The 144,179-nt window shown below is 46.4% G+C and overlaps 1 long non-coding RNA gene across 1 annotated transcript; it reads left to right on the forward strand.

Annotated features, from left to right (window-relative positions):
* The first annotated feature begins 58,675 nt into the window (after positions 1-58,675).
* LOC142295493 (uncharacterized) lies at positions 58,676-115,724 on the forward strand. Its single transcript, XR_012751472.1, has 3 exons — positions 58,676-58,798; positions 58,929-59,014; positions 115,656-115,724. It is a non-coding gene; the product is annotated as an uncharacterized LOC142295493 (long non-coding RNA).
* The last annotated feature ends 28,455 nt before the right edge of the window (positions 115,725-144,179 follow it).

Below are 144,179 nucleotides of genomic sequence, written 5' to 3' on the forward strand. Positions count from 1 at the left end.
GAGTTAGAGCTATTTTGCAAGGAACAATGGGTAAAAATGTCAGTCTCAGGATGTGCAAATTTAAGTTTATAAAATATTTAGAAAACCATGTATCTTTAAACTTCACAAACACTTACCTCTTTGTATTGGTATATCACCTACAATCTCAATAAAATACATTTAAGCTTGTGGGTGTAACGTAATAAAAGTGAAATATTTCATGAAGTACAAATTCTTTTTCAAGGCACTGTATCTTTTCTTTTTTCATTTTAGCATTTTTTCCCATTTTGCTATGTGTATTAAAAATTAAAAACCAGAAATCTTGCGTATTTTCACCTTAGCTAATGTGGCATTTTTAGACTTTAACTTCCCATGTTTTTAGGAATGAACATATGTATGCTGTATATCCACAATAGTCAGGTCCTGAACCGCATATATGCTGTATGGAAGCATCTAATGAGCACGTACAAAAGTCACTGTGAAGGGGAGGGTGAGGGACAGGGGCAGCTGTGAGATCACCTATTCTGATTGGTAGAGCTTGTGAGATTACCTGTGTATAGAGGTGCTATTACTAATTCTACTCCTACTTTTAAAGTAAAGAAGCCTTTCAGAAAACTCTTCCTGAAAGGACTGGAAATATGAGTTTAGGAAAAGCCCCGGTGGCCAGTGTACAAATTGCCAATGTTCTGGTGCTTTAGTTCAGATGCTTTCCTAGTTCCCCGACAGAGTTCTTTCCACAGCTGATCTCATGTCATCTACCCATCTCATGCTTAGGAGAAATACCCTTTGGAGCATAAATGTAATGGAACCAGCAGGGGGAGCTGGAACACCATGAGAGTGCTAGGCAGAAACTTTCCTCTAGATGGCACTAGACTGTAACAAACCAGCAGGGGGAGCTGGAGCACTAGCAGGTGCTAGGCAGAAAATCTCCACTAGATGGCAATAATCACCCAAGTGAAAGGAGTAGAAGGTCGTACGGGCCGAAGTCAAAGCCAGGAGGTCGTCGAGGTACCAGGGATCAGACACAGGCAGAGCGGAGTCAGAAAACCGAGAGAGAGCGTCAGAGACCAGGGGAGCGGGGAATTCAGAGTTTAATTAAAAGCCATAGTCAGGAACCGGGAGAGCAGGCAAAAACAGAGAATACAGGAGGACGGAACAACAGAGGAGGGAGGATAAGTGTCAAAGAGGAATGGAGGCGATCAGGGTGGGAAGCAGGGAAGACAGACAGTTAGGACGGAAGGCATGGAGAATGTACACAGTCAGGACAGGAGCAGGGGGAAACAGACACAGGACTAAAGGCAGGATTAGAACTTACAGGGACCAGCGGCACACTGCATAGCAGAATTATAACTGGTGCTGCATGAACGGAAATGTCCCATAGAAAAGGCGTTGTGATCCTGGGAATGAGGCATGGAGGGGGGGGCCCTTCCTCCGGCCATGCTCCGGGGATTCCTGACAGCCGTGAATCATGACAATAAGTCATATCTATTAATAAACATAATAAATAAACAAAATAAAATGATAAGAATGCAAAAAGGATTTACATTTGATAAAGTCAACAGATTTTCAGAACCTTTTATATAAATGTAGACCAGTTTCATATATAGTATTTTGATGGCCTAGATATCAGTAGGTGAGGAGCTGCATTTCATTTTTAGATATGGTTCTCGGCATAATTATGGTTCTCTGATAGCTAACACTGCTCGAGCCTCCAATAGGTTGAGCATATTTCACAGTATGAGAATTACATGAATTTTTGCCTCAAGCCTGAAAAACCTCAGAGTATGAGATTAGACATACTGTATAATTTGTGGGCTTTAAGTACTGTAGCTTTAAAAATCCATAGCATATGATTTATTGCAAAATTAAATACAGCAGGAACAAGTATCAATAGCAATTTTCTAAAATATTAATTGCAATGATGTTCAACCTGTAGAACACTGGAAGAGTATGTCTTCATTTAGAGTCTGCCTCATGGAGGTTTTGCCATTCTCTGGATCCAAATGTTACCTTATAGATTGAACCCAATGGATTTATGTCTAGTACCTTCAACCTTAAGGCCCTGTGCACACGCTGTGGTTTTTTATGTATTTTTATTTATTTATTTATTTTTAGTTTTATTTTTTTTTAATCTGCATCTAAATATGCATGCCTCTCCTGAAGCCAGCAAAGTCTATGTGATTATTTTATTTGATGTGCACACGATTTCATCCTTGCGGTTTTGGTGCAGTCTCTCTCTCGATCTCTCTCTCTTCCTCTCTCTCTCTCTTTCTCTCTCTCTTCCGCTCCAAAATCTGTGTGGCACTGAAATTTGCTGTATTCTTTATCTTTTTCTTCTCTCCACGCCGTTGTTTTAATTCAGGTGGCTATATAATGTCTTTCTTCTAGGAAAAAGGGTTAAAATCATTATTTAAATCTGCCTTAACAATGCAATGCCTGAATGTAGTGGAAACCTAGCCATACACATATGCAATAGAATAAAAGGGGTTATCCGGTCTAAAGTGATAACTCTGCAGTCACTATATGTGTCACTCTACACTGGAGATCAAAAATAGAGAACATAAAATTTCCTAAATGTTGCGGTCATTGTGTAGTCCTATGTGATTATATCCTAACATGAGTTACCTAGCAGTATTTTAAGCTTTTTTCATAAATTGATTTTTTCAAAAGCAAGTTATTGGTGTTAATTTGGTGTGTCGCCTGGGCAAGCCAGGGGACACAGGTCACAACACCACCACACCCCACACTCCAGGTAGGCACATCACAGCTAACCTACAAATCCTTGTTGCCTTCCTCCAGGAGTCTGATGATGCACACCAGGGGGTGGGCCAGGCGGTTGGCTCCGCCCACCGAGGAGCTCACAACTCTGGAGGTGGGAAAAACCAGGCAGTGAGCTCAGGGACGAGCTTGAGAAAACAACAGAGTTTAGCTCAGGGAGCAGCAGGAGTGAGGAGCTAAGATGAGCTAAGGAAGTGAAAGTGAAAGTAGAAAAGTGGAAAAAGGAGGAAAGCAAGTGAAGTGACAGAAGAGAAAGGAACGCCTGAAGGGTCCAGCTTTGTGTAGGGCCAGATCAGCAAGGTCAGCGACGGCGGTGACTGTCTGGAGGGGGACCGTTTGGAAGTTCCTGGAAGGACCCCGTTGGCTGTGTGCCCGGTGGTCTGGAACAGTGTTCCGAAGGACAGTCAGCACCAGGGCAGGGGCCTCTCGGACCCCGGCAAGGCTAGGAGTCGCCAGATTTGCCGAATCCGTCAGTGAAGGGGACGTAGATCCCCCAACAACCAAGTCCCGATTGAAGGCAACAGCCCAACCTGAACCGGAGAGACACCGCCACCGCCACGACACCAGTTTCTCAGGGCCAGCGCCTGCGGGCAAAGTGTAGAGCTCCTCCCGCCCAGATTGCAGCCGGGGAGCGGGTAACCGGAGGGAATCCACCGCTACCACAAGTAAAACATAGGTGCAAGGAAGAGGGACATCACCGTCACCTACCGGGAGTGCAGGTGCAGCCGTCTGTGGGACCGTCCTAGCAGCCGTTTGGTTTACCGTACAAACTGTGTCCACGTCTCAGGCTGAGTGAGTACCACAGTGCCGCAAGGCACAGCGCTGCCCCCGCGTCCCTGCGCCCACCAGGCCCTGCACCTCCCTCACCATCACCTGGGCCCCGGGATCACCAACCCCTACCCACGGAGGGGCAACACAACACCTGGCTGCTCCGCATCACCATCCCCGGGACCCCCATACTGAGCAGCGGTGGTGCAATCACCACAACCATGGGTGGCGTCACGAACTATAACAATCCCCACACCCAACCACAAACATCCCCCTTTCACTCACGGGCGAGGAGTGTCGCTCGAGAAACCCCGGGATCCGGCCCACAGCTCGAGCCACCAGGAGCAGCTGCCGGACCCGAGCAGAAGGGGTGAGCGCGGTGTGCTGACACCCTCCTCCCCGCCCGCGACAACTTGGCGTCACGAACAGGATCTTACCGCTCTGCCGTCTGGTAGAGGTGCGCCTTGTTACCGCCGGAGGTATCCGGCAGGAAAATTTCAGAAGCCGCCATCTTTGGCGCGAAAAGTTCCCGCTCGAGCGTCTTCTCGAGCAGTAGAGGCGCGAAGGCCAAAACCCCGCCCCGAGAGAGGAGGGGCCGGAAAGAGCTAAGGGGGACGGAAACAAGATGTCTGCACCCGACGGAGCCGCTGGAGGAGCGGTGGTCGCAGCCGCAGCGGCACCCGCGGATGGGAATGGGCCTGCCCAGGTCCCGGCCGTACCGGCGGGAGGTGCCGCGGCCCACGCGCTTGCTCAGGTCATGCCGTTTTCCTTGCCCTATGCGCCTGAAGCTGCCTGGCTACCGCGGTATGACGGGAAACCGGATGCCCTACAGGCCTTCCGGAAAAAGCTTAACCCGTTGCTAGAGCTGTACCCCCTGACTGATAAGCAACGTGCAGCGATAGTGCTAGGCCAGTTAACCGGTGCGGCGGAGCAGGAAGCGGAGACCTGGGCCGAGGGGGACCGGCTCTCTGTAGCCACCATCTTCGAGAAGCTACAGACTGCCTTCGAGACCCGGACTGAAGCTGAGCTGAGGATGCAGTTTTACCAGTGCCGGCAACGAGCTGGGGATAGCATTCGGGACTATGCTCTACGTCTGCAGACCGCCCTCCGCACGCTGAAGCGGGTGAACTCTATTAATGAGGCGGATAGCAACAAGATGTTAGTGGAGCAATTTGCGCAGGGGATGAGGTCCCCTGAGGATCGTAAACAACTCCGGCTGTGGGCCCTGGAACACCCTGATGTGGACTTTGCTGTGTTAAAGGAGCGGGCTATCAAGGCACTACAGCCCCCAGCTGCTGAAGTTCTGGAACCCGTCCCGTGGCCCGTCGAGACAGCTCCCGTTGTGGCGGCCCCAGCCAAACTAACCTCCTTAATACCTGCAGCCCCGAGCAGCACAGTGGAAGAACTGGCAGCCCAGGTCCGTCGCATGGACGGAGACCTTGCCAAGGTCCTCGCTGCGCTACAACCTCTGACCAGATCTCAGCCTCCAGCGCAGATACAGCTTGCTGACAGTCCCGAAGATGTTCCCTGGATGCAGCGGAGAAGCGCTAACAACCCGCGGAGCAGACCCCCAATCTGCTACAAGTGCCATAAGCCGGGCCATTATTACCGACAGTGCCCGTTAAACGAGCAACCCCTGGGGCCCCGGGCCAAACCTTAGGAGTAGAACACCGTGGCCCCCCGGACTGGCGAGACCGATATATCGGGGCCCGCCCTATCATCCCCGTGGCTGTGGACGGCATACCAGTGATGGCTCTCTTGGACACTGGATCACAGGTAACTACCATACCGTACACGTTGTATCAGCAGTATTGGGCCACAGACGAGCTGGCGCCTCCAGACAATAGTATAAATTTGATTGCCGCTAATGGACTTCCATTGACCCAGGTGGGGTATAAACAAGTGGCTATGACAGTGGGGCAAGCTGAACTGCAACACCAGGGTATGATTGTGATCATGAATGAACCCAGTGATCATAACCCGAAAATAGTGCTGGGAACCAATGTGATGGAACACTGCATGGTTGATGTGTTTAACCTATTGCAACAGCTAGCCGCCACAGTGGCGGGGAGCCGGCAGAGGGCTGTGCAGCGGGAGATCCGCGCCCTGATGTACCGCCAGCATGTAAGTTCAACCGGAGGGGAGATTGGTGGAGTGAGAGTGATGGATGTTGCTCCAATGACTGTGCCCCCTAGGAGTGAGATGATGATTTGGTGTAGGGCAGCAGTAGGGCCTCAGGGGCGTGACTACCCTGCGATGATGGAGCCCATGCCTTCCGAGCACTGGCCCACTGTAGTAGCCGCCCGAGGGCTGGTAGATGTGAAGAAAGGGAGAGTGCCCGTGAGAGTGTTGAACTGTGGGGATGAAGAAGTCAGGCTCCCCCGGTATGCCACCATTGCCAAGCTGCTCACCCTGGACCCTCACACTATCCATGAAGCCAGTCCATCCACACTCCCACCTACCGTCAGCACTCCCCCACCCCAGGGGGACGCAAAGGAGTGGCACCAACAGTTACATGTAGGCACTGATGATACCCCTACACATCACAAGGCAGGGGTACACAGGGTGGTGCAGGAGTACGAGCAGGTTTTCAGTAAGCACCCCCTAGACTTTGGGCAGATCAAGGGGGTCCAACACCACATTCCCATGGGTGAACATCCCCCTATCAAAGAGAGGTATAGACCTATTCCCCCTGCACATTACCAGTGTGCCAAAGATATGTTGAGGAATATGAAGGAGGCAGGGGTTATCCGGGACAGCTGTAGTCCCTGGGCCGCTCCGTTGGTACTGGTCAAGAAGAAGGATGGTACCATGCGGATGTGTGTGGACTACCGGAAGATCAACCAGATAACCCATAAAGATGCCTATCCATTACCTCGTATTGAAGAGTCTTTGGCTGCACTAAGAACTGCAAACTACTTCTCGACCCTTGACCTCACCAGCGGATACTGGCAAGTGGCCATGGCCCCAGAGGACCGGGAGAAGACCGCCTTCACCACCCCGATGGGGCTCTGCGAATTCAATAGCATGCCGTTTGGGCTGTGCAATGCCCCCGGGACCTTCCAACGGTTGATGGAGTGCTGTCTGGGACATTTAAACTTCGAGACCGTCCTGCTGTATTTGGATGATGTGATTGTTTATTCCCAGACGTATGAAGCCCATCTGGAGCACCTGGCCGAGGTGTTCGCGTCCCTTGCCAAGTACGGGATGAAGTTGAAGCCCTCAAAATGCCACCTGCTGAAACCCAGGGTGCAATATCTAGGGCATGTGGTGAGTGCGGATGGTGTCGCCCCCGACCCTGAGAAGATTACTGCCATCCAGAGCTGGCCGAGACCAACTACAGTGAGGGAAGTAAGGCAGTTTCTGGGTCTGGTAGGGTACTATCGGCGCTTTATAAAAGGGTACACGAAGATGGCTGCCCCCATGCAAGATCTCCTCGTGGGACAGACCAAAGGTGGTAGACCCATTGGAGCCCCACTGTCGTGGGAGGACAAGCATGAGGAGTCCTTTTGCCAGTTGAAGGCGGCCTTGACCGGAGAAGAGGTCCTGGCGTACCCTGACTATGGGCGCCCGTTTATCCTCCACACGGACGCCAGTAACGTGGGGCTAGGAGCAGTCCTATCCCAGGTCCAAGATGGAAAGGAGAAGGTGATTGCTTATGCTAGCCGAAAACTCCGGCCGACCGAAAGGAACCCTGAGAATTATAGCTCCTTCAAGCTTGAGCTATTAGCGTTGGTATGGGCTATCACGGAGCGGTTCCGCCACTACTTGGCGGCAGCAACCTTCACTGCGTTTACGGACAACAATCCGCTGACCCACCTGAACACGGCCAAGTTGGGCGCGCTGGAGCAGCGGTGGGTAGCTCGGCTAGCCAACTACGATTTCACCATAAAGTACCGAGCTGGTCGTGTCAACATAAATGCTGATGCCCTCTCCCGGATGCCCCATTTGTCGGAAGAGGGGTGCGAGGATGACGACCTCGAGGAGATCAAGTTGCCTGCGTTTCACCAGCCGCCTACTGAGAGGGTACAAGTATGCCAGCAGAGGGTAGATCTGGACCCGCGGCCCAGTCAAGAGTGGCAGGACGCCCAGGATCAAGCGCCGGCTGTCCGCCTTGTCAAGACTCTGGTGGAACAAGGCGCCATGGGAATAGACCCTGGCGCTCAAGCCGAAGCCCAACGCTTGTGGAAAGAACGAAAACGGCTCTACCTACACCAAGGGAGGCTGTACCGTGAGCTGATCAACCCAAAGACCCATGAGAAAATATGCCAGTTGATCGTTCCTCAAGCTGAGGTCGCTACTGTCCTGCGGGCATACCATGATGGTGCTGGCCACTTCGGGTGGAAAAAGCTGGAGATGCTGTTGAGGGAGCGGTTCTATTGGAGTGGGATGCGTGAATCGGTGGAAGCCTGGTGCCGAGAGTGCGGTCCTTGTACACTGAGGAGAAAGGACGAGACTAGCCAGAGGGCACCGTTACATCCCATCGTTACCCATCAGCCGCTGGAACTGGTCGCCCTGGACCATGTCAAGCTCACCCTTAGCCGAAGTGGGTACACCTACGCATTGACCATGGTAGACCACTACTCAAGATTTATGGTGGTAGTCCCCGTTAAGGACCTAACTGGTCGAACCGCTGCTCGAGCGTTCCAGGCTTATTTCTGCCGACCCCATGGGTACCCCGAGAAGGTGCTGACTGACCAAGGCCCGGCTTTTGAAGCAGAGGTGTTTCACGAATTCTGCCAGTTGTACGGCTGCAAGAAGATCCGGACCACTCCGTACCACGCCCAAACCAACGGCATGTGCGAGAAAATGAACCACTTGGTCCTGGGGCTCCTCAAGACGTTACCGCTGGAAGAACGGAACATGTGGCCGGAAAAGCTACCTGACTTGGTCGACATGTACAATAATATCCCGTCCAGCTCGACGAAATGCACCCCAGCGTATTTGATGAGGGCTCGGCCTGGCCGCCTGCCGGTGGATCTGGAGATGGGGTTGGAAGCTCCGGAAGCACTCCCTTCAACGGCGGAGTGGGAAAGTCGGAGGAGGGCACAGTACCGGCAAATCCAGGAGTATGTGGAGAAAAACCTCAGTCGAAGTCGAGAGCAGCAAGAGCACCGGTTCAACCAGAAGGCGCCCGCAGGTCCTTTCCAGCCAGGAGATGTGGTGCTGAAACGGAAGAGAAAAGCCCACAAGCTGGATGATCAGTGGGAGCAAGTCCCTTATGTCATACAACCCACAGAATGGGGAGATGGGAAAACCTACCAGATCAGTCGTGACCAAGGGGGCACCCTAGCCACAGTTTCCCGGGACCATCTAAAAAAATGCCCCCCAGCGCTGAAGGCAGAGGCTGAAGTACCGGTTCCTCCACCAGTGGAGAAGGCAGCAGAGGTAATCCACACTGTAATGGGTGACTTCCCAGCAAACTGGCCTACACAGAACGGCGCGGTGATTCTTCCAGTGATACTGTTCCCACAACCCGTGGATGAAGAAGTAGTGGAAGCGGTTAACCGTGAGCCAGAACCAGTGCCAGTGCCCAGGGATGAACCTGTACCCAGCCCCCCTGCACCTCCGCCTGCTCCACACTATAGCAGGGAGGATGAACCGATTGTTCCCTCTACCCCACTGTCTAGCACCACTGACACCGGGCCCCGAAGGTCCACCCGTTCCAACCTAGGTACACCCCCACTTAGGTACAGGGAGACCGTTCTATGAGTAGAAGGGGTCCGCAAATATAAAAGAGTGTTGTTGTTTGTTTGAAAGTTTGCAAAAGAATGATAAGGAAAATGAAAATTACCGAGTTTTCACCTGATTTGCCTTGTGATTGAACCGGCAGGAGCCGGCACCGTTGTCCCCGTGGGGACCGTTTAAAGTTTATTTGGCATGGGAACTATCCATGGACAAGCCCGTGAACTTGCAGGGCACCACAAACGTTAAGTGGCTTGTAAATATGTTGGTTACCGTTACCGTTTCCGCTATACCGCCTCCGGAGAGGCAGGTTGGAGGGAGGGCCCTCAGCAGAGCAGGCTGGGGCCCAGCCACCAAAGGAACCGGTGGCCACCCTCTGGAGGGGAAGGACAGATCCCGCTCGGGTAACTTGTGCTGGACTGTGGGTCAAGGGGTGCTGCCTGGGTTTTAGGGGCAGCATCAGGGCCAGGTTGCTTGGGTGGGAGAGAGCGGAAACCGTGACCGTAAACCGTTGCAACGTTTAAGTAAATGTGCCTCCCGTCTTGGGAAGAGTTTTGATTAAAAATGTTATTCATGTTTGCTTAACCTTGTTACCCCCTTTTACAGAAAAATAAAACCGGTGTAGGACGGCAGCCCGCGGACGGTCTGCATTTTGCTAAGGGGGAATGTGTCGCCCTGGGCAAGCCAGGGGACACAGGTCACAACACCACCACACCCCACACTCCAGGTAGGCACATCACAGCTAACCTACAAATCCTTGTTGCCTTCCTCCAGGAGTCTGATGATGCACACCAGGGGGTGGGCCAGGCGGTTGGCTCCGCCCACCGAGGAGCTCACAACTCTGGAGGCGGGAAAAACCAGGCAGTGAGCTCAGGGACGAGCTTGAGAAAACAACAGAGTTTAGCTCAGGGAGGAGCAGGAGTGAGGAGCTAAGATGAGCTAAGGAAGTGAAAGTGAAAGTAGAAAAGTGGAAAAAGGAGGAAAGCAAGTGAAGTGACAGAAGAGAAAGGAACGCCTGAAGGGTCCAGCTTTGTGTAGGGCCAGATCAGCAAGGTCAGCGACGGCGGTGACTGTCTGGAGGGGGACCGTTTGGAAGTTCCTGGAAGGACCCCGTTGGCTGTGTGCCCGGTGGTCTGGAGCAGTGTTCCGAAGGACAGTCAGCACCAGGGCAGGGGCCCTCTCGGACCCCGGCAAGGCTAGGAGTCGCCAGATTTGCCGAATCCGTCAGTGAAGGGGACGTAGATCCCCCAACAACCAAGTCCCAATTGAAGGCAACAGCCCAACCTGAACCGGAGAGACACCGCCACCGCCACGGCACCAGTTTCTCAGGGCCAGCGCCTGCGGGCAAAGTGTAGAGCTCCTCCGGCCCAGATTGCAGCCGGGGAGCGGGTAACCGGAGGGAATCCACCGCTACCACAAGTAAAACATAGGTGTAAGGAAGAGGGACATCACCGTCACCTACCGGGAGTGCAGGTGCAGCCGTCTGTGGGACTGTCCTACCAGCCGTTTGGTTTACCGTACAAACTGTGTCCACGTCTCAGGCTGAGTGAGTACCACAGTGCCGCAAGGCACAGCGCTGCCCCCGCGTCCCTGCGCCCACCAGGCCCTGCACCTCCCTCACCATCACCTGGGCCCCGGGATCACCAACCCCTACCCACGGAGGGGCAACACAACACCTGGCTGCTCCGCATCACCATCCCCGGGACCCCCATACTGAGCAGCGGTGGTGCAATCACCACAACCGTGGGTGGCGTCACGAACTATAACAATCCCCACACCCAACCACAAACATCCCCCTTTCACTCACGGGCGAGGAGTGTCGCTCGAGAAACCCCGGGATCCGGCCCACAGCTCGAGCCACCAGGAGCAGCTGCCGGACCCGAGCAGAAGGGGTGAGCGTGGTGTGCTGACACCCTCCTCCCCGCCCGCGACATTGGCACCTGGTGATAACTTCCTAAATTTGCTGTCAAACCCTATTCAACTGGCGGCCTAACTTTCCAGTTTGCACTGACTTTTTAAAAATGGTGTAGTGTTCCAACGTGACTGAACCCCTCCGGCAGCAGCTTGTCCAGATGAAAGACAAAGGGGTGACCCTATCAGCCGTAGCAAGAGAAGTTGATCGTTCCAAGTCTGTGATTTCGAGAATATTGAATCTTTACAACAACACAACCTCTTTCAAGTCCCGAAGAAGGTTGGTTGCCCTTGAAAGATAAATGCAAGAGAAATGCATTATCAGAAAGAATCCAAAGGCTAGACTCACCTTTGGTGAAGAGCATGTTGTGTGGACAGTGAAGAAGTGGTCCACAGTTCCTTTTAGTGATGAATGCAAGTTTAATTTATTTGGGTCTGATGGGAAACATTATATTCGTCAACAAACTGGGAAAGACTGAACCCAAAGTGTGTTAAGAAGTCAGTGAAAGGTGGTGGACGAAGTGTCATGGTTTGAGGAATGTTTTCTGCAGCAGGAGTTGGAGCTCTCATACAGCTACATGGCAGAGTGAATGCAAGTGTGTATCAGGACCTTCTTCAACAACACATGGTTGCTTATTTGCGCTTTTCACTTAATCAGCCAGAAATTTTCATGCAGCACAATGCCCCCTGTCACACAGTAAAACGGGTAAAGCAGTTCCTTGAAACAGAACACACTCAAACAATGAAATGGCCAGCCCAGAGACCTGATCTAAACCCAATAGAAAACCTCTGGAAAATCCTTGGTAACAAAGTTATGGCCAAGAAACCCACAAAGTCAAAGAACCGTAGAAGAGACTGGAAGAATTGTGGACCAACTCACACCAGAGCAGTGTGAGAGACTAGTGAGGTCCTGTGGCCGTAGATGTGCTGATATCATTCAAAGCAAAGGCCTGTACACTTCCTACTGATTGGTGACTGTTGTTACCTACAGAAAATGTAGTTATAATCTTTCTCTGTGCTACAGTCATTGCTGTTCTCTAGTTATGATCATCACATTTTGGGCAAAATGAAGGTGATAAACTTTGGCTCTTTTGTAAAACACTGTTCTAGTGGCATGATGTACCCCTTACATAAAAACTTCAAATGTTCATCAATGTAAATTACATTATTTCTGAAAGAGTAAGTGATCATACCTTGTTCTCTAATTTTGCTTTCCAGTGTATATGACTGCAGACTAATGAATCCTCCCAGAGCACACACTGTGTGCAGCGAGGATTCACCAGGTTCTAAGCTGGGGAGAGAGGTCACGTGACCGCAGTTGTGCGATATGCATGTTCCTGGTTGGAAACCGACTAGTGGGCACAGCCTCGCTCTATACAAGTATAATGAGGAAGGCCATGCCCACACTTAAGCCTGCTTTACACGGTACGACCGATTGTGCGATTTCACAATCGATCGTACCCGCCCCTGTCCTTTTTGCGTCACGGGCAAATCGCTGCCCGTGTCGCACAAAAGGTAGTAACCCCCGTCACACATACTTACCTCTCGTGCGACCTCGCTGTGGGCGGCGAACGTCCACTTCCTGGAGTGGGAGGGACGTTCGGCGTCACAGCGACGTCACACGGGCGCCGGCCAATAGAAGCGGAGGGGCGGAGATGAGCGGGACGTAAACATCCCGCCCACCTCCTTCCTTCCACATAGAGACGGCGGCGGCCGCGGGAGGCAGGTGAGCTGCTCATCGTTCCCGTGGTGTCACACGGAGCGACGTGTGCTACCACGGAAACGATGGGCGACTAAAGTAACCGATATTATGGAACCTAACGAGCAGTACCCGACTCACGATTTGTGAGCGATACTGCGTCGCTAGGAGGTGTCACACAGGCCGGCATCGCCAGCGATGCCGGATGTGCGTCACAAAAACCGTGACCCCGGCGATCTATCGCACGATAGATTGCCTGGTGTAAAGCAGGCTTTACTCTACCTTCTAAGATGCAAGCCCAATTAGCAGTAATCATTCACATGTGCACTTCTATTGAACTTGTGCCTGATAGATGACAATTGTGCACATCTCGGCAGTTATGTGGGGTTCTCATATGATGTATCCAAAACAAAAGTGACCACTCTCATAAGAAAGCAAAAAACTTTTAGCCAAAAGATCACAGAAAGTCATCATTTAAAATTAACCACATCACGCCATGGCCATTTTCCATTTTTTTGTTTTTGTTTTTTTCCTGCCCTTCTTCAAAGAGCCATAACGTTTTTATTTTTCCATCAATATAACTGTTTCAGGGCTTGTTTTTTTGCAGAATGAACCTTGCTTTTGAATGACATCATTCATCTTACCATTTAATGCACTCAAAAATGGGGGAAAAAATCCAAGTGCATTGAAATTGCAGAAAAAAAAAGTGCAATTCCACAATTGTTTGTGTTTTTATATTTATTTACCATGTTGATTAAATGGTAAGACAACTAACCTGGCAATATGATTCTGCAGGTCAGTACAGATACTTACACACCAAACATGTATAGCTTTTTTTTATTATTATTATTATTATTATTATTATTATTATTATTATTATTATTGTGAAATTAAATTCAGAAATTTGTAAATAAAAAAATTGCTTGTGTCTCCATATTCCTTGACTCTTAGGGGCCCTTTGCACACTACGACATCGCAGGTGTGATGTCGGTGGGGTCAAATCGAAAGTAACGCACTTCCGGCGTCGCTCTGGACATCGTAGTGTGTAAATCGTTTTAACTACGATTATCGAGTGCAAAAGCGTTGGTATCGTATGATTGGTGTAGTGTCGGTCATTTTCATTATTTTGGCTGCAGCTACGGTACGATGTTGTTCCTCGTTCCTGCGGCAGCACACATCACTGTGTATGAAGTCGCAGGAGCGAGGAACATCTCCTACCTGCGTCCCGTCTGCAATGCGGAAGGAAAGAGGTAGGCGGGATGTTTACGTCCCGCTCATCTCCGCCCCTCCGCTTCTATTGGCCGCCTGCCGTGTGACGTCGCTGTGACGCCACACGACCCGCCCCTTAGGAAGGAGGCGAGTCGCCAGCCAGAGCGACGTCGCAGGGCAGGTAAGTGCATGTAAAGCTGCCGTAGCGATAATATTCGCTACGGAAGCTATCACAAGATATTGCAGCTGCGACGGGGGCGGGGACTATCGTGCTCGGCATCGCAGCATCGGCTTGCGATGTCGTAGTGTTCAAAGGGCCCCTTACTGTTTTCATTATTCCGGATCTCAGGCTGTTTGAGGACCTAGGTTTAGAGATGAGCAAAACTTTCAAGGTTCAGTTCGGTTTACAGAGTGTTCAACGAACAGTTAACCAAACAGTTTGCCGAACATATGCAAACCCCATTGAATTCAATTGGAGGCAAAACCAAAGGCATAGACAACAGCTTGAGGAGGGCCCAAAAGCTGCCAAAACAGCCATTAGCTTCTTAGACTATTAACATTAGTAATATTGAGGTGGATGTGACAGGTGTAGGCCTGGTGGGCTGGGTGCCCTCATACCTCATGCAACAGCTCAAACTGCTTTTCTGCTCAGACACACTCAGGTGGCACCAAGATTAGCTTCATAGACTGTTATAGGTAGACACATTTAAGGATAGTAAGAGAACGAGATGAGTGAAAGGTAGGTGCGTTCCTGCCAGTCTAGGAGTTCTACTGCTACAGGCAACACATAACAAAGAGACCCAACAAGAAGTTCCCATCCCCATTTCCCAAAATTAGGGGCAGAATCCAGGAACGTTGCATAGATTCTGTCAAACTACAAATAATATAATGGCGTAGCATCGATGGGATAGGGACAGGGACTTGGCTTGACTCAGCATTTCTACCTTAAGCATTGATCAGTAACAAGTGGATGAGTGACAGATGTAGGCCTGTTGCTCTGAGACCCCTGCTACTACAGACAAAACACAACATGGAGATCCAACTTAGAGTCTCCACATTTAAAAAAAATATTGGTAGACACCACTAAAGTGGCATCAATTGCTCCAGTGTATAAATAGTATAATGGCACAGCATGGATGCATGGCACAGGGCTTAGCTCAGCATTTCTACCTTAAATATTAATCAGTAACAGTGACAGGTGTAAGCTTTGTGCTCTGAGACCCCTTGGACCCTGCCACTACAGGCAGCACACAACATGGAGACCCAACTTAGAGTCTCCGCATTTCAAAAAAATTAGGGGCAGATACCATTACAGAGTGAAAATAGTATAATGGCTCATGGATCAGGACCTAGAAGTAGGGCTGGTCTTGCTTAAATATTGATCATTAACACTAGAACTACTGGACTCGTGACACCAATATAGAAATACATGGTGCAAAGTAGTCAAAATGACTACCTCAGTAGTTCTAGTGTTAAGAGTTGGATGAGTGAGAGGTGCAGGCACGGTGTTCTGAGAGCCCTGCCAAATTCAGGCAACACACAAGGAGACCTAAATAAGAGTCTCCTGTAATACTATTGTATGTTTTGAGGATTTCGATAGCGTTAGGGCAATGACAGCCAGAGACGAGTTTGTGGTACAAGATGTTTTTATGATATGTAACCACGGTAGATACACAACGGAAATACACAGTATAACAAACACAAGAAAAATACCTTTCTGAAACGGAGCGAAGGGGATTCCCGGGGCCACGCACCGGACTCCCCCAGGGAGACCACCAGAGCGAACCCCTATACAGGGACTGTCCGGCAATCAACCCCGGAAGGCCTAAATGCGCCGCAGCCGGGACACAAGGGGCAAGCGGTAAAGTCCAGAAGTGTCCGTACGGAATGAAAGTCCAGAATGGTTATGAACCGGAAGAAACCGGGCAGACGTGCTGACAAAAGACGGCAGACGGAGTCCGGGCACAGTTTGAAGAAACCGGGTATGGTCCAGAGTCGGTCGGTAGATTTCCAGGAGGATCCAAAGGTAATCAAGTAGCAGCAGCAGCAAAGCAGGAGCACACAGCAAGCAGTATACTCAGGCACTGGACTAAGCTTAGAGGCGGCCTTTTAAGCAGCTGGACAGGAAGTAGGGCAACAGAACACAAAACTCCATGTTAACCGAGGGCAAGCTTTTTCAAAAGAGGACTGGAAAACCCGGAAACCTGACATCTCCATTTACAAAAAAAAAATAGTTTGTCGTGACTCAGGAAGAAGCACAAGCAGGAGTAATAACATCAGCAGCAGTAGCAACAGCAGCCACAACAAAAGTGTCACAGACTGCAATAATGCAAGCTCAATGCAGCACACCGAAAACTACACCATCGCTTAGCATGCACAATCTGCAACTGTTGTGGAAAAGTGAAAGAAACATCCATGACTTGATCATCTTGATGAAAGTTAGGCGGTCTACACTATCATGGGACAGCCGCACATGATTATCTGTCAGCCTGTGCATATATCGCACTGCACTTGAATGACATAGGAGTGCAGTTTGATGTTTCACTCGCACCCATAGACTTGTGTGGGTTTGAATAACACGTCTGTCGCTGACAATCGCAGCATGCTGCAATTTTTTCCTCAGTCCAATCAGTGCTGAGGAAAAACTTGCAGATGTGAGGTGCACCATTGTCTTACATGTTGCTGAGTGCAATGCAAGATTTTCTCGCATTGCACACGTGCGAGTCATATGCCAGGACCACAAAATTAACCATCAGTATTTATATGCTGAAATGTCTCTTTGTGGCAGGACCACAGAATTAGCAATCAAATAATGATTGTCCTAGGACAATAGTAAGCGCTTAACCCAATAATTGCTTATGATTCTGCAGCTGGTTACACAGGCAAAAACACCCCAAAAAATTGCCCAAATAGAGTTTATAAGGAATACATTGGAGATTTTACCGTAGGGGGAAAAAATCTCATGAACCAGCGCTGAATAATAAGGCACTAATAAACAAAACACTATTTTATTACAAAAAATCTAATGCATACTACTGAACAACCATTAACCACAATAAAACCTCAGTATACAATAGGATTACACTGTCGTGAAGCCCCGGCCGGTGGCGGTCACGATAGCAGATCAAAAAAATCCTACTGGAGGCTTAATCCAATATAATGAAATAAAAATGTTCGAGAATAAAAATAACATATATATTTTTAGAGGCCGGTAGGTAGAAATACCGGTAGGTGGAAAACAATCCTCCTATTTCAGGATACCTGTATCAAGACAAGGACAATATTCTGTGCTTAGTTGGATTCTCACACGCTGCACTCACGATCCCTGATTGAGGCTGGGTGAACCGCGCTCCTAGTATAGGATATAACGGTGAATATGCCAGCGCACTGGGGGCCCGTTACAGATCCCCAGTGTGTATTACCTGACGCTAATGTCGATCAGGAGGGTACCGTGGTATGTGGTCCTTGCGTGGAACAAAGTTTTCCTCCTAGCTGATGGAAACAGCTGATGCCGGGTCCCGATGCACAGAGGATTGCGTCCAGACACCCGGGTGCCAGATGAAAGTCTGCTGGATTTAAGCAGAGGACAGTCCAAGACTGCAGACTTAGCTAAAGGCTTGTTTTGGGCGTTAGCCCGCCAAGAAAGTAGATCCCGTAGTGGATAGAAGGAAGAGACAGTTACGTCCACTTCATAGTCAAGAACTGAGCAAAGTCCAAATCCGACGCGCGTTTCGGGGGCGTTACCGGTCCCCTTCCTCAAGGATAGCCCAGTTACTCCTTTAGGAGCTATTTATAATTGCAAGGTTTAGCTGCTGAACCGCAGAAACCAAGACAAGAGTAAAAATATATGTATATATGAATAAAACAACATACAACGTTCATATAAAACTTACAACATGTAATTAATGCAAAGATTTTTTGGGAAATAAATTTCAAAAGAATCTCTCAATAAAATAAATTGTATAAATTGTATAAAATGTAGTTATATAAAATTCAGTGGCTCAAGGTGCTCCCTATATATAATAGAGAAACTTTTTCTATTGATATCTCTCATTCTATATAATAAACGATCACTAATTTTTACTAATTTTAATCCCATATTTTTATATTTCATATTTATATATACACACATGCATAAATATTTTGCAATAGCACTTTAGACTCTTCTCTGGATGAATTTCCTCCCCACTACCATCCGACTAATTTTAATTTTGATTATTTATTTTTATATTCCTTTTATATCTTTTATTATTATTATTCTTTATTTATTTTTTACTTTTTTACTTCTTAGTTTTTATTTTATGTATAACTTTTTCCATCCACAAAATCAAGAACTTAGTCGAAGGCGAAGAGCTCAATATCATTATTGAGGCCACTGGGCCTCAAAGTATTTAATTCAAAAATCCAGTGGCTCTCAGCCCTCGACATTTTTCTAATGAAATCCCCCCCCCTCCAATCTCTCAGTACCCTTTGTATGCCCCAAACTTGGGAACCTCTAAAAGAACCCCCGTGTTTCAGCAGATAGTGTTTTGATAATGGGTGTTTAGTACATTTATTTTTTATATTTCTAATATGTTCACCCACTCTTCTGCATAAGGGTCTAATTGTTCTACCTACATATCTTTTCTGGCAGGGGCATTGGATACAATAAATAACGCCTTTAGTATGACAAGTAATCAAATCTCTGATAGGGATTTCTTCTTGTCCCTTCAGAAAGAATTTTCGTGTAATATTTTGGGTGTTCTTGCATACAATACATTTCTTACAAGGAAAGTAACCTTTCAAATTACATATACCTTCTAGATTGGAGGGTTTTTTCTTTCTCTTTTGTATAGTGGGGGCCACCAAATTACCCAGGTTATTTGCCTTTCTGTAAACGAACTTTGGAAAGGGGGGCAGCAAATCCCCAATGATTTTGTCTTCCTTAAGGAGGTTCCAATACTTTCTAACAATATTTTTTAAGGACTTTGTTTGTGCTGTATATTGTAGTATGATCGGTACATTTAATTCATCTTTTTCATGAGGCATGCGGACCATAGATTTATTCTGGAGAAGGGTTTTTCTCTCAATTAGTTTAGTTTGTTGGTATACATCCTCTAAAAATTTCCCCTCATACCCCTTTTCCACAAATTTGTTAGTTAGTAAAGTAGCTTCCAATTCAAAATCCTTCATTTGACTACAGTTCCTATGAGCCCTAATAAACTGGCTTTTCGGAACATTAAGAAGCCAGCTGGGTAAATGGCAGCTGGTTAGTGAGATGTAGCTATTAGTATCTGTTGGTTTATGATACGTTTTAGTTTCAATTTTATTATTTTCAATAAAAATATTCAAATCCAAAAAATTAATCATCTCAGTACTAAAGGTATAACTAAATTTTAAATGAAATTCATTAGTATTCAAACCCTCCAAGAACTCAACAAGTGATTTCTCGTCACCCGACCAAACAAACAATATATCATCGATGAAGCGACGCCAGAGGACCAGGTTCTCCCGAATCACGCCACCCGAAAATATGGTATGCTCCTCCCACCGACCCATATACAAGTTTGCGTAACTCGGGGCGAACCTGGTCCCCATGGCCGTGCCCCACCGCTGAAGAAAGTATTGGACCCCATTCCTAAAATAATTATGGTTCAATATAAAATCAATACAATCCCCCAAAAAATCAACTTGTTGTTGGGGGTATAGGCCAGACTTTGTTAGAAAATATTTGGAGGCTTCGCGTCCTTTTTGATGTTCAATAACAGTGTAAAGAGAAGTGACATCAATTGAACCGAGAATATATTTCCTCTCCCATTTTAATCCTTGTAGTAGTTGTAAAACCTGTGTACTATCTTTAAGATAAGCAGGTAGGAGTGGAACACATTTTTGGAGGTGGACGTCTATAAACTTAGATAGATTGGCCGTCAGACAGCCAATCCCTGAAATAATAGGGCGGCCTGGAGGGTTCACAAGTGTTTTGTGGATTTTGGGTATATGGTAGAATACAGCCAACCTGGGGGTTCGACAACCTACATACAAAGCTTCGTTTTTATTTAAAACCCCCTTATCAAGTCCCCTCTTAACCAATGCACTTAACTCCTCCTTAAATAAATTAGTGGGGTCCGAGGTCAATTTTTCATATGTCAATAGGTCACCCAAAAGCCGAGCAGATTCATTCTCATAGTCCATTCTATCCATCAGGACTATACCCCCACCCTTATCTGCCGGACGTATTACAATTCCTTCATTATCTTGCAGTTTTTTAATCGCGAGTCTCTCTTTTGGCGTTAAGTTATTTTTATTCGTGTGTTTATTAGGTTTTTTGAGGGTTCTAATATCATTAACCACACATTTCTGAAAGGTGAGAAGTGAATCAGAATATTCACTTAACGGGTTAAAATTGGATTTGCATTTTAAATTAGTATTCGATGCTGATGCAATGGGCAGGACATTGAGATTCATTGCTGGCTGTTTCATTATAGGATTTTTCATAAAATATTTCTTCAGTGCCAGTTTCCTCATAAATTGTTTAATGCCAATAAAGGCCTGAAATTTATTAAAACCTATAGTTGGCGCAAATTTTAAACCTTTCTGTAGTAAGGAAATTTCATTGGTATTCAACTGGTAATGACTAAGGTTAAAAATTTTTTGTGAATTGCCTGTTGATTGATCAGTTACTTTCTTTTTGGTGAGTGCCCCTCCCCTACACCCCCTCTTACGTTTCTTCCTCCTACCCTGAAAAAATCCAGAGTGGCGATACTGCGTGTTGTTTTGGGGGGATTACTGACAGTACCCCCATTCTTCCTTCCATTTTTTTGGGGTTGTAATTGTGTTTGCCTAGTTCTTCTACTGATTAAGTTATTACTTTCCCCTCCTAGGCTGGATCTTCGACTCAGGGACGTAGATGGTCCGTTGAAATTATGATTATCTAGAATTTCCGTTTGAGAGGCAATTGCCTCACCTCTTATATCAACCCCTTGGTCAGATGCACAAGTATCGGTCTGAGGGGTACTTAAACTATTCAAGGTACCTAAAGGTTCAGTTAATGGATCCTGAGATAACTGTTCCATGGAAGTCTCATGTACTGAGAATAATTCTATCTCGTCTATAGGTTCCCTCTCAGGGGTACCTTCAATTTCATCTAAAACCTCAAAATGGTCAGAAGCCAATGATTCCCTTTGGTTATATCTATTTGGCTGATTCAATTTTCCCTTGTTTGTAAAAACTGAAAGGTTCAAATCCCTTCCATACTTTTTTTCTTTTTTCTCAATAATTTCTCTTTCTTTTATTTGTATACGTTTTAAAATATTTCTAGATAGGTTGGAGATATCTGGGTTATTCTTAAAGGGTTTCAATTCATCAAACAATTGTAAAATGCGATTTTTACTCATCATTAGTTGCTTTTTCCTTTTTGCTATAATAAACTGCACAGCTTTTCTAGAAAAATCCTTAAAAAGTTCATCCCATTCTGTTAATGTTTGTCGGTCGCCAATATCCCCAGAAAGAGCCTTGGATACTACCAACCCCTTGGGTATAATATCAGCCTCCAAATATCTCTCAAGTGTGGCCACTTCCCACAGATCCCGCATCTCTTTCAAAAGTAATTGTTCCAGTTCTCTTAACTGTTTTTTATGAACCGCAATATTTATAATATTCTCATTATCCGAATTTACATGTTCAGAATACCCAAAAAATCTCTGCACTTTAACAATTCGATCTTTACGATTCTCCCATAAATCCCCCATTATACGTTATACAAGGATGTATTAGTCGGAATAAAGGTAAAAAAAGTGTTAGAGGAAGGTATCAAAAAATGGGTCAGCAGCTATCTATGAGGGGTTAATAAAGAGTTAAATAATGATTGTCCTAGGACAATAGTAAGCGCTTAACCCAATAATTGCTTATGATTCTGCAGCTGGTTACACAGGCAAAAACACCCCAAAAAATTGCCCAAATAGAGTTTATAAGGAATACATTGGAGATTTTACCGTAGGGGGAAAAAATCTCATGAACCAGCACTGAATAATAAGGCACTAATAAACAAAACACTATTTTATTACAAAAAATCTAATGCATACTACTGAACAACCATTAACCACAATAAAACCTCAGTATACAATAGGATTACATGGTCGTGAAGCCCCGGCCGGTGGCGGTCACGATAGCAGATCAAAAAAATCCTACTGGAGGCTTAATCCAATATAATGAAATAAAAATGTTCGAGAATAAAAATAACATATATATTTTTAGAGGCCGGTAGGTAGAAATACCGGTAGGTGGAAAACAATCCTCCTATTTCAGGATACCTGTATCAAGACAAGGACAATATTCTGTGCTTAGTTGGATTCTCACATGCTGCACTCACGATCCCTGATTGAGGCTGGGTGAACCGCGCTCCTAGTATAGGATATAACGGTGAATATGCCAGCGCACTGGGGGCCCGTTACAGATCCCCAGTGTGTATTACCTGACGCTAATGTCGATCAGGAGGGTACCGTGGTATGTGGTCCTTGCGTGGAACAAAGTTTTCCTCCTAGCTGATGGAAACAGCTGATGCCGGGTCCCGATGCACAGAGGATTGCGTCCAGACACCCGGGTGCCAGATGAAAGTCTGCTGGATTTAAGCAGAGGACAGTCCAAGACTGCAGACTTAGCTAAAGGCTTGTTTTGGGCGTTAGCCCGCCAAGAAAGTAGATCCCGTAGTGGATAGAAGGAAGAGACAGTTACGTCCACTTCATAGTCAAGAACTGAGCAAAGTCCAAATCCGACGCGCGTTTCGGGGGCGTTACCGGTCCCCTTCCTCAAGGATAGCCCAGTTACTCCTTTAGGAGCTATTTATAATTGCAAGGTTTAGCTGCTGAACCGCAGAAACCAAGACAAGAGTAAAAATATATGTATATATGAATAAAACAACATACAACGTTCATATAAAACTTACAACATGTAATTAATGCAAAGATTTTTTGGGAAATAAATTTCAAAAGAATCTCTCAATAAAATAAATATCGCACTGCACTTGAATGACATACGAGTGCAGTTTGATGTTTCACTCGCACCCATAGACTTGTGTGGGTTTGAATAACACGTCTGTCGCTGACAATCGCAGCATGCTGCAATTTTTTCCTCAGTCCAATCAGTGCTGAGGAAAAACTTGCAGATGTGAGGTGCACCATTGTCTTACATGTTGCTGAGTGCAATGCAAGATTTTCTCGCATTGCACACGTGCGAGTCATATGCCAGGACCACAAAATTAACCATCAGTATTTATATGCTGAAATGTCTCTTTGTGGCAGGACCACAGAATTAGCAATCAGTATTTATATGCTGAAATGTCTATTTGTGTCAGGAACACATAATTACCAATCCTTATTTGTATGCTAAAAGTCTATTTGTGGCCAAACCACAGAATTATCAATCAGTATTTATATGTTGAAATGTCTATTTGTGCACGGAGCACAGAATTATCAATATGTATTTATATGTTGAAATGTCTATTTGTGCACGGAGCACAGAATTATCAATCAGTATTTATATGCTGAAATGTCTTTTTGTTGCAAGACCCCAAAATTTTCAATCAGTATTTATATGCTGAAATGTCTATTTGTTCCAGGAGCACAGAATTATCAATCAGTACATATCTCCAGTGATATATATGCAGCAGCACCCTCCCCAAACTGTAGTACTCTCAAAATGGTGCCAACACAGCATGTCCGCTTCTTATATGCAGAGAGACATGTGACTTAGGCAGCCAATAACACAAGCCAATAATTGTGTCTGAACATTGTGGACTCTGACCATTGCACTAGTGCATTAGTGCAAATATGAACAGTTACCAAAGAAAGGCAGAATTTTGCTGATTTTGAAAAAAAGTTTTTTTGGGAATCTGAACTCGAATCCGAATGGGCAAGTCTCATGCCAAATTTAAGATATGCTAACTTTTTTGAATAAGCTCACTTATCTCAATAAATTAGAATATCATCAAAAAGTTAATTTATTTCAGTAATTCATTACAAAAAGGGAAACACATATATTATATAGAGTCATTACAAACAGAGTGATCTATTTCAAGTGTTTATTTCTGTTAATTTTCATGATTATGGCTTACAGCCAATGAAAACCCAACAATCATTATCTCAGAAAATTAGAATAATTAACACAAAACACCTGCAAAGGCTTCCTAAGCGCTCAAAATCGACCGTTAGTGTCATTCAGTAGGCTACACAATCATTGAGAAGACTGCTGACTTGACAGATGGCCAGAAGGCAGTCATTGACACACACTACACAAGGAGGGTAAGCCACAAAAGGTCATTGCTAAAGAAACTGACTGTTCACAGAGTGTTGTATCCAAGCATATTAATGGAAAATTGAGTGGAAGGAAAAATTCTGGTCGAAAAAGGTTCACAAGCAACCGGGATAACCGCAGTCTTGATAGGATTACTAAGAAAAGGACATTCCAAAATTTGGGGGAGATTCACAAGGAGTGGACTGCTGCTGGAGTCAGTGTTTCAAGAGCCACCACACACAGACGTATCCAGGACATGGGCTACAACTGTCACATTCCTTGTGTCAAGCCACTTATGACCATAGACAATGCCAGAAGCGTCTTACCTGGGCCAAGGAAAAAAAGAACTGGACATTTGCTCAGTGGTCCAATGTGTTGTTTTAAGATTAAAGTAAATTTTGCATTTCATTTGGAAATCAAGGTCCCAGAGTCTGGGGGAAGAGAGGAGAAGCAACAATCCAAGCTGCCTGAGGCCTAGTGGGAAGTCTCCATAATCAGTGATGGTTTGGGGAGCCATGTCGTCTGCTGGTGTAGCTCCACTGTGTTTTATCAAGACCAAAGTCAGCACAGCCGTCTACCAGGATATTTTAGAGCACTTCATGCTTCTCTCTGCTGACAAGCTTTTTGGAGATGGAAATTTTATTTTCCAGCAGGACTTGGCACCTGTCCACACTGCCAAAAATACCGATACCTAGTTTAATAACCACAGTATCACTGAGCTTGATTGGCCAGCCTGACCTAAACCTCGTAGAGAATCTAAGGGGTATTGTCTTGAGCAGGGGTCAGCAATTAATTTTCCCATGGGGCCGCATGAGAAATATGGATGGTTTCAGAGGGCCAGACTAATATAATTAACTCAGTTCTACCCAATATACTGCATCACTACACCCCCTCCATATAATACACCTGTAATATACTACATAACTACACCCCTTCCATATATTACACCTGTAATATACTACACCCCCATATACTACACCTGTAATATACTACACCCCCATATAATACACCTGTAATATACTACACCCCTCATGTACTACACCTGTAATATACTACATCACTACAACTCCTCCATATACTACACCTATAATATACAGCACCTCCATATACTACACCTGTAATATACTACACCCCCATATAATACACCTGTAATATACTACACCCCTCATGTACTACACCTGTAATCAGGGCCGGCGTCAGCACCCGGCACACCCGGGCAAATGTCGGGGCCCCGGAAAGCCAGGGGGTCCACTTGGCCTCATCAGTTCTGCTGCCCCCAGGCCGAGTTCCGGGGACTGCAGCCCTCGGCAGGAATCTGCGTCTGCCGTCCCTTTAAGGCGCGCTGACCACTAGCGAACGGTCTGGTTTGAACTTCATATGTGGGCGGAGCTACCGCGCGGTGTCTTACTCAGTCCCACAGATGAAGGAAACGCAGTTCCAGCCAGTGACCCCCAGCACAGCGCTTCCCTACAGCACTGTGTGGGCCCCCTCTCCACCCCTCCCTGCACTTGATCTGTATGTGCTCTCCCCAACCCATGATTTATGGGCTGTATGGGCTTCTCCCCCCCAAGATGTATGCCCTGCTTATCCCCCGAAGCCGTATGTGCTGGGCCCCGGAGCCGTGTGTGTGGGCCCCACAGAGCCATGTGTTCGGACCCCGCAGAGCTGCGTGTGTGGGCCCCCCAGAGCTGCGTGTGTGGGCCCCCAAGAGCTGCATGTGTGGGTCACCTAAAGCCACGTGTGTGTCTCTGTCTGTATGTATGCAGCAGAGCAGTGTGTCTGTATGTATGTATGTATGTATATATGCAGCAGAGCAGTGTGTCTGTATGTATGTATGCAGCAGAGCAGTGTGTCTGTATGTATGTATGCAGCAGAGCAGTGTGTCTGTCTGTATATATGTATGCAGCAGAGCAGTGTGTCTGTATGTATGTATGTATGCAGCAGAGCAATGTGTCATGTATGTATGCAGCAGAGCAGTGTGTCTGTATGTATGTATGCAGCAGAGCAATGTGCCTGTCTGTATGTATGTATGCAGCAGAGCAGTGTGTCTGTCTGTCTGTATATATGCAGTAGAGCAATGTGTCATGTATGTATGTATGCAGCAGAGCAATGTGTCATGTATGTATGTATGTATGCAGCAGATCAATGTGTCTGTATGTATGTATGTATGTATGTATGCAGCTGAGCAATGTGTCTGTATGTATGCAGCAGAGCAATGTGTCTGTCTGTATGTATGTATGCAGCAAAGCAGTGTCTGTCTATCTGTATGTATGTATGCAGCAGAGCAATGTGTCTGTATGTATGTATGTATGCAGCAGAGCAATGTGTCTGTATGTATGTATGTATGTATGTATGTATGTATGTATGTATGCAGCAGAGCAATGTGTCTGTCTGTCTGTATGTATGCAGCAGAACAATGTGTCTGTATGTATGTATGCAGCAGAGCAATGTGTCTGTATGTATGTATGAAGCAGAGCAGTGTGTCTGTATGTATGTATGTACAGTACAGACCAAAGGTTTGGACACACCTTCTCATTCAAAGAGTTTTCTTTATTTTCAGGACTCTGAAAATTGTAGATTCACATTGAAGGCATCAATACTATGAATTAAAACATGTGGAATGAAATACTTAAAGTGTGAAACAACTGAAAATATGTCTTATATTCTAGGTTCTTCAAAGTAGCCACCTTTTGCTTTCATTACTACTTTGCACACTCTTGGCATTCTCTTGATGAGCTTCAAGAGGTAGTCACCGGAAATGGTTTTCCAACAGTCTTGAAGGAGTTCCCAGAGATGCTTAGCACTTGTTGGCCCTTATGCCTTCACTCTGCGGTCCAGCTCACCCCAAACCATCTCGATTGGGTTCAGGTCTGGTGACTGTGGAGGCCAGGTCATCTGGCGTAGCACCCTATCATTTCCTTCTTAGTCAAATAGCCCTTACACAGCCTGGAGGTGTGTTTGGGGTCATTGTCCTGTTGAAAAATAAATGATAGTCCTACTAAACGCAAACCGGATGGAATATCATGCTGCTGCAAGATGCTGTGGTAGCCATGCTGGTTCAGTATGCCTACAATTTTGAATAAATCCCCAACAGTGTCACCAGCAAAGCACCCCCACACCATCACACCTCCTCCTCCATGCTTCACGGTGGGAACCAGGCATGTAGAGTCCATCTGTTCACTTTTTTTGCATCGCACATTGACACGGTGGTTGGATCCAAAGATCTCAAATTTGGACTCATCAGACCAAAGCACAGATTTAAACTGGTCTAATGTCCATTCCTTGTGTTCTTTAGCCCAAACAAGTCTCTTCTGCTTGTCGCCTGTTTTTAGCAGTGATTTCCTAGCAGTTATTTTCCAATGAAGGCCTGCTGCCCAATGTCTCTTCTTAACAGTTGTTCTAGAGATGTGTCTGCTGGAACTCTGTGTGGCATTGACCTGGCCTCTAATCTGAGATGCTGTTAACCTGCGATTTCTGAAGCAGGTGACTCGGATAAACTTATCCTCCGCAGAAGAGGTGACTCTTGGTCTTCCTTTCCTGGGACAGTCCTCATGTGAGCCAGTTTCTTTGTAGTGTTTGATGGTTTTTGCCACTGTAATTGGGGACACTTTCAAAGTCTTCCCAATTTTTCGGACTGACTGACCTTCATTTCTTAAAGTAATGATGGCCACTCGTTTTTCTTTACTTAGCTGCTTTTTTCTTGCCATAATACAAATTCTAACAGTCTATTCAGTAGGACTATCAGCTGTGTATCCACCAGACTTCTGCACAATGCAACTGATGCTCCCAACCAGGGCCAGATTAAGGTTGGTGGGGGCTCCTGGGCAGAAAATCTGGTGGGGGCCCCATAACGTTAACATTTTTAGCCATAACAGTAGAGCACGAACCGTAGCATTTAGATATAAATCCAATGAACATTTATCTTATCCTGTTCTGCCACATTCAGATTTACAGTACTACAATACAGATACAGTCCAGGATAAATCACAGCTGTCCACTTACACACAGAAAGTAGAGTTAAGGCTGCTTTACACATTTCGATCTCGTATGCGATCGCACACGCCCCCATCGTATGTGCGGAACAGGCAATTTGTTGCCCGTGTCGCACGAACGATTAACCCCCGTCACACGTACTTACCTTCCAAATGACCTCGCTGTGGGCGGCGAACATCCACTTCCTGAAGTGAAAGGGACGTCACACAGCGGCCGGCCAATAGAAGCGGAGGGGCGGAGATGAGCGAGACGTAAACATCCCGCCCACCTCCTTCCTTCCGCATTGCCGGCGGGACACAGGTAAGCTGTGTTCATCATTCCCGGGGTATCACATGGAGCGATGTGTGCTGCCTCAAGAACGATGAACAACCAGACGTTCAATTTTTAGAAAATGAACGACGTGTATGCAATCAACGTTTTAACGCACAATCAGGGTCGCACGTAGCTGTCACACACTACAATATCACTAACGATGCCAGATGTGCGTCACTTACGACGTGACCCCGCCGACACATCGTTAGATATATTGTAGCGTGTAAAGCCCGCTTTTGTCACATATTTTTTATTGATCCCAATGTTAAGGCAGCCAGGGCCAGCTCCAGGTTTTTGTGGCCTCCGGGTGAGTCTCAGTGGGCCCCATCCACACACAGACACGCACACACACATACAGGCATGCGTATATACATATTTGAAGACAAATTCAGAAAAATACATATAAACAGACAAATATATGCACAGTCATATACACTGACATACATGCAGACACAGACGCATTAGGGCTCGTGCGCACGTTGCGTAATTACATGCATTTACGCTGCGTATAGCACTGCAGTGTAAATGCATGCGTCCTGCGTCCCCTGCACAATCTATGTAGATTGTGCATGATACGTGCACCCATTGCTTTTATGAATGCAGCTATTTGGGTGCTAAAATGTTTACCCAAATCTGTGCGTTCATAAAATGAGCATGTCAATTATTCCGTGTGCTATGGATGCAGCTCCCACTCTGTCTATGGTGGGGGCAGCAGCCAGAGCGCATGGAATCGGCTTTTTTTGTACAGAAAAACTGCATCCATTATGCAGTGTTTCTGCAGCGATTTGACGCGCACATGTGCTGTCAAATCGCTGCAGAATATTCAGCAGTTACGTGCGCATGAGCCCTTACAGGTATTAATATGGGAAAGTCGCCAGCAGCCTCACTCACCTCTCCCGCTTGTTTCCGTCCAACTCCTTCAGGACATGTGGCTGTTTCACGATGGCTGTCACTAACACACATGACTGCACACTGACAGTATTGCTGTATATACATCACAAGAGGGGCTGGGGGCTACAATATATACATTACAGGAGGGGCAGGGGGCATAGACGTTACTGGAGTGGCAAACAGCTCTGGTGGTGTACTCATCACTGCGATGGGTGACATAGCGCTCTGGGGAACCCATATAGTTCGGGGGGGGGGCGCACAGACTGCTCTAATTCATATATACACACACACAGTACTGCTTCTTACACACACATCTCTGACACACACACACACACACACAATACAATGCACCCCCCATTACCCCTACACACACACACACAATACAATGCACCCCCCATTACCCCTACACACACACGCACACACAATACAATGCACCCCCCATTACCCCTACACACACACGCACACACAATACAATGCACCCCCATTACCTCTACACACACACGCACACACACACAATACAACCCCCATTACCCCTACACACACACAATACAATGCACCCCCCATTACCCCTACACACACACACACAATACAATGCACCCCCCATTACCCCTACACACACACACAATACAATGCACCCCCCATTACCCCTACACACACACACAATACAATGCACCCCCCATTACCCCTACACACACACAATACAATGCACCCCCCATTACCCCTACACACACACACACACACACACACACACAATACAATGCACCCCCCATTACCCCTACACACACACACAATACAATGCACCCCCCATTACCCCTACACACACACACGCACACACAATACAATGCACCCCCCATTACCCCTACACACACACACACACACAATACAATGCACCCCCCATTACCCCTACACACACACACACAATACAATGCACCCCCCATTACCCCTCCCCACACACACACACAATGCACCCCCCATTACCCCTCCCCACACACACACACACTACAATGCACCCCCCATTACCCCTCCCCACACACACACACACACACAATACAATGCACCCCCCATTACCCCTCCCCACACACACACACACACACAATACAATGCACCCCCCATTACCCCTCCCCACACACACACACACAATACAAGGCACCCCCCATTACCCCTCCCCACACACACACACACACACACAATACAATGCACCCCCCATTACCCCTCCCCACACACACACACACACACACACAATACAATGCACCCCCCATTACCCCTCCCCACACACACACACACACACACAATACAATGCACCCCCCATTACCCCTCCCCACACACACACACAATACAATGCACCCCCCATTACCCCTCCCCACACACACACACACACACAATACAATGCACCCCCCATTACCCCTCCCCACACACACACACAATACAATGCACCCCCCATTACCCCTCCCCACACACACACAATACAATGCACCCCCCATTACCCCTCCCCACACACACACACAATACAATGCACCCCCCATTACCCCTCCCCACACACACACACAATACAATGCACCCCCCATTACCCCTCCCCACACACACACAATACAATGCACCCGCCATTACCCCTCCCCACACACACACACACAATACAATGCACCCGCCATTACCCCTCCCCACACACACAATACAATGCACCCCCCATTACCCCTCTCCCCACACACACACAATACAATGCACCCCCCATTACCCCTCTCCCCACACACAATACAATGCACCCCCCATTACCCCTCTCCCCACACACAATACAATGCACCCCCCATTACCCCTCTCCCCACACACAATACAATGCACCCCCCATTACCCCTCTCCCCACACACAATACAATGCACCCCCCATTACCCCTCTCCCCACACACAATACAATGCACCCACCATTACCTCTCCCCACACACAAACACAATGCACCCCTCATGACCTCTCCCCCCACACACAATACACCCTCCATTACCCCTCCCCCCACACACAATACAGTGCACCCTCCATTACCCCTCCCCCCACACACAATACAATGCACCCTCCATTACCCCTCCCCCCACACACAATACAGCCCTCATCACCCCCTACACACACAAATTACACTGCTCCATCCCTACACACTCCTGCCTCCCTCGGAATACAGTACTCCTCCTCTGCCTGTCACAGAGCTGTGTTCCTTCACAAATGTTCCCCGTTGTGTCCTCTGCCCCTCCTCACTCATCCCCATTAATTACACCTGTCTCTTCAGCTCCTTCATGGAGCGCTCGCTTCCTCATGTCCCCAGTGTGGCGCCGGCAGCACTGTGATGATGATGTCAGCAAGGTGCTGATGTCAGCAAGGTGCTGATCTCATCACGTTGCTGCACGTCGGGGGCGGGGCCGGGTCCCGGCGCGCTGTTCAAATGTATTTACGTCTGAAAGACGCAAATACATTTGAATAGGAACGGAAACAGGAAGCTGCGGTCATCGGCTCTGCTGCGCTCCTCTGCAGTGTACATGCCGGCACACAGCAGAGCCGGCACGCAGCAGAGCCAGCACACAGCAGAGCCGGCACACAGCAGAGCCGGCACACAGCAGAGCCGGCACACAGCAGAGCCGGCACAGCTCGCTGCCTCCTGCTCCTGCTAGTGTGCCTGGCATGTAAGGAGCGCAGCGGGGACAGCAGACAGCGGCCCACCACACCGTGCCCCTGCTTCTAGGTACGGCCGCAGCACATAGCAGGGAGCATTAGCATACCTCTGACCCCGGAAGTTCAAGCGGCCGCTGGTACTTCCGAGGTCAATCAGCGTCCTGTGCCCGCAGTTTGTTTTTGCGTCTTAAAGACGCAGATGCAAATAAATAGCGGGCTTAAACCCCCCCCGAAAACACAGCTGATTTATTAGACTGTCTTTACGGAGGGGGAGAGGGTGTGAAAAAAAAAATGCTGACAGGTGCCTAGTAGTGCCAAGTATGGTGGGGGCCCCCTTAGAAGCTCTTTTGGTGGGGGCCCCTGGGCTCCAGCCCCGCCTGCCCCGCCTATAATCCGGCCCTGCTCCCAACCCTATTTATAAGGCAAGAAATCACACTTATTAAACCTGACAGGGCACACCTGTGAAGTGAAAACCATTTCCGGTGACTACCTCTTGAAGCTCATCAAGAGAATGCCAAGAGTATGCAAAGCAGTAATCAAAGCAAAAGGTGGCTACTTTGAAGAACCTAGAATATAAGACATATTTTCAATTGTTTCACACTTTTTTGTTAAGTATTTCATTCCACGTTAATTCCACGTAAATCCGTGTTAATTCATAGTTTTGATGCCTTCAATGTGAATCTACAATTTTCAGAGTCACGAAAATAAAGAAAACTCTTTGAATGAGAAGGTGTGTCCAAAATTTTGGTCTGTACTTTAAAAATAAATAAATATATATATATATATATATATATATATATATATATATATATATGCTTTTTTTTTTAATGAGGCAAGAAGTGGATGATTTGAAGTTTTGTTGGGGGGGGGTTTCATATTTTTAAAAACTTTCTATTTTATTTCTACACTTTACTATATTTGTTAGAGGATTTGAAACTGTCAGCATCTGATCGCTTGTGCTAAACACAGCAATGCATCAGCACTGTTTTGCATAATAGAAATCACAGTCTCCACTGAATGCCGGACATGGGCCGATATTTACAAGAGTGTCCTACTGACAGGCACAAGAGTCTCCCGCAGACCCCCCCCCAACCCATCAGCACTATGCGATCAAGTCATGGGCTTCTCAATGGACAAAGGAGGAAAAACGTGCACTCATGTTGTCAGGGAACCTGTCATGTGGAAAAATGGTATTGACCTGCAGATATGGAGATAAGATTGACAGGGAGATTTAATGGCTATTAAAGACACATAACAGCTAATTAAATCATTAGAAAGATCTCTCTAATGATCTATTTACACCTGGGCTGTGATAGGTGCATGCACTATGTCTAGAGGAAAGAAGAAGCAGATTCTTTACTGTAAGGCTCTGTGCGCACTGGGAAGTGGAATTTTCTTGAGAAAATTCCGCATGCCCTCAAAGATTACCGCACCCGCGGTAAAAAACCGCGGGAAACCGCACCCGAAAACCGCATGCGGTTTGCCGCGGTTTGCTGCGGTTTTACCGCGGTATTATTCGCGGTATTGCCGCGGTTTTGCCGCGTGCGGGTTGGGATGTGCTTTATTGCATTCAATGCAATAAAGCACATTGAAGAAAAAAAAAAAAAAAAAAAAGTCATTTAATTCTGAGAGTAGATAGACAGAAGAATAGATAGAGGGATAGATAGACAGACAGATAGAGGGATAGATAGATGACAGATCGCTGCATTTCCCACGGTCGGCGGTGAGTTCACATTACCGGCCGTGGGAAATGACCGGTAATTACCTCTGCTGCTTTCATTCAGCGCTGTGTCTGTGACAGTCGCGGCTGGATGGAAGCAGCGCTGGACGTCGGACCTGGATTACACCGGAGCTTTGTTTGGGGGGGGGTTAATAAAAGGGTGAACGAGGCTTGTTTGTTTTATTTAAAATAAAGGATTTTTCGGTGTCTGTGTTTTTTTTCACTTTACTTACGGGTTGATCATGTCAGCTGTCACATAGACGCTGCCATGATCAAGCCTGGGGTTAATGGCGGTGGTCCCCCATCACCATTAACCCCTTGTATTACCTTGCCACCACTGCTACACGGTGGCAAGAAGAGCCGAGGACACGCCGGTATTGTCGCATATTGCATGCGACAGTGCCGGGGCAGCTGCGGCTGATATTCTCGGCTGCCGGAGGGGGAGTGAGGCGGGGGACATTATCCCTGCCCCTCTCCCTCCCCAGCCTGAGAATACCGGGCCGCCGCTGTGTGCTTACCTCGGCTGGACGGTAAATATGCAGCGGAGCCCACGTTCTTTTTTTTCTATATTTCCGTTTTCTTTCTATGTGTGTTCTATGTGTCTGTGTCTATGTGATCTATGTGTCTGTGATGTCTGTGTCTGTGATCTGTGTGTGTGTTTACTCTGCACGACTTCCTCTTCCTGTAATGACATCACTTCCCTGCAAAACCGCAAGCAAGTGATGCACATTACCGGAGGTAAACCGCGAAATACCGCAGGGAATAACGCAGGAAAACGCAGTGAACCGCACAGAATTTGCTGCCTGCGTTATTCCCTGCGGGATTTCTTGATTAACATTGAGTCAATGGAGTGAAATCCTGCAGCGATGTGCGGAAAAGAAGTGACATGCACTTGTTTTTGCTGCGGGATTCCCGCAGCAAAACATGCAGCTGTCAAATTCCGCCCAGTGCGCACAGGATTTTTTTTCTCCATAGGATTTGCTGGTGATTCACTGCAGAGATGTTATGAACATTTTCTGCAGCGAAACATGCAGCAAATCCGCGGCAAAATCCGCGAAAAATCCGGTAAGTGTGCACATAGCCTTAGGGGTGCCCCGTGCGTTTTATTTTTCTTCCTCTGGATCAATGTAAGACTATAGGGTGAACTCGATGGAATTACGTCTAACTTCAACCTTACAAACTATGATACTATAAAAGAAAAAATAATAACTGTAAGGACTATAAGTATATGTAATTCAAAATGCAGCAATAATATAGTGAATATTCTTTTCCCCATTTTTACTAATGTATTTGATTCCTTCTTTTGTCCTATTATACAATACATGAACCTCCCAGTATTAAAGCAATGATATAGTAGACTGATTTGTACACTTTTAATAATTGCACTATAAAAATTAGCTTTTTAACTAATAATCTTGCATTTTTCATTCCCAGAAAAGAATTTTGATGTAGCTGTTTACCACACTGTCTCCTTAGGGTGTTGAAAGAATCACATTGCTATCAAATCCCCAGGCTTTCCTAGGAGGCAACACCTCACTTGCTACTGACATCAGGAATGTTTTCATCTTTCAGACCTTTAAATACTCCTGTCATCCAATTCCAACAAGAGGGAAGCCTGGATTTGTCATAACAAGCCAGATATCGGTATGTGATGGATTCCATTTGCCTTGCCCCTACAAAATAAATTGCTCATAAACTTGTCGTGTGGAAAGTAATGGTGTTCGGAATAGTCATGTATATTCCTCAGACAGGAGATAAATTCATTCTGCAACTGAAAAGTGATTTTTCACTCAAGGGGAGACCCACGGTGAGTGCCCAAATTCAACTCTATTTACCGGTAATATTTCCTGGAGGAAGTATTTATTCATTCCATGACCTAAAGGGTTAAGAAAACAGAAAGAAATAGTTTCGTAGAGCTGTTGTTATGGGTATTACCATGGAAACCATAACTGGAATGTTTAAAAGTTTTCTGCGCAAACCCACAGGGGTGTAGCCTGAGAGCCTTAACGCGTTTAATCCTTACAATTAGCTGCTATGTGGTAGGGCTTATAAGGCTTGATCAGATTATGGTGGCCTGTAGTCATGGGGAACAGACGCAATGCAATGTATGGGTTTAAGGACAAGCAAATGTATTCACATGACCAATGGAAGGTCAAAAGTAGAAAGAACAATGCTAAATAGCTCATTACATAAAGCATCTATACGTAATAAAGCGTATATATATATATATATATATATATATATATATACATATTTATATATATATATATAAATATATATATACACTAGCTGTACTACCCGGGTTAATAACTGCTGTTAACAAAATAGAATGTATTAACAAAAATGTATGCTGCACACAAAAACCACAAAACAAATAGATAGATAGAAATGTAATTATTAAATTGTTGCCTATATTAACCAATCAGAGATTAATTAACTGTAGCAAAATAGAAGCTAACCTGTAATTGGTTGCTATTGGTAGCCTGATAAATCTCCAGGCAACAAAAAGCCCTCCCCCCGACAGTATATATTAGCTCACACATAGACATAATAGACACTGACAGCTGCCGTATTTCCTATGTGGTACATTTGTTGTTCTTGTAGTTTGGCTACTTATTAATCAGATTTTTTTTTTTTTGAAGGATAATACCAGACTTGTGTGTGTTTTAGGGTGATTATGTGGCGAGGTTGGTGTATGTGTGGTGAGATGTGTGCTGAGGGTGGTATATGTGTTCAAGCACGTGGTAGTGTGTGGCGCATTTTGTGTGTGTGTTCATATCCCCGAGTGTGGTGAGTATCCCATGTCGGGGCCCCACCTTAGCAACTGTACAGTATATACTCTTGGTGCCATCGCCTCATTTTTTAAGTCCCCCTTGTTCACATTTGGCAGCTGTCAATTTGCCCCCAACACTTTTTGTTTCACTTTTTCCCCATTATGTAGATAGGGGCAAAATTGATTGGTAAATTGGAACGCGCAGGGTTAAAATTTCACCTCACAACATAGCACCCGGCGCTCCCCGGGATAGTAACTGTCTCTCTGTTTCTCTCCCATTCTCTGTCTGTCTCCCCCTCTGTATATATCTCTCTGTCTCTCTCTCTCTCTATCTCTTAGTCTGTCTGTCTATCTCTGTCACTTTCCCTGTCTGTCTCTTTCCCTCTCTTTCCCTATCTGTCTCTGTCCCTCTCTTTCCCTGTCTGTCTCTTTCCCTGTCAGTCTATCTCTTTGTCTGTGTCTGTCTCTTTGTGTCTGCCTCTTTCCCTGTCTGTGTCTGTCTCTTTCCCTGGCTGCATTATGACACGCCAGCATTCCATATAAGGGCAGGGCTACACATTCTTCTGAAGTTGTGGCTGCACTGTGGCTCCCAGCTCCATTCTCTTTAATGGAGGCAGGTTTTTTGGCGAATAACTGTAAAGTGCGGGGTTAAAATTTCCCCTCGAAACATAGCCTATGACGCTCTCGGGGTCCAGTAGTGTGAGTGTGCAAAATTTGGTGGCTGTAGCTGCGACAGTGCGGATGCCAATCCCGGACATACACACATACACACATACATACACATATTCAGCTTTATATATTAGATATATATATATGTCGCCGGCGGGGAGGACGCCGCCGCTGCGCTCGCTAATGCTCGGGTCCGGCGCTGCTGCTGCTGCTCGGTGGCTCGAGCGGTGGGCCGGATCCAGGGACTCGAGCGGCGCTCCTAGCCCGTGAGTGAAAAGGGGGTGGTTTGTTTGGGGATTTAGTCCGTGACGCCACCCACGGGTTGTGGTGAATATGAGCACCACCGCTGCTGGTGACGGGGATCCCGGGAGTGATGGTAGGGAGCAGCTGGGATGTTGTTTTCCCCCTCCGTGGGTAGGGGTTGGAGGTCCCGGGGCCCGGTGGTATAACGGGGAGGCAGGGTTGGTGAGGTGCAGGGTTGCAGGGACAGCGCGGCACGGTGCCGGATGGCGCGGGTGTACTCACTCAGCAAGAGATGCACAAAGTCCTCGGTAAACCAAACGGCTGGATGGACGGGTCCTGCAGCCGGCTGCAGTGTCCCGGAAAGGTGATGGTGACTGTCTTTCCCTGCACCTTTGTGTACTGTTTTGACTACGATGGGTCCCCAACGGTAGTCCACTCCCCGTTGTATGGATGCCGGAGGAGCCCATTTGCCCGCAGGCGCTGGCCCTTGGGTCTCTATCCTTAGGCAGTAGCTGTATACCCTCACGGTGCGGACGGTTGCCTTCTAACGGGTCTTTGGCTGTTAGGAAACCCCTGGGGTTCCTGTCACACTCGGATTTGACTGTTGACGGCGACTCCAAGCCTAGTCGGGGTCCGATGGCCCTGCCTGTGTGTGCTGGCTTCCCTTCGCTCACCGGTCGGTACCGGCGGGCCACCGCCCGACCCCGGTCCTACGGTTCCGCGTTGATTCACCACTCCTGCAGACGGCCACCACCATCTGCCAACCTTGTTGTCAGTGCCTGGGCCACAAACCCAGACATTCTCCACTTCACTCTTTTCACTTCAACCTCCTGGACTCAACTCTTCTGACTGCCTTTTCCCGCCTCCAGGCCTGTGAACTCCTTGGTGGGCGGTGCCAACTGCTTGGCTCCGCCCCACCTGGTGTGGACATCAGACCCTGGAGGGAGGCAACAAGGGTTTTTTGTTTGGCTAATGTTACTGCCTAGTGGGGGTGGGGGTGTGGTGTTACCTGTGACGACCTGGCTAGCCCAGGGTGCCACATTCCCCCTTGGTGAAATGCAGACCGTCCGTGGGCTGCCCGTCCATCACCGGTTTTATTTTTTTTTCAAAATTGTAAAATATAAATTAACAGGTAAACATATAAAACATAAGCATTTTTGTCAGGTCACTTAAACGTTACACAGAAAAACATTTTTAATAATGACGGATGGATGTCTTCCGCTCTCCCACCCAAGCAACCTAGCCCTGATGCTGCCCCTAAGAAGTGGGCAGCACCCCTTGACCCCAGTCCAGGTTCAGGCTGCCCGAGCGGGAACAGGTACGGTTACTTGCACCCGACTGTCACTTCAGGGGACCCCACGTCCAAGGTCCTGGTGGTGGCCGGGCCCCAGCCTGCTCTGCTGCGGGCCCTTCCTCCAATCTGCCTCTCCGGAGGCGGCAACGGTATCCATCCCACAATACTATTTACAAGCCCACCAGTTCGTGGGTGGCCTGCCAGTTCTCGGCCATGTTCATGAGCAGTTTCTCATGTGGGTGGTAAAAACATACATAGTCCCTCCGGGGACAACTTGCCGGCAACGGCCGGGATAATCATGTAGATAATCAGATGATCTTTCGGATGATTGTTGTCATTCACTCACATATTTACACAATCAGCAGGTTGCACCCCTAAATGTCGGTTTCCCTATACCTAAGCTGGGGCCTACCTAGGTTGGAGCGGGTGGACCTTCGGGCCCCAATGTCAGTAGTTACAGGCGAGGGGACAGAGGAGACAACCTGTTCCTTTTCCCTTATTTCATGTGGGGCAGGCGGAGACCCAAGGGGACTAGGTACAGATGCAGCCCTGGGCACTGGTTCACTGGCGGCTACTTCTGTCTCCTTTTCCTCCACGGGTTGTGGGAACATTATTACCGGAATAATCACCGCGCCATTCTGCGTAGGCCAGTCCGCTGGGAAGTCACCCATTACCGTGTGGATCACCTCTTTTTATTTCTCCCCGGTTGGTCTAGGGGCCGGAACTTCAGCTGCCACCTTCAATGGAGATGGTCACTTCTTCAGGTGGTCCCTGGAAACTGTGGTCGAAGTCTTCCCCTGGTCACGACTGATCTGGTAGGCCTTCTCATTCTCCCATTCAGTGGGTTGTATGACATACGGGGTTCTCTCCCACTGGTCATCAAGCTTGTGGGTTCTTCTTTTCCGTTTTAGTACTACATCCCCAGGTTTAAAGGGGCCAGCTGGAGCCTGCCTGTTGAAGTACTGTTCTTGCTGTTCCCGGCTCCGACACAGGTTCCTTTCCACGTACTCTTGGACCTGTCGGTACTGCGCTCTCCGCTGAGTGTCCCAACCAGCAGTCGAAGGAAGGGCCTCTGGAGCTTCCAAGTCCATTTCTAGGTCCACCGGCAACCAGCCCGGCCGGGCTCTCATCAAATACGCTGGTGTACATTTGGTAGAACTAGAGGGAATGTTATTGTACATGTCGACCAGGTCAGGCAGCTTTTCTGGCCACAGGTTCCACTCTTCTAACGGTAGCGTCTTAAGGAGACTCAGGACCAGATGGTTCATCTTCTCACACGTGCCATTAGTCTGGGCATGGTAAGGCGTGATCCGAATCTTCTTGCAGCCGTATAACTGGCGGAATTCTTGAAACACCTCCGCTTCAAAAGCCGGACCCCAATCGGTAAGCACCCTCTCCAGGTACCCGTGCGGTCGGCAAAAATAGGCCTGGAATGCTCTAGCAGCGGTACGGCCGGTCAGGTCCTTGACTGGGACAACCACCATGAATCTCGAATAGTGGTCTACGATGGTCAGGGCGTAGGTGTACCCACTTCGGCTAGGGGTAAGTTTGACGTGGTCCAGGGCGACCAATTCCAGTGGCTGATGGGTGATGATTGGGCATAGAGCGGCCTTCTGGCTGGCCTCGTCCCTTCTCAGTGCACAGGGACCACACTCTCGGCACCAGGCCTCCACAGACTTCCGCATCCCAGTCCAATAGAACCGCTCTCTCAACAGCATCTCCAGCTTCTTCCACCCAAAGTGCCCGGCACCGTCATGATAAGCCCGTAGAACTGTGGGACACTAGCCTGAGGAACCACCACCTGACGAACCTTCTCATGAGTCTTCGGGTTGATCAGTTCCCGATACAGTTTCCCCTGGTCCAGATACAGCCGGGCTCGTTCCTTCCACAGCCGTTGGGCCTTGGGAGGAGCAGCAGGGTCCATTCTAGCAGAACCTTGTTCAATCATGGTCCTGACCACTTGGACGGCAGGCGCTTGGTCTTGGGCTTCTTGCCATCCCTGACTGGGTAGCGGGTCCAGGTTCACCTGTTGCTGTTTGACATGCAACTTCTCAACTGGTGGCCGGTGAAATGTGGGCAACTCGATTTCTTCGAGATCATCGCCTTCCGACCCTTCATCCGGTAGGTGGGGCAACCGGGATAGCGCGTCCGCGTTGGTGTTCTTGCGGCCGACTCGGTACTTGATCGTGAAGTCATAATTAGACAGCCTGGCCACCCACCGCTGCACCAACGCGTCCAGCTTGGCCGTGTCCAGATGGGTTAACGGATTATTGTCCGTATAGGCTGTGAACTTAGCTGCTGCGAGGTAATGGCGGAATCGCTCGGTAATGGCCCATACCAGGGCTAGGAACTCAAGCTTGAAGGAGCTGTAATTCTCAGGGTTCCTTTTTGTGGGCCGGAGTTTTCTGCTGGCGTAGGCGATCACTTTTTCCCTTCCGTTCTGGACCTGGGACAGGACTGCTCCCAAGCCTACATTACTGGCATCGGTGTAGAGGATGAATGGGAGACTGTAGTCGGGGTACGCCAGGATTTTTTCCCCGGTCAAGGCCGTCTTCAGCTGGCGGAAGGACTTTTCATGCTTTTCTTCCACCACCAACGGGGTTCCAGGGGACCTGCCACCCTTAGTCTGTCCCACGAGGAGGTCTTGCATGGGGGCGGCCATCTTCGTGTATCCCTTAATGAAGCGGCGATAGTAGCCCACCAGGCCCAGGAACTGTCTCACCTCTCTCACCGTGGTCGGCCTCGGCCAGTCCTGAATGGCAGTGATCTTTTCAGGATCTGGGGCGACGCCTTCCGCGCCCACCACATGTCCGAGGTACTTCACCCTGTGTTTCAGTAGGTCGCACTTAGAGGGCTTCAATTTCATCCCATATTTGGCTAGGGACGTGAACACTTCAGGCAGATGTTCCAGATGGGCCTCGTACGTATGGGAATACACGATCACATCGTCCAGGAACAGTAGGACCGTTTCGAAATTGAGATGTCCCAGGCAGCACTCCATGAGCCGTTGGAAGGTTCCAGGGGCATTGCACAGCCCGAACGGCATGTTGTTAAACTCGCAGAGTCCCATGGGAGTGGCGAATGCCATCTTCTCACGGTCCTCTGGTGCGACCACTACCTGCCAGTACCCGCTAGTAAGGTCAAGTGTAGAGAAGAAATTAGGAGTTCTCAGCGCAGCTAGCGACTCTTCGATACGGGGGAGAGGATAGGCATCTTTATGCGTGATCTGGTTGATCTTCCGGTAATCCACACACATTCTCATGGTGCCGTCCTTCTTCTTTACCAGCACCAGTGGGGCTGCCCAGGGACTACAACTATCCCCAATGACCCCTGCCTCCTTCGTGTTCCTCAACATGTCTTTGGCGCATTGAGAGTGTGCTGGCGGAATGGGCCTATACCTCTCTTTGATGGGTGGGTGTAGGCCTGTAGGGATGTGGTGTTGAACCCCCTTAATCCTCCCGAAATCTAATGGGTGCTTGCTGAAAACCTGTTCATACTCTTGCACTACCCTGTATACCCCCTCTTTGTGATGCGTGGGTGTGGTTTCAGTACCTACGTGTAGTTCCTGGCACCACTCCTCTAACTGTTCAGGGGGTGCATGGTTACTGGCCGAAGATGCTGAGGTAGGAGGGGCGGCTTCGTGAATGGTGTGAGGGTCTAGGGTGAGCAACTTGGCGAGGGTAGCGTAACGGGGGAGCCTGACTTCCTCCTCTCCACAATTCAGCACTCTTACAGGCACTCTCCCCTTTTTAACGTCAACCACCCCTCTGGCCGCCATCACTGTGGGCCAGTGTTCAGAAGGCGTGGGTTCCACCATCGCTGGGTAGTCGCGCCCCTGGGGGCCTACTGCTGCCCTGCACCAAATCATCATCTCACTTCAGGGTGGCACTACCAAGGGGGCCACATCCATCACCCTTACTCCACCAATCTCTCCACCAGTTGAGTTCACTTGCTGCCGATACAGAAGGGCCCGGATCTCACGCTGCACAGCCCTCTGTCTGCCTCCTCCTGCTGTGGCGGCCAGCTGCTGCAACAGACTCAGCACCTCACTCATACAATGCTGCATCACATTGGTCCCTAGGATTACTTTAGGGTTATGGTCACTGGGTTCATTCATCACCACACTCATTGGTCCTTTAACTCCGCACGTCCCATGGTCAGGGTCACTTGTTTGTATCACACTTGGGTTAGAGGGAGTCCATTGGCTGTGACCAGGGTCAGGCTATCATCAGAGGGGGCAAGTTCGTCAGTACCCCAATACCGCTGGTACAGTGTATATGGTATAGTGGTTACCTGTGATCCTGTGTCCAAGAGGGCCATGAGCGGCATGCCATCCACTGCCAGGGGGATGATGGGGCGAGCTCCGACGTACCGGTCTCGCCAGTCTGGGGGGCCATTGGTGTCTACTCCTGAGGATTGGCCCTTGGCCCCAGTGGTTGCTCGTTTAACGGGCATCGCCTAGAGTAATGGCCAGGCTTGCTGCACCTGTAACAAATAGGAGCCCCATAAAGTGAGTCATTGGTCCTTCTCCGCTGCATCCAGGGGACATCCTCTGGGGTGTCGGCGAGCTGGATCCCTCCTGGGGGCTTGACTCTCGACGGCAGCTGGAGTGCGGCGAGGATCTTGGCTAGGTCCCCATCCATGCGGCGGACCTGGGCAGCTAGCTCCTCCATCATCCCGACGGGAGCTGCAGGGGCCGGTAGAGCCAGGGGTGGAGGTGCCACCGTGATAGGAGCGGTCTCAGACGGCCATGAAGCCGCCTCAGGAGCGTCTGGCATTGGGGCCTGCAGGGCCTTGATGGCTCGTTCTTTCAATACTGCAAAGTCCAAATTGGGGTGTTCGAGTGCCCACAGCCGCAGCTGCTTGCAGTCCCCCGCAGACCCCAGCCCTTGCAGGAATTGTTCCACTAGCATCTTATTGCTATCCGCATCATTAATAGTGTCCACCCGCTTCAGCGTATGGAGGGCTGTTTGCAGACCCAAGGCATAGTCTCTTATATTGTCCGCTGGCCGCTGTCGACACTGATAAAACTGCATCCGCAGCTCCGCTTCCGTGCGGGTCTCAAAAGCGATTTGTAGCTTCTCAAAAATGGTAGTCACTGAGGCCCGGTCCGCGTCGGTCCAGGTCTCCATCTCCTGCTCAGCCACGCCGGTTAGCTGCCCTAGCACCACCGCTGCCCGTTGCCTATCAGTCAAGAGATATAAATCGAGGACCGGGCTAATCTTTTTCCGGAACACCTGCAGAGCATCAGGCTTCCCATCGTATTGCGGTAGCCAGGTAGCACCGGGCACATGGGCAGGGAGAACAGCATCACCTGGGTGACCGCTGGGCCCGCGGCCTCCCCTGCTCCTGCGTCCGGAGCATGGGCTATACCGTTTCCATCTACGGGTGCGGCGGTGGCTGTGACCGCCACTCCTCTGACAGCTCCGTCGGGCGCAGACATCTTCTTCCCGTCCCCCCTTGGTTCTCTGTAGCACTTCCACTTGTTGGGGGCGGGGCTTCGCTTTCGCGCCTTCCCTGCTCGGAGAAGACACTCAAGAGGGAGATTTTCGCGCCAAAGATGGCGGCGCTTCAAAATTTTCGGCCAGACGCCGCCAGGGGAGATCACAAGGTGCACTTCTACTGGTAAGTAGATGGGTTAAATCCTGTTCGTGACGCCAAGTTTTGTCGCGGACGGGGAGGACGCCGCCGCTGCGCTCGCTAACGCTCGAGTCCAGCACTGCTGCTGCTCGGTGGCTCGAGCGGCGCTCCTCGCCCGTGAGTGAAAAGGGGGTGGTTTGTTTGGGGATTTAGTCCGTGACGCCACCCACGGGTTGTGGTGAATATGGGCACCACCGCTGCTGGTGACGGGGATCCTGGGAGCGATGGTAGGGAGCAGCTGGGATGTTGTTTTGCCCCTTCGTGGGTAGGGGTTGGTGGTCCCGGGGCCCGGTGGTGTAACGGGGAGGCAGGGTCGGTGAGGTGCAGGGTTGCAGGGACAGCACGGCGCGGTGCCGGATGGCACGGAGGTACTCACTCAGCAAGAGATGCACAAAGTCCTCGGTAAACCAAACGGCTGGATGGACGGGTCCCGCAGCCGGCTGCAGTGTCTTTTCCCGGACAGGTGATGGCGGTTGTCTTCCCCTGCACCTTTGTGTACTGTTTTGACTACGATGGGTCCCCAACGGTAGTCCACTCCCCGGTGTATGGATGCCGGAGGAGCCCGTTTGCCCGCAGGCGCTGGCCCTTGGGTCTCTATCCTTAGGCGGTAGCTGTATACCCTCACGGTGCGGACGGTTGCCTTCTAATGGGTCTTTGGCTGTTAGGAAACCCCTGGGGTTGCTGTCACACTCGGATTTGACTGTTGACGGCGACTCCAAGCCTAGTCGGGGTCCGATGGCCCTGCCTGTGTGTGCTGGCTTCACTTCGCTCCCCGGTCGGTACCGGCGGGCCACCGCCCGACCCCGGTCCTACGGTTCCGTGTTGATTCACCACTCCTGCAGATGGCCACCACCGTCTGCCAACCTTGTTGTCAGTGCCTGGGCGACAAACCCAGACACTCTCCACTTCACTCTTCTCACTTCAACCTCCTGGACTCAACTCCTAAACTCTTCTGACTGCCTTTTCCCGCCTTCAGGCCTGTGAACTCCTCGGTGGGCGGGGCCAACCGCTTGGCTCCGCCCCGCCTGGTGTGGACATCAGACCCTGGAGGGAGGCAACAAGGGTTTTGTGTTTGGCTAATGTTACTGTCTAGTGGGGATGGGGGTGTGTGTGTGTTACCTGTGACAACCTGGCTAGCCCAGGGCGCCACATATATATATATATATATATATATATATATATATATATATAAATAGAAGCACAAAACAGTAAGTTCAGCAGTTTCTGACTTCTCTTTATAAGTAAAGCTATGTTCACACCGTGCTTCACCCTTGAATCAGATGACATTAGAACTGAAAAGAGAAATGATATTCTAAAGTATAATATCCACACATTGTCCCACCTTATCAACCTTAGAATAAATGTATCACACACATTGTAAAATATAACAGGTCAGAGGTGTACCTAGGCTTTCTGGCACCCAGGACAAGAATTCAGTTAGGCGCCCCCACTCCTCCCCCGTCAAGCAGTTTGAGTAGTCGTCTTGTGACCGCTCAATCATGTGTGATTTGTGCCGAGAAGCTCTTCATAATTCTCTCAATATCCAGTGAAAAACACAGACACAGGAAAAAAGCTGTCACATGACTGAAAGGGTATGTGCGCACGTTGCATTCTCTGCAGTGCAGAAAAGAACGCACCCTCTGGCAGACTGGACACTGTGTTTGTAAAAAAAAATGTATCCACAACGCATGCATTTTGGGTGCTTTTTCCATGCATTTTACATGCGTTCTGGATGCATTTTTGACAGTGCGTTCCCCCGGCAATTCAGCTCTGCTACATGCCGGCTGACAGCACACACAGACAGAATCGCGCGATGAGAATGAACTCGGGTGAACTTCTTCCGACTTCATTGTCATACCGCGGCTCTGTCTGTGTGTGGCGTCCTGATTAGCGGTCACCCGTGAGTGACTGACCGCTAATCCCCTGAGTGATTGAAGTGAGCAGCGCGATTAGCGCTGCCGTCACTCAGGTTACCCGCGGCCAGCTGGAGTCCTCCACCCGAGACTGCAACTCACCTGTGACTTCATCGCTGATCGTGTAATGGGATCAACCATTCAGACTGCATCATCAATGTAGAAATGGATTTGAACATTGCTTCAGCACTTGCCCACAAGGGGGCAGTGTCAGACTGTGCAATCACAGACACAGAGGTGGGAAATCCCCTACAGCTTGTGTGTTCTAACCAGGAAGAAAAAGAGCGGGAGAACTGTACAGACCCGGAGCTCAGCCAGCACAGAGCTACGTGTGGTCTCCCTGAACAGAGGGCTCTTTTGCAACCGGATTCTTGGAAGAATCACCCTGTGAAAGTGGTTTCTGCCATCCCCGGTTTGCAAGACTTTGTTTTCACCGAGGATCTAACCGGACTGCAGAGCATCGCGCCCGGAGTGCATATCCAGGGGCTGTGACAACTTGACTGCAGAGCATCGCACCCTGAGTGCAAGTGCAAGGGCCGTTACCGACACAAGGGAGCCATCCGTGCAACCGTGACCTCCCTTCTTCTGCTCGGTGTGCCCCGGGACTAAGAGACTGACTAGAATCCGTTACCAGCGGGAGAAGATCAAAGGAGAAGACCGAGGAGCTGCATCCCTTCAGCGCTGCACCGGGACACATCATCGTGAGACTCCAGGCCTGCGACGTGGGAGCGGCATCTTCTTCTGGGATAGACTGGTACGTGATTGTAGGGAAAGTTGCCGCCATTTCTTTGTGCTTTTCTCTTTTCTTTTTTTTTCCTTGCTGCGTACCCGGAAGGAGTGAAGATCCGGGGACTCCACCATACACATGTGCGCAGATAGTTCGGTTGACTGTGTTATAAATATGTTTCATAGTAAAGAAATGTTACTACCGGTAAAATCTGAGTATGGGGATTTTGTTGGAATAGAGCATACACACACACCCGCGGCCCTACCACCGGTCGCTTCATGTGGTGTAGTCGGCAGGATGTGTGACCAACAAAATCATCCCCCGGTAGTAACTTATAACCGGACAGCTCCCCCGACGTCTATTGTCAATCAGGTGAGAAAGTTTAACGGACGGAACTATCCTGTAACTGAATGGACTGAACAACTTAAGATAGTGGGGGAAATGTATAACACTGATCCTAAGACCTTAGCAGAAATGGCCATGCTAACATTAGAGGGGGAAGCGTGGATGACAGTCAGGCTGGAGACGGTTAGGGGCCGGCGTATGTTGGATGACTTGGTGCGGGTGCTGGAGAACACCAATGGGCCGACCACATATGTGGGAACATTGCGCTATATGTTCTTCCGGCGTACTCAGCTCGAGTCGGAGGACATTCCTCAATATGCCAATGCCCTTCAAGTGCTGCTAGAACAAGCCTGTAGAAAAGAAGAACAGATAGCTAGTACGGGTGCCCGTGACCTGGTGTTGAGAGATCAGTTTGTGACCGGATTGAGAGACCCGTACCTTAACCGCTCATTGCAAGATCTACTCCGGATAAATCCGGCCTTTATGTTCGCTGAGGTCAAACAAGAAGCTATAGAACATTCAAGGGGACCTGTCGTGGAGACACAGACATATACCGCGGCTTGCAGGTCCATATCTGGTATCGGGACTCTGAACAGCGACACGGAAGAACTGAAGCAGATGGTGGCAGAGTTGCAGAAACAGGTGTTACAGCTCACCCTAGACTAACAGGCGGGCCGGCAAGCGAGACAACAACCCAGCCGGCCAATGGGAAGATGCTGGGCATGCGGCGACCCCCGCCATAGAGCAAACCGTTGCCCCCAGAACTTTCAAGTTCATCCACGGTCCGATCTACCAGAACCAGCAAGTCATGTCTCACAACAGTGGCCGCCTTTAAACTAGATGCCCCTGCCAAAGAGGCTCACTCGGCAGGGGAGGCCAAAGAGAGGGGTGTGGGAAAACAGAGCCAGCCACGGAACAAACTTGCATCAAATAGCCCCACCCTGGAAGTATTACTGGAAGGGATCGCCGTAAAAGGGTTAATGGATACTGGGTCTCAGGTATCCACCATCTCCGAGCAGTTTTACGAAGAATGTCTAAAGCCGTGGGTTGCCTATGACCCTGATACCGCCATCAAGATCAAAGCAGCCAATAATCTACCCATTCCGGTGACGGGAGTTGCCTGGATGAACACCGAAATCTGTGGCCAAGATCTCGGGAAGAGAGGGATAATTGTGGTCAGGGAAGGCTTTGGATCAGAAACGCCCATGATTATTGGGATGAACATCTTGAAAGACCTGAATCTGGTGTTGCTTACCAAGAGGGGGCCCAAGTACTGGCAAGAAGTGACCGCACATAGGGCCACCCGCCGTGCCTTTCAGCAAGTGGTCCGGACCTGCAACCTCCAGCGAATGACAGAAGAACAACTGCCACTGGCCATGATCACCGTACCCCGCCATACTAGGATCACCTTACCGGCTGGGAAAGAGACAGTTATCTCACTACCCCTTAGCACCACGAGACAGCTTGAAGGCGTGGAGGTGCTGCTTGAGCCGCGCAGCCCGAAGGAAGGGAAGCTGAATCTACTAGTCGCTCGAACTCTAACCGTAGTGAGAAAGGGAAGAATTCCTGTCAGGCTGGGCAACACGGCTAACGTGAGCGTTGACCTAGAAGCCGGGACACAGCTCGCCCGAGTCTACGCTCTAACCGAAGAGGTGAACCCTATGAGCCCCCTCCAGTTTGTACCGTCTACAGAGGGAGATTGGACAGTGACGGTCTCTGCCATGGCCGCTGTCGCGGGTGACACCAACGCAGGGCGAGAACTACGAGAGAAGTGTCAGTTGGACGTATCCCAATACTCCAAACGGGAGGTGTCCCAGGTGGAAGAGCTACTTCAAGAGCATCAGGCGTCCTTTGCCCGGCATGACACCGACTTTGGGTGCACCACCAGTATCAAGCACGAAATCCCCACAGGTGACGCTGCTCCGATCCGTGAAAGGTACCGCCAAATACATCCCCAGCAATACCAAGAAGTGAAAAATCTCCTGAATTCCATGCTACACGCTGGAGTGGTACGAGAAAGCCAGAGCCCCTGGCCTGCACCGGTGGTGATAGTCAAGAAGAAGGACGGGTCCCTGAGGTTCTGTGTGGACTACCGCCGTTTGAATGCTTGCACCATCCGGGACTCGTACCCTTTGCCAAGGATCGAAGAATCCCTGACAGCCCTGAAGAAAGCCAAATACTTCTCTTCATTGGATCTGGCCAGCGGATATTGGCAGGTACCCATGCACGAGAAAGATAGAGAGAAGACTGCTTTCATCCTACCCATGGGCCTGTACGAGTTCGACCGGATGCCCTTTGGTCTGAACAACGCGCCGGGGACTTTCCAGCGGCTGATGGAGCGCTGCTTGGGAGACTTCAACTTTGACTTCACCCTCATCTACCTGGACGACATTGTAGTCTATTCGGCCACATTTGAAGAACACCTGCAGCAGCTGGGCCGTGTGTTCAGTAGGTTGAGAGAACATGGCCTGAAGTTGAAACTCAGCAAGTGCCGTCTTCTGCAGCCCGAGATCAATTACCTGGGCCACCGGATCTCAGCCAAAGGTGTTCAGCCGTCTTCAGAGAAGATAGCCGCCGTACGGGATTGGCCGCAGCCCACAAACGTCAAGGAGGTCAGGGCTTTCCTGGGGTTGGCCGGCTACTACCGCCGGTTCGTCAAAAACTTCGCCCGGCTTGCTGCACCCTTGCATGACCTGCTTCGAGGGACCACCAACAACCCCAGAGGACGATCCATCAGCTGGGGACCCAGCCAGGAAGAGTCCTTCCAAGCCCTAAAGGGTGCCTTAACGTCTTCCCCCATCCTGGCATATGCGGACTACAACCTGCCCTTCCAACTACACACCGATGCCAGTCTACAGGGTCTAGGGGCAGTACTTTCACAGGTACAAGAAGGCAAGGAACGGGTCATAGCCTATGCCAGTCGGTCCCTACATGAGGGCGAGAAGAATCCCACCAATTATAGCTCGTTCCGGCTGGAGCTGTTGGCCCTAACGTGGGCTATGGCGGAGAAATTTGCATGGTACCTCACGGGGACCGAAGTACTAGTCCTGACCGATAACAACCCGTTGGCCCACTTAGAAAATGCGAAGCTCGGAGTCATGGAGCAGCGTTGGATGGCTCGGCTCTCCAAGTTCAATTACAAGATCAAATATAGGGCTGGAGCTTAGAATCAAAATGCGGACAGCCTGTCTAGAGTGTCATACCCCTTACTCCACCGAGACCGGGATGAAGAATTAGAAGGGGACGAGACGCCTGACTTTGCAAAGCTCGCCCAACAGATGATGGATTACCGCCAGTTCGTTGTGGGCGAAGCTGGAACTCCAGTGGGGGTCGCCTTGCCACCCCAGGAGTGGTGCAGGCTCCAGGACCAGAACCCTGAATGGGCTCTACTCAAACAATGGGTGAAGCGGCAGCAGAAGCCTCCCGCCGATATACGGGCACAACTGTCTACCGGGACCTTGACCCTGCTCAGTCAGTGGGACCGGCTGATTCTGAGAGAAGGAGTGCTATACCGGAAGGTTCTCTTGTCGCACATGCTGGAGGAATGCACACAAGTTGTGGTGCCTGATCAATTGTCCCGTGAGATGGTGGCCAAAGCCCACAAAAGGAATGGACACTTCGGAATAGACAAGACCTTTCGGTGGATTCAACAGTCCATCTATTGTCCGGGGCTCCGCAAGCTGGTTGAAGACGTCTGCCAAACCTGTCGCACCTGTGAACTACACAAGTCCCCTGAGCAGCGTGCACCTGTCCAGACAATTAAAACATCCAGGCCCCTTGAGCTGTTGATGGTGGACTATCTGCTGATTGGGACGGCGAGCAGTGGCTATCAGTACTGCCTAGTCATGGTGGATCACTTCACAAAATTCGCTGTCGCTGTTGCTACCAAAGACCAGACGGCTGAATCGGCTGCACGGGCCATCTGTCGACAGTTCATCCACGTCTATGGGTGTCCAGAGAGGTTGCACTCCGACCAGGGAGCTTGTTTCGAAGGCCGAGTCATCGAAGAGCTGCATCGGATGTATGGGATCCAGAAGTCAAGGACCACTCCTTACCACCCACAAGGGAACGGTGCATGTGAACGCTTCAACCGGACTCTACTCCAGCTGATCCGCACCTTGGCCGATGATAAGAAAGACCAATGGCCCCAATTCCTTCCCGATCTAGTATGGGCCTACAACACCCAGGTCCACTCCGTGACTGGTTACACCCCACACACCCTTCTCTTTGGCCGCCCCGGAAAAGGGGTCCATGACCTGAACCTATTCCGCCCTGGAGATGATGTCTGCCATAACTACCCCTCCTGGCTAAATGCTCACCCACAGAAGATGGAGACTGTACACCGGCTGGTGAGTCAACAAATCCGGGGCCAGATACATGCTGACCCACTCCCCGTGCAAGAGCACCCCTTGAAGTTGGGACAGCTAATCCTGCTCCGTATCAAGAAGCCACAAGGGAAACTTTGAGCCAAGTGGGAGACTGAGGTCTACCGGATAATCGAACGCCCCTACCCCAACGGGCATGTATACCGAGTGCGGGGTGAAGACAGTCGCAGCATCCGCACTGTGCACCGAAATATGTTGCGTCCCTGCCGATCCCAGCCTGACTCCCCTACCACAGTACCCGGAGGGGGTGACGTTGCCGACACGACTGACGTCACGGACGTTTCCCAGCATAGTGATCACGTCGACTCTGAGACCGGTGACCCACCTACACAACCCAGTTCTTCCCCCGGAGTGCTGACTGAAGTGGGACGTAAAGACAGTGACGGGGAGGGGAACAACTGACCCTTGAGACGCACTGACCGCACCACTGCTGGGATCCCGCCCGGGCAGTCTTACAGGGACCAGTATATATGGCCCACTTCTCAACCAACCCCTGTGACATCTGCAGTCATCACTGCCTGGGAACCGACGGTAGTTGACAGGGACTGCCAACCTTTAAGTGGGGGGGGGTATGTAATGGGATCAACCATTCAGACTGCATCATCAATGTAGAAATGGATTTTAACATTGCTTCAGCACTTGCCCACAAGGGGGCAGTGACTGTGCAATCACAGACACAGAGGTGGGAAATCCCTACAGCTTGTGTGTTCTAACCAGGAGGAAAAAAAGCGGGAGGACTGTACAGACCCGGAGCTCAGCCAGCACAGAGCTACGTGTGGTCTCCCTGAACAGAGGGCTCTTTTGCAACCGGATTCTTGGAAGAATCACCCTGTGAAAGTGGTTTCTGCCATCCCCGGTTTGCAGGACTTTGTTTTCACCGAGGATCTAACCGGACTGCAGAGCATCGCGCCCGGAGTGCATATCCAGGGGCTGTGACAACTTGACTGCAGAGCATCGCACCCTGAGTGCAAGTGCAGGGGCCGTTACCGACAGAAGGGAGCCATCCGTGCAACCGTGACCTCCCTTCTTCTGCTCGGTGTGCCCCGGGACTAAGAGACTGACTAGAATCCGTTACCAGCGGGAGAAGATCAAAGGAGAAGACCGAGGAGCTGCATCCCTTCAGCGCTGCACCGGGACCCATCATCGTGAGACTCCAGGCCTGTGACGTGGCAGCGGCATCTTCTTCTGGGATAGACTGGTACGTGATTGTAGGGAAAGTTAGGGAAAGTTGCCGCCATTTCTTTGTGTTTTTCTCTTTTCTTTTTTTTTTCTTGCTGCGTACCTGGAAGGAGTGAAGATCCGGGGACTCCACCATACACATGTGCGCAGATAGTTCGGTTGACTGTGTTATAAATATGTTTCATAGTAAAGAAATGTTACTACCGGTAAAATCTGAGTATGGGGATTTTGTTGGAATAGAGCATACACACACACCTGCGGCCCTACCACCGGTCACTTCAATCGCGCGGCTCACTTCAGTTGCTGCGTGGAGCTGACAGAGGGAGGTCTGGTCTGTGACCGCTCTTGTCAGCTTCATGTAGCAGAGCTGAGAGCATCGTGGGACCTCGTGTGGATTACGTCGGACCTGGAGGGGTATTTGAGGATTTTAATAAAGTGGTGAAAGAGGGTGGGGTTTTTTTGTCTTTTATTCCAAATAAAGGATTTTTTGGATGTGTGTTTGTTTTCTTTAACTTACAGGTTAATCATGGAAGATATCTCGGGGAGACACCTGCCATGATTAACCTAGGAGTTAGTAGCAGCTATGGGTTGCTGCCATTAACTCCTTATTACCTCGATTGCCACTGCACCAGGGCAATTCGGGATGAGCCGGGTAGAGTCCCGAGACTATGGCATCTAAAGGATGCGGCAATTCCGGGTGGCTGCTGGCTGATATTGTTAGGCTGGGTAGCTCCCCATAACGTGGAGCTCCCCATCCTGAGCATACCAGCCTTCAACCGTGTGGTTTTACCCTGGCTGGTATCCAAATTGTGGGGGAACGCACGTTGTTTTTTTTTTAATTATTTATTTATTTATTTATTTTACTGCACGATATAGACCCGCCCACCTGCGGCTGTGATTGGTTGCAGTGAGACAGCTGTCACTCAGCGTGGGGGCATGTCTGACTGCAACCAATCATATGCGCCGGTGGGCAGGGAAAGCAGGGAATACCAGATTGAATAATGAGCGGCCGGCATTTTCAAAAGAGGAAAAGCCGCCGGAGCAGTGTGACAGCCGTGCAGCGCCGCGCTGGTGATTGGGGATCGGTGAGTATGAGAGAAGGGGAGAGACTGACCGACGGAAAGAGAGAGGGACAGACAGAGCGAGAGAGAGACAGACAGAGCGACCAACTGACAGAGAAAGAGACCGACCGACAGACAGAGGGAGATTCACCGACATCCACAGACACAGATTGACCGACATTGACAGAGAGAGACTGAAAAGACCTGCGTTTTGCTTGTCAAAAAAGCATGCGGAACGCAACAAAAATGCAGTCCAAGTGCATTTTGGTTGTGTTTTGACCCACATCATTGATTTCAATGGGTGGAGAACGCAGCTACAACGCACAAAAGAAGTGACATGCTGCTTTTTTTTCCGCATCGATTTTGGGCATCCAAAACGCTGCATTTAGAAACGCATCGTGTGCATTGAATTTTCGGCTTTCTCATAGACTTTGCTGGGGAAGCTGAACGCATGCAATTTGGCACTGAAAACACTGCATTTCAAAACGCAGCGTTTCCGCGGAATAGCCAAAGTATTACAATTGTATGTGAGTGGAGTGTCCATATGATGACTGCTGGAAACAGTAAACAGCATACCTCCCAACCGTCCCGGATACAGCGGGACAGTCCCTCGTCTGAGCCTTTGATCCCGGGTCCCGCCCGTGAGGCTGTTTATCCCGGCTCCACCCACCCACTGTAGCCCCGCCTCGCTGTTTCTCCCTTCTACTATTCATTACAGAGCCGAGCGCGCACCTACTCCTGTGACTGCTGCTGAGGTATGAATCACCCCCTGCAGCAGAGCGACCCCCCTGCAGCAGAGCGACCCCCCTGCAGCAGAGCGACCCCCCCCTGCAGCAGAGCCCCCCCCCCTGCACCAGAGCCGACCCCCCCCAGTCCCGGAGCCTGCGTTTGTCTGCAGCTGTTCTCTCTGATTCCCCGTGTGCGGCTTCTCACTGCTGCAGACACGCGGGGAGTCAGGAAGCTGAGGAGACCGTGCAATCAGCACTTCTCTCTCCTGCAGATAGCACTGGCCAGTAATAACCTATGCAGAGTGACATCTGCAGGCTTCTATTACCGATCAGTGGTCTCCTGCCTGTGGAGCAGAGCTGCTGGGTCCTAGCTTCCCAACAGCTTCAGCTCTGCTTTATCCTGGCTCCTCTACCAGTTAAAGGGAACATGTCAGCAGAAATTTCACAATAAAAGTAATAGATTCCCCTCTCCAGCTCCTGGGCTGCTTCTAGAAAGGTTCCTGTTGTTATTGTGCCCCCTTTGAGACCTACAAAAATACTTTATGAAGTCTTACCTTTTTGTATGCAAATGTGTTTTTATGGTCACGGGGGCGGGCTGTCTGGCGTCCGTTATCCCCCTCCTGCCGCTTTACGCAGTCCCCCATTGCTCATTTACATACACAAGGACACCTTCCTCATGTAACTGTCCTCCCGAAGTTTTGCGCATGTGAACGCTTTTTCAGGTGATTGCGCAGGCACGAGATTATGGGCGGCGCTGTGATTGTCATCAGCAGCGTTAACCAAGTACCCGCCCATAATCTCGTGCCCGCACTTTTCCCTCTGACTCCACCGTTATGCGCAAGTGCTGGCCATATGAACCATGTTACCTATTACTGCTTGCACGAGATTATGGGCGGGTACTTGGATGACTTTGCTGATGACAATCACAGCGCCGCCCATAATCTCGCGCCCATGGTAATAGGTAACGTGGTTCATATGGCCAGTGCTTGCGCATAACGGTGGAGGCAGAGTGAGAAGCGCGGGCACGAGATTATGGGCGGGTACTTGGATGACGCTGCTGATGACAATCACAGCGTCGCCCATAATCTCGCGCCCATGGTAATAGGTAACGTGGTTCATATGGCCAGTGCTTGCGCATAACGGTGGAGGCAGAGTGAGAAGCGCGGGCACAAGATTATGGGCAGGTACTTGGATGACGCTGCTGATGACAATCACAGCGCCGCCCATAATCTCGCGCCCATGGTAATAGGTAACGTGGTTCATATGGCCAGTGCTTGCGCATAACGGTGGAGGCAGAGTGAGAAGCGCGGGCACGAGATTATGGGCGGGTACTTGGATGACGCTGCTGATGACAATCACAGCGCCGCCCATAATCTCGCGCCCACGGTAATAGGTAACATGGTTCATATGGACAGTGCTTGCGCATAACAGTGGAGGCAGAGTGAGAAGCGTGGGTACAAGATTATGGGTGGGTACTTGGATAACGCTGCTGATGACAATCACAGCGCCGCCCATAATCTCGCGCCTGCGCAATCACCTCAAAAGCGTTCACACTTTGCACAGTGCTCACTCCCGCGAGAGTGGCACTGGGCATGCACAAAACTTCAGGAGGACAGTTACATGAGGAAGGCGTCCTCATGTATGGAAATGAGCAATGGGGGACGGCGTACAGCGGCAGGAGGGGGAATAACGGACGCCAGGCAGCCCGCCCCCGTGACCATAAAAACAGATTTGCATACAAAAAGGTAAGACTTCATAAAGTATTATTTTAGGTCTCAAAGGGGGCACAATAGCAACAGGAACCTTTCCAGAATTCATCCCAGGAGCTGCAGAGGGGAATCTTTTATTTTTTTTGCTAAATTTCTGGTGACAGTTTCCCTTTAAAGGGAACCTATCAGGTGCAATCTGCACTCAGAGCCAGGAGCAGTTCTGGGTGTATATTGCTAATCCCTCCCTAACTGTCCCTGTATACACTAGCATAGATAAAGGCATCTATAGAAAAAGTATTTTTAAAGAGCTTATATCTTATGCTAATTAGCGCGGGGACTAGTCCCAAGGGCGTTACTTCACTTGGCTAGTCGGCTCATATAGCGTGTTAGTACTCACACAGGGGCGTAATAACATGCTAACATGCTATGCGAGCCGACTAGCCAAGTGAAGTAACGCCCTTGTGACTAGTCCCCGCGCTCATTAGCATAAGATATAAGATCTTTAAAAATATTTGTTCTTGATCTCTTTATCTATGCTAGTGTATACAGGGACGGTTAGGCAGGGATTAGCAATATACACCCAGAACTGCTCCTGGCTCTGAGTGCATATTGCACCTGACAGGTTCACTTTAAAGGGAACCTGTCACCAGAATTGGGGCCTATAAGCTGCGGCCACCACCAGCGGGATCTTATGTACACATTCTAACATGCTGCATACCTCCCAACCGTCCCGGATACAGCGGGACTTTCACGCTTTACGTTGTTTGTCCCGTTGCCACGGGCGGGACGGCCGGCTCCCGGGCTCCGCCCACCCACTCTCTCTCCGCCTCCCTGCTTTTCCCTCCTACCATCCTAGTAGACGTGGCATAGAGAGGAGCGCTGCCTGTGCTGCTGCTGGTACAGTAAACTAATCTCCCCAGCGCTGATTTCCCTCCCTCCCCCCTCACCCCCGGCCGGAGCCTGTCTGTGCGGTCGGCCGGCCGCCTGTCTGTGCGGGCGCCCCCCGCCGCCTGTCTGTGCGGGCGCCCCCCTGCCGCCTGTCTGTGCGGGCGCCCCCCTGCCGCCTGTCTGTGCGGGCGCCCCCCTGCCGCCTGTCTGTGCGGGCGCCCCCCTGCCGCCTGTCTGTGCGGGCGCCCCCCGCCGCCTGTCTGTGCGGGCAGCCCGCCGCCTGTCTGTGCGGGCGGCCCGCCGCCTCATTGTGCGGGCGGCCGGCCGCCTCTCTCTGCGGGCGGCTGGCCGCCTCTCTGTGCGGGCGGCCCGCCGCCTGTCTGTGAAGGCGGCCGGCCGCCTGTCTGTGAAGGCGACCGGCCGCCTCACTGTGGCTGCCTGCGTGTCCGTGCTGGAGGCCCGCCGGCTGCCTGCGTGTCCGTGCTGGAGGCCCGCCGGCTGCCTGCGTGTCCGTGCTGGAGGCCCGCCGGCTGCCTGCGTGTCCGTGCTGGAGGCCCGCCGGCTGCCTGCGTGTCCGTGCTGGAGGCCCGCCGGCTGCCTGCGTGTCCGTGCTGGAGGCCCGCCGGCTGCCTGCGTGTCCGTGCTGGAGGCCCGCCGGCTGCCTGCGTGTCCGTGCTGGAGGCCCGCCGGCTGCCTGCGTGTTTGTGCTGAATGGGTGTGGATGGGGAGTGGATATGGGCGTGACTGTGAAATGGGTGTGGTTAGGGGGCGTGACCTAAAAATTTGCCGCGGCGCGCTACGCGCGCCGCAAACTTTGTCCCTCTTTTCCTTCTTTAAAAGTTGGGAGGTATGGTAAACAGAGCTAAATCCTGACACTAAGTAAATTACACGCCATTAGGATTGGGCATTCTACTGTGTTTTATTTTTCCATTAAAGGGCTTGTTCAGGTTTGAGATGAAAGCCTGCAGTTACTTTAGATCTGTAGCTTAGCTACCAGGGGGGCAGAGGGGGCAGTTGCCCTGGTCTCTGTGCTCAGAGGGGCCCACCTGTAGCTTCTGCTACTCTTAACTCTGGAATAGAGCAGCTGCAGGGTAAAGTAGTTCGCAAATCTGGCATTTGCTGGAGAGGCAGGGTGTTGTGAGGGCACAGAGATCAGGCTGCAGTGAGAGCAGGAGAAAATGAAAGCAAAGCGCTGATAGGTAAGACAGCACCAATCAAAATGCAGATTGCTCTCACACAGGAATCTGAAAGGTGAAGGAAGTCTGCGCTGAGCAGGAGGACGCTCTGCACCCCCAGTCAGTATTTATGGATCAGTATGATGTGCTGCTGTCTCTGAAGACTGTGAGGACAGCAGCTCTGCACAGACCCTGCTGGCTGTGCTTTTGGTGAGTGGAGAGCAGGAGACTCAGGACAGCACTTCTCTGGGGAGGTGATTGTATCATGTGAGGACTGGAGAGCTTCTGTTCTGTTCCTTATTTCATATCTGTGATAGAATCTTCCTCCCTCCCTGTGTAGTGCAAAAGGCTTCAGGGTCCTGAAAGTCAGAAATAGTGTGATCCCTGACCTGTGTCTGGAGTCGGACCTGATGATGGGGAGTCCAGGTATGTGCAGGTCTGTGACACTTCCCCACCTCTATGCGCTGCCTCTCTGCCCTATCACGTTGCCCTGTAACTTCGGCCCTTCACTTTTCCTCTTCACTCTGCCTCATCACTCTACTCCATCACTCTGCCCCATCACTCTGCCCTGTCACTCTACTTACTCTTTGCCCTGTTGCTCTGGCCTGCCTCTCTGCCATGTCACACAGTTCCTCCACTCTGCCTCACCACTCTTCCCCACCACTCTTTCCTGTGAGCTCCCCCAGCTCATGGACTGTGCAATATCTGTATACTGAAACCAGCTGCATGGTGCTCCTTTCCTGACACTTTATCAAACTGTGGCCACAGGACAATGCCAACAGTCAGGGCCGGCGTCAGCACCCAGCGCACCTGGGCAACTGCCAAGGCCCTGGACCGCCGAGGGTGCCCACTCGCGTATGACACAATGGCATACCGCCAATGGCGGCAGGCCACACGGATCAGCCCCCCCCCTCGAGCCTCCCCCTCCCGCGGAGGATTGCACTTTCAATTGTATCGGCGTGCTGCCTCTCTTATCATTCTCCTGCAGTTTCTGTCTCCACTTTGCCTCTGCCAGCTCAGTACTGCGGAGTGCAATGACATCATTACTGTGCGCTCTTGTGTGCTGAGCTGTCAGAGTGGTAGAACAGTGGACGCACTGGGGATACCGGAGCAGTGGGGGAACGAGGAGCAGTGAGTATGTATTAATCATGGTGGCCAGACGACTATGGGGCTGCATTAAAGGGAACCAATCGCCAGGATTTTCGTATATAACCTAAAGCCAGTGCTATACTGGCACTATCAGGCTGATTCTATACACACCTGTAGTGGTCAGTTCGGATGTTTAGGTTTTGAACTCCAAAAAAGTAAAGTTTATAAAATTAGCTGCTTGCTGAGTGGCAGTTGCAATGAAGCAGATAATATATTCATAGTTATCCCCTCCCTCTGTTACAATTAGCATAAGTATTATACAAACTATTCACTTTGTTGCAGGACCTGTGTGAGGTCACGGTCCCCTGAGGAAGCAGTAACACGCGAAATATGTGTAGGGGCTTTCCTTCCCCACACCTAACCTGGCCTTGGAAAAAACTTGATAAGCTCTGGATATGATTGTATTGCCCTTATAATGTGATGTACCATGACATTGGATTTTTTTTCCCCCCAGTTTGTTCCCTATTTGACTATTATTTACATCCCTGTTGGGAGGCACTGTGGGGTTACCATCTGGGTGAATGTCCTTTGTACTTTGTAAGATATATTCACTTGCTGGCAATAACATACCTGAGCTCTATATGGCTGAATTATCTGGGTGGATGTGTGGAGCACTTTCACCCACATCTGTCGTTTGTGCTGTTTATTTATTATATGTATTACATGTATTTTCTATCTCCTTGCACCTCTTTTGATATTTAATAAAAACATATTCTTTCTATACCTTGATACCGGTGCTTTTTTCCTGTCGATTCTGATTTGGAGATGTGATGTTATGTGGGCAAATATAAAGACTTTTTTGTTCTCTGTTTGCATGCTTAGTGTAGTTGTTGCCCTGAAACAATGCAATGAGGTCCTTTGATGCCTTTAATTTGTTTATAAACAATTCACTTTGTTGCAGGACCTGTGTGAGGTCATACCCATGTGACCTGGTATCCAGCTTTGGTGGCTGAGGCCCAGCCCCTTCTGGTCACATGGGTATGACCTCACACAGGTTCTGCAGGAGACAAAGTGAATCTTTTGTATAATACTGCATGCTGTTGGACTGGGGGACCGACCAACAGAAATTGAATTGCGGCTCATGGACGGCCTCACCACATCTTTTATTTTGGTGAATGACCTAGGAGATGAACTATCCAGCCACTCTGTAAGCGCCATCACTTGCAACAAAGCCATGCAGCACCTTGATGCGGATCCTTCTGCTACCTCTTCTGAGGATAACCCACATTCCCAGCCTCCATAACCCTTCTCTGAGCTGAGTACAGTGAGTATGCGTGACCAGACTTTGGCCATTTACTATGCCGCCAGCTAATCACATTAAGGCCAGTAGCCAACATAGTGGCTGATAAAAGCTGAAAAACATGCGGGCCGAGGACTCAAGCATGGTGCCTGCATAGCAGGATACTTGATCGAGTATCAAGCATCTCAAGCACCCCAATGGTTGTTTAAGTACCGAGCAGCATCGAGCATTCTCGCCCATCACTACTTACCTTCACGGTGTTGTAGGTACATTAATTCAGCTTGTGGGTCCATCCTTTAATTTGGCCAAGGACCATACATTGTCTAAAACCAACCATGCACACACATTTAGATTTTTTTCTCATTTCTCAGCTTTGTGCAGCACATATGTGTACACAGGCACATCTGCCGGAAAACAAATCTGCCGTCAGCCATGAAAACACAGCCATACATCCACATCTTAATCAGTTTTACTGCAGATCCAAGAAATGAGGCAGATATAGGTAACATACTCTAACATTATACAATATTTATTCGGGACATAAAACCTTCACCATATTGTATCGAGCTATCTGTCACATAGAGCAGGCTGCTTGTGTCTTTAATAAGATGAGCTACATATTGCACTGTTGTTTTATTCAGCAAGCACTTAACTATTCTAGATAAAAAACAGCCCACCTTTCCTTTTCGAGCTATGTGATGTGGAGAATAACCATGTGATGGTTTGTGCTGTTCTACTGTTGTATAAGAAAAAAGAATGTGTATTCATTAAATTGCTTCAATGTACTAATAATAACTCAAACCAGATACTAACATACGGTCATTATAAAAAAAAAACCATCCATGTTTCTAGAGCAACATGGTGATGTTAGAAAAATGTAGAAAATTTGCTGCATTAATAACCCAGAGAAAGATATAATTAGGGTCCCATTCATCAGAGCTTTTATGCCAGTGTAAAAGCTTTGAAAAGCATCAAATTGTTAATGCAACATGAGGCTGCGTTAAAATTTTGCGACTTATGGCATTCTCACACCATTTTCTCCTAGCTCTTACAAAGTGGGTGAAGATTTGAAGGAAACCCATGCTCATCAAATTGATGAACAGTGGCATTCCTTAACCCCTTCAGCCCCCAGGCACTTTCCGTTTTTGCGTTTTTTGTTTTTTGCTCCCCTTCTTCCGAGAGGTGTAACTTTTTTATTTTTCCATCAATCTTGCCATATGAGGGCTTGTTTTTTGCAGGATGAGTTGTACATTTAAATGTAACCATAAGTTTTACCATATAGTGTACTGGAAAACGGCAAAAAAATTCCAAGTGCGGAAAAATTGCAAAAAAAGTGTGATCGTACAATAGTTTTTGGGATATTTATTCACTGTGTTCACTATATGGTAAAACTGAGGTATCTATGTGATGCCTCAGGTCAGTGCAAGTTTGCAGACACCAAACATGTATAGGTTTACTTGTATCTAAGGGGTTAAAAAAAATTCACAAGCTTGTCCAAAAAAAGTGGCGCACGTTTTGCGCCATTTTCCAAAACCCGTAGCGTTCTCATTTTTCAGGCTCTGAGGCCCATTGATGGCTTATTTTTTGCGTCTCGACCTGACATTTTTAACGGTACCATTTTTTCGCAGATGCTACGTTTTGATCGCCTGTTATTGTATTTTGCGCAAAATTTGCGGCGACTAAAAAAACGTAATTTTGTCGTTTGGAATTTTTTTGCCGCTACGCCGTTTACTGATCAAATTCATTGATTTTATATTTTGATAGATCGGGCATTTATGAACATATTTTTTATTTTTTTTACCCTTTAATTTTCAATGGGGTGAAAGGGGGGTGATTTCAACTTTTAGGTTTTTTTATTTTTTAAAACTTTTTTTTTTCCTTTTTTTTTTTTTATTTTACGCAATCCGATCGCTCTGCACTATCTGCAGATCTCAGCTACAGAGCTGAGAACTGCAGATTTGCTGCTTTACTTTCAATGCCGCCTGTATTCCGGCATTGAGAGGAAGTGAGTCATGTTAGCTACAGGCGTCATCACATGACCCTGTGCTACCATGGCAACCATCGAAAGTCACGTGATCATGTCACGTGACTTCCGGTGGGGGCGGGGTAAGTGACTGTCATGGCGGCGCCCATATACATATCGCTGCCAGATTTTGGCAGCGAAATGTAAGGGGTTAATGGCCGCAGGTGGAAGCGATTCCACCCGCGGCTAGCAGGCACACGTCAGCTGTTGATAACAGCTGATATGTGCGTGGATCGCCGCCGGTGGCAGGGGGCGAGGCTTACCGGCACACGATCCATGACGTACCCAGTACGTCATGGGTCGTTAAGGGGTTAAATCACAAATCTTACTCTGGTCTCATATAGAGGTGCATGTCACTAGTCCGACGGTCAGATTCATGAAAAGGAATGCGCCTTCTAATGAATCAGGTGCGTGTAACTCCATCACACCTTGTCATCAAGACTGGCATGAACAATGCCGGTCTTCATGAATCAGGGCTTGTGTGTATGTACAGTGTTGCTCACCATTATTAGCACCCCTTAATTTTTTTCATAGACTGTACAATATCTTCAGAAAGAAATGGAAATGTATCAAAGTTATATACTCAGGATTTTTTAATTAGTAGTCCAAAGTAATACAACAATAAAACATTGTTTGTAAACTTACATGTTGCAATTTCAAATAAGAAACAGAATAAACAACATGTGCAGCAATAAAGGCACCCCTAATTAATACTTAGTTGCACACCTTTTGTCATTGATGACAGCCTCCAAATGTTTCTGTAGTCCTCTATAAGCTTTTTGCATTTCTCAGCTGGTATTTTTGTGGCACCCCTGACTTGGTCAGGCACCACAGAGTATTGCATCCATGCTGGGGCAGTGCTTCCAGGTAATCTCCAAAGGGCAGGATGAGGTGTGCACATACAAACACCTAGCAACCAGGTCTCCCACACCATTAGAAGGGACCCTTGGGTAGCCCTGAAGAAGTTAACTTTCAATTCCATGCAAGGGGTGTAGAGGAGGGGCTGGAAACTAGATGTAGGAGAGACAGGAAAAGGAGGAGGAGCAAGCAGTCTAGAGCATAGTGTTCAGGAGTGTGAAAGGGAGCAGACGTACACCCATGCTAGCCAGACCTTGTGGAGTGTGGTAGCTGTTAACGGGGGAGAACGGGTACCTGTGGGTCAGCCTGAAAGACACCTACAGAGAGGTGGCCGAGTACAGGGGCCGCTGGTATTCCGGCACACACGGGGATACAGGTCCCCAGAGCAGAAATCTAATCATCTGGAGCTGCTCAACCTGCCGGTGAGGGTACTTGCTGTACCTCCCCAGAAACACAGAGTCCGAGCCCAAGCAGCAACAAGGGGACCCACAAGGGGACAGGGCCAGAAGCCATCTCACCAAGGTCTACGCTGCCGACAGACGGGACAGGGAGGGGAGTGGAGTGAGAAACAGCTTCCCTGGAGGAATTCCACCTTACTACAAGAAAGGAGTCCTCCCAAACAAAAGGAGTGCAAGGAAGGCGAGTTGATAGCTACCCTCAGAATGGCCTGCAGGAATTCCTGGCTCCACCTGGTTATCACAGTATTGCCCAGGCATCTCACAGAAACAACCAAATGTGAGTAAAAAAGTTAAAAGGCTTTCTGGACTGTGTTTGAGTCATTCTGCGACCTGTGGTTCCATGCATATACACCCGAGCCCCTGGGACAAGCCTCACTCTCGGGAGGCCGCACCACCCGACTGCAATACCATCAGCCCCAGACGCTCGTTAAACTGCAGTGGCGGTCACCCATCCCTGACTGCAACTACCGAGAGTGGCGTCACGACTTCATATAAAGAAAACCTGACTGACCGGTGGCCAGAAGGTATCCCCCAATAGCCGTCCCTGCAGTGTCACGCTGCAGTGCTGTGGTGGACAACTCATTTTCTCCTACTCTCCCTTTGCAGTTTGTTCAAGCTCTTGAATGTTTTGAGGGTTCTTTTTCCCAGTGGCAGATTCACGAAACAATGATGGACCAACTTGTGATTTGCACAAATGAAGAGCAGCGTGCAGTGATTCATTTTTTTGTGGTCTAATGCCGGCGTCACACAGTGCGATATATCGTGCGATATGTCGGCGAGGTCACGGAATTTGTGATGCACATCCGGTATCGTTAGAGATGTCGTACCGTGTGACACCTCCGAATGACTGTGAACGAGCAAAAATACTCACCTTATCGTTGCTCGTTGACACGTCATTTTCAAAATGACAGTCCTCCTTCTGTGCTCAGGTTTTTCATCGTTCCCGTGGCACCACACATCGCTACGTGTGACACCCCGGGAATGACAAACACAGTTTACCTGCGTCCCGCCAGCAATGTGGTAGGAAGGAGGTGGGCGGGATGTTACGTCCCGCTCATCTCTGCCCCTCCGCTACTATTGGCCGGCGGCTGTGTGACGTCGCTGTGACACCGAACGTCCCTCCCCCTTCAGGAAGAGGATATTCGCCGCCCGTCCGGGAGGTAAGTGCGTGTGACAGGGGGTTAACGACTTTGTGCGCCACGGGCAACTAATTGCCCGTGATGCAAAAACGACGGGGTCGGGTAAGATCGCTCATGCGATCGCACGATAGATCGTCCCGTGTGACGCCGGCATAAGAGTGCATTTGATGTCAACATTTATCAAAGACTTTGTGCACATAGAGAAAGTATTTTGTCACAAAGAATTGTAAATGAATGATATAAAAGTTTAAAGAAGGTCATATAAGTGTCAGTCATGAAGGAAAAGTCAGACATCTGTTCACATGCATGACTGATGACAATATTGAACTTTAATCTCTTAGAACGGTCTGAGAATGAAGCTCCATAGGATTTGAAGGAGGTCATAGAAAATTGTATAGTTGGATTACGTCGGAACTTCAAGGATTTATTTCTATTCAATAATTTAGTGAAAGAGGGCATGTGGGGAAGTCTTTATTCAAATAAACTATTTCTCTACAGTGTGTGTGTGTGTGTGTGTGTGTGTGTGTGTGTGTGTGTGTGTTTAATTGTACACTTGCAGGGTAATGGGGGTGTCTGATAGATGCCTATTCATTACTAACCCCTTGGCTTTATGTCAGCTGTCAATTCACAGCTGACATCAACCCCAAAAGTATTACCCTAATTGCCACTGCACAGGGAAAGTAGAAAGAGCTGGGCAAAGTGCAAGACTTAATATATCTAATGGATGTGCCACTTCTGGGGTGGCTGTGGGCTGCTATTTTTAGGCTGGAAAGGGCAAATAACCATGAGTCATGCCAGCCTCATAATATCAGCCCCCAGTTGTCTGCTTTACCTAGACTGGTTATGAATAGGCGGGACCCCACGTCATTTTGCTTTATTTATTTATTTTATTCACAGCAGCGTTTAGGCATCTTCCGCATGTGATAAAGCCTGTTGATTGACTGCGCTGCAGCCTTTCAACAAACTTTACTAGCATATGAACAGCACTCGAACGCCAAACTCAGAAACAAACTTTTTATAAGTTCGTGTCCAAGTTTCAGTCTCAGACACCCGGTGTCCGGTTTGAACTTTGAACTTTACAGTTTGGGTTTGCACATCCCTACTTATCTCATCAATGCACCAATTGATCACGTAGTAAGCTTAAATCAATTACAATATACATGCTGATTAATTATTATAAATTATTATCACATGGCACCCGACCATGTCACCAATTTTATGAGTAAATATATCTCTAAAGGTGTTATTGACATGGATTTTTCACCAGATATCGGTAACAATTCATCCAATCCAGGCAAATAAATCAAACCACAGATGCCCATAAATATAGTGACGTGTACTAATGAAAAATGACACAAGGACAAAGTATTGAATAAAAAAAAATAAATAAATATATATATATATATATATATATATATATATATATATATATATATATATATATATATATATATATATATATATATATATATATATATAGTACAGATTAAAGGTTTGGACACACCTTCTCATTCAAAGAGTTTTCTTTATTTTCATGACTCTGAAAATTGTAGATTTACATTGAAGGCTTCAAAACTATGAATTAACACATGTGGAAGGAAATACTTAACAAAAAAGTGTGAAACAACTGAAAATATGTCTTATATTCAAGGTTCTTCAAAGTAGCCACCTTTTGCTTTGATTACTGCTTTGCACATTCTTGACATTCTCTTGATGAGCTTCAAGAGGTAGGGGCAGGTGAGAAGTCGGTGGGATCAAATTGAAAGTGATGCACATCCAGCGTCGCAGGCGATATCGTAGTGTGTAAAGCCTTTTTATATGATTAACGAGCGCAAAATCGTCGTAATCGTATCATCGGTGTAGCGTCGGTCATTTCCATAATTTGGAAATGACCGATGTTACGATGTTGTTCCTCGTTCCTGCGTCAGCCCACATCGCTGTGTGTGAAGCCGCAGGAGCGAGGAACATCTCCTTACCTGTGTCCTGCGGCTCACGCCAGCTATGCGGAAGCTGTGATGTTTACATCTCCGCCCCTCCGCTTCTATTGGCCGCCTGCCGTGTGACGTCAGAGCAGGTGAGTGTATGTGAAGCTGGCGTAGCGTATCGTATCGTATCCCCGGGGGCGGGGACTATCGCGCTCGGCATCGCAAGCATCAGCTTGCGATATCGTAGTGTGCAAAGTGCCCCATAGTCACCGGAAATGGTCTTCCAACAGTCTTGAAGGAGTTCCCAGAGATCCTTAGCACTTGTTGGCCCTTTTGCTTTCACTCTGCGGTCCAGCTCACCCCAAACCATCTCGATTGGATTCAGGTCTGGTGACTGTGGAAGCCAGGTCATCTAGCGTAGCACCCCATCACTCTCCTTCTTAGCCCTTACACAGTGTGGTGGTGTGTTTGGGGTCATTGTCCTGTTCAAAAATAAATGATGGTCCAACTAAATGCAAACCGGATGGAATACAATGCCGCTGCAAGATGCTGTGGTAGCCATACTGGTTCAGCCTTCAATTTTTAATAAATCCCTAACAGTGTCACCAGCAAAGCCCTCCCGACACCATCACACCTCCTCCTCCATGCTTCACGGTGGAACCAGGCATGTAGAGTCCATCCGTTCACCTTTCCTGAGTCACACAAAAACACGGTGGTTGGATACAAAGATCTCAAATTTGGACTCCTCTAACCAAAGCACAGATTTCCACTGGTCTAAGTCCATTCCTTGTGTTCTTTAGCCCAAACAAGTCTCTTCTGCTTGTTGCTTGTCCTTAGCAGTAGTTTCCTAGCAGCTATTTTACCATGAAGGCCTGCTGCACAAAGTCTCCTCTTAACAGTTGTTCTAGAGATGTGTCTGCTGCTAGAACTCTGTGTGGCATTGACCTGGCCTCTTACAGTGCGGGCCAAAAATATTGGCACCCCTGCAATTCTGTCAGATAATACTCAGTTTCTTCTTGAAAATGATTGCAATCACAAATTCTTTGGTATTATTAACTTCATTTATTTTGCTTGCAATAAAAAAACACAAAAGAGAATGAAACAAAAATCAAATCATTGATCATTTCACACAAAAATCCAAAAATGGGCCAGACAAAAGTATTGGCACCCTTAGCCTAATACTTGGTTGCACAACCTTTAGCTAAAATAACTGAGAACAACCGCTTCCGGTAACCATCAATGAGTTTCTTACAATGCTCTCCTGGAATTTTAGACCATTCTTCTTCAGCAAACTACTCAAGGTCCCTGAGATTTGAAGGGTGCATTCTCCAAACTGCCATTTTGATATCTCTCCACAGGTGTTCTATGGGATTCAGGTCTGGACTCATTGCTGGCCACTTTAGTAGTCTCCAGTGCTTTCTCTCAAGCCATTTTCTAGTGCTTTTTGAAGTGTGTTTTAGGTCATTGTCCTGCTGGAAGACCCATGACCTTTGAGGGAGACCCAGCTTTCTCACACTGGGCCCTACATTATGCTGAAAAATTTGTTGGTAGTCTTCAGACTTCATAAGGCCATTCACATGGTCAAGCAGTCCAGTGCTAGAGGCAGCAAAGCAACCCCAAAAAATCAGGGACCCTCCACCATGTTTGACTGTAGGGACCGTGTTCTTTTCTTTGAATGCCTCTTTTTTTTCCCTGCAAACTCTATGGCCCGCTTTACACGCTGCGATATCATTGCCGATATCGCTAGCGTGCGTACCCGGCCCCATTGGTTGTGCGACACAGGCAAATCACTGCCTGTGGCGCACAACATCGCTAGGAACAGTCACACTACTTACCTGCCTATCGACATCGCTGTGACCGGCGAACCGCCTCCTTTCTAAGGCGGTTCGTGCGGTATCACAGCGACGTCACTAAGCGGGCGCCCAATCAAAGTGGAGGGGCGAAGATGAGCGGGATGAACATCCCGCCCATCTCCTTCCTTCCTCATTGTTGGCGGGACACAGGCAAGGAGAGGTACCTCGTTTCTGTGGTGTCACACGTAGCGATGTGTGCTGCCGCAGGAACGACGAACAACATCATACTGCAGCAGCAACGATAATTGGGAATAGGGGGTGATGTCACCGATGAGCAATTTTGAACGTTTTTGCGACGATTCAAAATCGCTCATAGGTGTCACACACAATGACATCGCTAACGTGCCTGGATGTGCGTCACAAATTCCTTGACCCCAACGAGATTGCTTTAGCGATATTGTAGCATGTAAAGCCACCTTAAGTTTATGGCTTTTCCCAAAATGCTCTAATTTTGTCTCATCTGATCACAGAACATTCTTCCAAAACGTTTTAGGCTTTCTCCAGGCAAACTCCAGCCTGGCTTTTTTATGTTTCGGGGTAAGAAGTGGGGTCTTCCTGGGTATCCTACCATACAATCCCTTTTCATTCAGACGCCAACGAATAGTACGGGTTGACACTGTTGTACCCTCGGACTGCAGGTTAGCTTTAACTTGTTTGGATGTTAGTCGAGGTTCTTTATCCACCATCTGCACAATCTTGCAGTTTGCCGAAGAAGAATGGTCTAAAATTCCAGGAGAGCATTGTAAGAAACTCATTGATGGTTACCGGAAGCAGTTGTTCGCAGTTATTTTGGCTAAAGGTTGTGCAACCAAGTTTTAGGCTAAGGGTGCCAATACCTTTTTTATCTGGAATGATCAATGATTTGATTTTTGTTTCATTCTCTTTTGTGTTTTTTCATTGCAAGCAAAATAAATGAAGTTAAATAATACCAAAGAATTTGTAATTGCAATCATTTTCAAGAAGAAACTGAGTATTATCTAACAGAATTGCAGGGGTGCCAATACTTTTGGCCAGCACTGTATCTGAGCTGCTGTTAACCTGCGATTTCTTAGACTGGTGACTCGGATAAATGTATCCTCCGCAGCAGAGGTGAGTCTTGGTCTTCTTTTCCTGGGGCGATCCTCATGTGAGCCAGTTTCTTTGTAGCGTTGGCTGGTTTTTGCCACTGCACTTGGGAACACTTTCAAAGTTTTCCCAATTTTTCGGACTGACTGACCTTCGTTTCTTAAAGTAATGAGGGCCACTCGTTTTTCTTTACTTAGCTGCTTTTTTTTTTCCATAACACAAATTCTAACAGTCTATTCAGTAGGACTATCAGCTGTGTATCCACCAGACTTCTGAACAACACAACTGATGGTCCAACCCCATTTATAAAGCACGAAATCCAACTTATTAAACCTGACAGGGCACACCTGTGAAGTGAGAACCATTTTCGGGGACTACCTCTTGAAGCTCCTCAAGAGAATGCCAAGAGTGTGCAAAGCAGTAATCAAAGCAAACGGGGATTGCTTTGAAGAACCTAGAATATAAGACATATTTTCAGTTGTTTCACAGTTTATTGTTAAGTATTTCATTCCACATTTGTTAATTCATAGACTTGATGCCTTCAATGTGAATCTACAATTTTCAGAGTCATGAAAATAAAGAAAACTCATTGAATGAGAGGGTGTGTCCAAACTTTTGGTCTGTACTGTATATATAGTACAGACCAATATATATATATATATATATATATATTATAGTATATATATATATATATATATATATATATATATATATATATATATATATATATATATATATATATATATATATATATATATATATATATATATATACATATATATATATACATATATATATATATATATATATATATATATATATATATATATATATATATATAGTGTATATATATATATATAGTATGTGTATATATATATATATATATATATATATATATATATATATATATATATATATATATATATATATATATATATATACTATATATATATACTATATATATATATATATATATATATATATATATATATATATATATATATATATATATATATATATATATATATATATATATATATATATATATAGTTAGTATATACACTGCAGTTCTAAGGTTTGGACAATTGTCTTTTCCATAAAAGTCATACTTTTATTTATCAAGTGAGTTGCATAATGAATAGAAAATATAGTCCAGACATTGACCTAGGTTAGAAATAATGATTTTTACTTGAAATATTTTTCTCCTTCAAACTTTGCTTTTGTCAAAGAATGCTCCTTTGCAGCAATTACAGCTTTGCAGACCTTTGACATTCTAGCTGTTAATTTGCGGAGGTAATCTGGAGATATTTTACCAAATGCTTCCAGAAGCCCCTCTCAGAAGTTGGAATGGCTTGATGGGCACTTTTTGCGTACCATACGGTTAAGCTGCTCCCACAACAGCTTAATGGGGTTGAGATCTGGTGACTGGGCTGGCCACTCCATTACAGATAGAATATCAGCTGCCTGCTGCTTCCCTAAATAGTTCATGCATAATTTAGAGATGTGCTTTGGGTCATTTACCTGCTGTATGATGAAATTGGCTCCAATCAAGCGCTGTCCACAGGGTATGGCATGGCATTGCAAAATAGAGTGATAAGCTTACTTATTCAAATTCCCTTTTACATTGTACAAATCTCCCCCTTTACCAGCACCAAAGCAATCCCAGACCATCACATTACCTCTACCATGCTTGATAGATGGCGTTAGGCACTCTCCCAGCATCTTTTCAGTATTTCTGCGTCTTGCAAATGTTCTTCTGTATGATCCAAACACCTCAAACTTCGATTTGTCTGTCCGTAACACTTTTTTCCAATCTTCCTCTGTTCAATGTCGGTGTTATTTTGCCCATAGTAGCCTCAAATATAGCTTTTTCTTTGCCACTCTTCCCTGAAGGCCAGCATCCCGGAGTCACCTCCTCACTGTAGACGTTGACACTGGTGGTTTGCGGGTGCTATTTAAAGAAGATGGCAGTTGAGGACCTGTGAGATGTCGATTTCTCAAAGTTAGAGACTTTAATGTACCTGTCTTGTTGCTCAGTTGTGCAGCGGGGCCTCCCACTTTTCTTTCTACTCTGGTTAGAACCTGTTTGTGCTCTCCTCTGAAGGGAGTAGTACACACCATTGTAGAAAATCTTCAGTTTCTTGGTAATTTCTCACATGGAATATCCTTTATTTCTAAGAACAAGAATTAACTGTTGAGTTTCACATAAAAGTTCTCTTTTCCTGGCCATTTTGAGAGTTTAATGGAACTGATAATGTAATGCTCCAGATTCTCAACTAGCTCAAATGAAGGTCAGTTTTATAGCTTCTCTAATCAGCAAAACTGTTTTCAGCTGTGCTAACACTTGTACAAGGGTTTTCAAGGGATTTCTAAACATCCATTAGTCTTCTAACACAGTTAACAAACACAATGTAGCATTAAAACACTGGAGTGGTGGTTGTTGGAAATGGGGCTCTATACACCTATGTAGATATTGCATTCAAAACCAGACAGTCACAGCTAGAATAGTCATTTACCACATTAATCATGTATAGAGTGTATATCTGTTTAATTTAATGTTAGCTTTATTAAAAAAAAGTGCATTTTTTAAAAAATAAGGAAATATTTAAGTGACCCTAAACTTTTTATCTGTAGTGTATACACAGTTGAAACCAGAAGTTTACATATACTATCTAAAATGACATACATGCATGTGTTTCTCAATACCTGGCAAGAAATCAGAATAAACCTTTCCCGTTTTAAGTCAGTTAGGATTACCAAATTTATTTATATTTGCCAAATGCTTGAATAATGAGAGAGAAAAACGTTTTTAAGGCATTTTTATTACTTTCTGCAAAGTCAAAAGTTTACATATATTTCATTAGTATTAAGTCAAAAGAAACCAACCAGGATCTCAGGAAGAGAATTGTGGACTTGTACAAGTCTGATTCATCCTTGAGTGCAATTTCCAGATACCTGAAGGTGCATCGTTCATCTGTACAAACAATTATACGCAAGTACAAACAAGATGGGAATGTCCAGCCATCATACCACTCAGGAAGGAGACAGGTTCTGTGTACCAGGGTTGAGCGTTCTTTGGTCAGACATATGCATATCAATTCAAGAACAAAAGCAAAACACCTTGTGAAAATGCTGGCGGAAGATGGTAGGATTGTGTCTTTAGCCACAGTGAAACAAGTGTTGTATCTACATGGGCTGAAAGGTCACTCTGCCAGAAAGAAGCAATTACTCTAAAAGAAGCATAAAAAAGCCAGATAAATGTTTGCAAATGCACACCGGAACAAAGACCTTAAAGGGGTGGTTCACCCATTTTTTTATGTTCTCTATGAGTGTAACTTACCATTTTAGGTGTTTTCTTAATTGGCCTCTATTTGCAGTTCTGGCACTGAGCGGCGCTATCCTGCACGCTCAGTGCTGGTCACATGACCCCCTGGTGCTGTGGCCGCTAGTATCCTCTTATGTCCCGTCAAGTTCCGGGCTCTCAAACTGGACGGGTACGTCAGAGGATGCTGGCGCCACTCACATGGATTGACTGTGCTGTGGGCGGTGGCTACCGCACGTCACAGCCCAGCATCGAGGGGAGGATCCGGAGGGCGCCAGTGTGGAGCGGTGAAAAGGGCTAAGCGTCCGGCAGATTGGTGAAGCACGGGGTGCCAGTGTGTAGTACAGGGGGGTTTCTTCAGCTGAAACCCCCCCTGTCACGTAAGTATCTGATCTCACTCTCCACCCGCCCGCTCTGCTCCGATGTCAGGAGACGGGTGGTGTCGAGCGGTGGGATCATGTGCTCCTCCCACCAGCACTACAGGACACAGCAAGACACTGAAAAGCTGGTGACATGCAGCACCGCATGTGTCAGAGCAGAGCATGTCACCGCTCTGCTCTGTCACCTGTCCTGCTGCATGGGACCAACTGTCTCTACTCGGTCAACTGCACCACAAGTCACAGAGTGGAAAAAGTTGGTGACAGAGCACCTCTCTCCCCCTCCCCCCCCTCTCTCTCTCTCCTCCTCCTCTCTTCTCCCCGCCCCTCTCTTCTCCCCGCCCCTCTCTTCTCTCCGCCCCTCTCTTCTCCCCTCCCCCCTCTCTTCTCCCCCTCTCTCTTGTCCCCCCTCTCTTCTTCCCCTCCCCTTTTCCCCCCTCTACCCCTCTTCTCTCTCCCCCCTTTTCCCTCTCCCCCCTTTTCCCTCTCTCCCCTTTTCCCTCCCTCTCTCTCTTTTCCCCCTCCCTCTCTCTTTTCCCCATCCATCTCTCTTTTCCCTCTCCCTCTCTCTATTCCCCTTCTCTCTCTTTTCCCTCCCTCTCTCTTTCCCCTCCCTCTCTCTTTTCCCCATCCATCTCTCTTTTCCCTCTCCCTCTCTCTATTCCCCTTCTCTCTCTTTCCCCTCCCTCTCTCTTTCCCCTCCCTCTCTCTTTCCCCCCTCCCTCTCTCTTTTACCCCTCCATCTCTCTTTTACCCCTCCATCTCTCTTTTACCCCTCCATCTCTCTTTCCCCCTTCCTCTCTCTTTTCCCCCTCCCACTCTCTTTTCCCTCCCTCTCTCCTGGTATGGTCAGTACAGAAATCTCTTGATTGATGAGGGGTGAGAGGGAGTAATAAACATGGAGTCCCTAATGTGTCTGTGTATTTGTTTCTAATAAAGTATTTTTCTCTGTGTGATGTGTTTGGTTTTTTTTTTTAACCCTTTATTGGAGATTCTTAATGGCCGGGTCAAACTTGGCCTGACATTAATAATCTCAGGCTTTATACCTGCTGGTAAAACATAGCTGGTATTATCCCCTTATTACCCAGCATGCCACCTGACACCAGGGCCACTGGAAGAGTTAGATACAGCACCAGAAGATGGCGCTTCTATGAAAGCGCCATTTTCTGGGGCGGCTGTGGACTGCAATTCGCAGCAGGGGGCCCAGAAAGCTTGGGCCACCCTGCGCTGTGGATTCCAATCCTCATCTGCCTAGTTGTACCTGGCTGGACACAAAAAATGAGCGAAGCCCACGTCATTTTATTTATTTTTTTTCAATTATTTCATGAAATTCATGAAATAATTTAAAAAAAAGGTCTTCCCTATATTTTTGCTTCCCAGCCGGGTACAAATAGGCAGTTGGGGGTTGGGGGCAGCCCGTACCTGCCTGCTGTACCTGGCTAGGGTACAAAAAATATGGCAAAGCCCACGTCATTTTTTTTAAAAAGTTTTTAGGCAAAAACCTTTATTAAAAAAAAAAAAAGGCTTCCCTGGATTTTCCATTGCCAGTGAAGGTAACACCAAGCAGCGGGGGTTTGCAGCCAGTAGCTTCTTGGGTTACCCTTAGCAATAGAAAATGCTGTGGGAGCCCACACTTTTTTTTTTTACCTATAACCCTAGGGTTAGGGTCATGTGTTTTTGTTTTTTTTTTTTAATTATTTTTAATGAATTTTTTAAAAAAAAATAAATCGACATGGGCTTCGCCCATCGAGCACCAGAGCATTTTTACTGCTCACTCATGCCTACTCCTGACCACAGCGCCAGCAGAACAAGTAATCAGATAACTCCAGTGTTGGCCGATTACTTGTTCTGTGTCCCCCTGCATCCATCGAAGCGTGTGCGGGCTGTGAGGTCACCTGAGTTCAGTCCAGCACTGGAGTCAGCTGATCTGAACTCCAGCCCGCACACGCTGCGATAGATGCAGGGGGACACAGAACAAGTAAGGCCTAAGCCATACGTCGAGAAAATCGGTGCGAGTGGAGTGCGATAAAACATCACATTCCATTCGGACCAATATTAGCCTGTGTATCAGCGTACATGAGCGATTATTTTCTCAGCCCTAATCAGACCGAGAAAACCATATGCATGCTGCAATTGTAATGCAAGACTCTTTCTCTTTTACCCATTCAAGTGTATGGGGTGAGAAAAAAATTGCACTGCACTTGCGGTACATCGGTGTACCGTGAGTGCAGAGCGAGAATCGCAGTAGCCGACTACGGAGGAGAGAGGGAGATAAATCCCTCCAACTCCTCCTCAGTGCCGGCCCGTCCACCTTCCGCAGCGCTGGCCCGCCCCTCCTGAGTGCCAGACCGCCCCCCCCGCAGCTGAGGTCCACTTGCACAGTCGGACCTCAGTCGCAGGGACACACGCATGACACTCGGCTCTGCTGTACTGCCAGCGTGAGCCGAGTGTCATGCGAGGGGTTTGCAGTAATCCCCGTGTGGCCCCAGCCTAATCGGCCGACACTGGAGTCAGCTGATCTGAACTCAGCTGAACTCCTGACCACACAGCCCGCACACGGTCACATGTGATCGGCAGCAGGCAGTGACTGCTGTTAACCTGCATCCATTGCAGCGTGTGCAGGCTGTGAGATCAGGAGTCAGCTGACTCCAGTGCCGGCCAATAAATTCTGTGTCCCGCTGCAGAAGGATCCGGTAAAATAACGGTTGCATGCGTTGCACATTTAATCCACAGGATCCGGTCATATGCGGTTTGCGTTTTTTTGCCAACAAGCAAAAAAACCGCTCATGTGAAAGTAGCCTGCAAAATGCATGCCACACGGATGATACGGACAACACACAGAGACTATGCAAGAGGGGAAAAAGCAATCTTATGACCCCTTCATTTTTTTTTCCCAATTTTTTTTTTCACATGTTGCGCCGGCTAATAATCATAATTTCTGTACACACACAGACTATAAACTATATGAGAACAAGCAGAAGATAGACGCTTTCTTCCTTTGTCTGTGCAGAGCTGGGAGCTTTGGCTGTCTCTGCTGTGATTGCTCTCAGTGCTTCCACAGGGAAGAGGCAGGGAGGAATCTTAGGGTGGAGAGGAGAGCTGAGTGGGTGTGTTACAGTTCTAGAGCTGCAAAGAATTATGGGAGTTGTAGGAAGTGGAACTGAACCCAGGAAGTCAGAAGAGAGATTAACCCCATCAGAGCTGGAGCCAGCAATGAGGATGTGCTGCTGGAGCACAATAAAAGGTAATATTGCTGAAAAAACATAATAGATGTGTGGAGAGGCACATATTAGCAAGATTTATCAGGAAAAAAAAAATCAGTTTTGGTAACTGAACAACTTCTTTAATGTTTGGAGACGTCCTGTGGTCTGACAAAATGAAAATACAACTGTTTAGCCATAATGACCATCGTTACATTTGGAGGAAAAAGGGAAACGCTTTCAAGCCTAAAAACACCATCCCAACTGTGAAACACGAGGGGTGGCAGCATAACGTTGTGGGGTTGTTTTGCTGCAAGAGGGACCGGTGCAGTTCAAAAAAAGATGGAATTATAAAGAAAGAAGATTATGTGGCAATACTGAAGCAACATCTCAAGACATCAACCAGGAACTTAAAGCTTTGGTGGAAATGGGTCTTCCAAATAGAAAATGACCCAAAGCATACTGCCAAACTGGTTACAAAGTGGCTTAAGGATAACAAAGGCAATGTTTTGGAGTAGCCATCACAAAGCACTGATCTCAATACTATTGAAAATTTATTGGCAAAGCTCAAAAGGTGCAAGTGAGGCGACCTACAAACATGGCTCAGTTACACCAGTTTTGTAAGGAGGAATAGGCCCAAATTCCTACCAACTGTTGTGAGAAGCTTGTGAAAGGATATCCAAAATGTTTGACACAAGTCATACAGTTTAAGGGAAATGGTACCTAATACTAATGAAATGTACGTAAACTTTTGACTTTGCTTAAAGTAATAAAAATGCCTTAAAACATTCTCTCTCTCTCTCATTATTCTGGCATTTGGCAAATATAAACAATTTTGGTTCCTAATTGACCTAAAATAGGAAAGGTTTATTCTGATTTAATGTTAGACAGTGATAAAAACATGCAGATGTCTCTTTTTAGATAGTGAATGTAAACGTCTGGTTTCAACTGTATATACAGTGGAGGAAACACGTATTTAGTCAGCTACCAATTGTGCAAGTTCTCCCACTTAAAAAGATGAGAGAGGCCTGTAATTGACATCATAGGTAAACCACAACTATGAGAGACAAAATGAAAAAACAAATCCAGAAAATCACCTTGTCTGATTTGGCAAGATTGTTTTTGCAAATTGTGGTGGAAAGTAAGTATTTGGTCAATATTTTGTTATGTATCCTTTGTTGCCAATGACAGAGGTCAAACGTTTTCTGCAAGTCTTCACAAGGTTGGCACACACTATTGGTGGTATCTTGGCCCATTCCTCCATGCAGAGTGATGTTTTGAGCCTGTTGCTAGGCAACACAGACTTTCAACTCCCTCCAAAGATTTTCTATGGGGTTGACATGTGGTCCTGGCTAGGCCACTCCAGGACCTTCATATGCTTCTTCCAAAGCCACTCATTTGTTGCCTTGTTGGTGTGTTTGGGATCATTATCATACTGAAAGACCCAAGCACGTTTCATCTTCAATACCCTTGCTGATGGAAGGAGGTTTGCACTCAAAATCTCATGGCCCCATTCATTCTTACTTGTACATGGATCAGTGGCCCTGGTCCCTTTGCAGAGAAAGAGCCCCAAAGCATGATGTTGCCACCCCTGTGCTTCACAGTAAGCATGGTGTTCGTTGGATGCAACTCAGCATTCTGTCTCCTTCAAACTCGACGAGTTGTGTTTTTGCCAAACAGATCTACTTTGGTTTCATCAGACCATATGACATTCTCCAAATACCCTTGTGGATAATCCAAATGCTCTCTAGCAAACTTCAGACGGGCCTGGACATGAACTGGCTTAAGCAGCGGAACACATCTCGCACTGCAGGATCTGAGTCCATAGCGGCGTAGTGTGTTACTAATGATAGCATTTGTTATGATGGTCCCAGCTCTATACAGGTCATTCACTCAGTACACTAGGTCCCTCTGTATGGTTCTGGGATTTGTGCTCACAGTTCTTGTGATAATTTTGACCCCTCGGGTTGAAATCTTGCGTGGAACCCAGATCAAGGGAGATTATTAGTGGTCTGGTATGTCTTACATTTTCATATTATTACTCCCACAGTTGAATTCATCACACCAAGCTGCTTGCCTATTGCAGATTCAGTCTTCCCAGCCTGGTGCAGGGCTACAATTTTGTTTCTGGTGTCCTTCGACAGCTCTTTGCTCTTCACCATAGTGGAGTTTGGAGTGTGACTGTTTGAGGTTGTGGACAAGGGGTCTTTTATACAGATAATAAGTTCAAATAGGTGAAATTACTACAGGTAATGAGTGGAGTATAGAGGAGCACTTAAAGAAGAAGTTACAGGTTTGTGATAGCCAGAGATCTTGCATGTTCTTAGATGATGAAATATGTATTTTCCACCATAATTTGCAAATAAAATCTTCCAAAATCAGACAAGGTGATTTTTCTGGATTTGTTTTCTCACTTTGTCTCTCATAGTTGTGATCTACCTATGATGTCAAGTACAGGCCTCTCTCATCTTTTTAAGTGGGAGAACTTGCACAATTGATGGCTGACTAAATACTTCTTTTCCCCACTGTGTATATATATATGTGTATATATATTATATATATATATATATATATATATTAGTACAAAAAGTTTGGACACACCTTCTCATCTCTAGAACAACTGTTAAGAGGAGACTTTGTGCAGCAGGCCTTCATGGTAAAATAGCTGCTAGGAAACCACTGCTAAGGACAGGCAACGAGCAGAAGAGACTTGTTTGGGCTAAAGAACAAAAGGAATGAACATTAGACCAGTGGGCATCTGTGCTTTGGTCTGATGAGTCCAAATTTGAGATCTTTGGATCCAACCACCGTGTCTTTGTAGAAATGGTGAACGGATGGACTCTACATGCCTGGTTCCCACCATGAAGCATGGAGGAGGAGGTGTGACGGTGTAGGGGTGCTTTGCTGGTGACACTGTTGGGGATTTATTCGAAATTGAAGGCATACTAAACCAGCATTTCTACCACAGCATCTTGCAGAGGCATGCTATTCCATCCGGTTTGTGTTTATTTGGACCATCATTTATTTTTCAACAGGACGATGACCCCAAACACACCTCCAGGCTGTGTAAGGGCTATTTGACTAACAGGAGAGTGATGGGATGCTACGCCAGATGACTTGGCCTCCACAGTCACCAGACCTGAACCCAATCCAGATGGTTTGGGGTGACTTGGAGCACAGAGTGAAGGCAAAAGGGCAAAAGGGCCAACAAGTGCTAAGCATCTCTGGAAACTCCTTCACGACTGTTGGAAGACCATTTCCGGTAACTACCTCTTGAAGCTCATCAAGAGAATGCCAAGAGTGTGCAAAGCAGTAATGAAAGCAAAAGGTGGCTACTTTGAAGAACCTAGAATATAAGACATATTTTCAGTTGTTTCACACTTTTTTAAGTATTTCATTCCACATGATTTCATTCATAGTTTTGATGTCTTCAATGTGAATCTAGAATTTTTACAGTCATGAAAATAAAGAAAACTCTTTGAATGAGAAGGGGTGTCCAAACTTTTGGTCTGTACTATATATATATATATATATATATATCAGTTAGGTCCAGAAATATTTGGACAGTGACACAAGTTTTGTTATTTTAGCTGTTTACAAAAACATGTTCAGAAATACAATTATATATATAATATGGGCTGAAAGTGCACACTCCCAGCTGCAATATGAGAGTTTTCACATCCAAATCGGAGAAAGGGTTTAGGAATCATAGCTCTGTAATGCATAGCCACCTCTTTTTCAAGGGACCAGAAGTAATTGGACAAGGGACTCTAAGGGCTGCAATTAACTCTGAAGGCGTCTCCCTCGTTAACCTGTAATCAATGAAGTAGTTAAAAGGTCTGGGGTTGATTACAGGTGTGTGGTTTTGCATTTGGAAGTTGTTGCTGTGACCAGACAACATGCGATCTAAGGAACTCTCAATTGAGGTGAAGCAGAACATCCTGAGGCTGAAAAAAAAAGAAAAAATCCATCAGAGAGATAGCAGACATGCTTGGAGTAGTAAAATCAACAGTCGGGTACATTCTGAGAAAAAAGGAATTGACTGGTGAGCTTGGGAACTCAAAAAGGCCTGGGCGTCCACGGATGACAACAGTGGTGGATGATCGCCGCATACTTTCTTTGGTGAAGAAGAACCCGTTCACAACATCAACTGAAGTCCAGAACACTTTCAGTGAAGTAGGTGTATCTGTCTCTAAGTCAACAGTAAAGAGAAGACTCCATGAAAGTAAATACAAAGGGTTCACATCTAGATGCAAACCATTCATCAATTCCAAAAATAGACAGGCCAGATTTAAATTTGCTGAAAAACACCTCATGAAGCCAGCTCAGTTCTGGAAAAGTATTCTATGGACAGATGAGACAAAGATCAACCTGTACCAGAATGATGGGAAGAAAAAAGTTTGGAGAAGAAAGGGAACGGCACATGATCCAAGGCACACCACATCCTCTGTAAAACATGGTGGAGGCAACGTGATGGCATGGGCATGCATGGATTTCAATGGCACTGGGTCACTTGTGTTTATTGATGACATAACAGCAGACAAGAGTAGCCGGATGAATTTTGAAGTGTACCGGGATATACTTTCAGCCCAGATTCAGCCAAATGCCGCAAAGTTGATCGGACGGCGCTTCATAGTACAGATGGACAATGACCCCAAGCATACAGCCAAAGCTACCCAGGAGTTCATGAGTGAAAAAAGTGGAACATTCTGCAATGGCCAAGTCAATCACCAGATCTTAACCCAATTGAGCATGCATTTCACTTGCTCAAATCCAGACTTAAGACGGAAAGACCCACAAACAAGACCTGAAGGCTGCGGCTGTAAAGGCCTGGCAAAGCATTAAGAAGGAGGAAACCCAGCGTTTGGTGATGTCCATGGGTTCCAGACTTAAGGCAGTGATTGCCTCCAAAGGATTCGCAACAAAATATTGAAAATAAAAATATTTTGTTTGGGTTTGGTTTATTTGTCCAATTACTTTTGACCTCCTAAAATGTGGAGTGTTTGTAAAGAAATGTGTACAGTTCCTACAATTTCTATAAGATATTTTTGTTCAAACCTTCAAATTAAACGTTACAATCTGCACTTGAATTCTGTTGTCGAGATTTCATTTCAAATCCAATGTGGTGGCATGCAGAGCCCAACTCGCGAAAATTGTGTCACTGTCCAAATATTTCTGGACCTAACTGTATATATATGTGTGTGTGTATTTCAACACATATTTTAAATAAATATATATATATATGTATATAGTATATACAGTGCCTTGCAAAAGTATTCGGCCCCCTTGAATTTTTCAACCTTTTCCCACATTTCAGGCTTCAAACATAAGGATAAAAATTTTAATGTTATGGTGAAGAATCAACAACAAGTGGGACACAACTGTGAAGTTGAAAGAAATTTATTGCTTATTTTATACTTTTTAAAACAATAAATATCTGAAATGTGGGGTGTGCAATATTATTCGGCCCCTTTACTTTCAGTGCACCAAACTCACTCCAGACGTTCATTGAGGATCTCTGAATGATCCAATGTTGTCCTAAATGACTGATGATAAGAAATATAATCCACCTTTGTGTAATCTAGTCTCCGTATAAATACACCTGCTCTGTGATAGTCTCAATGTTCTGTTTAAAGCACAGAGAGCATCATGAAGACCAAGGAACACAACAGGCAGGTCCATGATACTGTTGTGGAGAAGTTTAAAGCTGGATTTGGTTACAAAAAGATTTCCACAACTTTAAACATCCCAAAAAGTACTGTTCAAGGGATCATATTGAAATGGAAGGTGTATCATACCACTGCAAATCTACCACAACCTGGCCGTCCCTCAAAAACGTTATCACAAACAAGGAGAAGACTGATCAGAGATGCAGCCAAGAGGCCCATGATCACTCTGGATGAACTGCAGAGATCTACAGCTGAGGTGGGAGAATCTGTCCACAGGACAACAATCAGTCATACATTGCATAAATCTGGCCTTTATGGAAGAGTGGCAAGAAGAAAACCATTTCTCAAAGATATCCATAAAAAGTGTTGTTTAAAGTTTACCACAAGCCACCTGAGAGACACACCAAACATTTGGAAGAAGGTGCTCTGTTCAGATGAAACCAAAATCAAACTTTTTGGGCAAATTCCAAACGATATGTTTGGCGTATAAGCAACACAGCTCATCAACCTGAACACACCATCCTCACTGTCAAACATGGTGGTGCCAGCATCATGGTTTGGACCTGCTTTTATTTTGCAGGGACAGGGAAGATAGTTAAAATTGATGGAAAGATTGATGGAGCCAAATACAGGACCATTCCTGAAGAAAACCTGTTGGAGTCTGCAAAAGACCTGAGACTGGGACGGAGATTTGTCTTTTAACAAGACAATGATCAAAACATAAAGCAAAATCTACAATGGAATGGTTCACAAATAAACGTATCCAGGTGTTAGAATGGCCAAGTCAAAGTCCAGACCTGAATCCAATCGAGAATCTGTGGAAAGAGCTGAAAACTGCTTTTCACAAACTCTCTCCATCAAACCTCACTCAGCTCGAGCTATTTGCAAAGGAGAATGTGCAAGAATTTCTGTCTCTAAATGTGCAAAACTGATAAACAAATACCCAAAGCGACTTGCAGCTGTAATTGCAGCAGGTGGCACTATAAAGTATTAACTTAAAGGGGCCAAATAATATTGCATGCCCCAATTTTCAGTTATTTATTTTTTATAAAAGTTTAAAATAAGCAATACATTTCGTTCAACTTCACAATTGTCTCCCACATGTTGTTGATTCTTCACCATAATATTAACATTTTTATCTTTTTGTTTGAAGCCTGAAATGTTTGACAAGGTTGAAAAATTCAAGGGGGCCGAATACTTTCACAAGGCACTGTGTATATATATATATATATATATATATATATATATATATATATATATATATATATATATATATATATATATATATATATATATATATATATATATATATATATATATATATATATATATATATATTCTACGCATTATCCTGTCCTCTCTTGTATTTTTTTTTTGAGGACCACCAGCCTTCTTGGGGGAGTTGAAAGAGTTTGTGATGTTGTAAAGATGCAACATTCTTATTTGGAGTGACCAACTTCTCTTGCTATGGACGATATGGTCCCCCCTTTGGCCTTCATCTAGACAACCTGCTGTCAGAGGGTTTCAGTCACTTTGGAATGGCACACGATATACTGTGTATGTATGTATATATATATATATATATATATATATATATATATATATATATATATATATATACACAGTTAGGTCCAGAAATATTTGGACAGTGACACAATTTTCGCGAGTTGGGCTCTGCATGCCACCACATTGGATTTGAAATGAAACCTCTACAACAGAATTCAAGTGCAGATTGTAACGTTTAATTTGAAGGTTTGAACAAAAATATCTGATATAAATTGTAGGAATTGTACACATTTCTTTACAAACACTCCACATTTTAGGAGGTCAAAAGTAATTGGACAAATAAACCAAACCCAAACAAAATATTTTTATTTTCAATATTTTGTTGCGAATCCTTTGGAGGCAATCACTGCCTTAAGTCTGGAACCCATGGACATCACCAAACGCTGGGTTTCCTCCTTCTTAATGCTTTGCCAGGCCTTTACAGCCGCAGCCTTCAGGTCTTGCTTGTTTGTGGGTCTTTCCGTCTTAAGTCTGGATTTGAGCAAGTGAAATGCATGCTCAATTGGGTTAAGATCTGGTGATTGACTTGGCCATTGCAGAATGTTCCAGTTTTTTGCACTCATGAACTCCTGGGTAGCTTTGGCTGTATGCTTGGGGTCATTGTCCATCTGTACTATGAAGCGCCGTCCGATCAACTTTGCGGCATTTGGCTGAATCTGGGCTGAAAGTATATCCCGGTACACTTCAGAATTCATCCGGCTACTCTTGTCTGCTGTTATGTCATCAATAAACACAAGTGACCCAGTGTCATTGAAAGTCATGCATGCCCATGCCATCACGTTACCTCCACCATGTTTTACAGAGGATGTGGTGTGCCTTGGATCATGTGCCGTTCCCTTTCTTCTCCAAACTTTTTTCTTCCCATCATTCTGGTACAGGTTGATCTTTGTCTCATCTGTCCATAGAATACTTTTCCAGAACTGAGCTGGCTTCATGAGGTGTTGTATTGCAAATATAAAAATGGCTATTTTTTGAGTCTATACATTATGTTAAACTATAACATATTGATTAGTCAGACAGACAAAGTGTACATGGTTACAAAATCTTGTATATACTTAAGGATTTCTGTGTGTTTGTCTTGAATATACAGACAGACAATATACCATTGTAACAGAAACCTTATGATTTACTTACATCAAATATCTGATGGTTTTGTGTGTTTGCTATCCATTGAAATAGAAACTCTGATCTATTTAGTTCAACAATCTGATGTTTTATGTGTTTGCTGTATACACAGACAGACAATATATCCATTTACCTAGCTCAAATACCTGATGTGTATTCTTAGGAGATTTGAATGTCTGTGAGTTTATTACCCCATTGTCTGATGTGTGGTGTATCTCTGATTCATCTATGCCCAATGACTGGCCATCAAAGGGCATGGATCAATAAGACTACAACACATTAACTTTAAGGTTTGTAATATTGTTCAAGCCTCTATAAGATCAGCTGAAGTATAGCACAGACAGAAGCTCGTGTTTCCTGCCTCCGTGAGACGTCCGGGCAGTGATGTCCAGGAGTCCTCTGTCTATGTCATGCTTCTCTGACCTCCAGACAGATGATGTCCAAAGCTCCTTGGTGATGTAAGTATATTTAACTGTACTTAACCTTTGTATGTTCAATATACAAAAGTGTACGCAATATCATACTTTTCCTTTAAGTTTGTATTTCATATTAACCTTTATAATAAAATTACTTATTTGCCTTCTTTAAAGCCGTATCTGAACCTTAGTGTTAAAAATATTAGCAAAACAGGTGTTTTTCAGCAAATTTAACTCTGGCCTGTCTATTTTTGGAATTGATGAATGGTTTGCATCTAGATGTGAACCCTTTGTATTTACTTTCATGGAGTCTTCTCTTTACTGTTGACTTAGAGACAGATACACCTACTTCACTGAGAGTGTTCTGGACTTCAGTTGATGTTGTGAACGGGTTCTTCTTCACCAAAGAAAGTATGCGGCGATCATCCACCACTGTTGTCATCCATGGACGCCCAGGCCTTTTTGAGTTCCCAAGCTCAACAGTCAATTCCTTTTTTCTCAGAATGTACCTGACTGTTGATTTTGCTACTCCAAGCATGTCTGCTATCTCTCTGATGGATTTTTTCTTTTGTTTTTTCAGCCTCGGGATGTTCTGCTTCCCCTCAATTGAGAGTTCCTTAGACCGCATGTTGTCTGGTCACAGCAACAGCTTCCAAATGCAAAACCACACACCTGTAATCAACCCCAGACCTTTTAGCTACTTCATTGATTACAGGTTAATGAGGGAGACGCCTTCAGAGTTAATTGCAGCCCACAGAGTCCCTTGTCCAATTACTTTTGGTCCCTTGAAAAAGAGGAGGCTATGCATTACAGAGCTATGATTCCTAAACCCTTTCTCCGATTTGGATGTGAAAACTCTCATATTGCAGCTGGGAGTGTGCACTTTCAGCCCATATTATATATATAATTGTATTTCTGAACATGTTTTTGTAAATAGCTAAAATAACAAAACTTGTGTCACTGTCCAAATATTTCTGGCCCTGACTGTATATATATATTATATATATAAATATATATATATATATATATATACACACATGTATGCATGCATGGATACGCTCACATATAGACACTGGAGATCAAAAGCTTATTTCATATATTTAATTTATTCCAAAGCACATAATAAAAATGTAAATGAGATAAGTGTAAAAAAAACACTGATCAAGATCAGACAACACTTTCAGGTACCTGTAAGTTATTTGTGTTAATCTGGCACCTGGTGCTAATTTCCTTATCTGTCAAATAATATATAACTGGCAACTTAACTTTCCAGTTTGCACTGACTGCAGAAATGGTGTATCATTCCAAAGTGACTGAAAATCTCCAGCAGCAGGTTGTCCAGATGAAGACCAAAGGGATAACCATAGAAAAAGTAGTTGGTCATTCCAAGTTTGTGATTTCAAGAATATTGCATATTTACATCACAAACTCTTTCAAATCCCCCAAGAAGGCTCTCAAAAGACAAATACAAGAGAGGACAGGATAATGAGGAGAATCTCCATGAGTGATCATTTCAACACTGCAGCTGGAATTGCTCAGCAGTCCAGTACTGAACATGGTAAGGATATGTCTCATCATACAGTGTCACAACGTTTAAGAGCATTTGGACTGAAAGCCCACTCTGCAGTGACCAAATCTCTCAATAGCAGAAAGAATCCAAATCCTAGGATCACCGTTGGTGAGGAGGATGTTGTGTGCACAGAGGAGAGGTGGTCCACAGTTCATTTTAGTGATGAAAGTAAGTTTAATTTATTTGGGTCTGATGGTAAACATTATGATTGTCGACAAACTGGGGAAAGACTGAACTCAAAGTGTGTTAAGTCAGTGAAAGGTGGTGGAGGAAGTGGCATGATTTGGGAAATGTTTTCTGCAGCAGAAGGTAGACCTCTCATTCAGCAACATGGCAGAGTGAATGTAAGTGTGTATCAGAACTTTTTGCAACAACACGTGGTTCCTTGCTTTTGTTCACTCAATCAGCCAGCAATTTTCATGCAGGACAATGCCCCCTGTCACACAGCAAAACTGGTAAAGCAGTTCCTTGAAATGAAAACAATTAAATGGACAGCCCAGAGTCCTGATCGAAACCCAATGGAAAACCTCTGGAAAATCTTTGGTGACAAAGTTATGGTCAAGAAACCCACAACAGTTAAAGAACTGTGGAGGAAGAGTGGACCAAAATCAAACCAGAGCAGTTTGAGAGACTAATGATGTCCTGTGGCCGCAGATGTGCTGAAGTCATTCAAAGCAAAGGCCTGTACGCTTGCTACTGATTGGTGACTTTTGTTACCTTCAGAAAATTTAGTTATAAAATTTCTCTGGGCTATTGTCATTGCTGTTCTCTAGTTATGATCATCCCATTTTGGGCAAAATAAAGGTTTTATGTTGATAAACTTTGGATCCTTTGTAAAACACTGTTCTATTAGGATGGTGTACACCTTACAAGAAAACCTTCAAATGTTGATCAATGGAGATTACATTATTTCTGGAAAAAGCAAGTGATCATACATTGTTCTCTAATTTTTATCTCCATTATAATATAAATATATATATATATATATATATATTTATTGTGAGGTAGCAGTGTTGCTTGGGCAAAAACGTGAGGCAGTGAGGCAGCAGCGTGTTCACACCAACAGTCTATTTATTGTTGCAGCATAAATAGATCCAATTTCCCACTGTCAAAGTCTCTTCCGGATCACAGCCGGTGCATATAGACAAATTCTTTGCATCAAAAAGTCTTGTTACCTTAGGACCCCGTTAACCGCAGGGATCTGTGTAAGGTTCTCCTAGGCTCACACTCTTGGCCTGTGTTCACTCCACACAGAGCCAGCCCAGCTCACACGGCATGTGTTAGCTTCACCAAGCCTGGCTCTCAACTGAGACACACCCTGCTGTGCTCTGCATGATTTTAAATGAAAATGCCGGACATGAGGATTGCTACAAAACCTGGACTGGGAGGAGGGATCTGTCTCCCTGTTACCCTTTGTGCTATACTCCCAGTAATAGCTATAGCAAACTAAGAGGGTTTCCAGACACATTCTGGGGGACACATAGCGGTCTTCAAATATTACCCCTGTCACTGCCTCACATATCCCCCCCTCAGTTCAAACGGGCGGGGTTGAACTTTTGCCAACATACAGGGACCTCTGGACAGGGCATCCGCATTGCCCTGCAACCTACCAGCCCGGTGTTCCACAGAAAAGTGAAAGTTCTGCAAGGAGAGAAACCACCTGGTGACTCTAGCATTTCTCTCCTTAGCATTCCTCATCCAGACCAAAGGGGAGTGGTCTGTCACCAGGCGAAAGTGTCGCCCCAGCAGGTAGTAGCGTAGGGATTCCAGAGCCCATTTTATGGCCAGGCACTCCTTCTCCACTATGCGATAGTTCTTCTCTGCCGGGGTGAGTTTTCTACTCAAATAGGTGACCGGGTGCTCTTCTCCATCTACCTCCTGGGACAGAACCGCACCCAGACCCACCTCAGAGGCATCTGCCTGTACTATAAACTCCTTTTGAAAGTCAGGGTTGACAAGGACAGGCTGACCACATAGGACTACCTTTAGCACCTGAAAGGCTTCCTCTGCTTGTGTATTCCAGTGGACCATGACCGACTTCTTCCCTTTTAAAAGATCGGACAAAGGCGCCGACCGTCCAGCAAAATTGGATATGAATCGTCGGTAATACCCCATTATACCCAGAAAGGCTCTTACCTGTTTTGTGGTAAGGGGACGAGGCCAGTTTTGAATGGCTTCGATTTTGTTTACTTGTGGCTTGATAACCCCTTGGCCTATCACATACCCCAAGTAACGGGCTTCTTTGAGACCCATAGCACATTTGCTTGGATTCGCCGTCAGACCAGCCGCTCTGAGCGAATCCACTACCGCTTGTACCTGAGATAAGTGGGTGCTCCAGTCACTGCTATAGATGATGATGTCATCCAAATATGCGGAGGCATATGGTTGATGGGGTTCTAACACTATGTCCATTAATCTCTGAAACGTGGCCGGAGCCCCATGTAAACCAAATGGCAAGACGACATAGTGATAGAGCCCCCCTGGCGTGACAAAAGCGGTCTTTTCTTTTGCCGCCTCTGTCAGCGGCACCTGCCAGTAACCTTTAGTGAGATCGAGAGTCGTGAAGTACTGGGCCCGTCCCAGTCTCTCTATCAGCTCGTCGACCCTGGGCATGGGATACATATCAAACTTTGATACCTCATTTAACTTTCGGAAGTCATTACAGAATCTTAAAGAACCGTCTGGTTTCGGGAACAGCACAATGGGACTGGCCCATTCGCTCGTGGATTTTTCAATAACCCCTAGTTGGAGCATCTTTTTTACCTCCTCCGCAATGGCTTGCCTACGAGCCTCTGGTACCCGGTATGGCCTCAGGCGTACCCTTACTTGAGGCTCGGTGACAATATCATGGTGGATTACGGTTGTTCGGCCGGGTAGGCTTGGGAACACATCCGTATTCCGCTGCACTAATCTCCGAGACTCCCGTCTCTGCTGTTTTGAGAGAGAATCCCCTATCCTTACTCCCAATTCATCATCAGGGGACTCCGCCTTTGTTGTTGTCAAGGCACCTGAAAAGGTTAGGTCCAACGTTACGTCAGCCACCATACATTCCCTGTCTTTCCACGCCTTCAGCAGGTTTACATGGTAGATTTGCTCTGGTTTTCTTCTACCTGGCTGATACACTTTATAGTTTACTTTCCCCACTTTCTCCCGGATCTCATAGGGACCTTGCCATTTGGCTAAGAACTTACTTTCTGCAGTAGGTATTAGGACTAAGACACGATCTCCCGGTTTAAAAGATCTGAGGGAGGCCTTTCTATTATACTGAGTACTTTGGGCTGCCTGAGCATCCAGCAAATGCTCTTTAACAATGGGCATTATTGCCGTGATACGATCCTGCATACCCATAACGTATTCCACTGTGCTTTTGTGAGGGGTGGGCTCCTGTTCCCAAGTTTCCTTAACTATATCCAGCAGTCCCCGCGGATGTCTGCCATACAGTAACTCAAATGGCGAGAACCCGGTGGAAGATTGTGGGACCTCGCGGATAGCGAACATTAAATAGGGCAATAACATGTCCCAATCTTTCCCCTCTTTGGAGACCACCTTTTTCAACATAGCCTTTAGAGTTTTATTAAAACGTTCCACTAGACCATCAGTCTGGGGATGGTACACCGACGTGCGTAGCTGCTTGATCTGGAGGAGTTTGCACAGTTCCTTTGTAATTTTAGACATAAAGGGAGTGCCCTGATCGGTCAGGATTTCTTTGGGTAACCCCACGCGACAGAACATAGCAAACAACTCCCGAGCAATAAGCCTCGCCGAGGTGTGACGTAGTGGAATGGCCTCCGGATAACGTGTCGCGTAATCCATCACTACCAGGATGTGCTGGTGACCACGGGCTGATTTTACAATGGGTCCGATCAGATCCATAGCAATCCGCTCAAAAGGCACCTCTATAATGGGTAAAGGTATCAGAGGACTATGGAAACGGTGCGTTGGTGCGGTCAACTGACAAACTGGGCAGGACTCACAGAACCTCTTAATTTCTGCGCCGACCCCTGGCCAGTAAAACCGCTGAAACATGCGTTCCCGCGTTTTCTCTTCACCTAGGTGCCCACTCATTAGGTGGTTATGAGCCAATTCCAAGGTCTGACGGCGGTACGGCTGAGGTACCACCAACTGTTCCACTATTTCCCCCCGGATTGTATCAACCCGATAGAGCAACTCTCGCTTTAGAGCCATGTAGGGAGTTTCCAGCCTGGCACCAGACCGCTGGGGTACCCCATCAATTACCTGTACATTTCCACGTCCAGGAGCCAATGTGGGGTCCCGGAGCTGTGCTGTTCCGAAATTATCTGGAGACACGTTCAACTCCGGGATTGCCTCGGGTGGCTCAACCTCTCCTGCCATTACCTCTAGGGGGAACCTGGCAGGGTTACACTCTGTCCCTATACTGGTGACCCCTACGGCAGGTATCCCTGAGTCGGGATCGTCCGGCTCAGGGCCTGGTTCAATCATACACCTCGGAGGGCTAGGTCGCCTCCCACATAATGTCCAGAACAGGGGCAAGTCTCTTCCCAAAATAACATCATATGGAAGTCTTTTCATCACCCCCACTTCATGTTGTACCTCTCCACACGAGGTAGCAATGGTGACCCTTTCCATAGGGTATTCACGTAGGTCTCCATGAATACAAAGTACCCCTACTTTATGTCCCGTAGGGTTTTCCCCGGAGACCAAGGAGGCATGTACAAGAGTCACTAAACTTCCTGAGTCTAACAAAGCCTCTGCTGTATAGCCATTAACACGTACTTTGCAGAGATGGGGCTCCTCCCCCATAGTAACAGTGCTTACGGTACAAACAGTATGGGCATACATTGATACCCGGCGAGCGTACCGGCAGTCCATGGGTTCTGATGTGAGTGGGCACTGTGCCATCACATGCCCGAGCTGATGGCACCGCCAGCACATAACAGCAGAGGTGTCCCTGTTTCGGGTGTCTGACTTTGGGGAACCGGGACTCCTGCTGACCTTAGTCTGGGGTTTACTCTCTGCCAGGGCTGAAGACGGGGCAGCACCCGAGGAGCGACGGGAGTCTTTTACTAACTGTGAAGGGGGCGTATCCCTACGGAGTGCCCGCCGTGAAGCAGAGTCCCGGACCAACTCCTGGGTAGCTGTGTAGCGTTCCACCAAATTCACTAGCTGGTCTAGGGTACCGGGGTCCCCCTGTCCCACCCACCATTGAATGGGGGCTGGCAAAGTCCGCACAAACCGTTCAATCACCACCCGCTCAATCATCTGTCCGGGGTTCAAGGTCTCCGGCTGCAGCTATTTTTTTACAAGGTCCAGTAAGACATAGGCCTGTGAGCGTGCAGGTTTTCCCTCCTCAAAGGACCACTGATTCACTTGTTGGGCCCGGAGATAAGTGTTTAACCCCCATTCGTGCAAGGATCTCACCTTTCAGTGTGCCATAGTCCTTGGCATCCTCCGTGCTGAGATCCAGGTAGGCTTTTTGGGGTTCACCTACCAAGAACGGGGCCACGACATCAGTCCAACGGTCAATAGACAATTTCTCTCGCTCAGCGGTCCTCTCAAACACGGAGAGAAAGGCTTCTGGGTCATCCTCTGCACTCATCCTCGTAAGTGCTGCCCTTACTCTGTCCTGGGCCGCAGGAAGGACTGGATGACCTGGAGTTACCGCTGGGAGCGCTTCTCGCAGAGCAGAAAGCTGCTTAGCCAACAAGCTGTTTGTCTCCTGTTGCTGAATGAACGCCCGCTGGAGCTGGACATTGGTTTGTTGCTGCTGAGCATTAGCCTGGGCCAGCTGCTTTACAAGATCCTCCATGGTGGCTGCTGAGTTAAATTGTAACTTTGCAGGCTGGATCATAAACATGTGAAAACTGGGTTGTTGCCCCTAGCAACCAGGCTGCAACGCCTGTAAGCTTCGTGGACCCGCCGATCCACCGCAAACAGTCAGTAAAAAAAAAATTCCTTTTTTTTCTTCTCCCGGGTAAGTACCTCTTAGGCCATTGCCCTTAGCAACCAGGCTGCAGTGCCCGCATTCTCCACCATAATGTGAGGTAGCAGCGTTGCTTGGGCAAAAACGTGAGGCAGTGAGGCAGCAGCGTGTTCACACCAACAGTCTATTTATTGTTGCAACATAAATAGATCCAATTTCCCACTGTCAAAGTCTCTTCCGGATCACAGCCGGTGCATATAGACAAATTCTTTGCATCAAAAAGTCTTGTTACCTTAGGACCCCGTTAACCGCAGGGATCTGTGTAAGGTTCTCCTAGGCTCACACTCTTGGCCTGTGTTCACTCCACACAGAGCCAGCCCAGCTCACATGGCATGTGTTAGCTTCACCAAGCCTGGCTCTCAACTGAGACACACCCTGCTGTGCTCTGCATGATTTTAAATGAAAATGCGAGACATGAGGATTGCTACAAAACCTGGACTGGGAGGAGGGATCTGTCTCCCTGTTATCCTTTGTGCTATACTCCCAGTAATAGCTATAGCAAACTCAGAGGGTTTCCAGACACATTCTGGGGGACACATAGCGGTCTTCAAATATTACCCCTGTCACTGCCTCACAATATATATATATATATATATATATATATATATATATATATATATATATATATATATATATATATATATATATATATATATACATATACAGTACAGACCAAAGGTTTGGACACACCTTCTCATTCAAAGAGTTTTCTTTATTTTCATGACTCTGAAAATTGTAGATTCACATTGAAGGCATCAAAACTATAAATTAACACATGTGGAATGAAATACTTAACAAAAAAGTGTGAAACAACTGAAAATATGTCTTATATTCTGGGTTCTTCAAAGTAGCCACTTTTTGCTTTGCACACTCTGCTTTGCACACTCTTGGCATTCTCTTGATGAGCTTCAAGAGGTAGTCACTGGAAATGGTCTTTCACAGTCTTGAAGGAGTTCCTAGAGATCCTTAACACTTGTTGGCCCTTTTGCCTTCACTCTGCAGTCCAGCTCACCCCAAACCATCTCGATTGGGTTCAGGTTTGGTGACGATGGAGGCCAAGTCATCTGGCGTAGCAACCCATCACTTTCCTTCTTAGACAAATAGCCCTTACACAGCCTGGAGGTGTGTTTGGGGGTCATTTTCCTGTTGAAAAATAAATGATGGTCCAACTAAATGCAAACCGGATGGAATAGCATGCAGTTGCAAGATACTGTGGTAGTCATGCTGGTTCAGTATGCCTGCAATTTTGAATAAATCCCCAACAGTGTCACCAGCTAAGCACCCCCACACTATCACACCTCCTCCTCCATGCTTCATGGTGGGAACCAGGCATCTAGAGCCAATCCATTCACCTTTTCTGCGTTGCACAAAGACACGGTGGTTGGATCCAAAGATCTCAAATTTGCACTTGTCAGACCAAAGCACAGATTTCCAGTGGTCTAATATCTATTCCTTGTGTTCTTTAGTCCAAACAAGTTTGGACAACAAGGCAACAAGTCTGCTTGTTGCCTGTCCTTAACAGTGGTTTCCTAGCATCTATTTTACCATGAAGGCCTGCTGCACAAAGTCTCCTCTTAACAGTTGTTCTAGAAATGTGTCTGTTGCTAGAACTCTGTGTGGCATTACCTGGTCTCTAATCTGAGCTGCTGTTAACCTGCGATTTCTGAGGCTGGTGACTTGAATAAACTTATCCTCCGCAACAGTCTTCCTTTTCTGGAGCGGTCCTCATGTGAGCCAGTTTCTTTGGAGCGTTTGTTGGTTTTTGCCACTGCACTAATGGGGACACATTCAAAGTTTTCACAATTTTTCTTAAAGTAATGATTAGAGATGAGCGAACCGGTCCCGGTTCGGCTCGAGGCCGGTTCGCCGAACGGAGGTCCCGTTCGAGTTCGGCTCGTCGAACGTTCGACGAACCGAACTCGAACTGCATAGGAAACAATGGCATGCAATCACAAAGACAGAAAAACACCTAGAAAACACCCTCAAAGGTGTCCAAAAGGTGACAAACAATTCACAACACATGGGAAAGTGACAAGGACATATACTTATGCAAAAACAAAAGAGCTGGACAAAGAAAAAGAGGAGGAGACACAGATATAGGCATGGCACGCCTTTCTAAAGTCATGTAAAACACCGCAAGGTGACTCCAAGCGGAGCCTCCCTTTTTTCCAAAAATTGTGCCCCACACACACCCACCCCTTCAGTGGCAGCAGTTGTGCCCCAGTTATACACTTCACAGCTAGATTTGCATCAAGCACATTCAAAAATACGCCATAATTAACCGTCCCCAAGATGACACCGGGGTAGGTAGCAAAGTCTTTCCTGATCCCAGCTCTGTTCATCTTGGCTTCTTTTAAAAACACAGCAAGCAAGGGTTACTCCAAGCGGAGTCTCCCTTTTTTCCAAAAATTGGGCCCCACACACACCCACCCCTTCAGTGGCAGCAGTTGTGCCCCAGTTGTACAATTCACAGCTTGATTTGCATCAAGCACATTCAAAAATACGCCATTCTTATCCGTCCCCAGGATGACACCGGGGTAGGTAGCAAAGTCTTTCCTGATCCCAGCTCTGTTCATCTTGGCTTCATTTAAAAACACAGCAAGCAAGGGTTACTCCAAGCGGAGTCTCCCTTTTTTCCAAAAATTGGGCCCCACACACACCCACTCCTTCAGTGGCAGCAGTTGTGCCCCAGTTGTACACTTCACAGCTTGATTTGCATCAAGCACATTCAAAAATACGCCATAATTAACCGTCCCCAGGATGACACCAGGGTAGGTAGCAAAGTCTTTCCTGATCCCAGCTCTGTTCATCTTGGCTTCTTTTAAAAACACAGCAAGGGTTACTCCAAGCGGAGTCTCCCTTTTTTTCCAAAAATTGTGCCCCACACACACCCACCCATTCAGTGGCAGCACTTGTGCCCTAGTTGTACACTTCACAGCTAGATTTGCATCAAGCACATTCCAAATCCACAAGAATTTACTCTCCCCAGGATGACACAGGGGTTGTAAATTCCTTCTGGATCCATGACTTGTTCATTTTGATGAACGTCAGTCTGTCCACATTGTCACTGGACAGACGCGTGCGCTTATCTGTCAGCACACACCCAGCAGCACTGAAGACACGTTCAGAGACAACGCTGGCAGCTGGACACGACAAAATCTCCAAGGCGTAAGTTGCGAGCTCTGGCCATTTTTCTAGGTTTGAAGCCCAAAAGGAGCAAGGCTCCAGTTGCACAGTCATGGCATCGATGTTCATTTGGAGATACTCCTGTATCATCCTCTCCAGCCGTTGACTATGTGTCAGACTTGTTGTCTCTGGTGGCCTTTCAAAGGAGGGTCTAAAAAAATTATGAAAAGATTCCATAAAATTGCTGTTACCAGCACCAGATACGGTCCTACTGGTACGTGTAGACTGTTGAAGATGACGAGACCGTCCCATGTTTGTCAAGTTACAACTGGGAGATTCACTCCCTGCACCTGCACGGTTGTTTGGTGGAAAAGCGGATCTAAGATCGAGTAACAGCTTCTGCTGATACTCCTGCATACGTGCGTCCCTTTCTATGGCTGGAATTATGTCACAAAATTTGGACTTGTACCGGGGATCTAATAGTGTGGCAAGCCAGTAGTCATCATCACTTCTAATTTTGACAATACGAGGGTCATGTTGGAGGTAGTGCAACAAGAAGGCACTCATGTGTCTTGCGCAGCCATGCGGACCAAGTCCACGCTGTGTTTGTGGCATAGAGGTGCTAACCGTTCTTTCTTCCTCTGACATCTCCCCCCAACCTCTTTCAACTGAAATTTGACCAAGGTCTCCCTCATCTGCTGAGTCTTCCATGTTCATGGACAGTTCGTCCTCCATTTCTTCATGTCCTCCTGCACCTTCCTCAACATCTCGCCTGCTACCATGCGCCCTTGTTGATCCCTGTCCCCCATACTCCCATGCCTGGCGCCTTGGTGATGATGGACGTCTGGACCTTGGTGATGTTGTTCTGTCTTGCGCATATGAATCCTCCTGTAGTTCATCCACTTCCTGTTGTCCCACCCCCTGACTCCGAATAGTGTTTAGCATGTGTTCCAGCATGTAAATGACTGGATTCGTCATGCTGATAATGGCATTGTCAGCGCTAAACATATTCGTCGCCATGTCGAAACTGTGCAGAAGGGTGCATAGGTCCTTGATCTGAGACCACTCCATCAGGGTGATCTGCCCCACCTCTGCATCTCGTTGGCCCAGGCTATACGTCATGACGTATTGCACCAGGGCACGGCGGTGCTGCCACAGTCGCTGTAACATGTGGAGAGTTGAATTCCAGCGTGTCGCCACATCGCATTTCAGGCGATGAACCGGCAGGCCGAAAGACTTCTGGAGCGATGCAAGTCGCTCAGCTGCGGCGCTTGAACGGCGGAAGTGAGCAGACAGTTTTCGTGCCCTGTTCAGAAGGCCATCTAGGCCGGGATACTGTGTTAAAAATTGCTGCACGACAAGGTTCAACACGTGAGCCATACAAGGTACGTGTGTCACCTTGCCCAGGCGAAGGGCCGCACCCAGGTTTGCAGCATTGTCGCACACGGCCTTACCAGGCTGCAGGTTGAGTGGAGACAACCATTTATTAAACTCGGACCGCAGAGCTGACCACAACTCCTCAGCTGTGTGACTCTTATTCCCAAGACATGTCAAGCTAAAGACCGCCTGATGCCGTTGCGCTCTGCTGCCAGCATAGTAATGAGGGGTGCGTGATTCCTTTTGCGCAGTGAGAACGCTGGTGGCCTGACCAGGCAGGCTTGGGGCGGAGGTGGAGGACCCAGATGAGGTGGAGGATGCAGAAGCAGTGGCGGAACTTGGACAGACAGAGGATTGACACACAAGTCGTGGGGACGGCAAGACTTGTGCAGCAGACCCTTCACCATCTATCACCATAGTTACCCAGTGCCCAGTCAGCGACATGTAACGTCCCTGTCCATGCTTACTGGTCCAAGTATCGGTGGTGAAATGCACCCGTTCACACACAGAGTTTCTCAAGGAAGCGGTGATGTTGTGTGCGACATGCTGGTGTAGCGCGGGCACACCTTTCTTAGAGAAGTAGTGGCGACTAGGCATCTGGTACTGGGGCACAGCGACAGACATAAGGTCTCTAAAATCCTGTGTGTCCACTAGGCGGAAAGGCAGCATTTCTGTAGCCAACAGCTTACAGAGGGATAGAGTCAACCTCTTAGCTTTGTCATGGGTCGCAGGAAATGGCCTTTTATTTGTCCACATCTGAGGGACAGAGATCTGGCTGCTGTGTGTAGACGGTGTTGAGTAGGGTGTCCCTGGAAAAATGCAGGTTTGTGAGGAAAGTGCAGGCGGAGACATGATGTTGCCTTCATCCAACGTTGGTGCTATCGATGTCTGAGAAAGCTGTACACACTCACTTGTTTCCCCTTCCAAAACAACTGATGACCTACCAAGCAAACTGCCTGTTGCGGTTACAGTGGTGGAAGTTGTGGGTGGAAAAACAGGTGTGACAGCTGTCCCCACAGTCCTAGAAGATGACAAGCGCGCGGATGCACTGGAAGGGGCAGGCGGTGGATGGTTCGCTCCGCTAGGCCGCATTGCAGCACGGTGAGCTTCCCACCGGGCCATATGATATTTATTCATGTGACGATTCATGGAAGAAGTTGTCAAACTGCTGAGGTTTTGACCTCTACTAAGAGAACCATGACAAATTTTACAGATCACATAATTTGGGCGATCTTTTTCTATGTCAAAAAAGGACCAGGCTACGCAAGGCTTAGAGGCCATGCAACCTGATGATCCACCCCGAATAATGCTCATAGGCAGAGTGGTGGCTGAGGATGCAGTTGTAGACGTGCTACCAGTACTCCGACTCTGTCCAGGAAGGCGCAAGGTAACTTCATCATCAGTTGCATCCTCCTCCACCACCTCTGTTGACCTCCTCGAGTGCCTGACTGTGGGTTGACAGTAGGTGGGATCTAGAACTTCATCATCAATTGTTGTGTTTGCACTCCCCTCCCCCTCTGACCGAGCCTCTTCTTGCCCTGACCGAATATTTAAGTTGTCATCCCAATCGGGTATCTGAGTCTCATCTTCATCAGTATGTTCCTCATTGTCTATAACCACAGGTGTTACAGTTTGTGACAAAGGGTCAACATTATGCTCCGAAACTTGGTCCTCACGGCCTGAATCAGAGTCACAAAGGTTCTGGGTATCACTGCAGACCATTTCCTGTTCTGTACTCACTGTAGCTTGGGAGCAGACCTCTGATTCCCAGGCTATAGTGTGACTGAACAGCTCTGCAGACTCAGCCATCTCAGTTCCACCATACTGTGCAGGGCTGATGGAGACTTCAGAGCTGGGAGAAATCAAGTTTGATTGGGATGACAACTCAGAGGACTGGTGTTTTTTGGATGCGGTACTTGAAGTGGCTGAGAGGGCACTTGTTGGATCACTTGAGATCCATTCAAGCATTTTCCTTTTTTGCCCATCATCTACCTTTTGTTCCTGTTGTTCGTGTCCGTAAAAAAGGGAGCACATCGGATTGTCCACGGTAAGTAGTAGACATCTTACTTTTGCTGGTAGATGGTCTATCTTCAGCAGATGATAATGGAGCTTTGCCACCTTCCCCACAGACAAAACCTTTTTTGCCTTTTCCACCACGCCTCTTCCCCTTTCCACCAGCATCTGTCATTTTGCCACTCATATTGATTGCGACAAGATTGTGGACTGAAAATGTGGTAGTAAAAATTGAGAGGTGGTGTAGATTGCAGTGGTGGTCTAGCTTTATTAACAGCAGAATAATAAAGAATAAATATCCCTGACAATGCAACTACGGCCCTTAAACTGGCAGCAAAAGTTGCTAGTATAATGGCTTAGTTATAAAGAGTTAAGCCTGCTTTACACCAGGCAATCTATCGGGCGATAGATCGTCGGGGTCACGGTTTTTGTGACGCACATCCGGCATCGCTGGCGATGCCGGCCTGTGTGACACCTCCTAGCGACGCAGTATCGCTCACAAATCGTGAGTCGGGTACTGCTCGTTAGGTTCCATAATATCGGTTACTTTAGTCGCCCATCGTTTCCGTGGTAGCACACGTCGCTCCGTGTGACACCACGGGAACGATGAGCAGCTCACCTGCCTCCCGCGGCCGCCGCCGGCTCTATGTGGAAGGAAGGAGGTGGGCGGGATGTTTACATCCTGCTCATCTCCGCCCCTCCGCTCTGATTGGCCGGCGGCCGTGTGACGTCACTGTGACGCCGAACGTCCCTCCCACTCCAGGAAGTGGACGTTCGCCGCCCACAGCGAGGTCGCACGAGAGGTAAGTATGTGTGACGGGGTTTAGTAACTTTGTGCGACACGGGCAGCGATTTGCCCGTGACGCAAAAAGGACGGGGGCGGGTACGATCGATTGTGAAATCGCACAATCGATCGTACCGTGTAAAGCAGGCTTTAGAGTGTGCAATGCAGGCAGACACGCTCTGCAAATGTCTTTGCACTAGTGGGACTATAGCAAAGTCCAATAGCCACGTATAGGATGCCACTAGGTACACTGAGTGTTTGCTAGTATAATGGCTTAGTTATAATGAGTTGGAGTGTGCAATGCAGGCAGACGCGCTCTGCAAATGTCTTTGCACTAGTGGGACTATAGCAAAGTCCAATAGCCACGTATAGGATGCCACTAGGTACACTGAGTGTTTGCTAGTGTAATGGCTTAGTTATAATGAGTTGGAGTGTGCAATGCAGGCAGACGCGCTCTGCAAATGTCTTTGCACTAGTGGGACTATAGCAAAGTCCAATAGCCACGTATAGGATGCCACTAGGTACACTGAGTGTTTGCTAGTGTAATGGCTTAGTTATAATGAGTTGGAGTGTGCAATGCAGGCAGACGCGCTCTGCAAATGTCTTTGCACTAGTGGGACTATAGCAAAGTCCAATAGCCACGTTTAGGATGCCACTAGGTACACTGAGTGTTTGCTAGTATAATGGCTTAGTTATAATGAGTTGGAGTGTGCAATGCAGGCAGACGCGCTCTGCAAATGTCTTTGTACTAGTGGGACTATAGCAAAGTCCAATAGCCACGTATAGGATGCCACTAGGTACACTGAGTGTTTGCTAGTATAATGGCTTAGTTATAATGAGTTGGCGTGTGCAATGCAGGCAGACGCGCTCTGCAAATGTCTTTGCACTAGTGGGACTATAGCAAAGTGCAATAGCCACGTATAGGATGCCACTAGGTACACTGAGTGTTTTCTAGTATAATGGCTTAGTTATAATGAGTTGGCGTGTGCAATGCAGGCAGACGCGCTCTGCAAATGTCTTTGCACTAGTGGGACTATAGCAAAGTCCAATAGCCACGTATAGGATGCCACTAGGTACACTGAGTGTTTGCTAGTATAATGGCTTAGTTATAATGAGTTGGAGTGTGCAATGCAGGCAGACGCGCTCTGCAAATGTCTTTGCACTAGTGGGACTATAGCAAAGTCCAATAGCCACGTATAGGATGCCACTAGGTACACTGAGTGTTTGCTAGTATAATGGCTTAGTTATAATGAGTTGGAGTGTGCAATGCTGGCAGACGCGCTCTGCAAATGTCTTTGCACTAGTGGGACTATAGCAAAGTCCAATAGCCACGTATAGGATGCCACTAGGTACACTGAGTGTTTGCTAGTATAATGGCTTAGTTATAATGAGTTGGCGTGTGCAATGCAGGCAGACGCGCTCTGCAAATGTCTTTGCACTAGTGGGACTATAGCAAAGTCCAATAGCCACGTATAGGATGCCACTAGGTACACTGAGTGTTTTCTAGTATAATGGCTTAGTTATAATGAGTTGGCGTGTGCAATGCAGGCAGACGCGCTCTGCAAATGTCTTTGCACTAGTGGGACTATAGCAAAGTCCAATAGCCACGTATAGGATGCCACTAGGTACACTGAGTGTTTGCTAGTATAATGGCTTAGTTATAATGAGTTGGAGTGTGCAATGCAGGCAGACGCGCTCTGCAAATGTCTTTGCACTAGTGGGACTATAGCAAAGTCCAATAGCCACGTATAGGATGCCACTAGGTACACTGAGTGTTTGCTAGTATAATGGCTTAGTTATAATGAGTTGGCGTGTGCAATGCAGGCAGACGCGCTCTGCAAATGTCTTTGCACTAGTGGGACTATAGCAAAGTCCAATAGCCACGTATAGGATGCCACTATGTACACTGAGTGTTTGCTAGTATAATGGCTTAGTTATAATGAGTTGGAGTGTGCAATGCAGGCAGACGCGCTCTGCAAATGTCTTTGCACTAGTGGGACTATAGCAAAGTCCAATAGCCACGTATAGGATGCCACTAGGTACACTGAGTGTTTGCTAGTATAATGGCTTAGTTATAATGAGTTGGAGTGTGCAGAGGACAGGAGGGTACAGTGCCAGGATTGTGGGGTCTGGGTAGAGGAATGGAAGCCTGCCTTTCTATTCCCTCCTAATAGGGAAATGCAGGGAGGAGATCCCTGACCTTGGCTACACAGACGCTGTCGCTGTTTTCAGGACCTGTCACCTTAACTCTGACCCTGCCGGTTTGATCCCTTAAAAGGACTGCTAGAAAGTGCTCTCCCTAAGCTGTCCAGCGCTGTGTATGGAGCGCATACAGCTGTATCAGCGATAGGACAAAGGACGGAGCTGCGACAGTGATGTCTGACACCAAAGACGCAGAAGAGATAATGGCGTCCTGGAGGAAAATGTCCGGTTTTATAATGCAGGGACATGTGACATGGACATCCTATCACACATGCCGTTGCTTCTCTGGCTAAAAGTCCACTTAGCTGTGTGTGTGTCTGGGATTGGCTGACATGCTGGCCCGCCCCACTACACGCGCGCGCTTAGGGAAGGAAGACAAGGAAAAAAAAAAAAATGGCGATCGCCATTATAGAAACAGCAGTGATCTGAAGGCGCTGTTCCCGCACACTGTACACTGAAATGTCATAATAGTGTTATTCACAGAGTGACTTACACTATTACAGCAGAAACCAAGCTAGGATTTAGCTGGTTTTTTGCTGCTAGAACTGTTCTCGAACGTTTCTAGAACTATCGAGCTTTTGCAAAAAGCTCGAGTTCTAGTTCGATCTAGAACAGGCCCCAAAATCACTCGAGCCTAGAACTGGAGAACCTCGAACCACGAACCGCGCTCAACTCTAGTAATGATGGCCACTCATTTTTCTTTACTTAGAATTTGTATTATGGCAAGAAAAAAGCAGCTAACAGTGTATTCAGTAGTACTATCAGCTGTGCATCCACCACACTTCTGCACAACACAACTGATAGTCCCAACCACATTTATGAGGCAAGAAATCCCACTTATTAAACCGGACAGGGCACACTTGTGAAGTGAAAACCATTTCCGGTGACTACCTCTTGAAACCCATCAAGAGAATGCCAAGAGTATGCAAAGGAGTAATCAATGCAAAAGGTGGCTACTTTGAAGAACCTAGAATATAAGACATATTTTTAGTTGTTTCACACTTTTTTGTTAATTATCTCATTCCACATGTGTTAATTCATAATTTTGATGCCTTCAATGTGAAAAATATAGCAAACTGGACGTGGTAATAGAGAAATTAGTGATTAATTAGCGATATACCACTAACTGAACAAAATACGCCTAAAATATACCTTTTAATTAATACTATTTTTAAAAAACGTGATTGTGCATAATAAAATACAGAAAACTAGCAAATGCCACCGTATGGGAGGACGGGAGAATCCTTCAAGAACAAATAATTCAGTATTCTCCCTAACTCTATGTCCCATACACAGGGCTGTTTTCTTGGATATACCACCCGTGTGCAATGCACATCATCTCAATATAGGGAAACTGATAAATCAGGATACATCATCAACCCCTTATATCACAATTTAACCCCTAACGGGTATATCCGCAGCCCCTCAATCCAGTGACTCACATAGTATACAGCATTAACCAATCGCTGTCAACCAACCACCGTCAGAGACGCCTAGATATAATAAAAAATGGAACAATCTCACCACGGTGTTGGTGTTGTTGTCTTGGAGTCAATACATCCTCCTACTATGGTCACTGTTTGATCATCAGATAAGTGGGTCATTCCTGGGTCCCCCGGCTTTTTCCAGGTACTTCATAGGATTCAGTTTTTTACCACCTCTGACTATTAAAGCGCTCCACCCTCAACGCGTTTCCCTTCTCATCAGGAGAGCGGCGTATATGGATCCAGAAAGTGTCCTCACACCATTGGACACATGCTATCGAAGAAAGAACGTAAATCAGTTTTTCAAACACTCTACAAACACATAGGGCTAGCGGTGTTCATGTCCCACTATAGCCTACTTACTGCGGTTCTGGCCTCATGCACAAGAAGCAGGAGTGCCCGGCAGAGGGCTCAGAGTCGCGGAAGGGTGCCAGGAGCGGGGACCAGGACGCCTGGAGGACGCAGGTGAGGGAGAGGAGGCAAGGAGGCTGTGGAGCGGAGGACCAGGGAGCGTGGCACGGGAGCCGGGGAGCGTGGCACGGGAGCTGGGGAGCGTGGCACGGGAGCTGAGGAGCGTGACACGGGAGTCGGGGAGCGTGGCACGGGAGCTGGGAAAAGTGACAGTACCCCCTCCGCCATGCCCCCCTCCCCGCAACCAGGACAGGAAGGCACGTATCAGGGGAGTACCCACATTCTCCCGGGGTTCCCAGGACCTATCCTCAGGACCATACCCTGCCCAGTCCACCAGGAAGAACTGCCGGCCCCGCACGGTCTTCATGACCACGATATCCCTTACCGCATAATGTCATCGTCAGCAATAGGGGAGGAGCAGAACGGGCATCAGCGGAGAAGGGACCAAGGACAACTGGCTTGAGCAGGGAGACGTGGAAGGAGTTGGGTATCCTCATCGTGGCCGGGAGCTGCAGCTTGTAGGAGACCTCATTGATCTTGCCGATGACTTTAAACGGCCCGATGTAGCGAGGACCCAGCTTGTACGACGGTAGCTTCAATCGGACATATTTGGAAGCAAGCCAGATCAGATCTCCTGGAGAGAAATACGGAGGATCCAGACGCTTCTTGTCCGCGTGTCTCTTCATCCGCAAGGAAGCGCGTCCAAGGGACGTCTTGACAGAGTTCCAAATTGTTGAGAAGTCATGGACTACGGTATCAGCAGCAGGGACATCCGAGGTAGAGGATCCAGGTAATGGGACGAAAGGCTGAAGTCCGTAAACGACATGGAAGGGAGAGCTGGAGGAGGACTCACTGACGTGATGGTTATGGGAGAATTCAGCCCAAGGAAGGAGCGTGGACCAATCGTCGTGATGGATATTAACGTAGTGGCGCAAGAAGGAGGTCAGGATCTGATTGACTCATTCCACTTGGCCATTCGACTGAGGGTGGTAGGCCAAAGAAAAGTCCAGAGCCACTCCCAGATGTTTGCAGAGAGCCCTCCAGAAGCGCGAGGTTAACTGAGTTCCTCTGTCGGACACAATGTGTGAGGGAAAGCCATGTAACCGGAAGATGTGCTGTATGTAGGCGTCAGCGAGCTCCTGGGCAGAGGGCAGTCCGGCCATAGGGACGAAATGAGCCATCTTGGAGAAACGATCCACCACGACCCATATGACCATGTGTCCGGAGGACAAGGGCAAGTCTGTAATAAAGTCCATTGCAATGTGTTGCCACGGAACGGAGGGAATTGGCAGCGGCAGAAGACGACCATATGGCAGGTGTTTGGGCGTCTTGTTCCAGGCACAGGAGGAGCAGGCTGAGACAAAAGACGCGACGTCCATGCGAAGGGATGGCCACCAATAGTGCCAGACAATCCTACTCCATGTTCTCTTCTGACCAGCATGGCCGGCTATTTTCGAGGCATGGCCCCAGTGGAAGACTTTTTGTCTGTCGGTTTCAGAGACATAGGTCTTCCCAGGGGGTATCTGAGCCAGAGTGACAGGAGCCACCGGAATGACTTTACTTGGGCAGATGATGAGCTGGGATGTCTCCTCCTCCTGTTCCATTTGCACGAAAGACCTGGACAAGGCATCTGCTCGCACGTTCTTATCCGCGGACCGAAAATGGAGTTGAAAATCGAACCTGGCAAAGAACAAGGACCAACTGGCTTGTCGTGGGTTCAGTCGTTGAGCAGACCGCAGGTATTCCAGGTTCTTGTGGTCAGTGTAAATGATCACGGGGTACACTGCTCCCTCCAGAAGGTATCGCCATTCTTCCAGAGCCAGCTTGACTGCTAATAGCTCTCGATCACCGATGGTATAGTTGCGTTTAGGCACCGAGAAGCTCTTGGAGAAGAATCCGCAAGTGACCATCTTCCCAGTGGAGGACTTCTGCATGAGCACTGCCCCGGCCCCAGAGGAGGAGGCATCCACCTCCAAGGTGAACTGTCAGTTTAACTCAGGACGGTGGAGCACAGGAGATGAAGCAAATGCCCGCTTCGGGGAGCCAAACACGGCGTCGGCCACAGGTGACCAGTCCTTCGGATTAGCCCCCTTTTTGGTCAAGGCAGAGAGAGGCGCAATCAGGGCAGAGAAGTGAGGGATGTGTGGCGCCCTGGACAAGCCAGGACGTCACAGGTACTGCAACAACACACCCTACACCCCGGTTAGGAACACCAAAGTCAGACACAAAATCCTTGTTGCCTCCCTCCAGGGGCTGATGTCCACACCAGGTGGGGCGGAGCCAGGCGGTTGGCTCCACCCACCGAGGAGTACACAGTCCTGGAGGCGGGAAAAGGAAGGCAGTTGAGTTTTGGAGTTGAGTCAGGGAAGTGGTAGTAGAGGAACTGACTGGCCGTGTCCGGGTACATGGCCCGGGCACAGAAACAGCAAGGTTGGCAGACGGTGGTGACCGTCTGCAGGAGAGGCCGATTGACGCACAACCGTAAGGACCGGGGACGGGCGGTGGCCCACCGGTACCAGATCGGGGAGCGAAGAGAAGCCAGCACCATCCGCAGGGCCTACGGACCCCGACCAGGCTAGGAGTCGCCATAAAACCAGTCAAATCCATCAGCAACGGGAACCTCCGGGGTTTTCCAGCAGTAAAGACCCGACTGAAGGCAACCGTCCAAACCGTGAGGGAGAGAAAGCTACCACCAGAGCTAGAGCTCCCAGGGCCAGAGCCTGCAGGCAAACAGGGGCTCCCTTAGCCAACCTACCGCTGGGTAGCGGGTTACCGGTGGGAAGCCATCGGGGCCGAAAACACAACAAAGGTGCAGGGAGAGACAGTTACCGCCAACCTACCGGGAGTGACCGTCGCAGGCGTCTGTGGGACTCGTCCATCCAGCCGTTTGTTTTACCAGAGACTCCGTGTGCGTTACTGGCTGAGTGAGTACCACCATGCTGTCTGGCACTGCGCTGCCACGCGACCCTGCACCTGGCCAAGCCCCGCAACCCACCTTACAGCCAACAACTCCGGGCCCTGGGACTACCAAAATCCCCCTACCCACTGAGGGAAGAGAAACATCCCAGCTGCTCCCTGTCATCGCTCCCGGGATCCCCGTACAGAGCAGCGGTGGTGCCCCAACCTCACCACACACCGTGGGTGGCGTCACAAACCGACATCCCAAACACCAACAAACCACCCCTTTCACTCACGGGCGAGGAGCGCCGCTCGAGTCCCGGGATCCGGCCCACCGCTCGAGCCACAGAGCAGCAGCAGCAGCGCCGGACCCGAGCGTGGTGAGCGCAGCGTCCCCTCCCTGCCTGTGACAGATGAACTGACGGTAATAGTTCGCAAAGCCAAGGAAACGTTGAATCGCCTTCAGTCCGAAAGGAGGCGGGCCAATTGAGGATGGAAGAGACCTTCTCTGGGTCCATCTGCAGGCCGGTATTGGAGATTACGTAACCCAGGAAGGGAAGAGATGACTGTTCGAAGACACACTTCTCGTACTTGGCGTACAAGCGATTCTCTCTAAGCCTTTGTAGTACCAGCTGCACGTTCTCTCTCTGGGTCTGTAGGTCCGGAGAGAAGACCAGGATGTCATCCAGATATACCACCACACAGACGTAGAGAAGGTCCCGGAACACGTCGTTCACTAGTTCTTGAAAGACTGCCGGTGCTTTACACAGGCCGAAGGGCATCACACAATACTCGTAGTGCCCATCGCGAGTGTTGAATGCGGTCTTCCATTCGTCCCCAGAGCGGATGCGGACCAGGTTGTAGGCATCACGAAGATCCAACTTGGTGAACACACGAGCTCCTCTAAGCCGATCAAACAATTCGGGGATGAGCGGCAGGGGTATTTATTCTTTACGGTGATTTGGTTCAATCCCCTGTAGTCAATGCAGGGGCGCAGGTCGCCTTCTTTCTTCTTAACGAAGAAAAAGCCTGCTCCAGCAGGAGAGGAGGATCTCCGGATGAATCCCCTTGCCAGGCTCTCAGTGATGTAGGCAGACATGGCCCTTGTTTCAGCAAGGGACAAGGGATATATCCGTCCTCGAGGAGGTGTGGTTCCCGGTAGTAGGTCGATGGCACAGTCGTAGGGACGATGTGGCGGCAGTACCTCAGACTCTTTTTTTTATCAAAAACGTCCGCGAAGGACCAATAGGCCGAAGGCAGTCATGGTAGGGACTCCGGGACCGGAGGTCGTCGGATGGGCTGTATGGACTTCAGGCAGTTCTCGGGGCAAGAGGGACCCCATCGGGTAATTTCTCCAGCATGCCAGCTGACCGACGGGTCGTGTGTCCGTAACAAGGGGAGTCCCAGCAGGATTTGATGAGACATGCGCGGGAGGACGTAGAGCGTGATTTTCTCAGTCTGCAGGGCACCGATACGTAGTTCTACAGGCTTGGTGATCCACGAGATGGTGTCAGAGAGGGGTCTCCCATCTACAGAGGCAATCACGAGAGGTTTGTCGAGTGGAATAACAGGCACCTGGTACTTGTCCACCGTAGCCTGCTGGATGAAATTGCCTGCTGTCGAGGTACGCTTCTGCCGTGAACCGCGTCTCTCCCGCTGTCACTTGAACAGTCCACGTAACTGGGTCTGAGAGAGTCCCAGTACCTAGGGTGGCCTCTCCTACCAACCCTAGGCTTTGGAGTTTCCCGGCCTCTCTGGACAGGAATGTAGCAGGTGCGTACCCTCTCCGCAGTAGAAGCAGAGGCCCTTGGCAAGCCGTTCTGCTCGGCGTTGCTCGGACTGCCTCAAACGGTCAATCTGCATGGGCTTGTGGACAGAGACGCCAGATGACGCCGACTGAGGAACGGCGGGCTTCTGCGGAGGATCATCTCTCATGGGACACCTCTTTGGATCGTTCCTGAAAGCGGAGGTCCTCACGGGTGGCTAGAGCGATCAGGGCATCCAGGGTGGAAGGAACATCGCGGCCGGCCAGCTCGTCCTTAATATGACCGGAGAGTCCTTCCCAGAAGGCGGCGGTTAGGGCCTCATTGTTCCACCCTAATTCTGAGGCCAAGGTGCGGAAGCGGATGGCATATTGACCCACCATGAAGGTCCCCTGACGTAGCCTGAGGAGTGATGAGGCGGACGCGGCGGCACGTCCGGGTTCGTCAAAGGTGGTTTGAAAAGCCTGCAGGAATTCCTGGATGTTAGTGGTTACAGGGTCCTCCTTCTCCCACAAGGGGTTCATCCAGGCCAGTGCCTCACCCTCTAGATGCGACATCACAAACGCCACCTTGGCTTGGTCGGAGGCAAACAGATGCGGAGGCAGCTTAAAGTGGAGGGAACACTGATTCAAGAATCCTCTGCAGGTCTTATGATCTCCAGCATACTGGGGCGGAGAGGCCAAGCGGAGTTTAGAGGCTTCCGAGGAAGCTCCCACGGGAGCTGTGGACGTGGACTGTGATGCCAGGGACGTGGCTGTTGCTTGCAGCGTATTCAGGCGGGTGTCCACTGAGGTCATGAAGGCTAGCATGTGGGATTGGGTCTCGCGTTGTCGTCCGAGTTCCTGCTGCAATCCGGCCAGCTGGGACACTAGTGCTTCGGTGGGATCCATGGCCTGTTCTTGCTGTTAGGACCAGGAGGATGGGTAGGCCCAGGAGGTGGATCCACTGGACTGAGCACCCCACCGAGGGCAAGGTGCCCGGTAGCCGGAGCACTACGGGTAGCAAGACAGTCCGTTCAGAGGACCGGAGTGAAGAAGTCCCTGGGACCACAGAGTCTCTGAAGGTAGTCCGGGTGACGAGGCTCAGGTTCGGAGGCCGGGATGATGTCAGGCAGAATCCGGAACCATCTGAGCGAGGAGGTCGGTCACCACACGGATCCAGGGATCGGAGACGGTAGGGACTGATGAGATGGCGGGCAGTCACCGTCCGGAGTTCTGGAACCGTCAGGACCGGTTGGCGAGGCAGGAGCGACTCTACAAGACAGATAAGTCAGTATGGGACAAGGTACAGGAGACCTGACTCCTAGCTTACTAAACACGGAGAACAGGCCCCGCCACTTGGAAAGGAAACCCTTTTATACCCTGTACCTGTGTGTGTAATATCCTGTCAGTGGACGCTGGCCCTTTAAGAAAGGGTCAATGACCGCGCGCGCGCCCTAACGCGCATGCGCGAGGCCCGGGTGCCAGAAGCCAGGGCAGGAAGCGGTGCACAAGAAGCAGGAGTGCCTGGCAGAGGGCTCAGAGACGCGGAAGGGTGCCGGGAGCGGGGACCAGGACGCCTGGAGGACGCAGGTGAGGGAGAGGAGGCAAGGAGGCTGTGGAGCGGAGGACCGGGGAGCGTGGCACGGGAGCCGGGGAGCGTGGCACGGGAGCCGGGGAGCGTGGCACGGGAGCTGGGGAGCATGTGACGGGAGCTGGGAAGCGTGACAATATCCAGCACAGGAACATCAGCAGCTGCAGGCTGCAACCCTCACCTGTCTGCTGTACATTGGCTGGTTATGAAAAATAGAGGGGATCCCATACTTTTTTTGTAATTATTTTATTTATTTATTTTTTTTTTTAAAACCCACCAAGGTACAGCAGACGAATGGAGGCTGATATTATTAGGGTGGGAAGGGCCATGTTTATTTGGCCCTTTCTAGCTTAACAATAGCAACGTGCAGGTGCCCCTATGTGGCGCATCCATTAGATGCGACAATTCTGGCACTGGACCCGGCTCTTCGTATTGCCCTGGTGGAATGGCAATCGGGGTAAGAAGGAGTTAATGGCAGCCCACAGCTGCCAATAAGTCCTGGATTAGTAATGCTAGGTGTCTATGAGACCCTCCATCACTAATCTCTAAGTGAAAGTAAATAAACACAAACACCCCAAAAAATCCTTCTCAATTGCACCAGGGAATTGTGAAGAGCTGGGTAAAGTGCTGGGACTGTCGCATCTAATGGATGCGGCAATACCGGGTGGCTGCAGGCTGATATATTTAGGCTGGGGGTTCCCAATAACAATGAGTATCCGCCAGCCTGAGAATACCAGCCTCCAGCTGTCGGGCTTTATCTGTGCTGGGTATCATAATATGGTGGGATCCTAAGCAAATTTTAAATTTATTTTTTTTCCTAAATGATATAGCTCTGCCTACCGGTGTCTGTTATTGGTTGCAGTCAGACACGCTATCACTCAGGCTGGGGGCTCATCTGACTGCAACCAATTCAAGACGCCGGTGGGCGGGGGAAGCAGTGCATATTCAATTAAGGTAATCAGCAGCCCATGAAGTAAATGAGCGGCCGCGGGAGTAGTGTGACAGCCGCCCCGGTGTATTGATAAGTATGAAGTGCTTGCTCCTACTCCTGGCTTCTGGTCCCCATAGTTTTTATGGGGATTGGCATCCGGCCAGATACCAAGGATCAATTCTCCGCTAACCCCAAGTCAACGGAGGATTGATCTGCGAGTCTGTCTATCACTAGTGAGAAACGCAGGGACAAAACACAAAAATAATTGGCATACTGCATCTTTGTGGTCACCACAAAGATGTGGCCAAAAATACTGCAACGTGCACACAGCAAAAATGAAATTTCATAGACTTTGCTGGGGAAGGAAACGCGTGCAGCTTTGGTACCAAAACTGCACCCCAAAAACTCGGCAAAAACACGGCAAAAAATGCAGTGTGCATATGAGGCCTACAAATTCTTTTAGCATCCTATTACCTGTTTGCCCATAGTAAGGCTATGTGCGCAGACTGCATCTTTGTGGTGACGAAAAAGATACACGTTTTTGGCCCCCAAAACATGCACCCACAGCAAAAACGCATCCAAAAAATGCATGCGTTTTTGTTGCGTTTTGCTATGCTTTTACTGGGCTTTTGCCCAAGTCAAATCTATGAATAGATAGAAAGAATAGATACATAGATGGAACATATAGAATATATAGAAATAAGTAACATATAGAATAGATAATAACAAAGAATAGATAGAAATAACAGAAAAGCTCAATAAACAGAGCTATAGCTAGCATGGCCAACTGTGTTTTTAATTGTTTTTAGTAAAACAAATTATGTGGGGTCCCAACCATTTTTCATATCCAGCACAGTAACAGCAGCAGCTGCAGGCTGCAACCCTCAGCTGTCTGTTGTACCTTGCTGATTATGAAAAATAGAGAGGATCCCATGCTTTTTTATTAAATTGTTTGATTTATTTAAAAAAAAAAAATAATGATGTGGTGTCTCTCCATTTTTGTAAAACCAGCCAAGGTACAGCAGACAACTGAGGCTGATATTATTAGGGTGGAAAGGGCAATGGTTATTTGTCCCTTTCCAGCCTAGCGATAGCAACCTGCAGCCACCCCAGAAGCAGCACATCCAATGGATGCGCCAGTTCTGGTACTGGCAAAACAGAGATAGTTCTGGCACACTAATAAAAGGAATACGGGAACAAGATGCTTTAATGTTACAGTACTAATACAATTATTGCAGCTACAAAAGCGGATCGCCATATCTATTAGTTCCTCCAACAGTGCATAAGGTCCTCCGATTTTGCTAGCCCACTCTAAAATCCAATTGACGACGACCAGTCATTTACCACAATTTCCCCATAGATAACCTATCCTCGAGAAAGACTGAGTGTACAGTTGAAACGTTGGATTGGTCCAGAACCTTTTTTGACTTATGCACAAATAAATATCTTGAAGCATTAAAGCATCTTGTTCCCGTATTCCTTTTATTAGAGTGCCGGAGCTATCTCTATTTTGTATGGACCTTTTTTCTCCGTGCACCTGAAAATTTATATCACAGTGAGCCAGGTATAACTCAAAAAAAAAGTTCTGGTACTGGAGCTGGCTCTTCCTGTTGCTCTGGTGCAGTGGCAATTGGGGTAATAAGGAGTTAATGGCAGCCCACTAATCTGTAAGTGAAAATAAATAAACACAAACACTGAAAAGCACCCTCTTTCACCCCTTTGTTAACCCCAAAATCACCCCTGAAGGTCCGACACAATCTACACAAGGTCCCACGACGCTTCCCACACTGATACATCTGAAGCTCAGAGCAAGTGCTATGGAACATGACTGCTCGCTGTGAGCTTCAGGCAGCAACTACTACTAATCCAGCTGTGGGCTGCCATTAACTCTTTATGACCTCGATTGCCACCGCACCAGGACTATTTGTAAGAGCTGGGTAAAGTGCTGGGACTGTCACACCCAATGGATGCGGAAATTTTGGGGGCTGCAGGTTGATATTTTTAGGCTGGGGGCACCCAATTACCATTGGTATACCCTGCCTGAGAATACCAGCCCCCAACTGTCAGGCTTTATCTGTGCTGGTATCATAATATGGGGAGATCCTATGCCATTTTTTTTATTATTATTATTATTATTTATTTTACTGTACGATATAGACCCGCCCACCAGCGTCTGTGATTGGAAGCCTCAGACACGCTATCACTCAGCAAAGGGGCTCAATATTTGCTACATGTTTGTGGCCAATATCAAAATACAACATGCTTCTGATTTTTTTTCCATGGGCTTTTCAATAGTACTTTAAAAATGCCAGACAAAATGCCAATAAATATCGAAAAACAACACCAAAAATGTTTGTAAACAAAAAACAAATGCTTGAAATGCATGTCGTTTTCTAAAAACTTTCTTAAAGCATTGAAAGTGGGCATGAAAAAGTGTGTGGAGAATACATCTCTCTAGTTTGGATCGTTTCATCCTTTGTTCTCAACAAAAGTTTAGAATTGTGATCCAAGTAATCCATTGTATATCTAATTCTAATACCAAGGATTAAACCACTTACCGTCAGCCTGGGAGTTTTCAGCGAAAACACAAATCAATAAAGAGAGTCGCATAATCTGTATTAGAAATTTGCATTTTAAGGTCTTCGTAAACAACAGTGTGCTGTGAATCATTTAATCTCAGCATGTAGAAGGGGCGAGCAGGTAAACCCCAGAGAGGTTGTATAATAGTACACTTCAGCCAAAGTTAAAAAAATAAAAATACATGGAAAATTTTGTTACAGTAGAAGCCTATGCTGATTTATTTACTTCACAGTGTTTCCACCTTTCCCGAAAACATGTTAAATGAGGGCGAAAAACACAGAGCTCCATGTGGCGCATCCAAGTCAGGTGGTTACTTGGACGCTAGGACTATACAATTGCGGTATGCTGGCTGCGGATATTTGTTTGCATAAGCCCTCAGAGTTCAATGAGGTCATTTTCTCATCTTCCTTGTGTTTTCCTGTATGTTCCACAAACCTGTCAGCCTCAAACAACAGCCTCTTTCTTCACATTGGAAATAGAAACACGTCCTCTGCAGGAATTTTCCACTTAATAGCTCCTGCTTTCCTAGCTGGTGCCTCTGAGCACCACCACTGCAATGCTGTATTTCTTTCCACTGCAGTTTGACATTTAGCAGCCAAGCACAAGGATGTGTATTCAGTCACCCTCTGTCTTAAAGGCGTACACATTCGAGCAAAATCACACACACACAAAAAGCGAAGCGCATGGCGATTGCCGCAGACTATAGACAAATGCAGCAGAGGCGAACTGTATGGTGCTGGCTGTTGTGTACCATCCAGAGGCTGCATTCAATTAATGCATTAGGTTTATTGGCAGTCCTATGTAAAGCCAGAGGCCATAGTTCATATTATGATATTGTTACATTTTGCATAAAATTACTAACTCAGCTCAGCTACATCTGGATCACGTAACCATTTACTTTTCTATTTGGAGCAAATATCTTTGATTTTTGCTCCCTAATAAATCAAAACTTTTCCAACACAAAATTTACTTTGTAAATATTTCTCCTTTTTCTGTTTTTATTTCATAGATTGCAACATCACTTCTTATGGAATCTATTGAATTGTGCTATTCTGTAATGTCTCATATTGTCTGTACATGTCCCCTCTGAATAGTAAAGTGCTACGGAATATGTTGGCGCTATCGAAATAAAAAATGTTATATTATTGTTTATGTGCAGTCGCACTATTTTACCTACCTCGTCAATGTTTATCTTTTTTGTGGTTTAATTTGTGTATATTCACTCTATTTTGCCTATGTTGTCAATATTTCTCCTTTTTCTCGGATTATTTGTGTACATTTGCTCTATTTTACCTATGTTGTCAATATTTCTCCTTTTTCTCAGATTATTTGTGTACATTTGCTCTATTTTACCTATGTTAACAATATTTCTCCTTTTTCTGGGATTATTTGTGTACATTCACTCTATTTTACCTACCTCGTCAATGTTTATCTTTTTTGTGGTTTTATTTGTGTATATTCGCTCTATTTTACCTATGTTGTCAATATTTCTCCTTTTTCTCGGATTATTTGTGTACATTTGCTCTATTTTACCTATGTTGTCAATATTTCTCCTTTTTCTCGGATTATTTGTGTACATTTGCTCTATTTTACCTATGTTGTCAATATTTCTCCTTTTTCTGGGATTATTTGTGTACATTCACTCTATTTTACCTACCTCGTCAATGTTTATCTTTTTTGTGGTTTTATTTGTGTATATTCGCTCTATTTTACCTATGTTGTCAATATTTCTCCTTTTTCTCGGATTATTTGTGTACATTCACTCTATTTTACCTATGTTGTCAATATTTCTCCTTTTTCTCGGATTATTTGTGTACATTTGCTCTATTTTACCTATGTTGTCAATATTTCTCCTTTTTCTGGGATTATTTGTGTACATTCACTCTATTTTACCTACCTCGTCAATGTTTATCTTTTTTGTGGTTTTATTTGTGTATATTCGCTCTATTTTACCTATGTTGTCAATATTTCTCCTTTTTCTCGGATTATTTGTGTACATTTGCTCTATTTTACCTATGTTGTCAATATTTCTCCTTTTTCTCGGATTATTTGTGTACATTTGCTCTATTTTACCTATGTTGTCAATATTTCTCCTTTTTCTGGGATTATTTGTGTACATTCACTCTATTTTACCTACCTCGTCAATGTTTATCTTTTTTGTGGTTTTATTTGTGTATATTCGCTCTATTTTACCTATGTTGTCAATATTTCTCCTTTTTCTCGGATTATTTGTGTACATTCACTCTATTTTACCTATGTTGTCAATATTTCTCCTTTTTCTCGGATTATTTGTGTACATTTGCTCTATTTTACCTATGTTGTCAATATTTCTCCTTTTTCTGGGATTATTTGTGTACATTCACTCTATTTTACCTACCTCGTCAATGTTTATCTTTTTTGTGGTTTTATTTGTGTATATTCGCTCTATTTTACCTATGTTGTCAATATTTCTCCTTTTTCTCGGATTATTTGTGTACATTCGCTCTATTTTAAAAAACAAAAAACAAAAAAGTGAGTCGGAGTATGAGTTGGTGTGCATGCAGCTTGTAACCTCATGTTCACACTGGCCATAAGAGATAAAAAAACAAGAAAACAATATGCACATATACCCTGCTGTAACTAAATAGAAGCATACTGCATATAAATAAACATAGGGTACTTAGTAAACACTATTTTTGATCATAAAAGTGTCAAGCCATTCCACCGCGACAAGGTGTACCCAATCCGGACAGTACCTACACTCCCTAATATTAAAATTTTACCATGTGTCACCGGACATCAATCTGAATAAGGGCTGGGTCCTAACTGAACACACAGCCATGGGAGGCAGTAGATGTTTATTTCTATGCATTATGCTTCTATTTAGTTACAGCAGGGTATACAGTATGTTCATATTATTCGCTCTATTTTACCTATGTTGTCAATACTGCTCCTTTTTCTGCGTTTATTTGTGTACATTTGCTCCATTTTACCTACCTGATCAATATTTCTTTTTTTTCTTGTATTACTTGTGTATATTCGCTCTATTTTACATACATTATCAATATTTCTCCTTCTTTTGGGATTATTTGTGTATATTTGCTCTATTTTACCTACCTGGTCAATATTTCTCCTTTTTCTGGGATTATTTGTGTATATATTTTACATACCGTATCAATATTTCTTCTTTTTCTGGGATTATTTGTGTATATTCACTCTATTTTACCTACCTAGTCAATCTTTCTCCTCTTTCTGGGATTATTTGTGTACATTCTCTCTATTTTACACACCTTATCAATATTTCTCCTTCTTTTGGGATTATTTGTGTACATTTGCTCTATTTTACCTAACTGGTGAATGTTTCGACTTTTTCTGGGATTATTTGGGTATACCGTATTTTTCGCTTTATAAGACGCGGCACCTGATTATAAGACGCACCCCCAAATTTGGTGAAGGAAAAGAAATTTTTTTTTTTAATGTTAAATGGGGTCTTATAATGCCAGTGTCCATCTAACAAATCATATAGAGTATATGTCCCTCATAGCCCCCCATCCTAAAATTAGCCCCCTTAATCTGGATATGGCCCCCTTATATTGAATATAGACCCTTGTGCTGGCACACGTCCCCCAGTGATGCCACATGTCCCCATTGATGGCACACATCCCCTATTGCTGGCACACATTCCTTATTGCTGGCACATGTCTCCTATTGATGGAACATGTCCCCTTTTTATGGCACATTGCTGGCAAACATCCCCTACAGCTGGCACAGGTCTCCTATAGATGGCACACATCTCCTACAGCTGGCACAGGTCTCCTATGGATGGCACACATCCCCCTGTGCTGCCCATCGCCCCCCATGGATGGCACACGCCCCCCTGTTCTGCCCATTGCCCCCTATGGATGCAACACCTCCCCCTGTGTTTGATATGGCCCCCTATGGATGGCACACCTCCCCCTGTGTTTGATATGGCCTCCTATGGATGGCACACCTCCCCCTGTGTTTGATATGGCCCCCTTTGGATGGCACACCTCCCCCTGTGTTTGATATGGCTCCCTAAGGATGGCACACCTCCCCCTGTGTTTGATATGGCCCCCTATGGATGGCACACCTCCCCCTGTGTTTGATATGGCCCCCTATGGATGGCACACCTCTCCCTGTGTTTGATATGGCCCCCTATGGATGGCACACCTCCCCTGTGTTTGATATGGCCCCCTATGGATGGCACACCTCCCCTGTGTTTGATATGGCCCCTTATGGATTGCACACCTCCCCTGTGTTTGATATGGCCCCCATGCTGCTGCCCATAGTAAAATAAAACACTCTTTCCTAACCTTCTCTAGCATTGCAATCCCGGTGTCTCCCTCCATGCTGCTGAGCTCTGCACTTCCTTGTTCTCGGTGCCGGTCATGTGATCGGCACAGCAGAGTGATATCAGCTCTGTGTGCCTGATCACAGCGGCAGCAGGGAGACACTGGGAGAACAGCGCTGGAGTCGGTAAGTAAAGAGTTTTTTTTATTTTTACTATGGGCAGCAGCATGGAGGCCATATCTAACACAGGGGGGTATGTGCCATCAAAGGTGGGCGCAGGCAGATATAATATGCACCGCTGCCCCAGCCCATCACCACGGTGCGGTTTCAGCACCACGGTGATGGACATCAGCAGTGCATATTATATGAGTGGGAGCAGGAGATCTCCCGCTGCCTCCAGCAGCCATCACCAGCCTCCACCAGCCTCCAGTACCGCTCCAGACCTGCCCCCACCTCCCCAGGGCCCTGTAGTAATCCATATATTCGGATTATAAGAATAATTTGGGGGAACAAAAGTGCGTCTTATAAAACGAAAAATACGGTATACACTCTATTTTACATACCTGGTCAATATTTCTCCTTTTTCTGGGATTATTTGTGTATATTCGCTCTATGTTACATACCTTATCAATATTTCTTCTTTTTCTGGTATAATTTGGGTACATACACCCAATTTTACATTCCTTATCAATATTTCTCCTTTGTCCGGGATTATTTGTGTATATTTGCTCTATTTTACCTACCTGGTCAATATTTCTCCTTTTTCTGTAATTATTTGTGTTTATTCGTTCTATTTTACATACCTTATCAATATTTCTCCTTTTTCTGGGATTGTTTGTGTATATGCGCTCTATTTTACCTACCTGGTCAATATTTCTTCTTTTTCTGGGATTGTTTGTGTATATTCGCTCTATTTTACATACCTTATCAATATTTCTTCTTTTTCTGGCATTGTTTGTGTATATTCGCTCTATTTTACATACCTGGTCTATGATTCTCCTTTTACTGGGATTATTTGGGTATATACACTCTATTTTACATACTTTATCAATATTTCTACTTTTTCTGGGATTATTTGTGTATATTCGCTCTATTTTACATACCTTAACAATATTTCTTCTTTTTCTGAGATTATTTGTGTATATTTGCTCTATTTTACCTACCTGGTCAATGTTTCTCCTTTTTCTGGGATTATTTGTGGACATTCGCTCTATTGTACCTATGTTGTCAATATTTCTCCTTTTTCTGTAATTATTTGTGCATATTCGCTCTATTTTACCTACCTGGTCAATATTTCTCCTTTTTCTTGGATTATTTGTGTACATGTGTTCTATTTTACATCAGATAAACATAAGCTACCACATGCTTCTGCTGTCAGATGAGGTGTATTATCAAAACCTCAATTTCACCCAAAAAGGGACAAATTGTCTGAAAGCAATGCATTTAGCAAACTGTTTCAGCTACCTAACTGTTGTTCTGTTCTCCCCAAGCGCCGTAACTTGGGACTTTTCCACTTAGATGACAATAATGTAACCTTGATATTATGAGGCCTTACAAAGTAACGCATTATGTGTTCATCTGAAGGATCATTTTATAAGAGGGTAGCGGCCATGCTTCTACTTCAGCATGGTGTCAAAGTTCAAGGGAAACCTCTTTGGAAACCAAGGTTACCCCTGTCTGCACGTAGTGGTAGATTCTCAGACAGCTAGGTCCCACTAGGTCAGACAGACACGTTGTATTGTGTATCAAATGAAAGTAGGATTGGAGAGAAAGGAAATAGTGATGGGCAGTCCGGCTCTTTTTGATGAGCCGGCTCATTCGGCTCGGCTCACCAAAAAGAATCGGCTCTTTCGGCTCAAAAAACGGCTCTTTTTTAAAAAAAAACCCTCTGCTACACCTTGTGATGATACAGAACCTCCCCTGTACATTGGGAACCTCATTCTACACCCTTGTATGTATCTAGTGAAGCAGTAAAAACAGTTTTTAGCATTATTGTTTCCGTTTCCTCAGATTGTCAGCTCTTCTGGACAGGGCCCTCGCTCCTCTTTTATGTGGTGTTTTTTGTACATGTCCTTTCTACATTAGTCAGTGCTCTGATATGTGTCGCTCCTACAAAAGATTATAATTCCTGAAAATAAAGGCGAGTTGCAATTACTGTGCTGCCTGTCACTATATGTGCAACACACACACACTGTACATACTGAACACAAAGGACACACATACACACATTGTACACACACACTGTACATACTGAACACAAGGGACACACATACACACATTGTACACACACACTGTACATACTGAACACAAAGGACACACATACACACATTGTACACACACACTGTACATACTGAACACAAGGGACACACATACACACATTGTACACACACACACTGTACATACTGAACACAAGGGACACACATACACACATTGTACACACACACACTGTACATACTGAACACAAAGGACACACATACACACATTGTACACACATACTGTACATACTGAACACAAAGGACACACATACATACACACATTGTACACACACACTGTACATACTGAACACAAAGGACACACATTGTACATACACACATTGTACACACACTGTACGCACACCAACATATGGAAGCATAGGATACTGAATAGCAAAATCAGTTTATTTCAACACAACCTGGAACAGAAATGTTTAAATGCTAACATAGCATGGGTCCAACTTCTGCTGGTGGTGCACAGCACTACAAATCCCAGCAAGTGGAACACAATATGGCAATGCAACACTAGTTACATACCAACTTTTTTAACAGTTAAGTGACAATAAATGTCATTGAGGTAGTATTGCACATAAAACAAATGTATAGAGGTTGTCCTGACTAACATTGATGGTCTGGCCTAAGGGTATGTGCGCACGTTGCTTTTTACCTGCTTTTTACCTGCTTTTTTGCTGCTTTTTCTTCTGCGCTGTTTAATGCCAAAATGGATGTGTTCTTCTATTCAAGCAAAGTCTATGGGAATTTGGGTTTCTTGTTCACACTATGTTGTTCAAAATGCTGCCTTTTTGTGGCAGAACTTTGGTCAAAAACTCAGCTTTGCAGTGCAAAACCCAAATGGCAAAAACAATTGACATGTTGCTTCTTTGAAAAGCTGAGTTTTTGACCAAAGTTCTGCCACAAAAAGGCAGCATTTTGAACAACATAGTGTGAACAAGAAACCCAAATTCCCATAGACTTTGCTTGAATGGAAGAACACATCCATTTTGGCATTAAACAGCGCAGAAGAAAAAGCAGCAAAAAAGCAGGTAAAAAGCAGGTAAAAAGCAACGTGCGCACATACCCTTACTATAGCTAATCAATGTGTGATGGCTGGAGGGCGGATGTGCGGTATCTAGCCGCTGTCACTACATACAAGATGGAGCACCTTCATAACAGCAAATCTGGCCAACATTAAGAAGAGCTGATCATCCGAGGTGTCGGGTGCGGCCCTACAGCAATCACACATTGATCAACTAAAGCAGGAGGGTTGGTGGCTTGTGGGTGTGTTTGGTGGTTGGTGTCTGGCGGGTGGGAGCTGGACCAGGTCTGGAGGGTGCAGGTCATGTGTTCAGGATTTCCTTATGGTACTGTCACACTGGTGGAGGATCGCCTCTGAACATGCCTGTAGTCCAGGCGAGGCAGGGAGCTATACTTTGTATGGCTCCCGTCGTGTGTCAGAACACTATTGCTGCGTCACACGCGGCAATGTGTTCAGATCGCCTGCTCCTCATCGCCAGGTTTCCCAGCAGTGCTAGCAACCTCCGAATTCAGGAGATGAGCGGTGGCAGCGGGAAATTGCCCTGTCACACGAGGCGACACACTGGCGATGTCATTGTAACTTGACCATGCCTACTAAGTTGCAGCATCGCCAGTGATACCTCCCTGTCTGACGGGGTCTTTAGTATTGCACAGTTGATAATTGAATCATCTACACTGTGTGTGGCACTCAAGACCTGAAGTTTCCCATCTCTGAATTAAAGTAAGGGCCCTGTCACACATGTCAATGTGGTGGGCAACGTCGCTGATGACCGTGTGACCCCGCCCACCGCATCAACGTCACGGGTGAGATGTCATATGTGACGATCTCACCTGCGACGTCTCCTGCAATGTCGCTGTGTGATGCCATAGCATCACACCAGTGTCTCCAGGAGCTATAGTGCAGCTCCTGAAGTCGCTGGTGTGAAGGTGTCACATGCAGCGATGTCGCTAGATTGCAGTTGCGTGGTTTTCGGTCCGGACCGAAAACTTCGCGACTGCGACCAGCGATAAATTGTGGGGCGATTTTGCCGGGTCACACGTGGCGATGCACTCACAATATCGCCACAGTGACATCGCTGTGGCGATATCGTGAGTCACATTAAGCTGCGGGGAAACCAGGAGAGGTAAGTACAGATTTATTTTTTAATGAGTACACGCTCGCCAGAGGATTATGGGGGAGGAGGGGGGTGCATTATAGTCTATGGCGAGTTGTGAGGCTGCATTATGCTATGTGGAAGGCTGTGAGGCTGCATTATACTATATGGAGGGCTGTGAGGCAGTATTATACTATATGGAGGATAATGGGGGTGCATTATTATAATTGGATGACTATGGGATGCATTATAATATATAAATGACTGAGGGTACATTGTGATACATGGAGGAATATGGGGATGCGTTATAATAATTGGATGACTATGGTGGTGGGAGGGCAACACCATATATACCAGGATAAGGGACATATATACACGGGGCCCATACATATGATCTGACCAACATGTGTGCGCGCGGAGTGTGACAGGTGGGGGAGTGCCCAGGTCTACATTTCACACTGTGGCTCACCAGACTCTAGTTACGCCACTGATAATTAGGAAGCGATACAAAAAAAAGTGTTTTATAGATGTGTGCAGATGTCAGATCTATTTACATCTAAAAATACCAGGATTTGTTAACAGAAATAGAAAAAAAGTCTTAACTGCGAGAATTGTGACACCACAACGCCACAGACACATGCATATAGAGGCTAATGAATATGTTGTATGTAGTCACCAAACTAGTAAAAAAATATCAATTGTGGTCACAAAAAAAAATACACACACACACACACACACACACACACACACACAGACACACACACACACACACACACAGCAGCTTCCACTAAACATTGAAGGAATGGAGACATGGCTTATTATCAATGATTTTCTCTTTTTTAGGTCAGAAAGAAAACCTTACAGGGTTAAATGAACATGTCAGGGGTCATCTGTTCTGTGCACACACTGGACACTAAGTGCTAACTTCTATTAACTCTATACAATGATTGAAGCTGTATACACTTCTTTACATATGTTTGGTCTAAAATGCTATTACCCAACAACTGGTCAGGTATTTACTGTAGTGGTCCTGAACCCTGACTATAATACCTAGAGAAGATGATCATTGTTATCAGCAAACAAGCTGAGCCCCTCTCCTCCTACACATCACCATATGTGCCAGTCGAGGTCAGAAAACTTAACCCTAGCACATCATTCCCTGGTACTCAATTGTGCCCACTGAACTAAGGAAGAACCACTATGTGTGTATAGCTTTAAGTGTCAGCTCCTGCCCAGAGCTTGTGTTTACTTTACTCTTCTCCTTATCTCCTACTTCCCCCTGAAGCAGAGAGAAAAAAAAAAAAAAGCGGCTCTTTATGGCTCGTTCACTTTGATGATTCGGCTCATATCGTTCACTTCAAAGAGCCGGCTCAAAGAATCGGCTCGTTCGCGAACGACACATCACTAAAAGGAAAGGAAGGAGGGAGTTTAGTAGACAGAGAGTGTGGGCTTCTCTATAAAGGAAAAAAAAGCACAAAAAAAACCGATTGATGATTTGCAGGACACCTAGGGAATTTCTTTCTGTTGCAATGCTTCTACTTTTAGCTCTGAACAAGGGCTGGTGGGGAAAAATAAGAAGGGCTGACAGATTGTGCTGATCAAAGGACCAGCGTATTGAATGCTTTGCTCCGCTCGCTATTTATTAGAATAAGGGGAGGGATCCTTTGCTATTCTAATAAGGAAAGAAGGATTAAAGATCAGAAAAGCCTTGGAATGCCTCTACTGCTATTGTGAAGCAGAATGTATTACTTTATTTTTGGGGTGGTTGCAATGCTCTCTATTATTCCGCTTTCTAGCTACGGCCTTTGTGTCTGATCTCTAGAGTTCAGAAGATGAACTATGGCATTTTTTCTTAATATGGCCAAGTGGCCTCTTGGGAACCTAGTTAACTGTCTGTTATCCTGATTACCCTGGCATATAAAGTTTAACTATGCTGCAGGGACCCGATCAGATTCAAAACTGTGCATGGATATAAAGGCGCTGGTGTAAAAAATATTCTGTGTTAGTGATCTCAGTCACGTCCTAAAAATGATTATCCCCAGCAGCGTAAAGAGGATTACAAGGTGAGATCTACATCAGAAATAGGATTTCCAAGAACATTACTACATAATGCATCATGACTATTCATTACTGCAGCTCTTTTTATTGTTTCTGGTAAATGCTATAATTGTGTACATATATACACACATACATATATACTGTGTATCTCTCGCTCTCTCTGTATGTATATATATTACACACAGTGTGTCCACCCATATCCTGTCCACTGCCAATAACTTGAGAACGGTGGCAGCTATAGGCATAGAAGTGGTGTCTAGGTATAGTAAAGTAGCCAGGCGCTACGCAATGAAACCACCTATAGCGCCACCTGGTGGAAAACAACAGAGTTAGCATTTTTATTTCGAAAACAGGACAAGATAGAGAAAAAAAAGTGACTTAAAATATTGTAGGGCATCATCAATTCAATATGAATCTACACCTTGCATACAGAAATGCTATGATATGAAACCCATGACCTCCCCAAAACATTAATGCTGGTCACGCATATGGCTCTCATTGAACTTTGATGCTCAAAGTGGCCACCGTCAGCTGCAATGCACATCTGGACAGCATACTGTATCTTGCTGCACATTGTGCAATATGGTAGGTGCCACGTTTGCACAAGCATCTGTTATACGTCGTGGTAGGTCCTGCAATGTAGGTGGAGGGGTCGCATACACTTGCTGTTTGATGTGACCTCACAGAAAGCAGTCCACTTGGGTCAGGTCAGGTGCGCGTGGAGGCCACTCCACGCAGCCACCATACCCAATGACTTGTAGGAAGGTCTTGATGAGGTATCACTTCATGTCCGCAGCCTTGTGAGTTTTACACATTCTAATCCTAGTATTTCTGTATGCAAGGTGTCGATTCGTATTGAATTGATGATGCCCTCCAATTTTTTATTTCATTTTTTTCTCTATCTCGTTCCTTTTTCAAGATAAAAATGCAGACTCCGTTGTTTTCCACCAGGTGGCACTATAGGTGGTTTCATTGCATAGCGCATGGCTACATTACTATACCTAGACACCACTTCTATTCCTATAGCTCACGCCGTTGTCATGTTAATGGCGGTGGACAGGAGGACAGGATATGGGTGGACACACTGTATATTTATATATATATATATATATATATATATATATATATATATATATATATATATATATATACAGTACAGACCAAAAGTTTGGACACCCCCTCTCATTCAAAGAGTTTTCTTTATTTTCATGACTCTGAAAATTGTAGATTCACATTGAAGGCATCAAAACTATAAATTAACACATGTGGAATGAAATACTTGATAAAAAAACATGTGAAACAACTGAAAATATGTCTTATATTTTAGGTTCTTCAAAGTAGCCACCTTTTGCTTTGATTACTGCTTTGCACACTCTTGGCATTCTCTTGATGAACTTCAAGAGGTAGTCACTGGAAATGGTCTTCCAACAGTCTTCAAGGAGTTCCCAGAGATGCTTAGCACTTGTTGACCCTTTTGCCTTCACTCTGCGGTCCAGCTCAGCCCAAACCATCTCAATTGGGTTCAGGTCTGGTTACTGTGGAGGTCAGGTCATCTGGCATAGCACCCTATCACTTTCCTTCTTAGTCAAATAGCCCTTACACAGCCTGGAGGTGTGTTTGGGGTCATTGTCCTGTTGAAAAATAAATGATGGTCCAAGTAAACACAAACTGGATGGAATAGCATGCCACTGCAAGATGCTGTGGTAGCCATGCTGGTTCAGTATGCCTTCAATTTTGAATAAATCGCCAACAGTGTCACCAGCAAAGCACCTCCAAACCATCACACCTCCTCCTCCATGCTTCACGGTTGGAACCAGACATGTAGAGTCCATCCATTCACCTTTTCTACGTCGCACAAAGACACGGTGGTTGGATCCAAAGATCTCAAATTTGAACTCATGAGACCAAAGCACAGATTTTCACTTGTCTAATGTCCATTCCTTGTGTTCTTTAGCCCAAACAAGTCTCTTCTGCTTGTTGTCTGTCCTTAGCAGTGGTTTCCTACCAGCTATTTTTCTATGAAGACCTGCTGCACAAAGTCTCCTCTTAACAGTTGTTCTAGAGATGTGTCTGCTGCTAGAACTCTGTGTGGCATTTAGAGTTGAGCGCGGTTCGCGGTTCGTGGTTCTCCAGTTCTAGGCTCGAGTGATTTTTGGGCTGTTCGAGATCGAACTAGAACTCGAGCTTTTTGCTAAAAGCTCGATAGTTCTAGAAACGTTCGAGAACGGTTCTAGCAGCAAAAAGCAGGGCTTTTTACAGCTACAGTGTGCAGGAGCCATCGCTGGCAGCCTGCCACAAGCTGGTAACCAAGATAAACATCGGGTATCCAAGCAAAGCGCTTGGTTAGTAACCCGATGTTTATCTTAGTTACGTGCAGGAAGCCCACACTTCCCCGCTCAGCTCACTCCGCCCCCTCCTGCCCGCGGCATGTACACATACACACACACACACACACACACTCTCACTCACGCACACCCCCCCCCCCCCAGCTACAGTGTGCAGGAGCCATCGCTGGCAGCCTGCCACAAGCTGCTAACCAAGATAAACATCGGGTATCCAAGCAAAGCGCTTGGTTAGTAACCCGATGTTTATCTTAGTTACGTGCAGGAAGCCCACACTTCCCGCTCAGCTCGCTCCGCCCCCTCCTGCCCGCAGCATGTATACATACATATACACACACACACACACTCTCACACACGCACCCCCCTCCCCCCCCCCCGCTCGGCTTACCTGCGGTGATGAAGTCCCGCCATCCAGACCTCAGCGCTGTCACTGTCCTCCATGGCCGCCGCTTGTCACATCACCTCTCGCTTCCCACCCGAGACGTCACGGACCTCTCGCGATACTTGATGTGAAGGCGCCGGTCATTGACCTCAGTGACAGGGGCTGTCGGCAGTGCTGGAGATCAGCGCAGGTAATGTACCTCGCTGACAGCAGCACTTGTCATCCCCTGCAGTGACCTGGGCTGACCCATTGATGTTAGCTCAGGTCACTGCTTTGCTCTCCCAGCCAATGGGGAACATTCTGCTCTTCATTGACTGGGACAGTGTGGATCGTCATGGCAACCCCTTGGATTACACCAGACCTGGATTTGTTTTTCATTCTAATAAATTGGTTAAAGAGGGAATGTTTTGGGGAGTGTTTTTTCAAATAAAAATGTGTTTGTCGTCTATTTTTTTTTATTACTGACTGGGTTTGCCAGGTGACATTACACATCTGGTATTAACCCCATATATTACCCCGTTTGCCACCGCACCAGGGCGCGGGATGAGCTGGGGCGAAGCACCAGGATTGGCGCATCTAATGGATGCGCCACTTCTGGGGCGGCTGCGGCCTGCTATTTTTAGGCTGGGGAGATTCCAATAACCATGGACCTCCCTAGTCTGAGAATATCAGGCCCCAGCTGTCTGCTTTACCTTGGCTGGTGATCCAATTTTGGGGGACCCCTACGTGTTTTTTTTTTTTAATTATTTATTTAATTTAAAATAACAGCGTGGGGTGCCCTCAGTTTTGGATTACCAGCCAAGGTGAGGTTGCCAGCTGTGGTCTGCAGGCTGCAGCCGTCTGCTTTACCCTAGCTGGCTACAAAACTAGGGGGAACCCTACGTCATTTTTTTTTCATTTTTTTGGCTAAATACAAAGCTAAGCACCCCTTAGTGCCACATGAAAGGTACCAAGGGATGTTTCACTTTTTCTCCATTTTTTTCTCCACTTTTTCTCCATTTTTTTCTCCACTTATTCTCCACTTTTTCTCCTCTTATTCTCCACTTTTTCTCCTCTTATTCTCCACTTTTTCTCCACTTTTTCTCCACTTTTTCTCCACTTTTTCTCCACTTTTTCTCCACTTTTTCTCCTCTTATGCTCCACTTTTTCTCCACTTTTTCTCCTCTTATGCTCCACTTTTTCTCCACTTTTTCTCCACTTTTTTCTCCACTTTTTCTCCTCTTATGCTCCACTTTTTCTCCACTTTTTTCTCCACTTTTTTCTCCACTTTTTTCTCCACTTTTTTCTCCACTTTTTTCTCCACTTTTTCTCCACTTTTTCTCCTCTTATGCTCCACTTTTTCTCCACTTTTTCTCCTCTTATGCTCCACTTTTTCTCCACTTTTTCTCCACTTTTTCTCCACTTTTTTCTCCACTTTTTCTCCTCTTATGCTCCACTTTTTCTCCACTTTTTCTCCACTTTTTCTCCACTTTTTTCTCCACTTTTTCTCCTCTTATGCTCCACTTTTTCTCCACTTTTTTCTCCACTTTTTTCTCCACTTTTTTCTCCACTTTTTTCTCCACTTTTTTCTCCACTTTTTCTCCACTTTTTCTCCTCTTATGCTCCACTTTTTCTCCACTTTTTCTCCTCTTATGCTCCACTTTTTCTCCACTTTTTCTCCTCTTAATCTCCACTTTTTCTCCTCTTATGCTCCACTTTTTCTCCACTTTTTCTCCTCTTATGCTCCACTTTTTCTCCACTTTTTCTCCTCTTATGCTCCACTTTTTCTCCACTTTTTCTCCTCTTATGCTCCACTTTTTCTCCTCTTAATCTCCACTTTTTCTCCACTTTTTCTCCACTTTTTCTCCTCTTATGCTCCACTTTTTCTCCACTTTTTCTCCACTTTTTCTCCACTTTTTCTCCTCTTAATCTCCACTTTTTCTCCTCTTATGCTCCACTTTTTCTCCACTTTTTCTCCACTTTTTCTCCACTTTTTTCTCCACTTTTTCTCCTCTTATGCTCCACTTTTTCTCCACTTTTTCTCCACTTTTTCTCCTCTTAATCTCCACTTTTTCTCCTCTTATGCTCCACTTTTTCTCCACTTTTTCTCCACTTTTTCTCCACTTTTTTCTCCACTTTTTCTCCTCTTATGCTCCACTTTTTCTCCACTTTTTCTCCACTTTTTCTCCTCTTATGCTCCACTTTTTCTCCACTTTTTCTCCTCTTTTTCTCCACTTTTTCTCCACTTTTTCTCCACTTTTTCTCCTCTTATGCTCCACTTTTTCTCCACTTTTTCTCCACTTTTTCTCCACTTTTTTCTCCACTTTTTCTCCTCTTATGCTCCACTTTTTCTCCACTTTTTCTCCTCTTATGCTCCACTTTTTCTCCACTTTTTCTCCTCTTAATCTCCACTTTTTCTCCTCTTATGCTCCACTTTTTCTCCACTTTTTCTCCACTTTTTCTCCACTTTTTCTCCACTTTTTTCTCCACTTTTTCTCCTCTTATGCTCCACTTTTTCTCCACTTTTTCTCCACTTTCTTCTCCACTTTTTTCTCCACTTTTTTCTCCACTTTTTTCTCCACTTTTTCTCCTCTTATGCTCCACTTTTTCTCCACTTTTTCTCCTCTTATGCTCCACTTTTTCTCCACTTTTTCTCCTCTTAATCTCCACTTTTTCTCCTCTTATGCTCCACTTTTTCTCCACTTTTTCTCCACTTTTTCTCCACTTTTTTCTCCACTTTTTCTCCTCTTATGCTCCACTTTTTCTCCACTTTTTCTCCTCTTATGCTCCACTTTTTCTCCACTTTTTCTCCACTTTTTCTCCACTTTTTCTCCTCTTATGCTCCACTTTTTCTCCACTTTTTCTCCACTTTTTCTCCACTTTTTTCTCCACTTTTTCTCCTCTTATGCTCCACTTTTTCTCCACTTTTTCTCCTCTTATGCTCCACTTTTTCTCCACTTTTTTCTCCACTTTTTCTCCTCTTATGCTCCACTTTTTCTCCACTTTTTCTCCACTTTTTCTCCTCTTATGCTCCACTTTTTCTCCACTTTTTCTCCTCTTATGCTCCACTTTTTCGCCACTTTTTCGCCACTTTTTCTCCACTTTTTCTCCACTTTTTCTCCACTTTTTCTCCACTTTTTTCTCCACTTTTTCTCCTCTTATGCTCCACTTTTTCTCCACTTTTTCTCCACTTTTTCTCCACTTTTTTCTCCACTTTTTTCTCCACTTTTTCTCCTCTTATGCTCCACTTTTTCTCCACTTTTTCTCCACTTTTTCTCCTCTTATGCTCCACTTTTTCTCCACTTTTTCTCCTCTTAATCTCCACTTTTTCTCCTCTTATGCTCCACTTTTTCTCCACTTTTTCTCCACTTTTTTCTCCACTTTTTCTCCTCTTATGCTCCACTTTTTCTCCACTTTTTCTCCACTTTTTCTCCTCTTATGCTCCACTTTTTCTCCACTTTTTCTCCACTTTTTCTCCTCTTATGCTCCACTTTTTCTCCACTTTTTCTCCACTTTTTCTCCTCTTAATCTCCACTTTTTCTCCTCTTATGCTCCACTTTTTCTCCACTTTTTCTCCACTTTTTTCTCCACTTTTTCTCCTCTTATGCTCCACTTTTTCTCCACTTTTTCTCCACTTTTTCTCCTCTTATGCTCCACTTTTTCTCCACTTTTTCTCCTCTTAATCTCCACTTTTTCTCCTCTTATGCTCCACTTTTTCTCCACTTTTTCTCCACTTTTTCTCCTCTTATGCTCCACTTTTTCTCCACTTTTTCTCCACTTTTTCTCCACTTTTTTCTCCACTTTTTCTCCTCTTATGCTCCACTTTTTCTCCACTTTTTCTCCACTTTTTCTCCTCTTATGCTCCACTTTTTCTCCACTTTTTCTCCTCTTAATCTCCACTTTTTCTCCTCTTATGCTCCACTTTTTCTCCACTTTTTCTCCACTTTTTCTCCACTTTTTCTCCACTTTTTCTCCTCTTATGCTCCACTTTTTCTCCACTTTTTCTCCACTTTTTTCTCCACTTTTTCTCCTCTTATGCTCCACTTTTTCTCCACTTTTTCTCCACTTTTTCTCCTCTTATGCTCCACTTTTTCTCCACTTTTTCTCCTCTTATGCTCCACTTTTTCTCCACTTTTTCTCCACTTTTTTCTCCACTTTTTCTCCTCTTATGCTCCACTTTTTCTCCACTTTTTCTCCACTTTTTCTCCTCTTATGCTCCACTTTTTCTCCACTTTTTCTCCTCTTAATCTCCACTTTTTCTCCTCTTATGCTCCACTTTTTCTCCACTTTTTCTCCACTTTTTTCTCCACTTTTTCTCCTCTTATGCTCCACTTTTTCTCCACTTTTTCTCCACTTTTTCTCCTCTTATGCTCCACTTTTTCTCCACTTTTTCTCCTCTTATGCTCCACTTTTTCTCCACTTTTTCTCCACTTTTTCTCCTTTTTTTTCTCCACTTTTTCTCCTCTTATGCTCCACTTTTTCTCCACTTTTTCTCCACTTTTTTCTCCACTTTTTCTCCACTTTTTCTCCTCTTATGCTCCACTTTTTCTCCACTTTTTTCTCCACTTTTTCTCCACTTTTTCTCCTCTTATGCTCCACTTTTTCTCCACTTTTTCTCCACTTTTTCTCCACTTTTTCTCCTCTTATGCTCCACTTTTTCTCCACTTTTTTCTCCACTTTTTCTCCTCTTATGTTCCACTTTTTCTCCACTTTTTCTCCACTTTTTCTCCTCTTATGCTCCACTTTTTCTCCACTTTTTCTCCTCTTATGCTCCACTTTTTCTCCACTTTTTCTCCACTTTTTTCTCCACTTTTTTCTCCACTTTTTCTCCTCTTATGCTCCACTTTTTCTCCACTTTTTCTCCACTTTTTTCTCCACTTTTTCTCCACTTTTTCTCCTCTTATGCTCCACTTTTTCTCCACTTTTTCTCCACTTTTTCTCCTCTTATGCTCCACTTTTTCTCCACTTTTTTCTCCACTTTTTCTCCACTTTTTCTCCTCTTATGCTCCACTTTTTCTCCACTTTTTCTCCACTTTTTCTCCACTTTTTCTCCACTTTTTCTCCACTTTTTTCTCCACTTTTTTCTCCACTTTTTCTCCACTTTTTTCTCCACTTTTTCTCCACTTTTTCTCCACTTTTTTCTCCACTTTTTCTCCTCTTATGCTCCACTTTTTCTCCACTTTTTCTCCACTTTTTCTCCACTTTTTCTCCTATTATGCTCCACTTTTTCTCCACTTTTTCTCCACTTTTTCTCCACTTTTTCTCCTCTTATGCTCCACTTTTTCTCCACTTTTTCTCCACTTTTTCTCCACTTTTTCTCCACTTTTTCTCCTTTTATGCTCCACTTTTTCTCCACTTTTTCTCCACTTTTTTCTCCACTTTTTCTCCTCTTATGCTCCACTTTTTCTCCACTTTTTCTCCACTTTTTTCTCCACTTTTTCTCCTCTTATGCTCCACTTTTTCTCCACTTTTTCTCCGTTCTTTTTCTATGGTCAGTCTACCCATTAGCTCTGCCATGCATACTGTAGCTCTACACCTACTGCACATGTTACTTTATGATTGACATCTCTTTCGTACCAGAGCTGTCTAAGCCTACTCTGACCCCATATTTGTCATTACTATATTGTCCTTGTACTGTATTATGACATTTGTATCATGTGTTTCATTTCTTGCTGTGTTGCAATTTTTTTGCTGCATCCCAATTGTACCTCTACATTGTTCGAGTTTATGTTATTGTTCTCTCACTCTTATGTGATACTGATTATTGTCATTTTTCATGATTACATGCAGATAAGTCCAATCTGATGAAGGCTCAGGCCGAAACGTCATTTGTAACTTGTTTTGGACAAAAACATATATGCTTATGAAAAAAAAATGTTCTTAATACGGACCAATAAAGAGTGATTTTGCATTACTATCCATTGGGACTTACTGACTTAGTCTGGGAGATTTAGAGTGCCGAGGTTACTCACTAATTTTATCTATTATTACCTCTGAGCACCTATATACCAGTGAGCAGAGCTTCCTCTACAGTAGTTCTCCTGATTAGGCATGCCCTTACCTCATGAGCAGGGCATTGCAGCTTTGGTAGCAACCATTACGACATGGACTCTGCTGCTGTGGACCCGGGGAGAGTGAGTGCAGATTCATTGCACCCACACTCCTCACATGAAGGGTCCGCACTCCTAGAAAATGGGGGATACGTTCCCTGAGTGTCTCCCCCCCATATTCTAGACGGTCCAGAGTCGTCGTGGGACCCCTTTATTTTTTTTCTTACAATAAATTGGTGAAAGAGGAAATGTTTTGGGGACTGTTTTTTCAAATAAATTTCTTTTGTCGATTTTTTTTGTTTTTGTTAGTACTGACAGTTTATGATGTTGGGTATCTAATAGACGCCATGACATCACAAACTGCTGGGCTTGATCTCAGGTGACTTTACAGCTAGTATCAACCCGATTTATTACCCCGTTTGCCACTGCACCAGGGCACGGGATGAGCTGGGGTGAAGCGCCAGGATTGGCGCATCTAGTGGATGCGCCACGTCTGGGGTGCCTGCGGCCTGCTATTTTTAGGCTGTGAAGGCCCAATAACTATGGACCTTCCCACCCTGAGAATACCAGACCACAGCTGTCCGCTTTACCTTGGCTGGTGATCCAATTTGGGGGGGACCCTACTTTTATTGTGTAATTATTAATATTTATAAAATAATTATAAAAAAGAGCCTGAGGGGACCTCCACATTGGATCCCCAACCACGGTAAAGCTGCCAGCTGTGGTTTTCAGGCTACAGCCGTCTGCTTTACCCTAGCTGGCTATCAAAAATGGGGGGACCCAACGTCATTTTTTTTTTAACTATTTTTTAAATAGAAAAAATTAATGGGCTTCCCTGTATTTTGATTGACAACCAAGGTAACGGCAGGCAGATGGGGGTGGCAACCCATAGCTGTCTGCTTTATCTGCGCTGAGAATCAAAAATACCGCGGAGCGCTACGTCATTTTTTTAAAGATTTATTTTTACAGCACTGTGATGTCCAGCAATCAAAATACAGGGAAGCCCATTTTATTTTTAGTTATTTAAATAAATAATTAAAAAAAATATATATGGGCTCCTGCTGCATTTTTTGTATTGCTAGCTAAGGGTAATCCAAGCAGCTACTGGCTGCTAACCCCCACTGCTTGGTGTTACCTTCACTGGCAATGGAAAATCCAGGGAAGCATTTTTTATTTTTTTTGCCAAAAAACTACAAAAAAAGGACGTGAGCTTCGTCATATTTTTGTATGCTAGCCAGGTATAGCAGGCAGGTGCTGGAAGAGTTGGATACAGCGCCAGAAGATGGCGCTTCTATGAAAATGCCATTTTCTGAGGTGGCTGCAGACTGCAATTCGCAGCAGTGGGGCCCAGAAAGCTCAGGCCAACCGGTGGTGCGGATTCCAATCCCCAGCTGCCTAGTTGTACCTGGCTGGACACAAAAATGGGGCAAAGCCTACGTCATTTGTTTTCTAATTATTTCATGAAATTCATGAAATAATAAAAAAAGGGCTTCCCTTTATTTTTGGTTCCCAGACGGGTACAAATAGGCAACTGGGGGTTGGGGGCAGCCGTACCTGCCTGCTGTACCTGGCTAGCATACAAAAATATGGCGAAGCTCACATAATTTTTTCAGGGGGCAAAAAAATTCTGCATACAGTCCTGGATGGAGTATGCTGAGCCTTGTAGTTCTGCAGCTGCTGTCTGTCTGTATGGAGAAGAGCAGACAGCAGCTGCAGAACTACAAGGCTCAGCATACTCCATCCAGGACTGTATGCAGAAGTTTTTTGCCCACCAAAAAAATGACGTGGGCTTCGCCATATTTTTGTATGCTAGCCAGGTACAGCTGGCAGCCACGGGCTGCCTCCAACCCCCAGTTGCCTATTTGTACCCGGCTGGGAACCAAAAATATAGGGAAGCCCGTTTTTTTTAATTATTTCACTTATTTCATGAAATAATTAAAAAGCAAATGACGTGGGCTTCGCCCTATTTTTGTGTCCAGCCGGGTACAACTAGGCAGCTGGGGATTGGAATCCGCAGCACAGGTTAGCCCGAGGTTTGTGGGCGCCTCTGCTGCGGATTTCAGTCCGCAGCCGTCCCAGAAAATGGCGCTCTCATAGAAGCGCCATCATCTGGCGCTGTATCCAACTCTTCCAACAGCCCTGGAGCCGGGTGGCTTGTTGGGTAATCATGAGTTAATACTGGCTTTGTTTTACTAGCCAGTATTAAGCCAGAGATTCTTAATGTCAGGCACGTTTGACCCGGCCATTAAGAATCTCCAATAAAGGGTTAAAAAAAAGACACCACACAGAGGAAAAATACTTTAATAGAAATAAATACACAGACACATTAGAGACTCCATCTTTATTACCCCCTGTCAGCCCTCCACGACCCTGCCCTTCTGTCTTCTTTCTTTCTAGTGTAGTAGTAGTGACGATTGTAGTGAGGAAGGATGAGATTCACCAGCTCATCACTTGGGGCTGGGGAACCTCCATCCTCACTACAATGCTCACTACAATCGTGCAGCAGCGTGCAGCCTTCACTCCGTGAGTGATCACTGCTGGCTGCTAGCGGTAACGCTGACAGACGCGTTACCATAGCAACGGTGCTCTCGGAGCCGCGGTTAGCCGTGACGTCACCGCTAACTGCGTTGCTATGGCAACGGTGATCTCCGTTAATGACCGGCTGTGACAGCTGGTCCCTAACGGAACGGGGAGTCGACCGTGTGCTAGAGCATGTCGCCGGTACACGGCGATACACATATGTGCACCGTGTACCGGAGAGATGCACTCGCAGGTCCTACATGACGTGTCATAGTCATGTGACCAGTCTGTAGCCAATGAGATAATAGCCACATGACTGGTCACATGGCTATTTTGACGTCACGATAGGTCCTGCATCTCTGCTGGCAGTGCAGGTCACCGGGAGGATTCAGCGATCATCGGATGGAATAGCGGCAGGAGACAGAGTGCAGAAGGGATCGCGAGGACCGGTAAGTGTTATGGCAATGTTTATTAACTGTTTGTGTACATTTATAATGCATTTTTATGTGTTTGTGATTGCCTCCCATTATAGCCTATACGTTCGAGTTCGGTTCGTCGAACGTTCGACGAACTGAACTCGAACGAGACCTCCGTTCGGCGAACCACCTCGAGCCGAACCGCGACCGGTTCGCTCATCTCTAGTGGCATTGACCTGGTCTCTAATCTGAGCTGCTGTTAACCTGCGATTTCTGAGGCTGGGAACTTGGATAAACTTTTCCTCCACAGCAGAGGTGACTCTTGGCCTTCCTTTCCTGGGGCAGTCCTCATGTGAGCCAGTTTCTTTGGAGTGTTTGATGGTTTTTGCCACCGCACTTGGGGACACTTTCAAAGTTTTCCCAATTTTTCGGACTGACTGACCTTCATTTCTTAAAGTAATGATGGACACTTTTTTTCTTTACTTAGCTGCTTTTTTCTTGCCATAATACAAATTGTAACTATCAGCTGTGTATCCACCAGACTTCTGCACAACACAACTGATGGTCCCAACCCCATTTATAAGGCAAGAAATACCACTTATTAAACCTGACAGGGCACACCTGTGAAGAGAAAAGCAATTCTGGTGACTACCTCTTGAAGTTCATGAAGAGAATGCCAAGAGTGTGCAAAGCAGTAATCAAAGCAAAAGGTGGCTACTTTGAAGAACCTAGAATATAAGACATATTTTCGGTTGTTTCACACTTTTTTGTTAAGTATTTCATTCCACATTTGTTAATTCATAGTTTTGATGCCTTCAATGGAAATCTACAATTTTCAGAGTCATTTAATTAAAGAAAACGCTTTGAATAAAAGGTGTGTCCAAACTTTTGGTCTGTACTATATATATATATATATATATATATATATATATACATATACACTGTACAGAATTATTAGGCAAATGAGTATTTTGATCCCATGATACTTTTTATACATGTTGTCCTACTCCAAGCTGTATAGGCTTGAGAGCCAGCTACCAATTAAGTAAATCAGGTGATGTGCATTTCTGTAATGAGGTGGGGTGTGGTGTAATGACATCAACACCCTATATAAGGTGTGCTTAATTAATAGGCAACCTCCTTTCCTGTGGCAAAATGGGTCAAAAGAGAGATTTCACAGGCTCTGAAAAGTCCAAAATTGTGAGATGTCTTGCAGAGGGATGCAGCAGTCTTGAAATTACCAAACTTTTGAAGTGTAATCACCGAACAATCAAGCGTTTCATGACAAATTGCCAACAGGGTAGCAAGAAGTGTGTTGGGCAAAAAAGGCGCAAAATAACTGCCCATGAAGGAAAATTAAGCGTGAAGCTGCCAAGATGCGATTTGCCACCAGTTTTGCCATATTTCAGAGCTGCAACATTATAGGAGTATCAAAAAGCACAAGGTGTGCCATACTCAGGGACTTGGCCAAGGTAAGGAAGGCTGAAAAACGACTACCTTTGAACAAGAAACATAAGATAAAACGTCAAGACTGGGCCAAGAAATATCTTAAGACTGGTTTTTCAAAGGTTTTATGGACTGATAAAATGAGAGTGACTCTTGATGGGCCAGAGGCTGATCAGTAAAGGGCAGAGAGCACCACTCCGACTCAGACGCCAGCAAGGTGGAGGTGGGGTACTGGTATGGGCTGGTATCATCAAAGATGATATATATATATATATATATATATATATATATATATATATATATATATAATATATATTGTCAGGCTTTCTGATTTTTCTCTCTATAGGTACATTTTTGAGTAAAATGTAAATTGTTCTTTTATTCTATAAACAATTGACAACATGTCTCCAAATTTCCAAGCAATACATTTTGTATTTATTTTCTGAAAATAGGAAATGGTCAAAATAACAAAAAAATGCATTGCTTTCAGACCTCAGATAATGCAAAGAAAATAAGTTCATAATAATTTAGAAACAACAATACTAATAATGTTTTAACTCAACTCAGGAAGAGTTCAGAAATCAATATTTTGTGGAATAACCATGATTTTTTAATCACAGCTTTCATGCGTCTTGGCATGTTTTCTCCAGTTTTTTACACTGCTTTTGGGTGACCTCATGCCACTCATGGTGCAAAAATGTAAGCAGTTCTTCTTTGTTTGATGGCTTGTTACTATCCATTTTTTTCTTGATTACATTCCAGAGGTTTTCAATGGGGTTCAGGTCTAGTGATTCGCCTCGCCATGACAGGGTTTTGATGTGGTGGTCCTTCATCCACACCATGATTGACCTAGCTGTGTGGCATGGCGCATTGTCCTGCTAGAAAAACAAATCCTCAGAGTTGTGGAACATTGCCTAATCAGAAGGAAGCAACTGTTTTTCCAGGATAACCTTGTATGCAGCTTGCTTAATACATCCTTTGCAAAGTTTAATCTGCCCAAGTGGACCATAGAGGACTGGAGTAAGGTAATTTTCTCTGATAATACTAATCTTCAGCTTTGCCCAACACCTGGTCATCTAATGATTAATCGAAGACATGAAGAGACGTACAAGTCACAGTGTCTTGCACCCACTGTGAAATTTGGTGGAGGATCGGTGATGATCTAGGGATGCTTCAGCAAGGCTGGAATTAGGCAGATTAAACTTTGTGAAGTGTGAAATACCTCTGGAACTCTTCTTCAACATATCACAATGATTATGAGATTGTTTTTTGTGACATATTGTACTACATGTTAGTGGTAAACTTAGGATGATGTTTCTTGCATTTATTTGTGAAAATATCAGAAATTTAGTGACAATTTTAAAAATGTCTCAATTTTTAAACTTTTAATTATGCATTTAAATGAGATGTTGCAAAAAATAGTTAAAAAATAATCTTTTTTACATGGCTATTTTACATCTGCACCACTATTTTTGAACATAATTTTTTTGTTAGGAAATTAGAAGAGTTTAAAAGTTTTATCAGTGATTTCTGATTTTTCTAACAAAATTTACAAAATCATATTTTTTACTACATATTTTTGACTACATGATGACATTTGAAGTGACTTTGAGAGACATAGGTGATAGAAAATACCCAAAAGTGACACCAGAACTGTACCTCTCAAACTGCTCAAAACCACATCCAAGAAGTTTATTAACCCATCAGGTGCTTCACAAGAACTAAAGCAATCTGGACAGAAAAAAAATACTTTTTCCCTCAAAAATTTTTCTTTAGCCCAAACGTTTGCAAGGGTAACCGGAGAAAATGCACCATACAATTTAATGTGAAATTTATTTTAAATACATCAAAAACAGTGTTTACTAAGTACCCTATGTTTATATGCACTATTCTTTTATTTAGTTACAGCAGGGTATGTTTTCACAATTTTTTTCCTTGGTTTCTCTAATACTTCATATGTGGTAGAAAAAGTTTTGGGTGCACAACAGGTCGGTTACATTCCTTTCGGGCTCCCCCCACTGCTGTCAGTGTTTCCCAGAGTATACAGAGAGCAGATGTGTTTCTCCTCTTTCCAGGCTCCGAATGAAGTAGAGCTGAGGTTCATTGTTGGATTTGTATGGATTACATTAGATCCTTAAGGGTGTTTTGGGGTTTAATAAAGGGTGAAAGAGGGTATTTGTATTTTATTTCAAACAAAGGATTTTTTCAGTGTTTGTGTTTCATTTCTTTTTACTTAGAAGATTGGGAATGGGGTCTCAAAGATGCCTCCCACTACTAATCTAGGGATTAGTGGCAGCTATGAGTTATCATTAACCTCTTATATTACCTAGGTTGCCACCACACCAGGGCAACCATGAAGAGCTGAATAAAGCCTGGAATTGAACAATGCGACAATTCTGGGCAACTATGGAATTGTACCAGCCCCCACCAGTCTGCTTTACTGTGGCTGGATATCATAAATGGGGTGGACCCTATTTTTTTCCCTCTATTTTTATGTCCAGTCACAGTAAAGCTCACAGGTGGGGGCTGCAGCATGCAGCTGTTGCTTTACCTGCGTTGGCTATGAAAATATGGTGGGAGCCTACATCATTTTTTAAAAAACTATTTATTTATTTCATTTTACTCTATTGTACAGCAAACTGACTGCATCCATTCACAGACACATAACTGGGTGCATGTATTGCAGTCTGCATATCACATGGTGTTCAGCTCTAAACTCACCGAGAGTCATGGGGACTTCTGACCCTGTTCATACAGCAGATCTGTCATGTAACCTGGTGCTTTTGAGTTGCACAGTCAGACATGGGTGTCGTCCAATTGTGTGCTTATTAGTGATCAGTGTAGCAGAAGTTAATTTCTGTCATAAATCAAAATACCCTTTAAAAACAATTTTTATTTCAATATTTTTAAAATCACCACCAGGTGTAGGTGTATCTTTTGTGAATACCTTGTTAAAAGTGCACAGAAAAGGGAGAAGATGTTACTGACCCTGTGCCGGTCACTCCCTCCTGTGCCCTACCTGTCAGTGGAGGTCGGCACCCTAGATAGCGTAATGGCTCCCCCACTCACCGTAGGCTCACCCTACCTATCCTTATAGATCCCTTCTGGAAAAAGTGGTGTGACTATAAAGTGCCCAGTGATACATTAAAGTGCACAGTGCCTGATAAATTTCAATTCAATCAGCAGAAACAGGGTAAATAGGTTTTAGGGGGTACTTATCACTTTCCAATTAGATAATTAATTAGGTAATTAATGTAGATAAAAGATCTGGAGCTTTTCATTGTCAAGAAACCTCAACGTGTTTCCCCTTCTTTTTTTGGTTCATCAGGAGGTTGATGAAATTGCCCTAATTTTATGGGCTAATCACCATGGAATACTCCATGGTAAAACTTTTCCGGAGCCAGCTACCAGTATGATTATCTAATTGGAAAGTGATAAGTACCCCCTGGTGGTGATTTTAGAAATATTGAAATAAATGTTTTTAAAGGGTATTTTGATTTATAACACATTTATGTATTGCCATTCCTCCTTGAGAGAAAAAAAGAAAAAAAAGAGTTTAAAGGAAATTAATTTCTGCTAGCCTGTCTATTACTGCTAGGGCAGAGCTGGACTGACTATAGGGCAACTCTGGAAAATGCCAAAAGGGCCAATCCCTGTACTGGGTCACTTGATCTAATGCCACTCTCTCTTCTGCAGCGTGCATGGCAGACAGCATTAGTTTGCCTTGAGCTCGATCATGCTGCGCTGCACAGATAAAATCAGCAGTACCAGAGGGCAGCGCGCTGTGCTGTTCCATGCTACCCCCTGGTCCTGCTGATTAGACAGTGGCCATAGATTGAGCCTTTATCAGGCCAGTGAGATGGGGCGCTGCTCTCTCCTTACTGATTAGTGTAGCGCCATGCCTGGGCCCTGAAGTGCAGTAGCGTGAGGGTGTTAGTATATTGATGACATAATCACACTGCTGCTAGCGCGCAGAGACACATCAGGTACCGGTAAGCGGTCCATGGAAAAGCCGAAGATGAAAAGTTTGATCAATGTGAATGAGTCGGGAGGGTATTAGGGCACATGATGGGTGAAAGGGGGCACAGCTTTGTGAGAGAAAGTGGAGGGAATACTTTCTACTGATGGGAAATGTGTGTTTGTAACCCTCAGTCTGATATAGCGCCGCACAACCAGCTGTACCCTAACCTACTGTATCCTCACCTATTCATTGTAGACTGAGCCCTCGCAGGAAGGGACCACTATCCTCCTGTACCAGTCTGTGCCTTGTATTGTTTATCATTATTGTACTTGTCCCTATTATGTATACCCCTTTCACATGTAAAGCGCCATGGAATTGATGGCACTATAATAGTAAAAAATAATAATAATGTTTGTAAGGAGGGGGGGGGGATTTTTTACTGGAGCAGTGAGGGGAATAGGATGGAGAGGGGCAGCGTGGGGAGGAATATAATGGAGAGGGGCAGCCTGGGGTCAATATGATGGAGATGGGCAGCCTGGGGGGGAATAAGATGGAGAGGGGCAGAGTGAGGGGAATAGGATAAAGAGGGGCAGTGTGGGGGTGAATAGGATGGAGAGTGGCAGCGTGGGGGTGAATAGGATGATCTGTGATCTGTGATCCACATGCTATACCCCATGGTGTATTGATACCGGGTATATATTTTTTGAACTGTTTGGAAAGGACGACGGGGATGTGATTTTCTCCCCTGTTGTCAGCTTTGATCCCCTGATGAACCCCAGGCACAAATGGGGGGAAATGCGTTAGGAGAAGGGCGAGGTTAAAGAAACAACTGAGCTGACATATGAATCATCATTCCTTGCTAACATTCATGGCTCGACAGTAGGCCTGGATGCGCTACCAACAAATCGTAAAGTATCCAATGGGTGTACCTTTTTTGCCACCCACTTACCTATAGTTATCTGATATGACTTATGCCTCTTTTCAGGGATGCCTCTGGGGACGTGTTATCCTTGGAATGATGGAGTATGGTGCTCTATTGTGTATATGTAAACTTTAATTTCCTGGACTGTAGACATCCAACCAGTGAGCTGTATGTCATTTTGCATCTCCTTTTTTGCTGTTGAATTTAATGAGTGACAATGAGTTGCCTCGATATAATGTGTGTAATTTTAATGTATCTAGTGATTTACTGGTGATACCAGTCCTGGGTGACCCTAAGGCATCACCTAGTGTAAATATTTGTCTCCCTTTGGGTAGCAACTGCTCCATTAATCTGTGTCTGTTGTATATGTATATGTGGTTTTGCACTTAGCACTTTATTCTGGAAACTTGGTGATGGTTATCCTCAATGTAGTAAGGGACACAATAGGGGCAGCAGCCGTGGAATGGGGGCACCAAGAAAGTTAGGGTGCTTAAAGCCCCAATGCTAGGCAGGGACCAATCAAGGGGGAGTTATATCCCCTAGGGTCCAGCGTCTGAATCTACTAGGTTTGTTTACCATTGATCTGCACAGTCCCTAGATACAATTACCCCTACACTTTCCATATTGTGTATCTAACACTATATGCACACTGTGTTTCTGTTTGTATGAATACTACTTTTTAATTGATATAGAAATAAAGTATACAATTTTATTAGAATTTTTTTGTTTGGTCTAAAAATAGGATGGAGAGGGGCAGCGTGGGGGGGGGATAGAATGGAGAGGGGC

The sequence above is a fragment of the Anomaloglossus baeobatrachus genome, chromosome 3 (assembly GCF_048569485.1).
Source record: "Anomaloglossus baeobatrachus isolate aAnoBae1 chromosome 3, aAnoBae1.hap1, whole genome shotgun sequence".
Taxonomy (NCBI): Eukaryota; Metazoa; Chordata; class Amphibia; order Anura; family Aromobatidae; genus Anomaloglossus; species Anomaloglossus baeobatrachus.